Raw genomic sequence first — 113,722 nt, 5'->3', positions numbered from 1 at the left:
ACAAGGCAGGGCTATGGAGTGTCATCAATGAAGAAACCACAGACAGAAAAAACAGAGAGCAACTTACAATTGATCTGAGGTACGTGGAGATTATTGGAGAATAAGATAAACTAAAGGCAAACATTGTAGAGTCCTCTATCTGCATAATAGATTGGCTACAAGGGATGTCAGAAAGATATCTCCAGAAACTACTAGGCATTCGACAATCTGCCGGTGTTCTCTCTAATCTAATTCCAAATGGCTTGACGTACGTATCTCTCGATAATATTGATAAAATGTCATACCGTGCAGCCGCAGTAGCAGATGAACTAAGAAGTTTTCATGGAACCTCTGTTATGGCACAACGACCAAAGCCTTTCTCTGTTAAAACCAGTTCTGAATCACCTGTTGCTTCAAATGAAGAATCTCTAGCCACAAGTACTTCCCTTGAAAAAATAAAGCCTTAAGTCCGAAAGAGATTGTATGTTTATAATGAACTTGAAGTGCTAAATAAATCAAGTCTGTCACTGCAACCTAATCTACATAGGGGAAGCGAGGATGGCTGACAGAGCTACCAAGCATTTGAGATCTACGAGGCCCAACACACAAGGTCTTCCTGTGGCCCACCACTTTAATTTGCCAGAACACATCATAGATGATATTAGGACCTGCACAATTCTATCTTGCAAAGGAGGTGTTGAGGACAGAAAGCTCTTGGAAGAGGAGATTATTCATCGCCTTGGATGTCTTCAACCTCATGGACTTAATGTATCATTCCACTCATTCCCTCTGACATAGGAAAAGATGGAGCTCTGACATCCCATGCATACACCAACTATCGCAAGTCTGATGCCAGTAAAGGCTCAAACCAAATGGATGGAAAAGATTGGTATAGCAAGCATTGTAGACAGAAAAAAGATTGGATATAAGACAAGAGAATATATCAGCATTAAAACTATAGCTGATATCCTGCTCACCTGTGCAAGTCAAAATATAGCATGAAGGGGATACAGGGATTGTGGGAGACTACGTCTAGACATGCCGGAAGAAAATAATGGCAACCTTAGAGCTCTCCTAAAGAGAATCCATGCTGGCGAGCACACACTGCTCCAACATGTTAAGCACTGTCAGGGAAATGCCCAATACATAAACCCAGAGATTCAAAATCAGCTTATGGAGTGCACTTTGGACCTGATAAAGAGGAAGAGTTGTCCAACAGGTTTACAAGGCAGGGCTACGGAGCGTCATCATTGAAGAAACCACAGACAGAAAAGAGAGTAACTTACAATTGCTCTGAGGTACGTGGAGATTATTGAAGAATAAGATACACTAAAGGCAAACATTGTAGAGTCCCCTATCTGCATTATGGATTTGCTACAGGGGATGTTGGAATAGACCAGAGAGCTGGCCACAGTGAGCTGGTGATGGGTGGATGCAATATTGGCAGTCATCCTAGCTAAACTCAAAGAACTCAATTTGGACCTAAGCAAACTAGTTGGTCAGGGATATGATGGAGCTAGTAGCATGGCCAGCCAGTAAGTTGGTGTAGCTGCCATAGTGAAAGATGAAGCCCCCCTTGCCGAATATTTCCATTGTGCCATGCACATGCTGCACCTCTGTACAACCAGATCTACTCGGGTAATTTCAATTAGAAACTGTCTCAACACAACACAGCAAATGACATCCTTCTTCAACAGTAGTGCCAAGAGGGTCATCCACCTAGGAGAAGCTGCAAATGCGTGCAAAGATGAAAAAAGGCAACATGGCTGAAAACTCTCTGTCAGACAAGGTCCCTAGAAAGTGCCTTATATCATTCGGGTGATAGAGAGTATGACAGGACGGCAAATGCCAGAAGTCAAAAGAAATCCTTCTAGTCTTCTCAGAGCACTTGGTTCATTTGACTTCTTGGTGTCTCTCCACATCCTTGCAAAGGTAAGCGGAATTCTCCAAGCATCTCAAGGCATGCAGTCTGTTGGCCTAGATCTGGTTGAAGCTTTATAACTGGTGAAAGATGGTATAGATGTACTATAACCATGGAAGAATGATGACACATTTGACTGTTGCCATGCTGAAAAGATGGCCAATGATCTGAATGTGGCAGTGGAATGCCCTAGGATTGCACCCGCAGCATGTTTCGCCCCAGTGCCTTTTCTGGAGTTCATGTAGAAGAACCCGATACATGAACACTACAGACTGAGTGTCTTTCTCCCTCTCATTGACAATATTGTGACACACCTGCAAGACTGCTTCAGTCCCACACAGGCAGAGATCATACATTTGATGGGTCTAGTTCCTGCATGAAGATGTTCTTCTGGCAGTAGAGATATATGGTAGCATAACTGACATCAGTTATCTCGAAGGTGACTTCGCTGTGTGGATAAGGAGATACGAAACGCAAAACAGGAGAGATGGCTATAAACACAGCAATCCTGACATCAGAATGTCAGCAGAATATTCACAAAAAACCCTACCAAATATCAACTTGCTACTTCAAGTCTTGGCTACTCTCCTATTATCATTAGACACTGGGGAGGTTTTGTCAAAAGTATGTAAGGAATGTAACGCAAGGAAGGGATGGGATAGGGAGGGGGGTAGGTATAAGAAGTGGAAGGCAGGGCATGAATGTTATGGGGGGCATAAAGGTTCTAGTGGGGGGATGGAAGCTGAAGCAGCTAAAATATTGTGGAGTAGGGCACAAACTAAATAACAAGTGGAATGCCTCTGGCCGTCTCACCTGCATCACGCGATTCAATATAGCAGCAGTGCTGATTTTGAAAACTACTATAACTTGCACAAGATGTTCAGTGATACTTGGTTACTCTTATTTCCACGTTTTATGAACTAGACCAATACACTTATAGAGATATGATGGCAATTCAACAAATACCCCCAACGTGGCCAAAGTTCTTTGACCTTACATGACCTTTGACCTTGATCATGTGACCTGAAACTCGCACAGGATGTTCAGTGATACTTGATTACTATTATGTCCAAGTTTTATGAACTAGACCAACACACTTTCAAATTTATGGCTGTAATTCAACAAATACCCCAATTTGGCCAAAGTTCATTGACCCTAAATGACCTTTGACCTTGATCATGTGACCTGAAACTTGCACAGGATGTTCAGTAATACTTGATTACTATTATGTCCAAGTTTTATGAATCAGATCCATAAACTTTCAAAGTTATGATGGTAATTCAACTGATACCCCCAATTCGGCCAAAGTTCATTGACCCTAAATGACCTTTGACCTTGGTCATGTGATGTGAAACTCATGCAGGATGTTCAGTGATACTTGATTAACCTTATGTATAAGTTTCATGAACTAGGTCCATATATTTTCTAAGTTATGATGACATTTCAAAAACTTAACCTTAGGTTAAGATTTTGATGTTGATTCCCCCAACATGGTCTAAGTTCATTGACCCTAAATGACCTTTGACCTTGGTCATGTGACATGAAACTCAGGCAGGATGTTTAGTAATACTTGATTAACCTTATGGCCAAGTTTCATGAACTAGGTCCATAAACTTTCTAAGTTATGCTGTCATTTCAAAAACTTAACCTCAGGTTAAGATTTGGTGTTGACGCCGCCGCCGCCGTCGCCGTCGCCGTCGGAAAAGCGGCGCCTATAGTCTCACTCTGCTATGCAGGTGAGACAAAAATGAAGGTATAAGTATATGCTTGGTGATGGGGATAGTAGTTCTTTTAAGGGTGTAGAAGGGATCTATGGGGATGGGAATAAAGTACATAAGATAGAATGTGTAGGGCATGTAGGGAAACGTATGTATAAGGCATTAGATAAATATCGTAAGGATAAATCAGGTGAGGTGTTAAGTGATGGTAAGAAGGTGGGGTATGGGAAGGGTAGGCTAAGGGGAACTTCAGACACACTCTCAATAGGTAGATTATGTAAGTTATATAGGGGTACAATACGTAGTTATAGTAATAAGGGAGCATTAGATAATAAGATTAGGTTAGGGTTGTAGAGAAGATGCGCAAGGCAATTCTGGCAATCGTGTATCACTCAGTAAAAATGAGAAATAAAAGGATGCGTCACCGGCACTGTCCCAAAGATGGATGGTGTGAGTACAAAAAGACAGGCAAATAGGTCAACAAAGAGAATCACTTAGACCCTGTGTTTCTCAAAGAGCTGTTGCCTACATTCACGCGACTCAGTAATCCAGATCTCCTTGAGAGATGCCTCCCAGGTATCACCCAGAACCAGAATTAGAGCTTCAATGCTCTCATCTGGAAAAGGTGTCCTAAACACATGTGGAGAGGTCCACGTGTTGTTCGCACTGCAGTCAACCTTGCAGTCCTTGCATTCAACTGTGGCGCAAAGAATGGTCGCAACAGATTATTTAGACACCTTCGACTCCCAATGGGGGCTCGCACCATCATGCAGCGCGTAAAAGGGATCATTGCAGATTAAATAATGCTAAACATAAATCAAGTAAATTAATAAAGAAAATAAGGGAATTGCGTAGGAAAGCTAGGAAAATTAGAGAGCAAGAGGAGGAAGAGAGGGATGGGGGGTCATATGAGACGGGTGCCTACTAATTACAATGGAGGTCAATTTCGTAAACCTACAAATTATATGGTGTATCAATGAATCCATTCGAAATTGACTCCATCAAAGCTTATGCCTGTATTGTCTACTATTTATTTAATTTCATGTTGTACATGTTCATTCTAGTTTTTATCAAATTTTATAATTTCAAATTCATTTAATATCCTGTTGTACATATTCCTTAATAGTTTTATTCAAATTTTAATGTTGTTTATCCAGTTGTACATACTCATTTATAGTTTTATGAAAATTTATTAATTCATCTGGTGAATATTCATATTATATTTTTTTCTAAATGTAAATAGCTTTATTTATCTTTCTTTTAGTAGTTAAGGATTACAGCCAGAGGGATCACTGCCACATCCACACCGGTCAGTCATTGTATTCACAGGAAGTCCAGCTGTATTAAAAAATATAGCGCTGGTAGCTGGACTTAGTTTAAGTACTTGTAGTTAATTAGTAATTTTAATTAAATTTCAATTCTAGTATTGTATTTATTTGTAAATAAACATATCTGTATATATTGGAACAAAAAGTTATATCTTGCCACTTTTTTATGTGTATAGATAGTGTGTATGTATGATGTGATGTATGTATGTAATGTACGCATGCATGAAAATGTGTATGGCCTTTTATTTTCTCAAAAGTATGATTTTCAGGTGATGTGTGTTATTGTGAGAATGCAATGGCAGATTGAGTCCAAACTTAGCATGATGGCTGTTGAATGTCTACTCTATGGTTTGAGTTAGCCAATTTACTGAAATGAGAAAAAGTTTTTGCATAATTAGCCTGACGAATATATAATTAGCTAATCCGAAATATGATTGGTTGAAAAAAATCACATCAATTATAAAAAATAATTTTCTCATAAAATGGCTCACTCAATCTATTGGAACAGTAGAAATGAACATTTCCACCAAGTTTCATGTGAAATCTACCACTAGTTTATGAATAAAGACCAGAAAAGGTATTTTAAATGTATTTCTTTATATGCTAATTAGCGCCCTCAGGGGTCATTTTTCAACATCTGAAAGAAGTTGACTATATATTCTAAACATTCAAAACCATTTTTTCTTTTAAAATGTTGTGATAAAGAAGTATTCAACATGACCCGCTTAAGTCTCCAAACTGCCTACATCCCCCCTACTTTAATAGCACACAGGACAGGAATATTATCGTCATGAAAGACGACAATAAGGATTAAATGGCAGAATTGAGGTACAAGAAATACGAGGAATCGCGGAGAAGGGCGAGAGCGAACTATGAAGAATGGGAGAAAGAACAAAGAGCGACAAGAAAGAATATTGTTTTGGGGAGAAGACATTCGTTCAGTGGAATGAGGCAAAGGCAGGGGGAGCATTTGATACGAGCGACGAGCTGGCAGCATCATTGTTGGCAATGTAACATTTATTTGAAAACAATAAGAAATGGCTTGTCTTGATATCATTTTGTCAATAAATGGTATGCAAAATCTTAGATTTTGATCTTTGACCTATTCTATGCTAAGGGTCGCCGTCCAAGAGTTAAGGTAGCAAATTACCCTCTCCTGTCTGTGTCCTCTGAATAAACGGGCGTCATGGTTTCATTACGTCCGGTAACGCATTTTGATACAAGGCTTCAACAGTTCTAAGTGGCAGTTTCTGTATGAGTCAGGAAAGCAGTTCCGGTCCTGCGTGAATCAGAGGGACAACTTGCACTTGGAGCGTTTTGTCCTTGTCCAGCCTCCTGTACAATTTCTGCATCTTGCTTTGTCCGCATGAACTGGCCAGTGTCATTTTCCAAAAGCTTCCTCAGTGGTTGTTAAATGATATTATCATGAGCTTCCCAGTGGGTGTTAAATGATATACAAAATTTGGAGAAAATGTCTGTTGATGTCATGTCCATTACGTTATATTTCCAGTTCTCCCACTCATTTTAAGACGATCTCGACACCTCTCTCAACGTTAAACAAATAATGAAAGATGCAGAGGTTTGCAAAGCCAAGAGAAACCTGGAGAACGTTTTCACTAAAGGTGTTGGCATACATACATGGACAGAGGCCGTTACAAAGCACCCAGCCCATACTACTGAAGAGGCTATGAAACCATATTGGTGTGTGAGTACGAAATTATACTGATATTAATTCTTACAATGATCAAGTAAAATGTTGGCAATTGTATTCGGCAAAGAAACCGGGAAGAATCAAAGTGAAAACATCTGATAAGGAAATTTACGTACTGTGCACAAGAAATGTTCATTTCAATGTTGTTGAATCTCTTAATGCTGCTAATAATGATTCTTCAGAACACAGAAAAATAAGTGATAAAACTACAGCACCCTCTACATGAATAAAACAGATAGCACAAGGAATGTTCAATCAAGGTCTGAGACACAGTTGTATTGGCTGTGAAGAGGAAAACATGTAGGACACAGTTTGACTGACGGCAGATGTGAAATATTTAATTTTTGTGTTAACCGTATACGTACATGGATCTAAATGTAATTGTTTACTATTGGACATCAAAAAGTTCAAGAACCTCTTCCATTCCTAAACTACTACATATTCTATGAGTGAGCATTTTTGAGCAATTCATTGGAGTCCAAACATCTTAATAGACGCTATCCCGATTGTGAGCATTCTGTCTCTGTTGAGTCACGTCAACCGAGTCTGGTCCACCCCTGAATCACATCATGGTTAGGACTGATCTCCCTCCTGCCCTCAAAGCTCGCCGCAGTATCCTTGCCACTGAAGCCTTTAAACTCGGTAAGGATAGAGGTGTGTCCACTAAAATTGTTGTGCAGGGAGTAAACATAGTTCTCAAATAGAAAGAGTAAGGCTCTTGAAGGTGGAATATTCATCAGTGATCTACAAACGTACTAACTGAAGTCTACGAGGGCAATAACATCACTAGTGATCAAGAAGCCTAGAATAGATCAATAAGCTCTGTCTGTGTTGCAGTTGAATGCCCCTTTGGGGATGTTGTGAATAATGTCCCCAATGTCCCAGGCTATGCCAATTTCAAAATAGCCTGGGCTATAAAAGGTTAAATATCACACTTTTGCCTCAATCTTGATTACTGGCAGGCAATGTTGATCTCCATGGGAGCAGGGTTTTCCTATCACTGACCCGTATCCCGGCTCCCTTTGGAGTGCTTATTACGTCCAATAAGCAGGAGCAGACGATTGCTGAAGGCCTGAAAATGCTTCAGTCTATTTTACCCTCTAAAGAGGCCCTGCATTCTTTATAACGGATGACTGCATTTCTGAGAGAAGGGCAATCCATGCGGTGTATCTGCACGTATCACTCTTGCTGTGTACATTTAACATTCTCCAGGCGGTGTGACGCTGGCTGTGGGATGGCAAGCCCACAGTGAAGAGGTGACACCGCCAATGCCTCTTCAACTATGTGAAGATGATGGTGTATACGGAGAGCATTGATGATCTGGAGGCAGACTGTGGTCAGGCATTAAGTGACCAGACTGTAATAAGGTGTGTTGGTCTTAAATTTATAATTTTGGATAAAGCAACATTATATTTGAGTTGATTAAATCCATAAATAATGGATGTTTTAGTATGTCATTTAAAAACAAATCTATATATTGCCTCCCATCTATTACCTGCATCTAGAAATCATTACATCATTATGCTTGTCTCAAATTGCATTTAATTTTTTTGTTCTTTGACCATCAAGGTATCCTGGCCATGTTGACTACAAGAGGGCCCTCTATGATTGGAGAGACGTGTGGGCCCAGGTCTTCAGACTTGGTCTGATGACGAGGAGAAACACCACCAATAACTTTGCTGAGGCAGCCATGTGAATCCTGAAAGACTCTATCCTGAAGAGATCAAAGAATATAATGATATAGAATGATAATAATAATAATACCCAGGGTAGCCACTTCAGTTCCGAAAACTGTTCTCCCAGCGGGCCCTGCTATTATTAGATAGGGAATTGAAAATAGAATGAACTATTTTGCTCAATGTGAAAATGTCTGTTAATCTCTTTACATTAATAACAGTGTTTCATGAAACTTCAAGGACTAGTAGAAGAAACAAGGTATCAGCTTCTGATGCAAGCCTGTACCTCTCTAAACATTAAACAAATGATGAAGGATGCAGAAGTTTGCAAGGCCAAGAGAAACCTGGAGAAAATTTTCACTAAAGCTGTCGGCGTACATACATGGGCAGAGGCCGTTACAAAGCACCCAGCCCATACTACTGAAGAGGCTATGAAACCATATTGGTGTGTGAATACGAAATGACACTGATATTTATTCTTACAATGATCAAGTACCATGTTGGCAATTGTATTCGGCAAAGAAACCAGGAAGAATCAACATGAAAACATCTGATAGAGGAATTTACTTACTCTACACAAGAAATTTTCATTTCAATGTAGTTGAATCTGTTAAAGACACTAAAAATGATTCCTCAGAACACAGAAAAATAACAAATGATACGAGTACAGCAGCCTCTACACAAATAAAACAGATAGCACAAGGAACATTCAATCAAGGTCATTGGAGATTTGGTCATTCAGCTTGAAAGCAGTGTGTTGCTAATTCATTATCTACTTTGTTGTACAGCAAGATAAAGAAAGCTAATGATTGGATCAGTAGTGATTTGGACATGATTCTTATCAATGGTAATGAATTATATTGTCATATAAGGCAGTATGTGTCATGCCAAGAGGAGTATTCATTGATATCAGACTATGGGTCCCCCCAAAACCATCTGGCAGCCGCTCAGGTAAGGGTTAATCCAAGTCGGGACATAGACAAAGCTATCCTTACCCCAGCTGCGGACAATCATCGACCCATATCAAACGCCACATTTATGAACATCTCCCCTTAATTACACATTATAGCAAGGATACTACACACTCAGTGGAGCTACTGAAGAAAAGGAGAGATTTTCTTAAGTGCTTTGGAAAACTGTCAGGGCTTTGTGGTCGGAACTGTGAGGCCAATATCCCGCCCAGGCCAGAACCAGCGTGTTGTATTCAATGGACACAAACGCCTACATGCCCTCAAATAACAGAGTGTGGTTACTGCCAATGGATTAATTGCCCATATGTATGGACCCATAGAGGGAAGGCAGCATGATTGCTATATGCTTCGGGAGTCTGGCTCTTTGCAGAGTTGGATAACTTTTCACATGATCCAAATTGCAATTTATTGTGTATATATGGGGACCTTGCCTACCCTATCTGTGCTCAGTTCCAGAGTCCTTTCAAGTGGAATGACATCACTCCTGATAAAGAAGCTTATAACTTATCAATGAGCTCTGTCCATGTTGCAGTTGAATGGCTCTTCAGGGACATTGTGAACAATTTTAAATTTTTTTACTTTAAAAAAAAAATCAGAAAATGCTTCTGTCAGCTATAGGCAAAAAGTCATAATGAAGTATTCGTATGTGATGAAGAGAATGTGTTGGTTGAGATTAAACAATCAAAAACATTTCACATATAAACAAAATGTTACCATGAGAAAGAGAATGAAAAGAACATATTACTAATTGTTAAAACTTAAACAAAAGGCTCATATGAGATATCGGCATCACAATGATAAAGATTATTTTTTTAAAAGACATCAGCTTCAAGAACATACAATTTTGGAGTGCGAAATTTCCTCTAAATCCGATCAAGGGAATTTTAGAAGACTATTCTTCAGCAAGATGATAGATCAATACATCAATTTGGACTGTATATTCAAAGAATAGAGATTGCACTTTATCCATTTGTCGGAGCCAAGGTAAAACACAAATTTTTTGGGGAAAGGGGCAACGCCAGCAGACTATCAGAAGTTGCCTGATGCGTATTCCACAAAAAGATGTGCGAATAGAAATTGGATGTTGACTCATACACAACAAATTTGGTTTACTTTTCCATGATTTCTTATTAACCCTAACTAGGCCGGGCTTTTTTGGCTGTTCTGTGGCTGGGTGGGGGTTGATTCAACCCCCCCCTGAGATCTCGGCCGCCGATCGCGCGAGCGCCGCAAAAATTTGCACGCTGGTAGTGTGCGATGTAATCTACAAGGCTGTATGGTAAAATTTTCCAAAATAATGAGATTTTATTTTATATGAATTAATTATGCTAATTTATGCATAAATCATACTTTCTGCTCTAATTCACTAAATAAAGCTCCTAGAATTCTAATTTTTGGTAAAATTATTCTTTGTAGCATTCTTAACAATGGCAATTGAAAAAAAACTTCGGTTTGGAAATCAATTTCTTATGTATTTTATTGTTTTATGAATTTCTTATGTATTTCTTTGTTTTTCAACCTTTTGTTTTTCTTTGTTTTTTTCACCAGATTTATTGCACAACCTTTTTGAAGTATAATTATTCTAAAATCAATTGCTTTCAGCTTTTTAAAGTAAAAATAATCATATCTTTATGAATAAGATGAGAAAACTCAATTTGCATTGACTTTGTACACAAAATCACGTTTTGGAACAATTTTTGGTCTGACATGCACTTACAAAATGTTGCGTAATTTTGGAACCGCGTACCCGGGCGTCGTAAATTTGGTCTCAAAAGATGCGCGAGACTTAAAAGTATAAACTCTGCGAGTGGCGCGGTCAAAAAATTTCGCGCGGCGGAATGATCACAGAAAATGTTGAGGGGGGGGTTGATTCAACCCCCCCCGGCCATTTTAGGGTTAAGGCTTGACTGATAACACATTTTCACAAAATAGCTTCAAAATGATATCATGTTAAAAATAGGCCAACTTGAAAAAGGAACATGTTTGGAAAATTTGAGGCAATTGGATAAGCCATTATTGAAAACAAAACATAAAAAAAAAACACCCAAGATATAAGAAAGAAAGAAGTATTTCAAAGAACAAAAAAACGGGTGATAAGCAATTGCTGCATGTCAGTACACCAGATCAACCAAGATCAAACAGAGAATCTACAACATTACGTGGAACCTTTCCCATTCCTGGCCTTGGATCTCCTTTCTTCTCTTATTTTCCTCTTGATGTGTTTTGGCAAATCCCAGCTCTGCTGGACGAAGTAGTTCTCTAGTGATTCCAAGGAGACTGGTGGCATGTATGGTCCTATCCTTTTCCTATTCCACCACTTGCCATCCAGGGCTTCCTTACTTCCTATGGTGGTGTATTCATAACGGTAATGCTCCACTCGGATGTATCTACAAATAAAAACAAGGGGGTACAACTTGTAAGTTTGACATATAGGGCTTATATTAATTTCACAAAAGCCAAATTACATAAAACAAATAATAACCTACACATCAGGTACTCTTTAAAGTACTTAAAAACCTCACTTTGCAGTCCTTAATGTATTTACTAGTGTAATCAAGGTATTGGCCAATGTCCATACATATTAACAAACAGTAATGAAATAAAAACGAGCGACACCTGGGTTGAGTGCATCACAATATCCAATTGTTAAAAGAATCTATTCCATATTACAAAAGAATCTGAAATCTTACTTACCTTGGAGGTAGTTTGTCTTGGAATGGATTATATGCAATGAGATCAATGGTCTGGTTATCATTCATTAACAGCTTCCCAGCTAGGTGGATGAACCAAGCATTAGATTGATAATTCTGAATGAGAAAATAAACATAAATAGCAAAGTAATGATTAAAAATACATGAAATTTTCATCATGCTGTAAAGTTATCATATGAATACATAAAATACGAATGCAAAAAAAAAATTAAAATGGAAAAGAAATGGAAGAAGGAAACTAAGCCGTGTTTCAGTACCAATTGAATGTAACATTTAATATATTCATTCAAGAGATAAATTCTCTGCAACCTATGTTTCAGATCGAGGCATCAAAAACATATCGGTAGCAAATGTGTATTGATGAAAGTCATAATTATTATATATAAGTATATACATTATTCCAGAGGCACACAAACTTAAAACTTACCATTACTATAAAAGTCATATTTCATTACTGCTTTGAGGAATGAAGAATATTGCAACCTCTGAAAAATACTTTTTTTAGTGGAGGAACGGAAGTTAAGTGGTACGCGACGCCAGACTCAAGACGTGCAAGTCAGGGATCCAGGTATATCATTTCCATTATATATCAAATTAATGAAATTAGTTTGGGCAAGATGAATACTAACAAGTGAAAGTTTTGGGGTATTTCAATTCATGCATAAATGTATATTTACTAATATATCAAAACGGCTCAAATACATAAGTGATATTACAACATGCAATACCTGAAAGGCAGCAAACCAGAGCAACCAATCCAATCTATAGTGGTATGGAGATATAAGGCATGGACGACGTCTCACATCCCCTGGTTTGCATTTGAACTCGTACTCCAGCCACTCAGCAGCAAGGTTATTGGGATTGGGGTCCATAGTACCTTGGAAGATCACTTCTGTTCTTTCTTTTGTGATGCTAAAGAGTCAAGGAAAAAGAGAGTTTATGAACAGAAGTTAGTGCGATCTAAATCATGATTCAATATTGATTGTGTGTATTCAGACTAAAGCCACTCTGCAGCGAGGTTAGTAGGATTAGGGTCAATTGTACCTTGAAATATTACTTCAGTTCTTTCCTTTGTCAAGAATGAGAGAGTTTACACATAGAAATTAGTGTGGATATCACAATATTTCATGATCTGTATCACACTATAATTTCTGTAATGCTTGAAATGCCTTGAAAATTTGGGCTATCTCAATTTGCGCAAGAACACGTCATGATTCAAGTTTTATGAAACACCCCTAGGTATTCCCTGAAGTAGAAATCAGACAATATAATTCAATCAGTTATTCCAGCACACAATGTATGCGCACCCTCCACTCCCTGGGGAGTATTCCAGCTAGTTACCATTTAGGCGCACAAATAATGAACAAACTACAATGAATTTCACATCCTACCAGGTATCTAAATGACGCTAGGCTACGGTGGGATTCGAGCACATGACCCTCTGATTACAAAGCGAGAGTCAAAAGAACTACACTACAGCTGTTCCATTAAAATTTCATGATCTGAATCACATTACAATGCATAATAATTTTAAAAAAAGAAAAATTGGTACCAATTGGGTGTAGAACTGTTATATTACCTTCCAAATGCTCCATAGGTGTTGACTATACGAAGTGAGTCAAAAGAAGTATTCATAGCTTGTCGAGATGAGAAGAGATTTTTCACTACAGGGATACTCAGATAGGCAAGTAGAAGAGCCAGAGAAATATGAGAAACCTTTCTGATGTAATCACCTGTAAAATTCAAATCAAAACAGTCAATATTCATTCTCTGATAGAGAATAAATCTCAAATCAGGGTAAAGAGAAAATCCAGGAAATATGAGAAACTTTCAAGATGTAATCACCTGCAAACAAAAATCCCCAATATGATCAATCTTTTTTTTTAATGTCATGATTCATATGAAGCTTTCATGAAATGGAATTTTCTTTGAAGCTTTCATTTTTTTTGTGCACAGTATCCACTTTGATCTCATAAAATTCATTTATCTGTTATGCATTAGCATTACCAAGCCAGTATCACAATTCAAATATATTGAGACAACCATGCAAGTGCTTGCTTATAAAAGATTTTATATTCATATGACAATTTTCACATTGTCAAACCTGTAGTAAATAAACCCTCAAGCACAATGTCTATGATATCGAAACATTTTATTTGGATTTGAATACATGAATAGCATGATCACAAAATGTTTGACATTTCTCACCAACACTTGATTTTGGTCCAATGCCTTGTGCCTCATCTGAATGTATCTTGGTGACGATCTCCTTACTATTACTGAGCCAAGATGGAAAGAGCCATGTCAGGCTCTGATCATCAAAACAACTGATTGCTGGGAGGATCGTCAACCAATTCAAAAAGCTCAGGTTTCCACTGATGATCAATGTGACCTGTAAGATACATGGTTCAGACATAAAGTATGATCAAATCGGAGTTCTGCTCTATATGATTACAATGCAAGTGGTTAATAACATAGTTCTAGGTCAATATTTCAGTTTGTACAAACTCACCCATTCTGCCATATCCTCTGTTTCTCTTTGCACATCCCTCCAGTTTTTGTCCATCACTTCCTCACCTTTGCTCCTATTTAACCAGCCCCGTTCCTCTTTCTCTCTCTTTCTGTTTCTGTGAACTATGCCTCTACCTCTTTATCTTGCTTTCCAATTTATCCCTCTCTTTCCCATCCACTGCCCCCACCCTCCCTTTCCCTCTCACTTCTGTCATATATTTCCCTTCTCGCTATATTTCCATGCATTCTGTAGTTCAAACTTTAATCGATCTCCATTTATCAAAAAAAGAAAGAAAGCACAAACTAAGAAAAAGGTCAAATAAAAATACTATTTGAATTAAGTTGAAATTAAAGTACTCTCCCTCCAAGACCATTTTGAACATGACCCCGGGTCCATGAACACAAAACATAGTAATTGATGGTACAATTGATTTCACCATTGATTATACATTGTAGTCAATTCAATCAATTGTAGAAACTATTCTACAATCATTGCCAATCCTTGTGTTACATGGTCACCATGAAATGACTAACCTGGAAGAGAATTTGTAATATTCCACCTGTTAGACGAAGAGGTCTCCAAGGGATGAGGAGGAACGCAGGTGCAACAAGTTCAATGAAGTGATTGGAAAGCGTCTCAAACTTGTGGAACCATTCCGGACTCTGATGCATGTAATAGCTCATGGGGTTTGGCACAGGCTGTGTCTGAAATTAGTTGACAAAATTTACAGTGAAATACAGGTGACTTTTCAAATGAATATGAAACTTTATTGGAGTTGAAATGGATTTGAAAATATGCAAATGGTGTTAAAGATGAGGGGTATGTATGGATGAGGTCGTCAACATGTTTTCATTCTATTTCAACTGTAAATATGGATTTTATTTGGTGAAAAGATATTTGATTTACCTGTTGATAAAGAACTACAATACTTTCAATCACATCTGCACACATTGCTTCTTGCTATGGTAGGCAAACTTCAGGGAAAGCTTGCAGGGTGCAATCTCTATCATATTTAAGGTTCTACTGGTCTAAATGTATCAGTTTAGAATGTAGCTAGCTTAGAATGTGTGCTCTCAGAGCATCAGATCAGAGCTAAACATCCTGAATGTCCACAGGAAAAAGAAAATCATAAATAATGGTTATAATAATAATACTAATAGTAAATGAAATGGTTACCTCATAGTGATAGTTCATACATGTCAGATCACGCCAGCATTGATCACCTCGGATTTTAATGAGTCCCTGTGACGAAAGAAAAAGAAACACTAATGATAAAGATTTATAATATGCTAAATTTCTGAAATGACTACAGTAAAGAGAGAAACTACAAGAGAAATACATTTGGGAGTATGATTAATGCATCATCACCATCATCATCATCATCATCATCATCATCACCACCATCATCATTGTTTTCATCGTTATCATCATCGTCGTCATCATCATCGACGTCGTAATCATCACCATCATCATCATCATAATCAGTTATCTGGCGCTTTTTGCCAGAGGATACAAAGTAGTAGTATAGTTATTATTATTACTAATTAATTAATAAATCATGGAGAATCGTGTTTGAAAAAAAAAAACAGCTTTCATGATTCCCCCACAGCAGCAAACAGTGACTCACAGAGTAGAGGATCATTTAAATAAATTACTACTTTTTCAAACAATCTAATCCATTTTTTAAAATAATAATTAGTTAATCTAATAACCATTGGATATATGCTTGTCATTAATTCTATCATATCTCCAATAGCAAATTCTATATTAGTAACCACATGACATTAGCTCCAATAGATCAAATGTTCATTGGATAAAATACATGAAGGAGAAAACTGAGTAGACAAAAGAAAAATAACATTTGGCAAAATAAAAATAGCCAAATTGGTAACAGACCAAGTGATAAACAAAGAAATACATTATTTTCACAAAGGAGCAAACTCTAAACTTGAAGCATGTTTATCTCAAAATTTTTTCCATCCACTGAATCTCTCTTGGGACAGTTTACATGAATGGTGATGAATTGTTTAAAGCTATTAAAGTTTAAGTTCTAGTAAATAAATCAATTTTCACAGGAAATGGACGGGCATTTGTCAGTAGTTTTTTTATATCTTCATCTGCTCAATATTCATACATATTTTCCTAAAATATCATAGGGCAGATATAATTTATTTATGGTTTTTATAATTCCATGTATAAAGTTTTGATAAATTTTCTGTGAACATTTTATTTTCGGTTGTTACCATTACCAGGGTTTATGTTTGACTTACAGCTCCTATCATGATCCTGAAGAGCAGCCATTTGTATCCCCAGAGTGTGACCCAAGGAGTAGGGGTATGACGAGGGAAGCGAGTCAAGGTAAGAAGAGGACACATGAATACAGCCAAGAATCCTGTTTCAAGAAGCTGAGACTCCCATCCTGTTTAAAAACAAGGGATTGAATTGTTTGTTTTGTGAATGTGACATCGGAATAAGACTATTTGTAAACTACATTAGGTACCTTTTCAAGTCCGAGATGCATCTTTCGCTCAGGAATCCCACAAGCGGCCTTTCATTACCAATTCTCACAATTCGTCAAGGACAAACCACTGGCAAGGGAAATGCAGGGGAATGCTATGAAAAGATGCAAAGGGCCTTTATAACAGGATTCCTGCTAAAAGACGCACAACAGACTTTTGACAAGGTACCTTATTATTGATTGCGTGATCTTAGTCATTCCCATTTCCACTACTGATTAATATCTTCATTACCCGGTACTCATAATCCTATGTACTGATTCATACCAGTTTTATTCAATTCCATCAGATATTAAAGACCTTCCATTTATAATGATCCTGCAAACATGCACCTGATAATTGATTTTACATAAAGATGATTGCATGAACAGAACTTCATAAATTTATATTCTCTAAAGAACAATTAAGATATTTGTAACCATGACATCATCACTTTAATATTATGTATTACCGGTACATGAAATAAATTGTACCGGACAGCAACCCGCACATTATGCCACACAAAAAACTTTTCTTTTATTCTTCTGCTTTGATTAAACTAACTTAAGGTAAACATGTCTTATTTAATCATAACAGTTTTCACCATTTAATATAATTTATACATGTATTTCATCTTAGGAAAGATGTAAACATTCATCCATTTCTGCAGAGATTTGATTAATAGATTTTTGAATCTTAACTTACCAAATGAATACCTGTAAAGAGGGGGGAAAAAGCATAGGAAAACTTTTCAACAAACTCTGAACAACAACACTTCAAAGTGAATGATTGTGGATTGGTCTATATTCGTTTCACTTAATCAATGTAGATGTGGCATTATGCCTACCATTTGGTATGCGCGTACATGCACATATATTGACAAGTGTTGATGATTTTCTTCACTAGACAAGGTGATGTGTAATGCCCACTTTCGAGACATGAGAAATTTAAAACAATTTTTTGTGATATTGTTGGAATGAACATATTAGAACATAACAGCCTCCATCTACCCTTGGTGGACTTAAATACAACTAAACAAAATCTGAGTATTAATTACAATTTCTACTCTTAATAACAATGATAAACAAATAAAAAGAACCCCCCCCACAAAAAAAAGGAAAAAATTTCATTACTAATTTTTGTTACTATCGTCTCCATTTTTATCAGATTTTAATGATATTTTAAAGCAAATTAGTAATACTCCTTACACAACCACAATAATCAATAAATTCTGCATGTATTTTATGCATTTAACTGTTCAAGTTGTAAATGGCCTGATTCAATTAAATGTTATCACATTAATATAAAAATTGACTTACCATCTCTGACCAATATTGACAAGTGAGTGATAAAGCACCCACAGGCCCATCATGATCAACATGTTGCTACATCCCAAGACCAGGACCAAACCAGACAGGACTAGACCACAGTAGGCCAGGGCATCTAGCCACCAGTCCAGATACTGATCCAGGTCCACAAACCAAAGGAGAGTGGGAGCAAAGTTGACCGCTTCCGGGTTGACCTGTCCACTACCAGAAAGAGAAATATTGAGAAACTCTCAGCCTGCTTAATGAGATGAAACATTAGTGGCATCTGACGATTATTTTCTAATGATTTCTCCCATTTCTGTTGATCTGTATATGTTGGAAGTTCTTTTGTTTGTCCTGACCATACATGAGCATAATTTTTTAAGTCTTTCATGAATGATAAAGAAAAAAAATATTTATTACGGTAAAACTTTTGATTTAAAATTATGCACTAATCGTTTGATGAAAAAAGTCAATAAAAATTAGTCATACACACACTGCGATCCTCATATCAGCAATTTTGCTTCAACATTGCTAGTTTACTAGTACTGCTCTTATAAAATAATATGAGAGCTCTAAAGAAGCCGATTGTATTTTTGTGAACAGATGTGTAACCCATATGTTGCCCTAGTCTGCTGTGCAAACCCTTCACTCAAGTTAGGGGTCTGAATGTACATCCTATAATGCCTTGTGTATTGATTGAAACAGCAAGTTTTGTATGTGCTAGTCTTTGTGTGGAGACCCACTTGTTGATCAAAGTTTCAATCAGGGTCTGAGCCTGAAGACTAATGTTGCCCCAATGTATGGAGAGATAATGGGGAGAATGTGCACTTTTATGTACTAAACATACAGAGAGTATTACTACTAACCTATCACTTCTATTGCCAATTTGAGGATCGCCAATAAAACTTTTGTCAAACTTTCACAACTTTCTCATATCATAACCGATTTTGAAGGAACTTTTTAAATTGCTTCTCTCTTTTCATTATAATTGATTTTCCTGATGGTATACGTTTCAATGCGTCTCCTATAATATATAGGATAACATTATTATATTTACCGTCAATAACATAATTTTTTAGAAGAACTTGTCATTTTTTAGATTATAATGATTTCCAATGTCTCTCACCTTGGAGCTTTGACATAGTTGCGTATTCTGTCCAGGTAAAGAGACGTTGGTAGCAAACCTTTCTGACCTAGCAAAGCTCTGTTTTGATGAAGAGCAACCAGGAAAGCTACAACTGTATTTTTCGGAGGTAACAGAGAAAAAGAAGACAAAACAAGAAGCAATTTCATTTTAATATGTTGAGAACAAATTCACATGAGATTTAAAGCAATTTTCTGTAATGAAAAACAAAAATCTACTGAAAGCAAGGGATTCTTCTGAAAATTATATTGTTATCCATACTTTCTTTTACAGTTCAGATGAACTTGTGTTTGTGACCTGTAAATCTCGAAATATTGTAAAACACAAAAAATGTTATACGTTTATTCTCTAAAGTTTGAAATTAAGAGGAAAAAATGCACATCTTCCAGATGAACTCACCAACAAAACATTGTTATCATAATCATGTGCATATCTGTGTCAATAAGAAAGCTGATACTCCATAAATGTATATCCAATTCGTCTAATGCCAATTCTTCCAATTGCCAACTCGTCGACTATCATTTGGTCTACCATCAGATTGTCCACTATCCACATGGTCTAATTGCCAATTCATCCACTCACCATTTCATCTAATAACCAGTTGGTCCAAAAGTCATTTAGTCCATACACCATTTGGTTTCATTGGACTAAGTTTTAATTGTGCAAAATGAATGAAAATGAAATGGATATTAGACCAACTGGTTATGAGATGAAAATGAAATGGTGATTAGACGAAGTGATGATTGGACCAAATGGTTGTTAGACAAAATGTTAACGGACGGAATGGCATTAGACTTAAAGGGGAATCCAACCCAAATCAAAACTTGTTTTTATAAGAAAAAGAAAAATCAGACAAGTTGATAGGTGAAAGTTTGAACAATATTGGAAAAACAACAAGAAGGTAATGAATTTTTAAAAGTTGTAAATATTGGTAATCACTGTACACATGGAGACTTCAAATTGGCCGCATATGTGATGTCATAGTGATGTAAGGCAAGGACTGCTCTTCCATGTACTCCAATACATATAATGGTTAAAATGTCATTTTTCCCAAAAGTTTTATTTTAAATTATATATTTCTTTCATGAGGACATTAAACAATATACTACCTGGGTTATATTTAGATCACTGCCCCAGGGGTATGGGTACTTAGGAGAAAACCACAAATCCCTGATAATAAAGTACATGGCCTATGGGAAAGTTGTCCTTGCCCCTTGTCATAATTTACTTACCCAGTTGCCAATTTGAAATCTACATACTATTAGTAATCTCAATTTTAAAGCAGCTATAACTTTCTTATTGCTTGTCCGATTTCTTTCAAACTTTCACCATTCTTTTTTATTTATTTTTCTCCTTCCCAACACAACATTTTATGGCCAAGGCTGGATTCCCCTTTAATGAAAACAGACCATGTGGAGAGTGGACAAGTTGGCAGTGGACGAATAGGCCATTTACCTCCATAAATACACCCACACATAGTGCCAGCCCAAATTGACCATGGGGCTTCAGGAGAGTAAAAATCATTTAGCTTATGTGCAAGGGTATGCTGAATCATCATGAGGCTGTGAGTAGGCCTACTCTTTTACAAGAATACTGGTTACGGGTTTATTTAGCTTTTAAACAGCCAATCAAATACAGAGATTTTGAAAATCAATGAGAAGACATTCCATATTATACCCAACCCCCCCCCCCCCCCAAAAAAAAAAATATTGTTACTGACAAATTATCTTTCAGCTTATCATTTTACTTAATTACACCAGTGGTGAGTGACAATTACTAATAAGACATTCCATGCAATATCCCCCTGAAATTCTTTATCATGTTTGTGATCATTCTAGTGTGAAATCACTTGTAACATTTTATTGACATCTATCAAGACATAAGAAAGGTGATGTTGATAGACGATGAACATTATTTTACAGGAATTTCTGGGATTTGGTGGGTGTGAAATCACTTATTGACATCTTTTTGACTGTTTAAATGAAAGCTGCAAAAATAGGAGCACCAGGATTATCAAGCTGAGATGTTGTTAATATAATTTTCAACATAACTATTATAATCACTGTTATCAGATGTTGCCTTTGGATGGGGGATGTCCTCACTCTTTCCTTAATTTCTTTCATACTCAATAGTTATATCTACAGTAGATGTGAAATGAGTAAAAGTATATCTACTCTGATGATGAAAGTACAGAACACAAATGGGATCATGCTGAAATGAAAGACAATACAAGACTACCAAATGATTGATTTGGAGCGTTGTGGCCCAGTGGATTAGTCTCCGGACTTTGAAACAGGGTCGTGGGTTCAAATCCCAGCCATGGAGTAATTTCCTTCAGCAAGGAATTCATCCACAGTGTGCTGCACTCGACCCAGGTGAGGAAAATGGGTGCCGCCAGTAAGTAATTCCTCAAAAAGCTGTGTGCATCTGAATAGGTAGCCTAGCTTAGCTTGGTAATAATAATAGCATAAAGATTGGGGGTCCGTTCTCCAGACACTTAAGCAATAATATGTGAATATCTATGCTTTGTAATATTTTCAAACGTAAATACTGATAGCAAAGTTCCTGAGGAAGTACCCATCTTGTCCAGACAAACCTGTTCAGACACACTGTATATGGTAAGGTGCCTCAATTAAAACAGCCTCTAAGTGCAGCCTATCTCATCCAAATCTCTGAATCGTGTGTTATGTAATTTGGTGCACAGACATGGGGCATATTTTTGTTCGATCTGAAGATAACTGGCTGAGGTTTTTTTTCCTAAGAAAATCATACATTTCTCTCAAATTTTGATGAACCTATTGGCACACTTACTTATAAGGATACAAAGCACATTATCAACTGAAATTTTCTGTGGAAATTAAAAGGAATTCTTATTTGAACTTATAAGAATTTATTTTATATGGTCAAGGTATGGCAAGCTACATGGGTCTAAAGGTAAGCACTACTCCATGTGGAGAAAACTTGCAATGCTAAATCCCGCTTCAACTGGTCTAGTGTGCGGGAATTTTAGCATCGAGGTGAGATTCATATTTATCGGCAAATGCCAAATGCACAATTTTTTTTAATCTAGCACCGCTCATGATTTTGCCGCCCTCTGGTAGCTAGGCTACATAACAAAGAAGACAAGAGGGCGACAATAACAGACTGTGAGTAAACGCCCCTGCTCTAGACTTCATTATTTTTCGAATTTATTTGAATAAATACATGCACCATTAGTGCGTGTATTTGGGGGGGTGAATTGTAACTTGTACTTGTAGCCTAACCCAGGAAGCCCAGGAGTCGTCCGTGTAATACTAGGCAGACATATGCTCTCCAAAATGGGGTAGAATGGGGTCGCAATAGCACTCCAAATAAAAGGGGAAAAAATAAATTATGCACCTAACTCGATTATATGGATGAAGGTCTATCAGGACACAGAATCCTGACATTGAAGCACAAACTGGACCCTCAAAAAAAGGAAAATTTAGACCTCTGTCGCATTTGTTCTTGGTATCGATCGACCATTTCGTTTTCAATTTTTACAGAAGGAGAATGAATGAGACAGAACTTTTCAATTCATAAACTTTACGTGATTTTGGTCTTAAAAGATGGATTTCCTAGGGAAATCCATCTTTGTTTTGATCCGTCTCTTATGCATCTATGGGAAGAGTGCCAAGACGTCAATGATGGAGAAGTTTATGTCAGGATTTTAAAGTCATCATCATTGCGTCCTCAAGACTATAGTATATATGACCGGGGGTTCAAGACTCTAATGATGAAGTATATGTCTAAAGAGTAATAAAACATCAACATGGAGTCAAGACTAGGTCAATCGCAGGGTCAAACGTATTTAAGGTACGTTTTTTTTCCAAAAAGCTTTTTTTTTAGACTAGCCTAACGTGTTTATTTTTAGGGTATTTTTTTCCCCAAGCTTTTTCCCCCGAGGTCATATTTTGGCGACTAGTTTAAAGGTAAATGCTAGTTTTGGTAACGATATCAAAATGAGTTCGTACAGAATCCAATGAAATGACCACCAAAGTGTCTGTTTGTATAAATAAAACGCATGTGCCAAAGGATTCTGGAAGAAATTGTGTAATTGCTGAGAAATCAGCAAGTAAGCACAGGATTCCGGTAGAGCGTCGGGCCCGACGCTCAAAGGCAAAGCAATAATTATACACAGTCCCACATGCGCTTATCTGTGTTGGGGAAGTTCAGTCTGAATATTTTTCAGCGTAGATTTCAAGATTTCACAAAGTTCAGTTTATGTAACTGTACCAGATCTAGATCCTCGATGATATACTGACAATTAAGCCTGGTTTTACAGACTTTCTCATGAAATCAGTGTTTACTGCAACTACAGTACCACTCACACTAATACGAGGTTCGTATATATATATACGAACCTCGTACACCGGACCGTGTTTGACCGTAGATTTCGAAGTAGTCGGCAAACATTGCTTCATTGCTGAAGTAATATTTGCCGAAACTCCTTCTCGCTACGCACCGGGGCTCTTTCCGGTAAGTAGCAATACATAACAAAATTATACATATGATATTTAACTCATTTCATTTAAAAAGAGCAAATTTCGCTTACCTCGGCCTAGCAAGTGACTTCGTTTGTCTCTTCTACGGAAATACAAGGAAGCCCGTTGGTGGCGCTAATAAATTTCACAACCTTGATTCAGCTCCTCGGTAATTTTATAACTGTGTCTAAATTCTTTGAATGCGCAATTCTTATGATTAATTTACTAATTATGGGCACCAATAAATAAAATACCTTCAAAAACATAATTCAGGATTACTATTGGCGATGATAACACTTTTGTTGCAATTAATTTAAAACGATGACTAATATAATTTTTTTTTTTTTTAAATACACATGCCTGGAACGAAACCAGCAGTACAAGCAGTATTAACGAACGTCACGGTATACCAAAGTCTATACAATGAAAAGATTGGACACTTCACGGACTTCGCGTAATGCCTTGCGTCGATTTGCGTGTAAAATAGTGTAGGTTCCTAATCTTTCCCTTGTCGTGTCTTTGATATGAATATAAATCGCGCGCCCTCTTTAGGCGAAAATTGATATCTACGCTGACCAAATTTTATCTCCGTGAAATCTTCACTAAAGATCAAGAAAATATAGGTCCTACATATTTTTAAGAAAAAACTTCAAGGAGAAGTCACGGAAGGATCTAAATGATTAGGTAAGTGTCATAGCAGAATGTGAAATACCAGATTATTGGTGATATTTTATGTGGGCAAAAGCCCACTATCTTTTTGACTTGTCGTGTGTGTCGCGTGCATATGACTGATATTCCTTCGCACGCGAGATGATATGAACCCATGGCCATGGGCAGATGGGTGCTACAGTACAGTACTGACGGGATATAATAAGATGGCAAATATAGCGATCTTCAACGCTTATATATAAGCGTCAAAATTTGTAGCCATCTCCTTGTATTAGTCTATAATATACGACGTGTCAAATTGTAGCGAACTAGTTCGCTATTTCCAGATCTCCTCTATATATATAATATATACGAGGGGGAATTGTAGCGAACTAGTTCGCTATTTTCCAGATCTCCTCTATATACAAACGACTGGAAATTGTAGCGAACTCGTTCGCTATTTTTCGGATCTCCTCGATATGTACACGAGGGGGAATTTTAGCGAACTAGTTCGCTATTTTCGAGATCTAGCTCCTCTATATACATACGGGAAATTGTAGTTCGCTATTTTTCGGATCTCCTCGATATATACACGAGGGGGGAAAATAGCGAACTACTTCGCTATTTTTCGGATCTCCTCGATATATACACGAGGGGGAATTGTAGCGAACTAGTTCGCTATTTTTCAGATCTCCTCGATATATACACCAGGGGGAATCGTAGCAAACTAGTTCGCTATTTTTCGGATCTCCTCTACATATACACGACCGGAAATTGTTGCAAACTAGTTCGCTATTTTTCGGATCTCCTCTATATATATACGAAGGGGCATTGTAGCGAACTAGTTCGCTATTTTTTTGATCTCCTCTACATATACACGACCGGAAATTGTTGCAAACTAGTTCGCTATTTTTTTGATCTCATACTATGCAATGTGGCAAACTGTAGCGAACTAGTTAGCATTTTTTCCAAAGCTTACATTATTGTGAACAGGCGCGTAGCCAGGGGGGGGGGGCGGTGGCCCCCCCCCCCGAAAACGTCCCCAAAAAAGAAAAAGAGAAGGGAAAAAAGAGAGGAGAAAAGGAATAGGGAAGGGAGGAAAGGGAAGAAAGGTAGCTTTGTGGGTTTTTTTTCTTTTTATTTTATTTTTTTTCTCAAAAGAGAAACTCCTTCACTCTTGCTCTAAATTTATATATGAATTTTGCTTCCGCGCTGCGCGCGGTTAAATGATAATATTGAAGTTCTCCATTGTTTCCCCCACCCTTTCTCTAACCCTGTTTTTCCACCTCAGCTATATGTGTTTCTTGCCAGTTAAAGTTCGAATGTATACATTAGGGCATGGAATTAGAGTAAGGTTAGGCCGAAGTATATGAAGTTATCTCTTTTTTTTATTGATTGCGGAACTTCTGGACGGGTTGGCCCTGGGCGGGTAAAATCTTTATATCAATTTCTGCCGTCACCTCCATAAAGTCAACTTCTCCTGCTTTTCAGCTCATCACCAAACAACCATAATTTTGGGGCAAACAGGTTCCTAATTTAAAAAGAGGAAGGTATAAAATTTGTGTCGTATTAGATAGAAAAGTACAATATTTATTATCAAATTCTATTAAACCTCATGTCATTTCCCTGCACATTCATCTCCTGTCCTGTTTTGCGCACTCAGTTTGAAATTTTGAATGACACTTAGGGTTCTTTATAATTCAAAATGAAGCGCTTCAGGATAAGTCAAAGAAATTAGGCATCCTTTTTTATATAATTTCAATGAATCACAGAAGTTTCAAATTTTTGCGCACTATTTTCCTTGTAATGAAGTTCAATAATCTTAGAAAATCAATTGAATTAGACCCGATGGGGTATAGAGATATCTGCATTTGATGAAACGTCCGCCCTTTGAAACTTCAGAGGATCATAAAATTGCTCTGCGCGGGGAGGAATATCTTCCTCCCGGCATATACACTTCTTCTCCTCTGTTTTGCGAGTTATGCACTGTCGCTAAATTGTTTGTAATCAAATCTGATCTTTCCAAGGGAAGTATTCAATCTATCTTTGAGAATACCCTTTTATCGGGACCCTTTTCATGGCAAAAAAAAAAAAAAAAAAAAAAAAAAACGCTTTAGCCTCCGCGCTTTGCGCGGGGTTATTATTATTTTAATTTCCTCCATTGTATTCCTTTTTTATGCGTTCGCTCACAATCACTGTTGAACTGAACAAGGTTCATGAAAAAAAGGTTAAAAATCACAATATTGTCAACTGAATTGGAGCTGATATAGATACTATTACTAATACTAGAGACGAGAGAGACGGCTCCTTTTCATTTTAATTTATGAAACACCAAAGCCCGCAAAAAAATTGTTTAGGGGGTTATTTTGCACACAGAGAAAAACTAGTTTAGGGGGTGTTTAAGAATTCCTTGGTCACGCATGTGTACAGCGATATATTTGACTGCCCCCCCCCCCCCCCCCCCACACGTGGCGTGCGCAGTCACTGTGGTGAGAGTGTGGAACTTACAATAAACAAATGAGAGACTCCTCAAGAACACTATTCTTGTCAGCCAGTAAGAATTCTTGCCACCATCAACAGATCTACTTGTCTGGATGTTGGGAGTCGCGTCCTTGTTATGCTCCCGAACAGGATCTGATTTTGATTTGGCTTGATCTCCATCATCACTTCTTTTTTCGCGCTGACGTTGACGTTGTCTGATGCCATCCATTTTCATCTCAGCCGCGTTGTCCACTGATCACTATACTGTGCGACCAATAAGAAGCACACGAAGCTAGCTAGTACACCAGAAACCGATTGATTTTAGTATGGTGTAAACAAAGTACAAAAGCGCAAACCTAAATTAAACTACAACAGCAACCAAAAAGACACCCATCATGCAGTACGTACCCTACCACACTATCCCTTAATTGCTAAGTGTCCCATTAAAACAAGAATAGTTGATTTTCAGGCTATAAACTTTCTTTATTATTACGGCGTTTTGTTCTGAATCATTCAAGTGTGGCCCTAAATTCGCTGATTTCAGTATGAAAAAAAAAACATGGGCGGAATTACATCCCAGTGGGGACAGGGTGACGTACGTCGCGTCCCCCCACTTTTTGTGGAAGGAAAAAAAGGAAAAATGGGGAAGCAATGAAAAAGGAAAAAGAAGGGAAAAGAGAGGAGAAAAAAGAAGAGGTAAAATAGGAGGAGGAAGACGAGTGAATAAAATAACACGAGGGGAAAACATCTTTCATGTCACTATGTTCGCTCACGATTGGCACTCACATTGCCTGTTGATTCTCTGAGATACATATCTTGCCCAATAGGCTGATATGGAGCTTAAAATATAAAGTCATATACAAAACATTTCTAGGACATCGAGCGCCTTCATTATTGTTTGATTAAAAAAAAAGTTTTCTGTAAAATCAGAATATCATTAATTGATCGCGCTGCGCGCTAGCATTATTTGAGTTGTCAAGTACCTATTCTCGTCGTGTATTCCATAAATTTCTATAAAAAAATATTCTTTTTCACGGGTCTGATTGTCAAAATGGATCAGCTCGAGCTGTGCGCTCGCATTTTGATTGGTAAGTTATTACCTATATTCTTACAAAAAAAACCTTTCATGGCCGTGAGTCTGTGTTAGTTTATACCAAAAATTTCGGCTTGGGATTTGCGCTTATTTTTATCATTATTTTTGTTTAGAATATATTAACCCATGAGTACTTAACTTATGTTAAGTTTTCAGGCCTTAAATTCAACAAATTTTGCGCTCTCACTAGCTAGGCTATTACACTCTTAAAAAAAAGGTTTACCCAATATTGGGTAAAAATGGGAATATGTTGGATGGGTAAAAAGATATTTTGTAAATTTTACGCAATGTTTCTTTGAAAAAGCCCAATATGGGGTAAAAAAAACAAAAAAAAACATGCATATTCCATTTTTACTAATTATTTGGTAAAATTTTAATCAGTTTTTTTAGAGTGTAGATTAACGAGTAAAATAATATTTTCATAAATTCCTAATAATCAAATTGTCCCTTTTTCAGAATTGAATATCGACAAGTTTCATCTCGTGAGGAAGAGGAATAGGTCTGGAAAACAGGCATCATTTCCACATAATGACAAAATGTCCCTAGAATATTCCAGTCTTAAGTCAAAGTATATCTGCTTCTCGCTCGCATCATTTATTAAGTGCGATCCATATCCACTTCAGAATTTTCCCATATTCAATGCTTGAATTAGTGCTTCAAATAAACCTTTTTCCAACTGGAATATCAAATATTTTCAGGTCGCACTTCGCACTCGTATTATTGATTTTCATAATAAAAAAAAGTGTATTAGAATGAATGCCCAGATTCTAGGTCTAAATCCAAACGCCCGCATGCACGCAAGTTTATTGAGATTTATTGAAACAAACTACATGCTTGTTTGTAATAAAATCAATACTCTACCAGACAGTTTCTTTGATAATTTCGTTCTTAATAATGTTTCCACTACCAGATTCTTGGGTGTGCTTATTGACAAAAAAATATAATGGAAGCCTCATATCGATAGTATATTCAAAAAAATTTCTGGAATTATTAATTATTAATTCAAACATTTTCTCCCTTCCCGCACTTTGTTAACATTATACTACACCCTCTTCCCTTATGCTATCATATATTAATTATGGAGTAATTGCCTGGGGGTGTGCAATACAAACAGAACTAAATAGAATATTATCGCTCCAGAAAAGCTCTAAGAATATTTTTTCAAACACACTTTAGATCACATACTGATATCTTATTTTTTGAAAATAACATTCTCAAAGTAAGTGACACATATTATCTTTTCGAACTTAGTAATCGTGAAAAGGATAAGCATATTTATGATAAGTATATAACTAAACAATGATGCGAGCGCGAAGCGGGAGCGGAAAATTTCGAGATTTACACCTAAAAATGAGACACTCTATTCATGTTTTGTAAATCATGAAAAGGATGAGTGATTGGAAATCTTCTTGTACTAATAATGCGAGCGCAAAGCGCGATCTGAATTATTTGAATAGAGAACAAGCTGCGTATCTGAATAAACAAGCGCGCCCGTGTTTCAGATTTCGACCTAGAATCTGGGCATTCTAAATACCTTTTTTATCATAAAAATCAAAAAAGCGAGCGCGAAGCGCAAGCTTAAAATATTTGATATTCCGATCTGAAAAAGGGTCAATTTAAGCTCTGTATTTCAAGCACTTTGTAGGAAAATTGTGAAGTGGATATGGATCACAGTAAAAAAAAAAAACTTATATGTTTCATTACTAGTTTTGACCGCGGGATATTCTAAAAACATTATATCATATGAAAATGATGACTTTCTTCTCATTTCTCTTTCTGAGCGCGAGATGAAACTTGTCGATATTCCATTCTGACAACAAGGGACAATTTGATTATTAGATTAATATCTTATTTATTTATCTAATAAGCCTATAATGAGAGCGCGAAATCACTCACTCATGTTAATTTTATGGCCTGAAAAGTGGACATTTTAAGCACTTTTGTAATTATGAATAAGATGCATTAGTTAATATATTTTCAACAATCAACGCGCAAATCGCGAGCCGAAATTTTTGATAAACTGTCATGAAATGGGGATTTTAAGTAGTTTGTTATAAATAAATAGATAACTCACCAATCAAAATGCGAGCATGCAGCGCTATAGCTGATACGCTTTGACAATCTAACCTGAATAGGGATATTTTGAGAACTTTATGAAATAAAGGAAAATAATAGGTACCTGACAAATCAAATTTTGCGAGCTCGTAGCGCGCGCAGAAAATGTTAATGTTCAGACCATAGAGCATAATTTTTTACAGAGCACTTTTTCAAATTAATTTATCAAACAAAATAATGAAAGTTCGATTTCCGAGCTGAAATATGTTTTGTTTATTGACTTAAAAATTTGACATTTTAAGCTTCATATATTTAGTTGACCAATATATGACATGGAGATAATTTTTTTCACACATATTCTTGGGTTTAGGTCTCATCTATCAAACGAAAGTAAAAATTTTGACAGAATGTTACACTTGAGTGAGCACTGTCCATTTTCGTAAAGCTCGCAGAAATCTGTTTGCGCAGAAATGCTCATTTCCATGCTGCGTCTATAAAAAAGGGTAAAAACAAACTAACTTTGCGGGACATTTCTCATACATGTCTTTTGCATTTTAAGCGAATTGAAATAAAACAGATACATTAAAACATTTTCTAACAACTTTGGCACCCAAATTATTATTCTAACCCATATAAGGTAAGCACAACTTGCCTTTACCCTTTTTTGTGTGCCAGCTGGATCTGAGGACATAATGTAAACAAAACTTTATTTCAGACATCTCCAGCATTCTTTCAATAAGTTTTTTTATCATTGAAAGTGGGACCATATTTCTTATTTCATTTAATACTTGTTTTCTGTACATTTTCCCAAGCTTGACAATGATAACGAATTAAAATCAAGCCCAAGTCATTTCATGTGAATCACATGCATAGCCCCGTGTTCAGCAGATATCATCACGATGGCCTCAGTGTGTGGGAGGGGTGGGGCGCAATGGTGCTCTACTAAGTGTTTTGGGCAAGGAAATATAAGTTAAAAAGGTAAAAGATAACTTCAAATCAATCTTCCTTGCTAAAGTCCATGTGTTCTTCAAGATTAACATCTACTTTTATTCACATAACTACTTCCAAGTTCTGCGCAAATCACTTTTCACGAATTTTTCAAAAGTAAGTGGTGCTCACTTAAGCGGAAAGATTTTTCAACAGTTTTAAGAGATCTGTACTATTGTTTCAATACATGCCTTGGAATAAAATTCAGGATATTACACGATTAATATAGGATAATTTACAGGATTATTTCTAAGTGTAAACTTTTTTTTGATACGCACTGTATAGTGACCTAAAAGATTTTTAAAATTATTTTCCAAGTCTTAATTCCCCTCATCTTATTTTATTCACTCTTCTTCCTCCTCTTATGTTTCCTCTTCTTCTTTCTCCTGTCTTTTCCCTTTTTTTCTTTTTTTTTTCTTTCTGTCCCCCCTTTTTTTTCTCCGCCAATGGGGGGGGGGGGGGGGCGGGCCCCTCGCCCCCCTGGATCCGCCTATATGAACTTAATTATTGCAAAACAAAGGCTCTATTATCCTCTTTCATATGATATATAATTCATTATTTTTTATGATAGCCATTGGCCAAGGTAGGGTGCTTTTTGTGTTCCAATTTAGTTGAATTTATCTTTTCTTATATACTTCCTTACTTTTTGTAAAAACAAAATGATAATCCCGTGCATTCTAAACGAGACACCATTCGTTATCCTCGCCCCCTCTGCGCGCTAATGGTCGCCAAGTTTAGTCTGACGATGTATAATATGTTGCGTAATATAAAAAGATGGTGTAACATCAAGCCTAGACCAAAAGCTTCGGTCTCTGTTATGTTGGTTGTTCAGCTGAACTCCGTTGGCTTCACTCACCAAATACAGAGACCGAAGTTCTAGCGCGATCTGTACAGGGGACTCAATGGCAATATGTTTATGTAGACTTAAGATCGGATAAAACGGGGAACCGGAAGTGAATTTGCGCGACAGCCGAGGTAAGTCACTGTTTTTGTTCCTTTTAACTTAATTTTTCTCCGTTTTTTGGCAATTAATGCCAAGAGGAAATATTAATTTGCATTTTGGTCGCGTTAATTTTCAAAATTTTTATCCATTAAAGACAAAAATTGAATAGCCCCGACGGGGGGATTTTGCATTGCAAGTCCCCTAATGGTGGCTGCACGCTAGCGAGCCGTCTGTGTATGAGGAGAAATTTAAAAAACAAAAAAATGTTAAAAAACTCCTCGAAACAGACGGCTGCCAGCTGTCTACATCAAGCCGTGCCGTGTAAAATTCGTAAATTACTTTCTGCTGCTGGGAGAGTCTAACTTGTTAGAGAGACTGGAGGGATATGGAGGAATCCATCTGTAAGTATTTTTCATGTTTATTTTTTCCCACAAATTATCTGAATTCTGCCGGAACTTGGCCTCATCGTGATCGTGGAATATGTCTCGCTGTTGACTTCTGAAGTTCTGTTTCTTTCGGCTGTGTGTCAACGCAACCCTGATATTAAACCCCGGCTGCGGCCTGGGCTGTCATGGCTGTGGACGTGGTCGTGGAAGCTAAGGCAAGCCGCCGCGAGCGTAGGCGTAGCCAGGCGGCTTCTTGAGAGTAAAAATTATTTACTAACGTATGCTTACTCTCAATTTGAGAGTAAGCATACGTTAGTAAAATCCCTGGCTTCATTGAGAGTCTCAGTGAAGCCAGGGATTCCTTGGTTACCGGATTCCTTCCTATTCATCTGCGTGTACCACAAAAAACCCCGAAACTTTCGCCCCCGAGATTTCTACTTTCCTAGTTACTGCGGCAGCCCGAACACGTACTGTGTTCGGGCTGCGTTGTGATTCACCCCGGCTCACCAGATCAAACCAGATGAGCATCGGGAATCAATCAAAAATACATAAAATTGCACAAAACTGTTACAAAGGAATCAATACATACTTACAACTTAAGCCGCAATATGGGCGGCCCTCAAAACTTCGAAATAATTCCCCAAAACGAAGCAAAAACGTCGGAAAATTTTGCCGGTGTGCATTAAAAGTCGTTTGTACAGGAAGCAATGGAGGATCGATATAGCCTTTTGACGAGGCAACGAGATAAATTGATTTTTATCTTCGTGCTAGCAGAAAACAAAAACAAAAGAAAAATAATAGTAGAGTTACCAAAAGGTCGGCCGATCCACTGAGCAAAATTGCTATGGGCAAATGAAAAGCCAATTGCAAGTGCGTAAACAGTGTGCATTGCCACCATCGTCTGTTCTCGACGGCAAAAATGAGCATTGAAATGCTTTTCCTCAGCAAATTAGTTCATCTTAGTGAAAAAAATTAGGCCCTGTGTTTTCTATATGTAAATTTACTTATGTGGGATGAAGTGTCTTACCTTCATGTGGTATCGAAAGTGACGTTTGGAGGTTAAATCCACGAGAAATCCACAGAGTTTCGTCGCGTGTATTCGCTATGGAGAAAAATGCGTGCGATCGCATGCGTTATTGCAAGCTCGAGACGGCGCTGTTGAACTTGGTCTGGAAATTCATAAAAAATAAACAAAAATCCTTGAGTAGGCTCACAATAAAATCATAAAAAATATGCTTTATGGCTAAAACGGTAGTTCTCTTGCCCACACATATCATACTTGTTGTTGCGTAAGAAATCCTTTTTTCATGAAAAAAATATAGCAATAAATGTTTTAAAAATTATGTTTTCCACATGGAATATGTTTGAAACATCTATATTAGAAGAAAAATGTGTTTTTTTAATGAATTCAAACTAAAATGAAGATTATACATGCCTGTACTTTTTCATACTACTCAAAAAACTAAATGGGCCGTCAATCAACGTTGGTTACCTCGGCAAGTAGGCGCGGTCTATCGTGAAGTTCGCTGGTGACGTACCTTTCTCGCTAGACTTTACTCAGCCGCCGAATTTAATTCATTCTCCGCGCACGTGCAACTGCAACTTATTATCGTCACTGCACTGCTGGTGTTTGCCGCATTGAGGACAGATGAAACAATTCAGATAGAGTTGCGCGTGTACAATGAGTGAAACAGCGCGATCGTTTCATGATCGAATGAAACAGTGTGCCTGTCGAGATAAAATTCATCTGTCATGTTAATTTCTATCGTGTTTTATGCAACTGCAATTGATTTGTTATATAATTTTTTCTTTGATATTTCCTGTATATGTATGTATGAATTTTATTTGAAGTGAATGAATCATGCTGGTGTCCTTGCCATTGAGGACAGATGAAGATGAAACAACACTGATAGAGTTGTGCGTGTACAAGGAGTGAAACAGCGCGATTGTTTTATGATCGAATGAACAGTGTGCCTGTCGATATAACATTTATCTGTCATGTTATTTTCTATGATGTTTTATACAACTGCAATTAATTTTTTAAAATTATTTTCTGTGATATTTTCCTGTTAATGTATGAATTTTATTTGAAGTGAATTATTATAAAGATTAACCCAAAACAAACCTAAATAATTGTCGGCTTCATTGTATTCGTGATGAACAAGTTAAGGTATCAAAAAATTATGCTTATTTTTTTTATTTGAATGACTTTAAGTAAATTGGAATTGAAAAGGACGTTAAGTGTTTCCTGTTCAGTGCAATTTTTGTTTTCTTTTTTTCATTTCACATTCTCGGGATGCGAACCTCCACTATAATTATAATTAATGAATACCATTATAAACAAAAATATTTGAAAAATAATTAAAGACTCGCAAAAATTTTAATACTAGTGCAACGGTGATTTTTTTTATTTTGTTGTTTCATTTACTGGAAGGTACGACAGACAAATACCCGGTGTAGATCAAAATTTTGCTAATGGGGGGGGGGGGGGGACTACAATTTTTCTCCCCGATCTGCGCCGTAAAAAAAAAAAAAAAAAAAAAATCGCACCGCCAGTAGGAGGGGTTGCCGCCGCCCATAATTGGGTCCGGCACCTGGATCTGCCTATGGAATGGATGAGGAATAAGGAAAGGGGAGACAAATAAAGGTGCCCCCTCCCGTAATATATCAAATATTTGTTAGTGGATTTTGTCGTTCATTCTCAAGTGAGGACTTATTTTTCAACTTTTCCCAGGAATTTTGTGTATGGAATGATTTTTTCCTAGCATACTAGGTCTTGAATGCCCCCACTTTGGAAAATCCTGGATCAGCCCCTGTCAAGGTGTATATAGATGAAACTAAACTTGAATAGGGCTCCACATTAATGATTTTCAGAATTTAGCCATTTCCTATTTTCCCCGTTTAACACTGTGAGGTGAATAATTCAAATGCTTTCACCATCGCTACCATAGAAGGATCCAGGGGGCGGTCACCCCCCCCCCCCCCCCCTGTTGGCGGATTAAAGACCAAAAAATGGAGAAAGGAAGAAGAAACAGAAGGAAAAGAGAGTGGAAAAGGAAGAGGGGAAAAGGGAGGGAGAAAAGTGAATAAAATTAGGGAGGGGAGACTTTGATGATTAAAAAGAACATGCAAAATTGAAATTTTCGCTCGCGCTTCGCACTCGCATTGCTCATTTTCGATGAGTACATAATTATTGCTCAATAGGCTGATATATATGAGCTTGACATTTAAGCTTTGCAGTCAAAATACAAAACATATACTGTACGGTCAGCTAGGACATTGAACTTTCATTATTCTTTTTTATTTATACCTCGGTCACATTTGCTCTGCGGCGGCCGTACGGAGAGTCGAAACAGCCGTTTTATTCATTTTTATTCAAACCACCTATATTTAGCTGGCACAAAAAAATGTTTAACGACTGTTTTCTACTCGCCGTAGAAAAAGTGTGACCGAGGTATAACGAATCAATAAAAAAGTGCTTTGTAAAATATTCGTTTTATGATCTGAGTATCAACATTTTTAGCTCACGCTGTGCCCTAGCATTATTTCATTTGTGGAGTACCTATCCTCTTCATGTAGGCCCTATTCCATAAATTTATCAAAATATAACTTTTTAAGGTCTGATTGTCAAATCTTATCAGCTAGCATTGCATGCACGTGCTTAAATTGGTGAGTTATGTATACCTCAAATATATATAAATCAAAGTACTTAAAATCGCCTTTTCATGACAGTTTTTTTAGTTAATAATAAGTTTATTAAATTAAAAATTTGCTCGCAATTGCCGTTCACATTAATTTCTAAAAGTACGTTACCGGTAATTAATGCATCATATTCATAATTACAAAAGTGCTTATAATGTCCAGGGTTAACACTTTAATATCAACAAATTTAGAACTCTCATTAGGCTTATTAGATTAGTAAATAAGATATTAATAACATTTCATTAATTCCTAATACCGTAATTAAGTTGTCACTTTTTCAAAATGGAAGATCGACATGTTTCTTTTTGCGCTTGGGAAGAGGAATCGGAAGACATTCATAATTATGATGAAAAAATGTCCTTAGAATGTCCCGGTCCTAGGCCAGAATAACTTCAGCTCATGCTTTGCATTCGCCTCATTTTTTAAGAGCAATCCATGTCCACTTTACGATTATTTTCCTGCACAGTGCAGTGCTTAATTTGACCTTTTCACATCGGAATATCCAATATTATCAGTTCGCGCTTCGCGCTCGCATTATTGATTTTCCGTGATAAAAAGTGTATTAAGAATGCACAAATTCTAGAACACGCATGTTTATTGAGACGGGCTGCTTATCCTTTATTGAAAACAGCATGCTTAAATTATCTCGCTTCAGATTAGAATATAAAAAAATTTCTTCTCGCTCTTGCATTATAAAATAATGTAAGACGGTAACCAATTACCCACCCTTTTCACGATTTAGAAAACATAAATATAAAATAGTGTTCCTTTTTAGGTCTATATATCTCAATTGTTATCCGCTCACGCTTCGTGCTCCCACTGTGTTCTGTTCATACACAAAGTGCTTGGAATGTCTATTTTTATGGTCAGAATTTCAAACATTTTAGCTCGAGCTTTGCGCTCGCATTATTTTGATTGAAATATGCATCGTCTTCTTGGCTAACTGTAAACCGCCATTAGCAAGTCCCTTTTCGATCAGGCCAGAACGTATATTTCTCTCTTTTCTTACTTACTTTTTTTTTTGCTCCTTCGCGCTCGCAGCAATTTTAGTAAAATACGCATCTTGTTCAATTTCACAAACATTGCCCGGAATGTTCAATTTTGAGGATAAAAAACATGAAATTTCAAAAATATTTTAGCTCACGCTTCGCACTTGCACTATAGGGGCTATGAGATTATTGTATATTGTGTTTTGTGTATGCTGTTTAATGAGAATAAAGAAGTGACTGTTTGGACTACCCCTATTAACTTTGAGCGGCTGATTGTGGAAAATACGGGTGCAAATATTTTTCGGCCCCTTCCCCGGTTTATTTCCAATTTGTCTAATTGCCAACTCGTCTACTATCGTTTGGTCCATCAGTTCGTCAACTCACCACATAGTCTTTTTTTTTTCATTTAGTCTAATGCCATTCCGTCTAATGACCAGTGGACCCAAAAGTCATTTGGTCCATATACCATTTCATCTAATTGGACTATAAGTGTATTATTGTGCAAAATGAATGAAAATAAAATGGGTATTAGACCAACCGGTTATGAGACTAAATGGTCATAGACGAGATGGTTATTAGACGAAGTGATGATTGGACCAAATGGTTAATTAATGGACCAATGGCTGTTAGACGAAATGTTGATGGACAGATTGGCATTAGACTAAATGAAAGTAGACCATGTAATGAGTGGACAAGTTGGCCGCAGACGAATTGGCACCCCCCCCCTATTGGCGATAGATCCGCCCATGCACTACTACTTCTTTCTTATCTCATTATATGATCTCTCAGTTCCATATCCCCCCTCTCTCTCACTTTTTCTACGAGGACTCTTTTATCGTATGCATATCTTCCTTCGATTTCCTCCCCCCTCTCTCTTTCCCTCTCATGACTGCTGTTCCTTTATAGTTAATTCCCCTCTTTTCTCTCAAACCCCCTTTCTGTCTCAACATCTTTGCCCCCCCCCCCCCCTCGGCATCTCTCCCATTCGTGAATTTCATTCAATTATTCTACCCCTTTCAATATCTCCAACATGCTTCTATACTCCTCAATGTGCCATACACACCTTGAGAGAGAAAAAAAAAAACCCTCAAGAGATATATGGGCAGAAATAGCATGGGTCAAAGAAAGAAGCATTAATGGTTCAAGATTATGGGATTCACAGAATTTAATGCATATGTAGAGTAAATACATGGTTATAATGTAGTAACATATTGATAATGGCAGTTAAAAGGAGGGTAATCCTTGTGACTTGGCCTTATAAAAATTTTGGCTCGCGACTTGCGCTCGCATAAACGGTTAAAAATATTACCTGATACATCATATTCATAATTACAAAAGTGCTTGAAATTTCCAGTTTTCATACCATGTTATCATCAGATTTCGCGCCTCATTAGGCATTTATAGATCAGATATTAATTTTAATGGTTAAATTGTCCTTTCTGTTTCATCTCGCTCTTAGCAAGAGGAATAGGAAGATATTCATCACTTTCATGTCCCGGTCCTTTGTCAAATCTATCAGCTCTTTATTAAGTGCGATCCAAATCCACCTCACAAAGTACTTGAGCTGAAATTGACCCCTTTTTCAGATCAGAATGTCAAATATTTTAAGGTCGCGCTTCGCGCTCGCTTTGATTTTCAATTTCATGTTAAAATATATATTCAGAATGCCTAGATTGTAGGCCTAAATCGGAAACACGCGAGCGCATGTCTATCTAGATACTCAACTTGTTAGTATTTCAACCATTATCCAGTTTCTGAAAAACAAAATTCTGCTAGCGCTTTGTGCTCGCATTTTTTATGTAGGAAGAACCCCTATTACTCATCCTTATTATACAAAACAGGAATAGAGTGTCCCATTTTTTAGGTCTAAATGTCGATTTTTTTCCGCTCGCGCTTCGCGCTCGCATTAATTGTTTTATAACGACGATCCTGTTCATGGTCACAATAATTGATTAAAATTTTCCATTCTTTATGTAGAAGTGTAAAAAAAATATCGGCTCGCGCTTGCATTATTTTATTGTTGAAATATGTAACATCTCCATGGCTAAGTGAAATAAGCAGTCCTTAACAGGTACCTTTTTGATCAGTTCAAAACGTATACAAAAATCTTATGCTCGCGCTAATTTGCGCGAGCATTATTAAAGTAACAAAGATCGGCAATTTGACATCCTTTCCATGATGATTTAAAAGACATGACTAGACATGTCTCGTTTTTAGGTCTAAATCTTCCAATTTTGTGCTCGCGCTTCGCATCAATTGCTAAGTTATATACCTATCCTGTTTAAGTTACAAAAAGTGCCTATGATTTCAATTCTGTTCGCACTTCGCGTTCTTAGTAATTATTTAGTTGCATACACATCTTTTTCATGATAAACATTGCCCAGAAATTTCAAACTTTGGGGAAAAACATATTTTTTGTAATAAATTAGCTCGCACTATATAAAAAGGGTTATGATATTATATATTTATGTTGATTTATAAGACAAAAGCTAAGAAGTGACATTTCTTCAAAGAAACAAATATAAATCATATTCGCGCGGCCGATTGGGGAAAAATAATGGTGAAAAAAAATTGCCCCCCCCCCCCTTTGGCGAAAGCTGGATCCACCCCTTCATCCTATTTATTTCTCTCCTTCCGTCCATCTCTCCATTCTTCCAGGAGCCGCGGAATAGTTTTGAAAAATGTTTTTTCAAAACTTTTTTTTTGTATTTCTACCAATAAATTAATGAAAATAATGCGGTACAAAAATCAATGTCATTCTTCTTCCTGTTTTAAACTATATACGTGTACAAAAAACGCACCACCAGCTAAAAAAAAACAAAAAAACTTGGGGGTCACAACCCGAGCACCCCACTTCCCAGGGCCATATACAAGGATTCTAATTTATTAATTTTAACGAAAGCATGAGACATCATTTGTTGAAAAAAAATTAAAGAGAGCTATTAATGACTGCATGTGGTCCTACCGGTACGCTAGATCTGCGCACAAAACTGCTTTCATATGACACGCAAAAGGGATAAATCTTAGTGGAAAAGTGGGATAAAGCAAACAGGATTTAGAAACTGCCTTCGTTGGCGTTCAATAATATGGGTGGTATGATACAAATTCTGCTAGCTTATTCGTACTATTATTTCTGGCCATTGTACTTAGATCTATATTTTAATGTGGAAACATTTTTAAATTTTTTTTATGATACAAATCGAGCGAGGCAAGTACAATGATATGGGGCAGAGTTCCAAGTCTTCATGCCCCAGACTGAATATATTTTGACATCAACTTACTCCAAAAACAAGTGTTATGTTTTATTTTGTATTATTCATTTTTTAAGTATAAGGTAAAATTATAAGTCTCGGAGTGTCAGTTAATGCTGCAAAAGATGTATAAGGCCTACTCTTTTGCAGCACTATCCAGCTACCGCGGCAAGGACGCCCTCCGAGAAGGTAGCCATATCAAAACTCAAAACAAAAAATTCCACTTAGATTACTGGTGGATCCAAGGGGCATAATTATCGAGAGCCAAATTTGTAATTTGTAACATAAACATGCCCCTTGAAAGTGAGGATATATATAGGCCCAATTTTTTTGCTTGTCAATTTTTAGGGACGAAATTTTGGATTTTTTGTAAAAACATTTTGTAATGCTTATCAAATTTGCATCGGGAAAATGTGCCTCCATAGGCCCTGTCCCCCTTAATTTGAGGTGGGGACCATTGGCAACGGAAAGCAAAAATTTAGGGGGGGGGACCACCAAAATTTTGTGAAAAGCCCCCCCCCCAAAAAAAAAAAAAGTTTATCAACCCAAATTTTAGGGGAGACCACATGAAATTTTTAGGGGGGTCCACTGGAATTTAGGGGGCAGGCAGGAAAAAAAAATGACAAGCAAAAAAACAAAAGGTTATCAACAAAAAAAATTAGGGGGGGGGGCGATTGTCCCCCCACCTCAAATTTAGGGGGGACACGACCCCCCCCCCCGCTGCCTATGGGGGGACGTTGTTGTGTTTTTTTTGGCTAATTTTTTTTTTCGGTCCCCCCCCCCTTTTTTTGACAAAAATGTTGGTGCCCCCCCTTAATTTTTTGACTGCCACCGCTAATAGTGCCCCCTCTCCTTTGGAAAATCCTGGACCCTCCCTTGCCTAGATATAGATGTTTAAAGAATTAATTATTTTGAAAGTCAGAGTGCCCCTGCCCCCCCCATGCTTTAGTTATCATGGCATAAAACTTATGTCATATCTAATCCTTATATCAGCAAGAGGTCAGAGCATACAGTATCCGTCACCAAACGACTGCATTTGAGCCATTTATTTTCTCTTTTCTCTTCTTTCTATTTTTGGTTGTTATTTAATCATTGTTTATTTGGATAAGCTCGGATCCGAGACTAACTGGGACGGTGAACGCACTTTCGTTCGAGTTGTGTATTAGGGTAACAATACGCCGAGGCGAGAAAGGACACGCCCACAATCCCTCGTTCAGTGCCGAGCTCTGAGAATACGTGTCGACGAAATTTCAAAATGAAATTTGTACACAAATCTGTCACAATTCGGACCCACTTTAGCCTCAGATTAACAGATAATTAGATCTCTTTGGAACACTAAAAGTCATTCACTTGGGGTTTTTTAATATGCTGATTCAGGTGAGGTACTTTTCAATGCTTTTAAACATAGATTTAAAAAATTAGATTTTCGTTTTGGGATCCCTAATAATAGCCTAATCCTTATAAAAACAAAAAATAAAATAATAATCGATTATAATACGTTTATAATACGCTCTTCCTATTAATTTCACCCTGTTTATTCACTGAGGATCCTATAGAAATATACTAGAAGTCTTTGACAAAAGGCTATCGTATGAGGCATGCGAGAAAGGGTAATATGAATATTCATAAGTCTAACTTAGTGGCGTAATTTCTTTTTCGATGGTTTGGCTGCGTGGCAGCCAGTGAATAAATCACTATTTTAACGGCCTTTTGTTTTTATTCGATTAGCTTCTTTTCATGTAATTTTTTTCTTCATTCTTTTCTCGTGTTCTAATTATTTCTTAGTTCTCCCTCGTGATTTCTTTTCACTTTCTTTATTTTTTATCCCCTTTTCCGTTTTGTTTTTATTATTTTCATATTTTGTTCATCTACTTTTCGTTTCGTAGTTGATTTTCTTTTCCTTTCTTTACTGTTTCATTCTTTTCTTTTTGACTTTTGCTCTTTTTTCTTCGTTTCTTGTCTTTTCTTTTCCCTTTCGTTTTCTTTTTTATTCTTTTTTTCTTTACTTTTCTACCTATTGTCTCTATATTTAAATTAGTTTCTTTATCATCTTTTTTTTTTTCGAGAGAGATTATGCACGTGGTGTTGCTTATTTTTTTTAATATGCATAAATTGAAAACAATTGATACACCTTGTGAGTAAAAAGATAATTTGATAGCCTATTTTATGTGGTTTGTATTGACGCTTGAAATGATGAAGCCTATTCTTTGCAAATAATGTATTTCCTTGTATTTAAGAAGTACTAGTAATTTGATATCATTTCATGTTTGTATTTTAGTATTATTCTATTGTTGTAAATTGTTGTACAAAATAATTATTCAGCCTTTGGCTGCGAGGCATGTTTTTAACAAACCATTATTGAATTGATTTTAGCCATATATATGGCTGCTATTTTTTCAAGCATTCAGCTTACGGTAGCTGGTCTCTGCATTTGAATTCATTTGTTATTGTTTACATGAATTATGTCTATATCTTCTTATAACCATAGGCGGCGGAAGTGGGGGCGGGGGGAGTATCCCCCCTAAATTTTAGGTGGGGTTACGAACCCCCCTAAATTTTTTGTTGATAACCTTTTTTTTTTTTGCTTCAATTTTTTTTTGCTTGTCATTTTTTTTTTGCTTTTCAAAAAAATGTGGTGCCCCCTAAAATTGTTGGCTTCCACCGCCAACTACATTGTCACCGTTGTAATTTGATCATTATGTATGTTTGATTTTAAATAATTGTTATAAATTTGCAATTTTGAATAAATGCAGAAATACCTGCTTTAAAAAGAAAGAGAAATGCTCGCATATATGACGTCACTAAAGAGGTGGGCCGATAACATAAATAATAATACACTCACTATACACATATAAACTTCACACCGGGAGAAAGCCTTACCTTATTCTTGTTACCTATCCAGGCACTGTCAGCTCTCTTATAAACAGGTCCGCTACGACCGGGGGTTGGGTATGGAATCTTGATGCTTCTGATTGTGTGCGTGTTGTGTAGTACCGGTATGTGTTGTGCTGCATTGGTGATGAGTGCAAATATTCCCGCCGGTGCCGAGATCGTGTGACGTTGTCTATTGTCTGCTTAAACTACTATTAATCCCCTAACACTATACTTCCCCCCACCCTAAAAAAAATTGGGGGGCCTATTTCCTATACAACTTAACATAACTTAATATACTTAACATAAGGTATAACTCAACCTAACATAAGGTAACCCTAAACATAAAATAAACATCAACATACATTTGTTTTTCCTCTTTTTTGTTTACTTGATCACATGTTTTTCTTTCTTTTTTTTTTCTTCTTCTTTGATTTTTCTTTTTCTCTTTTCTCCTTGATTTTTTCTTCTGTGACCTTTTTCTTTCATATTTTCTTTTTATTTTCTTCTTTTGTGATCGTTTTATTTTCTTTTGTGATCTTTTTCTTTTCTTTCTCTGTGATCTTTTTTGTGATCTTTTTCTTTTTTCTTTTCTTATTTGTTCATAAACATAAATATAACACAAATATATACATCAATATATACATCATTACCAAATCATACAAAATATTCTTACCTTGTCTCTGCCTTGATATAAATTAAATAAGCTCACTACGCTTATCTATGTACCTTAGTAAAAGAAACAAATATTTAAATCAATGAATATATACATATATGCATATGGGGTGTTATCAACCAACTAATCTATCTATATAAACTATAAGGGATGCATACAAATTAATTGGGTAATGAATCATAGATGATATTATAGGCATTCGTTTTATATTTCTTGTATCGCATTGAGATACACATCCTATAAAATAAATCGATTTGCACAGTGGCAGGCAGAGACAGGTGCAAGGGAGTAGCATTGCCCTGTTATTCGAGGCAATAGAGCTCCCTTGCTTTAATCTGTCATAACCAGGATTGATAGTGAATTCAAGATGGACACATTCCGAGGGGGCGCTCACATGAAAACGTTTCGTAGGATGCCTCCCAGAACGGGTCGCTTTCTTGTATTACAAGTTGCACACCTGGCTATATGCAGATGTGAGTGTCTTCCGACATGCCGTATCGGTATTACCGAGAGCTACCGATCCCAGCATGCCCTGCTGAAGGAGGATCATGACTAAGCTGGATGATGTAATGTCGTAGTGATTCAGAAATCATCATGACATCACGCTCATCCTGCTCCATCAAGATAACTCCTTCTCTATAAAGGTAGAAGAGTTCCCTGTTTGTCCACAAAAACTTTCCCTCTGGCGGGAGGAGAAACAGAGTCTCTTCAGCCGGCTCTTTCTTGTATGTTAACCACTTGCAGGGGGGCTCGAGGAATTGGTTCCGCATGATCTCGACTAAATCGTCAGAAGGCGGTTCCTCTGCCACCTCAACTGGGTCAACTATTCGGATCTCAAATGAATTGGCTTTGTTGAAGGATGTTTCCATGCACATTACAGTAAAATATTCAACAGCCTCATTTGGGACCCTTTTTCTTTGACCTAATGGCACATCATTGTCTAATCAATCAACAAAGTGTACCAATCTATTTCTTTTAAAGTAGAAGCCTTCTCAACTCCTGTTCCCCTGGGGCCAGCCCCTCAATAGAGCGGCTCCAGGGATTCGGAAGTTGAAGAGTAGATCCGATTCATAAGTATCCACAATGGGACACATTCTGAAGGTTCTACGTCAGGTCCTACAATCAAGAGTTATAAGCCTTCCCAATCATATCACCTTGTTTTATGGATCTTCTCTTTGTATGATTGGTAGGTCTTCACCATTCATAGTTAAGATAGCATTTGGGATGCTAATATTGGCATCGTGTTTTCGCAACAAGTCGATGCCAAACAACATCTCATCTGCTATCGGAGCTACATAAATCTTCTCGCTGAGTATTTGGGTACCCAGCTTGATATTGATAGGCCCTACAACCATGCCATCCATTGTCATATCTCGGCCAGCCCCCTTAAGGAGTACACGCTTAAGGATGGGTGGCCGAGGCTGGAGGCGATTGAATAGCCTATCTGATATGATGGTGACAGCTGCCGCAGTGTCCAAAACAGATGTAATGGACTCTTTGCCAACTGTCAGCTCAACACTCAATGTTGAAGTAGACACAATTCTACAAATGACTACTTCAACCTGTTGATCTTTAACCTCACCAGAAATGTCTGGTGGCCATGGTGGATTCCTCCAAGGGACATCTAATACCTCAGAGAATTTCGGGCTCCCTGGACTTGCTTGTGAGTCCGGTGCCCGTGTGTTACCATGGTCTTGTGGTATTAGGCTGTCCTTTAATGGAATGGAGATGGTGGGGGTGGCGATCTGTGATCGGATCGGGGATTCCCCATCTCCTCCGATCCCTGTCCATTTCCCTCCTCCTCGAAGGTGACAGCCCTAAGTTGTCTTTTCTGAGCAGGCGATCTCCCTCTGGGGCAGGCCCTACTGAAATGGCCTTCTTCCCCACAGTTGAAACAGCCTGCGAAGTTTCGCTGCCGATCGGTTGTTGGAAGGCCCGAAGATGGTCTTCTGCCTCCTTCTGACCGATCTGGCGTTCTATTAGAGGTATACCTCGGCCTGTCTGATGTACCCGGAGCTCGGCCGGAGGTATATTTTGGTCTTTCAGGTGTGACAGGGGCACGGCCGGAGGAGTAACTCGGCTGGCCTCTTGACACCGACAAAAGTTCTTTAGTACTCCGAGACAGATCCGTGATTGCAGCAACCATCGAATCCATCTTGGAGGCCCACATTGCATTCTGAGCCTCCAGAGCACTGATTCTAGCCTCAAGGCTAGAATTTCCTTTGGTGGCAGCTTCCGGAGGAGACGACTCTTGTACCCTGAGGTCATTCTTATCTTCTCCTACAGAGAGCTGCCTTACTTAGTTTCTCAGCCTAGGGCCATGCTTCTGCATGGTCTTCTGGGTAAACTGAAACCATTTGTACTTGGTCATGGCTTCATCTAATGTCCCAGGCCGAGAAGTCAGGACATGATGCCCTGCATCTTTGTCTTGGGCACCTTGGCAGAACCTTGCCACTACAAGTTCTTGGACGAACTTGTCAGGTAGGCCTACGAAGGCCTGACCTGCAAGGGTCATAAGCCTATCTGCCCACTTGATGATGTCTTCATCCGAGCGTTGAAAAACCGATTGAAATTGCATCCTAGTAACTTCCGGCTCCTCCTGGAGAGCGAACCGCTTCTCCAACTTGGTAACCAAGTCAGAGAAGGCGATATTTGGATTGCTCTCCTGGATGAGGGCCATGAACTTACTGGCTTCGGCCTCCAACGCCAGACACAGCTGATATTTCTTGTCTGCATCAGACATGCCATGTCTTTCGGTGTAAAGTTGGAACTTTGAATAGAAGGCCGCCCAACTTCCCTTGCCGTCGAACGAAATGGTCTTCGGCAAAGAGGTTGGTCTAGAAGGGGGCCTTCTGTCCTCATACTCTGATACCACAGGTCTTGAGGCCGAAGAAAGTCTGGTGACCCGGGGCGGCTGATTTCTTGTTGGCAGCCCCAAGTATCCAGGACTTACTGATGGCCTTGTGGTGTTTCTATTTTCACTGTATACTGGGCCTCCATGTCCATCTCTTTGGGGTCCAGCGCCTTGATACACAGGGTTGCTACCCCCATGTTGCAAGTCACATGGTCCTTGGGGAGAGGTTTGCGGGGCCACAGTGTTAGGGTAGTGTGGCGGATATCTGCCTCCAGCCCATGGTGGGCAATATCCACCGTAGGCGGCAGCAGGGTTGCAGTATGGAGGAGCTGGTTGTCCAATTCCTCCGAATGGCATCATCTGCATCATCCTAAACATCACGCCATACATTTCCTCGTACTGCGCTTGCGTAAAGTGTGGAACAGCCTGTGGATAGCTATGTGGAGGTGTCTGGGTAGTTTGGTTTAACATTGCTGGTCGGCCACCCTGAGCTCTGGGAGCCTGACCATGCAAATCTACCTGTGCACGAGGACCACATTGGAACTGGGGTCCTGGTGGGGTAGCTAGTGGTGGTGTAACTGGATGGGGACCCTGTGGTGGGAACAGGCCATCGTTCCATCCTAAAAATCCAAATTGGTTAGCCCAGAGGGACTTAGCCATATCTTCTGGAGAGGCCGAAGGCTGCTGAGTAAAAGCGCCACCTGGCCTCCCCCCTGTGAAAAATAAGGGGGCCTCCCCGTCCTGTGTCTGAGAAGACTGGCCTACAGCACCCCGAGTGCTATGTGCACGGGTGTGCTGTGGCCAAGCCTCAAACGCCTGGCTCACGGGGGGCTCCTTTGATGGAATCATTGGAACGCTCGTAGAAGGCTCGTCTCCTTCAGAGCGCACTTTTTCTGCGGTCCACATTATGAGCCGTTGTTGTTGGCTCATAGTCAAAGGCGTAAACTAATAGTTCCGCCTTCGGTATGTGAGGTATTGACATGAATGTATCCGGAGTAAGGTCAGCCGCCTCCCTCGCGTGTAGAATGCGGTTGGCGGTGGCCATACCCACTCCGGGCAGACTCATCAATTCCTCAGACGAACAAAAGTTGATTTTGATTCTTGGAATGTTGCTCGCCATCTTGATGTAGAAATTAATCAGTAACAAAAATTAAATTCCAAAATTGAACTGTAATTAACCAAAAATTATCCTGCAGACTTTGTCTTGCGGATAAAATCAAAATAAATCTGGGACAAAATTAACTTTTTGAAAAAAAAATGAAAGAGAATTAACAGAACTAACCTCACAATATCCTGAGAATGTAATCAAATTAAAATCCAGAGGCTACCTTGCCTAAAAAATAAAATTCCTAATACTTAGGAGAGAAAAGAAAAAATGCAAACAATCGAACGCTCACTTGTTCAAAGAAAGATATGAAAAATATATAGAAATAATTTCAAATAAATAAATTCTTATTATTTATTTATTTCTTTTCTTCTGTTTTTTGAACAAAAGTTAATATTTACAAGTACAATTTATCTAAATATATACAAAATTTATTTAATTATACAATTTATAATTAATTGATTGAATATGAATTTAATACAAATGTCAGCAGCACAGCTCACAGCATTCACTCAACGGCAGCACCAGCAACAAAATATATTATACAACAGCAGCAGCAACAATTCAATTACACAACGGCAGCAGCAATAAAACAAAATAATTAATACAAGACTGAATTTCCTTATCTCCTGAGACGCGTGACCAAAAATAATAAATTCCTAATAATTAACAGCAGCAGCAGCAGCAGCAGCAAATTTCTGGTGTTTTCTCCAAAAAACACCCAGAAATATATTTACTACAAAAAAATACTAACAACAGCAGCAGCAGCAGCAGCGCGGCGGTCAAAGGAGAAAAGCAAATTCAGGCTTGTAATAAAATAATCAACTCACAACATCAATAATATTCAGCAATCCATTCACACCACATCAGTAAACACAGTCAAACGCAATCAAAATTTCATCAAAGTTAATCACACTCGGTGGCCACAAAAATATATCCTAACAAGGGAAGATTTAAATATATGGTCAACAAAATGAGTGGATATTTACCCTAAATAGTACAACGTATAATGTTTTGTCCAAAAAAATCCGATTAGCTCCTGTCTAGCTAGCCGCTGAATTCCTTCAAGGCCAGCACGGCAGTGCCGATCGGTAAAAAAATAGAGTATATTTACGGAACTAAAAATCAAACTTTTTCCACCAAAAAATAAAATCTCAAACTAAAATAATATGTTACTTTTTGTTTTATTTACTATTATGGACGAAACAGAGTCAAACAGCTCAAATTAATAAAAAGCCTAAAATTTTCAAGATGGCGGCGGCTTTTTTATATTCGGCCACGGCCAACGCAGATTCTGCAACGGCGTTGGCTGTGGCGAAGTAAAGAAAATGTTTTGCCGAAAATAAAATAAAAATCGCTTTAATCCTCGTCGCCAGTAAAGAGGTGGGCCGATAACATAAATAATAATACACTCACTATACACATATAAACTTCACACCGGGAGAAAGCCTTACCTTATTCTTGTTACCTATCCAGGCACTGTCAGCTCTCTTATAAACAGGTCCGCTACGACCGGGGGTTGGGTATGGAATCTTGATGCTTCTGATTGTGTGCGTGTTGTGTAGTACCGGTATGTGTTGTGCTGCATTGGTGATGAGTGCAAATATTCCCGCCGGTGCCGAGATCGTGTGACGTTGTCTATTGTCTGCTTAAACTACTATTAATCCCCTAACACTATACTTCCCCCCCACCCTAAAAAAAATTGGGGGGCCTATTTCCTATACAACTTAACATAACTTAATATACATTTGTTTTTCCTCTTTTTTGTTTACTTGATCACATGTTTTTCTTTCTTTTTTTTTTCTTCTTCTTTGATTTTTTTTTTCTTCTTTGATTTTTCTTTTTCTCTTTTCTCCTTGATTTTTTCTTCTGTGACCTTTTTCTTTCATATTTTCTTTTTATGTTATAACACTATATCACAAATAAAAAAAAATAAAACTCTATTATTATTTAACGAGATATATAATCCTGTATCCCCCCCCCCTCCCTGTTATCAAGTCAATATACACCAAACATATTTCCTCGCACTTCGGGTTATTATTGTTTTATTTAGTGACACATGCTTCTTTTTCATGACCACTTTAAGTGATTTCCCCATGTTATGGTCTTAATATAAAACAGTTCCTATCCGTGATTTTCATTATTGGATTGTTGAGATCTGTCTACTCTCCATGAAGTCCTAAAATCAGTCCTTAAAATGTCCCCTTTTCTGATCTGAATATAAAAATTTTTCAGCTCGCGCTTATCGCTCGCCACATTTGGTCAGTGAAATACGTATGGTCTTAATGAATTCCTACAAACAAGCCTGAGAATGCCCCATTTCAGGTCTGAATTATCTAAATTTTCAGCTCGCGCTTCGTGCTCATAATATTTGATTAGTGAGATGCATATGATAATCATGATTACAATGACTACAAAAAGTGTTTCATGTGTTCAGATGTAATTATAACAAAATCAGCAAGCACTTGGCACTCGCATTAGATGACTATGATGAGATTTATACTCATCATAGATTCCTAAAATATAGTCTTTAAAATCTCCCTCTTTTAGGTCTGAATATAACAAATTTTCCGCTCAGTAGCGTTGTCCTTAAAATGTCTTTATTAGGTCAGTATACCTGCGCGCACACTAATTGACTAAACAAAAATTGCTGGTGACCCCCCCCCCCAATGCCGTGACCCACGGTACGCCACTGAGTGTGACATCAATTCCCATTGTTTGTATGTTTACGAGCATTTTTTTCATACCATGTGTATTTTGGTAGAGCACGATGAAATCCCTCTGAAACACTAATTTGGTGGGAATTGGCCCATGGTGCCTTGTCGTTTATTTTCACTTGGACTGGTCTACTAGCCATTTCGTCCAGTTACCAAATCGTCTACTATCATTGGTATGCCATCAGTCTACTACCCACATGGCCTAATTGCCATTTCGTCCACTCACCATTTTGTCTAACAACCAGTTGGTCCAATAACCATTTAGTCCTAACCATTTGGTCTAATTGGACTAAGTGTTAATCGGTTAAAATTATTGGAACTAAAATGGATATTAGACCAAAAGGTTATGAGAGGAAATTGTCATAAACGAACAGGTGATAAGACGAAGTGATGATTGGAATAAACGGTTGGAGCGAAATTTAGATGGAATGTTAATTAGACTAAATTAAAGTAGACCATGTGGGAAGTGAACGAGTTGGCAGTAGACAAATTGGAAATTTACCTTAGATATGACCTCATGAAATATGAATACATGATTTGCCCCTTTGTAATCTAGGAACCAGTCCAATGATTTATTGACTTCAATGGGGCTAATTATGTATACCTAATTTTATGGCCTAATGTAACGGGATTCATTAGGTCTTAAAGCCCCTATCAGCCTATATGCCTACGGACCGATTCCCACCATGTTTGGATGTGGAGGTATTTCATCATGCCCTACCAAACTAGGCCTATAAATCACTCAAATTCGAAGAAGAAAAATTTCGTGACGTCATCACTTTGGTACTCTATAATTTTATTTTATCTAGTAGACTCCAGTAGATTTATAAATTGGGCCACTTGATTTTCAACTGGACCACTGCCAGTACTAACAAAATTGGATGGTGCTGTTTACGTGGTTTAGTTATTTGCATTTTTTAAAAGCAATAAATCATACTTTAGAGTGACAATGCAAAAGATTCTGAAGAAGTATGTGTAGAGACTTAGAATAGGCCCTATATTTCAAATTAGAGCAGAAAGATTAATTTATGAACCATCTATTCCATCTCATTTAGAATTAGCTTCACGGTACCGTACGCCATGACGTATTTTTCTTTACTTGGGCAAGTGTTGGTCCTGAAAAGGACCACCCAATCTCTTTAAAAAATGATAAAAAAAGACGTGTTGCATTTTGACCAAGAAAGATCAGTATGGAATCCAGTTGAGTACTACTAGATTAGGACACAAGTAATAATATTGTGACCAGTAACAAACTCCAGTAGACTAATATTATATTAAGACCACTTTAATTTCGAGTTAGTAATTCAAGATCAGTTTGACAAGTGGAATTTCAACTTGTAACTTTTTAAATTGACTGGTCTAGCTTAGTTGATCCAGTCTAATTTCATATGGACAAATATACGCGCAGCACTGAACCAGTACGACAAGTAACCAATGTTGCAATTTCCAGATCGAGTTACCAGTTGAAATTCTACTGGTCAGACTGGTCCAGTTTAAACTGGTTCTTTTGTGATTTATTACTTTCTCCATTAGTTTGTGATGGAGGGCAAAGCACGTGCTCTTTCCGTAACCCGTTGGGAGAATCACGAGACTGTCATTTCCTCTCTGGGCCTCTTCCAGGGCCTGTTTTTGAGGCACCTTTAATTTTATTGCAAATTCTTCTTCAAGTTCCTCCATATTTGCAACGCGAACTACGTTTCTGACGTCAATGTCGACTCAATATTGACCTTGATTCTAACTTATTACATCTCTAATTTAAAAAAAAATGTATTATTTGTAAACGCAGTCATGTTTGTTCATAATATACAGATTGAGATAAATATAATTTTAATGAAATGAATTCTTCTTTAAATAATGTTTTTTTTTCTATGTTAAATGCAAGCAAGATTGATATCCATTACTGAAATACCTAAATCGCGATTTATTTGAAAAGCAAGTTCGTGATTCGACCGAAGTTTTCTTATCTCTTCTTGTTATGCATATTCATTAACCTTAACAGTGACGACATCTTATAAATATTCATGTTGCGCATGCGCATACATGTTTTTCATTTAATTCAACATGGCGATTCGTACGAAATCCGAAAATTGATCCTCTAATGTACGATTCCATCGAATTTTCGTAATTTTAAGGAGAACGTATTTTGAACTCAGTTTGTTTAGGTAAGGTCAGTCCTAACTGTCGTATTTTTGGTTTCGTTTTATCATCCATGTTTTTGTAATTTAGCAATAAATCTAGTGCATCAGTGCACTCCGGTGAGAACGAGTGGCAGCGTTCAGGACCTCGACACTGTCTAAAGACGTCGTGTCGAGGTTCCCGGGGCAACTTTCCTAGTAAAAGTACATCTAGCCATAAATAATTAAATCATGTACCGGTACATGGCCCACTCACACGTATTGCGAGGTTAGTATTAGTACCGGTATACTAACCTCGCACCACGAACCGCGTTTGGCAGTGGATTTCTAACTAGTACTGGTAGTAGTGGGTCGCGTGTGCTGGGATCTCACTTCTTGGGTCCACAACACACGACTTCTATGGCTTGAATTTTCTGTGCGCGGCGGCATGTAATGAACCCTTGGCCATGCCCATGGGATAAAGCTTCATTTCCGACATTTCTACGCTCTCGGTTTTATTTTTAAACAAGAATTCTTTTAAAAAATGAGAAAAATATTGTGAAAAGATGGAAGAGACTTGCCCGATGTTTATGCCGCCATCTTGTTTCCTATTGTACTTCCCCAACGTTACGCGACGCACGCGTCCGTAATGGCGGCGTAAACATCGGGCAAGTCTCTTCCGTCTTTTCACAATATTTTTCTCATTTTTAAAATGAATTCTTTCATTGCAATTAGTTCCCTATTTCCACCTCCATTCACCAGTGTACAAGCGTGTGCATCCAAATCTACGAGTGGTTCCTTGACTTCCTTCCTTAAACCACAAATTTTGCTGAATTTTCTTGTTTTTATCTTATTAAGCTTAACATGATTTAATTTTATTTTGGTAATTCCTTTGGTCTGACTATTAAGTAACAATGAAAATCATGCATGAATGAGTATTTCCAAGTGAATAAACATGGTTGAGTATTGTTTTTACTTATTTAACTGAAAAAATAATTTGCCATCAAGAGCTAAAATGGGATTCAAACCTGTGCCATTAAATTTATGCAGCTCAGTCAGAGCTTTACAGTCAAACGGCATTATCAAGTGTGAGGCTTTAGATTTAATAGTCAACCTAGTAAAATGTTGTCCACTGGTTCATTGTACTTGCACTCTGCAACCACCCTAGCTGTGGTGAGTCTATGCAACATACAACACACACTAAAAAAATCTTTAAAATATCACTCTTGTAACAAAAAATACTCAGTTCAATTTATTTACTTCCATTTAACATTTTGGAATAATTTTGTTTTTAATTCATCAGAGCGCTCAAAAACTTTAATTTTTACCTTGTATTTGTGGGGCTCTCTATTGATGGAAAGTTTTAAAAAAAATGCCAATAACACTCTTTTAATTGAGAAAAAAACATTATTAAAAGAAATGAATTTACTTTAGAGCCAGTGTATATGATTAATAACTAATAGAAACTGACAGTGTAAAAAAATAAGCATTTATCCCAAGAACAAGAAAAAACAAGCTCAGCATTGCTAACCTTATTTCACCAGACAGGGCCAGGGGTTATGAACTGAGGACAAGGTTATGTTATAACCCAGTACATTGGATGAGTGGTTCATGGCGATGCCTAGGTAGTTTGTAGGTAAAGACCCTGATTGAAACTTTGATAAAAAAAGGGTCTCCACACAAAGACTAGCACATTTAAAACTTGCTGTTTCATTCTGAGTGAGAGGACCTTCACTGCACAGGCATTAAAGGCTGCATATTCCGACCCTTAACTTTAGTAAAGAATTTGCACAGCAAACTAGTGCTCAGGAAGTTTGCACACGCAGACCCTGATTGAAATTTTGATCAACAACTGGGTCTCCACACAAAGACTAGCACATTTAAAACTTGCTATTTCAAAAAAATGATTTACTATTTTCTTGCTGTTTCAAAAAATCATTAATTATTTTCTTCTTGTGTCCACAGCAATTTCAGACATGGATGCCACCAGTAACTCTGTGGGAGGTGAAGCAACAGCGCCATCACAGGTGAATATCTTACTCTAAATATGGTGTCTGTAAAGGGAAAACAAAGGTACCTCTGTTGTAATCTCATACGTCCATTTTCTGGACTCTAGTTTAATTAAAACTCTAGTCTAAAGACTAAGTTATGGCTTAATTATGGATCTAGCCACTTGTGCCACTAATCTCTAATGGTAGAAGTCCAATTTGCCAGTTATTTCACTCCATTCAGTGCCCATTCATAAATGTCAGGGAATAATAACTGAAATATTTATCTTCGCCATCGAAAATATGTGGCAAGAATACAGTAAAGATATGAATCAAATTGTGACATTTTTGGCTCTCCATGATTGGAGCACAGAGTTAGACTATTGGTTAGTTAAACTTGACTGCGGAATATTACAGTGGATGCAGAATCTATACTCTGTTATGTTCATTTTTGTATTGTTCGACATTTTACTACTTTGATGTACTCTTCATCGCCGAAATAAATGATAAATAATAGTAAATAAACATGAAGTACTTTCATCTCTCACCATAGGATACAGACACCTCTGTCAACATCAGCAATGACCTTCAATCAGGCTTTGGAAACGATGAAGGAGATGAGAGAAAGGACAGTAAGAAGTCTTCCTCTTCCAAAGGAAGTATCTTCCACATCGACACCACCCTCATCCACACCGTTCCATCCTCGGAACAGGCTACTGAACTCAAGGACTTGGGTGTCAGCGTGTTTGACCAGGAGGAGTTTGAACAGGGGGTTCTACAACAGGTGGACCAAGCCATTAATATTGAGGAGGCTAAGCTCTCCAGGCAGAGGGACGAGAAGGAGTTAAAAGGCGTGCTGGATGATATCAGGTAGAACTAACTGTGATTTGTAATTAAATGCCTTATTGTATTACACTTTAATTATTATGTATTAAATAATTATACAAGATCCAATAATTTTAAGCTTTTGATCCAAATACATAATTGAAAATCAGTAAAGATTAGTTACCTCCAAATTTTTGACTTCACACTTAATTTTTCCTCGGGGATATGAACCGTCTGATCAGAAGTGATGTAGCAGCGAAGAATTGGGTAAAAAGCTCTTGGAAGTGTGTATGTGCCCCATCACGATTTAGCGAACTTTCATTCAATTATGCGAGATTTTCTTTTGTTGATCGGGTGATCGCAATAAAAAGAACTGCATATTTTTTCTTCTGATATAAAACCACTTCTCAAGTGATGCACCAAGTCAAAGCACCTACTTATGTTTACCCAAAATGCAAACACGTAACGCAGACCAATCATGGACACTTCCGAGCAAGCGTACATATTCCTCATGCGCCACTAGCGTACCTACAGGGGGCAGAGGGGGCAGACTGCCCCCCTGACGAGTCTTGAAGACCTTTTTTTTTTTTTTTTTGCTTGTCAAATTTTTAGGCAGACGAATTTGCCCCCCCTGTGGAAAATCCAAGGTATGTCACTGTCATGCGCCAATAGTAGCCATGTGTGACAATATTTTTAAAATCTGAACATTGATAATGCACATATAAATAATACACTTTTTGGAAATTTAAGGTCCAAGCCCTCAAAAAATGATTAAACAAATGGTGCATTTTCCCATGGTACCAAATAGTGCATCAATATAGGATGGGCTGAAATTTTCAGGATATGATATTTCTAGCTTTCTGACATCCTATTACTAAGTTTTTATGAACTCCAATGGTCTCTTTTGAAGAAAAATAAAAACAGAGAGAGGGCGCTAGATATAAAAAAATCCCAAACTCCTGTTTTCCCAGAGGATCAACACTTTTGAAAGGCTGGAATGTTGGTAAGAACTGATGTATAATTCTCATTATTGACCTTTCAACAAAGCTTTGGACTTTCTTCAAATTATCCTATTTAATTTCTATAGACTCTGTACCTCCATTCATTGCCAAATGTGTTCTTCTGTTCATTTTTATCTGGTTCACATACCATAGATCTTCCCTTCTTTTGTTCACTTTGACAACCACTGACCAGGAACCTCTTTTCCTCTATTTATGTATCACCTGACCTCTGTTCCCTCCATAACTGTCACATGACACTCTCGTCCTCTTCTGATTGACCCACTATTTCTCTCTCCCTCTCTCTCTCTGTCTTCTGATTGGCCTACTTATCTCTGAATATTCATAAGGTTACACCATATTAAACCTTCCTTTTAATACTGGTGGAATGATGATTGTAATCCATGTCATGCATATTTATAGTTTTGGTAATTTGGTTGAATAAACCAAAGCATCTCTGAGCCAACAACTAAACTTAGATCATCTGCTTCTCTCCTCGTTAATTCTGAGACACGTGCCAACCTTCTGTGGTATGCTCCTCTGTAGGAGAGAAAAATGATTCAACAAATTAATATGCAGTGCAGGACTATGTAAGACAACCACCGGAAGACTTCATCTGTAATTGTTTTGAACATTTTACACAGATTGTGTCGTTCAGAGTTCCGTCACCTGCAGAAAGTAGCATCCAGTATCCGAGTGCCCTCTGTACCATCCATGGTTAGCAGGGAGTTGGAGAAGAAACTGCTGTCGGTCAAAACACAGAAAGAAAACAAAGTAAGAATAAAGATTTTTTTTCCTTATGGGAACCTATATTATGGTTGTATGAGATGAGATGGTGCTTTGATGCAAAGTATATGTTTTGGGTATTGGTAAAAATTGGGTGACTTAAGTTTAAGTTATGTTCCTTAGTGTAGTTTGTCTTGGGTTCCATGCTTTTAATGGACATACTATATTTTTAATGTTATGATTATTTTTTTCAATATTTTTGTATTTTTGTTATTTTCTATTTTTATCTATTTATTAATATTAATTAATTTATTTTATATTTATTTATTTATTCATTTGTTTGTTTATTGATTATTATTATTTTTCATTCATTTATATTTGTATTTGTTATTATTATTGTTGATATTATTTATTGAAATTCAATTTACAGGCAAAGCAGCTGAAGAAGCTACGGGCCAGACACAGAGTCCTGTCTGCTAAACTCTCAGGGAATAGTGATGATGTTTATATAGAAGATAATTCTGATGAAGGTATGTGCAGATTTGTTATGATTAAAAAAGGCATGAATGATATTTATAATTGATGATTCTATGTGTGAAATACTGATACTATTATGTAGTAACAGATCGATTTTGAACAAGTTATATATGTATCTTTTTGCGACCTATTGGAACAATCAGCACAAAAAGTGTCAGAAAGCCGAGATGGAATAAAGATAATGGAAACAATAAAATGATTTACATTTTCAGTCATATAGTATCAAATGAAATAAGATCATTATACCTTTGCTCCCTCCTATGTTCTTAGATTTTGAAAGAGTGGAAAATAAAAATGGTAAATGACAGCACAAAATCTTATTTTCATCTGTACTGGCATCAATTCATGTTATTTTCTCAGGAGAAAAGGGTGATGGCAGCTCTTCAGCTTATGAGAGACTACTCCATGATGGCAGTGGATTGAACAACGCTCCAGGACCCAGCCAGGCCAAGGAGACGGAGCATGAGCGCCTCATCCGGCTTGGTGAGATGACCCCCTTCGGCACCTTCTTGACCATCAAAGAGCAGGAGAAACCCAAGCCAAAACCACGGTCCCTGGTGGTCACAGACTTTGAGAAGTTCCTTGGTGGCAAGGATATTGAGATGTACAAGAAGCACAAAGAGGCATCCAAGTGGAAGGGGACAAAGAAAGTCAAAGGGAATGCTTCTCAGAGTGATCAAGGCAGTATCCTCAGGGGGTTGCTGACACCAAAGCCTGAGTCTCCTGGACAAGAGGACAAGGTTCACAAACAGGATACTGCAAAAGCCTCATGCTCCAGAGACTCAGTGTCACCAGGAAAGAGGAAACCAGAGAGGGAACGGATAGAGTTTGAGCCTAAACATCGCAAGAAGGTCAAAGAAAAGTGGAATGATCCCTCGCTGAAGAAGAAGAGAGAAAAAACAAAGATGAGGAACTTAACTGAGGATTGGGAGAGCGATAACGAGGGGTACATGGACAATTCTGATGAGGAATATTGTCCTGATTCAGACCAGGAAGCAGAATTTGATGATGATGCATACTCTGGTTAGTCATACTCCTTTAGTGTTATTTGGGTTTTGCTTCAAGTGCTTTTCTGGTCCTTTTGCATCTGCTTTCACTTGTATACTATCTCTCTAAAGAATTGTTATTTGAGGAAACTTAAGTAAGATTTCTCTACTTTATTGCATCATTACTTCACCATGTCTTCAATTTTATTCTTCACAGCAACAGGTGGTGGAGTGGATTCATTTTTAATATGTATTTGCATAATGCACATGTATGATTTTGTATTTGTTCTCATTTTTCTTCCCACTTTGTTAAGATGATGAACCAGTCATAGGTCGGAGGTATGCCCGTCCCGGGAAGCGGAGGTTGGCCGAGCAGATTGCAGATGGAACCATTACCACCTTGAAAGAACTCCAGAGAAAGAGTGGGGCAAGAGAAAGAAAGGCACAAGAATCAAAGATCAGAAGAGCAAGAGATGATTCTACCGAGGTATATTATTCTTGATGCTCAGTACTTGGTTTGTATTGATTGTAATGGTGGTGGTTGTTGTAATGAGGGCTGTTGTGGTGGTAATGGTGGTGGTATTAATAAGTAGTAATAGGTAGTAATTGCACTGGTGATTTGAAAAAAATATGCATATACATAGAATAATATTTCGGATAAGCAGCAGAATTTCTTCAGGGGTGATGTCCTTGCTAGAATTGATCTAGAGTGATGCACACTTTGAACAGTTTTGTATTGTCTCACCTGCATAGCAGAGTGAGACTATAGGCGCCGCTTTTCCGACGGCGACGGCGGCGTCAACACCAAATCTTAACCTAAGGTTAAGTTTTTGAAATGACAGCATAACTTAGAAAATATATGGACCTAGTTCATGAAACTTGGCCATAAGATTAATCAAGTATTACTGAACATCCTGCCTGAGTTTCATGTCACATGACCAAGGTCAAAGGTCATTTAGGGTCAATGAACTTAGACCATGTTGGGGGAATCAACATCAAAATCTTAACCTAAGGTTAAGTTTTTGAAATGTCATCATAACTTAGAAAATATATGGACCTAGTTCATGAAACTTATACATAAGGTTAATCAAGTATCACTGAACATCCTGCATGAGTTTCACGTCACATGACCAAGGTCAAAGGTCATTTAGGGTCAATGAACTTTGGCCGAATTGGGGGTATCTGTTGAATTACCATCATAACTTTGAAAGTTTATGAATCTGATTCATGAAACTTGGACATAATAGTAATCAAGTATTACTGAACATCCTGTGCAAGTTTCAGGTCACATGATCAAGGTCAAAGGTCATTTAGGGTCAATGAACTTTGGCCAAATTGGGGTATTTGTTGAATTACAGCCATAAATTTGAAAGTGTGTTGGTCTAGTTCATAAAACTTGGACATAATAGTAATCAAGTATCACTGAACATCCTGTGCGAGTTTCAGGTCACATGATCAAGGTCAAAGGTCATGTAAGGTCAAATAACTTTGGCCACGTTGGGGGTATTTGTTGAATTGCCATCATATCTCTATAAGTGTATTGGTCTAGTTCATAAAACGTGGAAATAAGAGTAACCAAGTATCACTGAACATCTTGTGCGAGTTATAGTAGTTTTCAAAATCAGCACTGCTGCTATATTGAATCGAGTGATGCAGGTGAGACGGCCAGAGGCATTCCACTTGTTTAAAAAAAAAATCCACTTTGCCTTTGTAAATAAGGATGCAAAGGAATTGTAGCAGTTTTCATCAGTTGGTTATAATTTTGTACTACCATGATTTCAATTGAATCACCAGGAGAAGTTTCATAAGAGGTTGAAAGAAGAGAGGAAGAAAGAACTAATGAGGAAACGGGGCAGGCTGGTGGAGGTGAGGAGAGGTGGGGAGGATGCAACAGATGATGATTCTGAGGCAGTAGATTCTGAGGAAGATGATATTGATCTGGATGGGGGTTTCAAGATACCCTCCAAGATCTGGAAGAAGTTATACAGGTAATACTATTCACAATGTTAATGATGATGACTGACAGGTGATGATGATGATAAAATATTCTAACTTATCTCACGATATAACCATGATAATTATGATAATCTGATGATAGTTTACCATTTTAATTGATTTTATGACACCCATGATGACCACACTGATGATGGGAATATAATGGTTAAGATGGTTGTGATGATGATTAAGATAATGATGATGATGATCCAATGATCCGATGATGTTTTACTTTCAGATACCAAAAGATTGGTGTAAAATGGCTGTGGGAGCTACATCGTCAGAAGGCTGGAGGTATTCTAGGAGATGAGATGGGTCTTGGTAAAACCATTCAGATGATTGCATTCCTAGCAGGACTTAGGACAAGCGCACTTCCAAGCAAGGGGTTCAGGTAGGTCTTTCAACAGAAGAGGTGATCTGCAACATTTCTTAGATTTTATAGGAAGTTTGATGAGTTTCTAAGGGGGTGTTGCAAGAAAGTATTTGCGATCAATTGCAAATATTCTGTGGCAATTTTACAACTGAAAGATCAACGTTAGCTGCAGCAAATTGGATTACACTTGTTATTTCAAGGAGCAGATTAGCAATCAGTCACTAATTTGCAATTAACTGCAAGACATATGATTGATTTAGGGACCAAAAATATACTTGTGATTGATCGCAAGTTTTTTGCAACACCCCATAAGACAGAATAATCATGAAAAGTCTAATTAATCTATTGAGGTGATGAAACAAATTTGACTCAGACATTTTGTTTGAATTAAAAACTGCTGATTGAATATATCTATGATCACTTTGTATTGACAGCAGTTCTTACAGCTTACTAGTATTCTAACACAAGCAACATCGAGAGACTTAGCATAAAATATATGGAGCTTGAAAAAAAAAATTCTGATTCAAACTGACTGTTCTCGGATTACAACCCGTTTACAACCCTGTGTATATTTTATGATATATTTTTGTAATATTTGAATTATTAACAGCATCCTCTGAAAAGAATGTCCTTGTAACAATATTTCTTCCTCCCCTTTATCTCTTTATGTTGTTCCTTTTGTCTTGGGAGTGCAGCTATAGAGGGTTAGGTCCTGTCCTTATAGTGTGTCCTGCAACAGTTCTTCACCAATGGCTGAAGGAATTCCACACCTGGTACCCTGAGATGAGAGTGGCTATCCTTCATGAGTCTGGATCACATTCTGGCAAAAAGGTAAGCCGTGCTCGTTATAACAAACTCAAATTGGCTGTGGACGTTTATGTGTACATGAAGAATCATATCTACTGTGAAGTGAATTTTGTGGGTCACTTTTCATTCAGGTTAGCTTCTGGGTCAGTGATCATAGTATCTTCTTATACCCTTTTGTAATTGACTTGGTTCCCCATATACCCATGTACAGTTCAAGAAATTGGCCATTTGAAAATTTTCATGCCTTATTCGACAGGAATCTCTTATTCGTGACATGGTGAGCTGCCACGGTGTTGTCATAACGTCCTTCTCCAATGTCCGACTTCGTCAAGAGATGCTCCATCGGTACAACTGGCACTATGTGATCCTTGATGAAGGTCACAAGATACGCAACCCTGATGCAGAGGTTACACTGGCATGCAAACAGGTAACTGTTCATGTGTTTCAATACTGTATGGACCATTCATTTCACAAACCTAAAAAATGTCATAATAACATATTAGTTAGCTATGAAAACTTACAACAGCATTTGATAGAACGATTTAAATTGCAGATGAAAGAAAATAATCATTAAGTATTGACCGAATGAATGAAATACCATCTTTCTATGATTTTATCACCACTTAGTTCCGGACCCCCCATCGTCTGATCCTGACCGGGTCTCCTATGCAGAACAACCTTAGGGAACTATGGTCCCTGATTGACTTTGTCTTCCCTGGAAAGCTTGGAACACTTCCTGTCTTCATGCAACAGTTCTCAGTGCCAATTGTACAAGGAGGCTATGCCAATGCTTCCAAGGTTCAGGTAAAGAATTTTTTTCTTGAAGTTAGGAATATTATTGTGGTTCACACTCCCTGTTCAAATCATGACAAAATTTGTTTTTGAAAGAAATTGCTTTGTGTGTTATTTATGAAGGGTTCAAGAATTGCACATTTACGTAAAGAAATTTGCTTTAATACAAGCTTGCGCTTTTGAGGACATGCCTAATTTGCTTTAGTCATAGCCTTTCACAAGCTTACCAGATCTTTATGATTTTGATTTAGAACAGACCATTCACTAGAGCTTGACTGATCAAAACATGGAAAGATCTTGCTGTGAGTTTTCTGAATGTTCAGATCATTTAATATTTGCAACTGAAAGAGAGAGATGGGGGTGGGGGAGGCTTGTAATTGAAATAGGACATCATTGATCAACACAACTTGATACAAAAGCTAATATTCTGATTGACCAATCGTCTGATTGTAGCCATCTTGCATTCTTTAACTTCTCTAGGTCCAGACTGCTTACAAGTGTGCCTGCATCCTGCGAGACTCCATCAGCCCGTACCTGCTACGCCGCATGAAAGCAGACGTGAAGCAGGCCCTTCAGCTGCCTTCCAAGAACGAGCAGGTTCTGTTCTGCCATCTGTCTGAGGAACAGACCCAAGTTTATGAGGATTATCTGGCCTCCAAGGAATGTAACCTAATCCTCAGAGGAGAGTACAAGGTAATGGCTCGTATTCTAATTTAAAATATGGTCTAAAGTTGGGGTTTAACTGCAGATAGCCAATTTTAACAAATCTTTTACAAATACGGGTTCAGTTTATCATCTCATTTGACACTTATTATTTATCTAAACTGTTTGGAATGATAAATAAAGTAGTTTGTCTTTTATTTTGCTATTACAGGTTTATTTTGTCAACAATTTAAATTCTGCCCTATGATTTTATTGGTCTAATAGATTCACTGCTGAGAGAAACCTCACTTTTATTGCATTGGGAAAGTGGGGCATGTCATTGCCAAATTTGATGTATTAAGAGTCCTTCTGTTTCCCTTGGAATATACAAAGCACCTCACCAATGCTCCTTAGATTTCCTGACCAAGTTTACCGTTTTGACCACTTTCAGGTGTTTGCTGGTCTCATCACCCTGCGTAAGATCTGCAACCATCCGGACCTGGTGTCCGGTGGGCCTAGGATCTTCAGCCATCAGAACCTCACTGATGATGAACTCTCTGAAGAGCAACGGTATGGATACTACAAGCTAGCTGGCAAGATGATTGTGGTGGAATCGTTGCTCAAGCTCTGGAAGCAACAGAATCATCGGGTGCTCCTGTTTTCACAGAGCAAACAGGTAATTATTCCCTTTCAGGGATGCTTCCTGTGGTCTTGAAGGCATAGACAAGTCTTTGTTTACAGCATATTGCTACTCTGTGCATCTTAACCTTGCTATTAAGCAGAATGTGATTTTGTATTAGTAGCTTATTCTGTATAGGCCTAAATCTGCTACAAGGATAGACATGTAATCAGCAAGCTTTTGACTGCTGTTCCTACTAGCTCTGTAGAGCCTAGTTTGTTCTTCATAACTTTCTCCATTCCAAAAGTGCAGAGCTCTTAACCAGATGGTTGAATTTTGATTTCTTTGGAAAGACTCCTCAGGGGATTGAATTGACAAACTCTCTGCCTCAAGATGTGCAGTTTACCAACTGAACTATCATGGCTGGGTATTATTTGGAAGTTGGTCCTGTGGTTGAATATATTTTTTAACAGACAGAGGTCATTGATGTTTTCTTAAAATCACTGAAAATTTGGTAGTAGATTTATAATTGAATTTCTTTTGCAGATGCTTGACATTTTTGAAGACTTTGTGAAAGACCGTTACTCCTACATGAGAATGGATGGGACAACAACAATCTCATCTAGACAACCCCTCATCACCAAGTTCAACTCAGTGAGGCTCAAAATGAAATACATAGAGAATTGTTTATTTTCCAATGGGAAAAACTTTGAAAAATGAATTGGCAACATTTATGTTTTTGAAAAAATGTCAAACTTGAATGTATTCTTTTGTGATGCATTTCGTTTTTTGTGTACTTCATTGTGTTATGTTTGTTTTAATATACATCTGATTATTTATTGTTTATATGACTGAGTGTAGTTCATATTCTAAATACATTCATTTTTGACTTTTTTGTTGAGTAATTAATGACCAAGGTTGTTAAATTAGTGTTTGCCATGATGTCTGGAAATTTGGGGAATAGTGACCTATAGTATTAGTATTAGTTATCTTTAATCCAGGACGGAGTTTCATAAAGGTTTTTGTACATTACAAGCAACTCTACGAACAACTGGTGATCTTCTATTGTGATACACACCAGATTCCCATTCTTATTGATTTAGTTCCTAAGAAAGGGTCACCAGTCATTCCTAAACTCACTTATAACTTATGAACAGCTGTATGAAACACCTGCCTGATGTCTTCCTCAACCCTCTTAACAGGATTCCAGAATCTTCTTGTTCCTGCTGACCACCCGTGTTGGTGGTCTAGGTGTGAACCTGACAGGGGCCAACAGGGTGATCATCTATGATCCCGACTGGAACCCAAGCACCGATACACAGGCAAGGGAAAGATCATGGAGGATCGGCCAGAACAAACAGGTCACCATCTACAGGTTGCTTACAGCTGGCTCCATTGAAGAGAAGATTTACCACAGGTGGGACTGAAGTAAAGTTTAGAAGTTAAGGCTTGTTCAGACTAAATCCCACTAAATCCCATGCTACAACCACAAACTCTTGCATTATGTTCAGTTATGGGGTGGCAACCCACCCAACTTAAGTCAATGAATACACATTAACTCATCACTGGAAACAAAAGCATGTTTAACAGAATTATTGCAGAGACACATTTAATATCATATTTTGTGCTATTGTTTTTAGAGTTTTATATGGACCACCTCTGTCTGCACCCAAGCAGTGGAATATAGTTTTGTGTGACCTTCTGTTTATCATCCAAGGTTGTTGCAGGCGTGGTTGTCCTAATGTCTGAACAAGCCTTCATATGAAAAGTACATGAAATGTACATTATACACTGATCAAGGTACACATAATAAGCATTTTGAAGAAATAAAGACATATACAAATATTTTGAAGTGTACAGAGCTTCAAGAGTTGTATGATTTGTAGTGATATGGTTTGAATGGTATATCAGGGCTTAGTCTTACAATAAATTGTTTATTTATCTAGACAGTATCAATTCTGGAAAGCAGGCAGTGTCATTCTTTGTGTATGAGCATATGCACTAGTCTCTTTGTAAACAAGTAGGGTCATACTGATTGCCCTAAACAATTACAATTCATGACTAGTTGTCATATTCAGAGGGCATGATCCGAAAAGGGTGTCAGTGGTGTCACTGACTTTCCTCAGTTCAGATTGATTGGATCAATCACGATCCTTTGTAAGATGCTGCCCAGAAATGCTGAAGGTTCTTTACTGTCTCAATTTCAATGATTATGTATTATTCTCATTGCAGACAAATCTTCAAGACATTCCTGACCAACCGAGTCCTCAAAGACCCTCGTCAGCGCCGGTTCTTCAAGTCCAATGACCTCTTTGAGCTATTCACCTTGGGATCCTCAGACAAGGGCAAGAGCACCGAGACCAGTGCGATATTTGCTGGCACAGGCTCCGAGGTGCGCCCGAATCCAAGTCCTTCCAGGTCAAAGGTCAACAAGGAGCCTATATTGAAGCTGGGCAAGAAGAAGGAAGATGCCCTGGAGAAGGCAGAGAGGCGGAAGAAGCAGGCGGAGGTCATCCAGAGGGAGCTGAAGCTCAAGAGGAAGATGGCAGCTGAGAATGTGAAGACGGAAGACATTCCCGATGGCCCAGTGTCCAGGGTGGGCCATGTCCATTCTGCAGCCTGTCAAGGAAAGTGTGTGATATCACCCAAGAGAGTTGGAGACTCTGGGGTGCAACTTGGAGAGGTTGGATCCTCCAGTAGATCTGGTCATGAGGTACCGTCATCATCCAAAGAGAAGTTGTTCCCATCAACATCATCAACTCAAGTTCATGCCATCTCTTCCTCAAGCTCAAGTAGAAAGGAGAAAAAGAAGAAGAAAAGGAAAGATGCAAGTATGTAGTAAAAAAATATAGATTATTTAGTCCGTGGGGGTTTGGGAGGGGGTGTGCAAGTTCATTGATTTTGAATACCATATTGCCTCATCAAAATATTAGCTCTGGAAAGTTGTTCATGTTCTCAATAGATCAGATCAAAATATTAGTAAATCACCTACCACACATAGAGAAAACCCAGTTGACCTGCCCCAGATCTGTAAAGTTATTTGAATCGTGAAAGTATAGTTTGATGCATTATAAGGCCATGTTCCTTTCATATTTAACAAGTTCTCCTTGTAGAATTAAAGTTCCCATTTAGCTCAAAGATGTGTTCTATTACTTTTTAATTTCTTGTTTATATTTGAATCCTCTTATAATCCTTTAGAAATTGATGGTCATAAAATTCCTCATCTTGCCAAGACCAAAGCCTATGCACCTAGAGCAGAAGACGAGGATGAGATTGCCAAGAATGCTGATCAGGACAACTATGTCCTTGAGAAGCTCTTCAAGAAAAGTGGTATGTAATATTTGGAGTCTCTCATTGCAGGGAATTATTTCATGAAAGTGTGACCACTCAATTATCAATTATGACCATTTCAGTGAAATCCCAGGTTTTATAGGTCACTGTCAGATGACAAATTGTCATTTTTGATAACCATCATGGTACATAATGTCATATATTAGGGAAAGGATCAATTGATTTTGGTAGTTTGTTTTAGTATAATATACAACTCAGTATAGTGTTATTTGTATTTAAATCTGCAATCTAAGTTAAAGAGAGAAAACAATTTCTGAAGTATAGAATGGTTCTTCTTATCCTCCTTAATACTGTATATTATAAAGTATTATTTTGAAAGTAATTGCAGCCCTCATATTTAAAACCTAGGACTCCGCTTGAGTACTAATTTACAAATATTTGTGCTTTCTTAGGGGGTAGGAAAACCACTACTAAACTACAAAGCTCTTTGATTATACAGAGCAGGTTCATTTGCCATACAAATTAAGTTCAAATTATTATTACTGATTTAGTTTGACATTATTCAATATCAATATTCATTCAATACAGGTGTCCACAGTGCCCTTCAGCATGACAATATCATGCAGTCATCCAGCCCAGACTTCGTCCTGGTGGAAAACGAGGCGGAGAGAGTTGCTAAGGAAGCGGCCAATGCAGTCCGTCAGTCTAGGAGACGTTGCTATGGAGCAAGCTCTGGAATCCCAACCTGGACAGGAGCAGCGGGTGGTTCCTCAGGAAACAAGCAAGTACCCTTTATTGTTTTTATATAAATTTTACATAAAGATATTGTACATTGTTATCATTGTTTCAACTGACATTCTTCCCAGATCAATGTTGTTCTGGACTGTAATAAGGAACAAGTTAGTATCCTTTGTTTCTTAATTTGATAGAAGTATTATATGGAGCGTCGTGGCCCAGTGGATTAGTCTCCGGACTTTGAAACAGAGGGTCTTGGGTTCAAATCCCAGCCATGGCGTAATTCCTTCAGCAAGGAATTCATCTACAGTGTGCTGCACTCAACCCAGGTGAGGTAAATGGGTACCGGCAGGAAGTAATTCCTCAAAAAGCTGTGTGCACCGAATAGGTAGCCTAGCTTAGCCGGGTAATAATAGCAGGGCCCGCTGGGAGAACAGTTTTCGGAACTGAAGTGGCTACCCTGGGTAAATATACCTTTATCATTATTATTATTATTATAATACATGTGGTAAAGGGATACTCCTCATTGTAAACCACTATCATCCCATATTCCATTTGAATCTTCCAGTGATTGATGTTACACATTTAGAATGGACATGTTTCTTGACAATATTTTTTTCTTTAAAAGCATTTGCATTTAATTTATTAATGGCGAGACATGGTTGTATTATAAAAAGACACTGCTTAAACCTCTATCATTTTGTGTGCTGCTATACAAACTTCTTGCGAATACAATTTAATTTTTTTTAAAGTAAAAGTTTAATCTTCATTACCATTATATTTTGTTCCATCAAACGCAGGCTTCGTTTTGGAGGCAAGAGTAACTGCAGACTGGTTGAAAATTCTGAGAAGCCTGAAGTCCCCAAGCAGAATACAACACCAATGAAGAAGGTATGTCAGTCTGCTGATTTGTTTTATTGTCCAAATCCCCAAAAATAAAAGTATACCAACCCTACATGATTTTAACTAGAAAGGACTATATAGTTAGAATCTATGATCAGCATAATCTATGAATCATCCTGCTCTGTAGAATGTAGTGTCAAACTTCTCCCTGAATCTTAGTAGCCTATTCAGAAACATTCATAGTTTTACACCAACAGTTCTTTGGTTTCCCAACATGAATTTTTACACTTTCCCTGAATTTATTTTCAGAAATTGTTTGGCAAGAAGAAGATGTTCAATGGGGACATGTCCACCGCAACGACCATGAACGAGGATGCAGAGCAAACAAATGACATGCCATCTTCCAAGAGCCTTCTGAATCGAATGCGTGCCCGGAACCACCTCCAGAAAGATGATGACAACCGATCCTCTTCTGACGATGAGGACAGACAGAGGACTGCATCGGTGGGAACAGAACACGACAGTGTCATGACAGAGATGGTGGAGTTCATTGGCAATCACTCACAGGTGCCTGGGCAGGCAACAACCGACGAGCTGCTGAAGGCATTTGAAAGCAAGATTGAGAAGTCAAATTCAGCGATGTTCCGATCCATGCTTCGTCAGGTCTGTACCTTCCACAGGACTCAGAAGAAGGAAGGGTTCTGGAGACTTAAAGCAGAATTTTTATAGAAATAAACTTGATAATTTGATATATTTTCATTTTCAAGCAAATCAAACAAATCATATTGGGCATTAATTGAGTGTGATTCATCAATGCTGTACATCATAATGCATGTCTACCTGACCAGTGATCTGTGTGTTTACAGACCTAGACAGCTCCAACCTCAGGATAAATTAATCAGACTTTCCAGGAAGAATCTGAGTTTGTGGACCATTGCTGGCTTTTGTTTTGATATCATCTTTCTATATTTCTTGATAATTTGAATACTAACTCCTCTAGAAGTTGCCGTCTTCTACCTATGTTTAGAAAATTCATTTATTTGGTTACAAAGGTTGGAAAGGCTTCTGGGTAGTCCTTGTAGCCTCGGCAAATTAACAATTCAAGGATGAGAAGTTAAGATCTGGGCCCAGAAGCACAAAGCTTAGCGATTGATCGTAGGACTAAATTTCACACTTGATTACATTGATCATTATGTGCAGTTAAGTGTAAAAGTCAATTGTATGATCAATTGTTAAGCTTTGTGATACAGGCCCCATGAGAACTAGAAGTGCTCTCGGCCTAGTGGCATAAAAATGTACTATAAAGTAATAGTAAAGATATTTAGGTATAGAATATTGGTGTGGATGTTATCTCAGAAAAAAAAATTAAGTTATGAATTCCTTGCCAGATGGAAATCAACATTCGGTCAAAAGTTCTTAGCCAAATTGAAAAAGATGAAAAAGTATGTAAGCTCATTGTTTCACGGCTTAGATATTTTGTATTCAAACCTGTATTTTTGTACGTATCGGTTGTTTTCATCATTCTGCATTCACATTTTATGGTTGATTGTTGCCATTATTGAATTGCATTAACTTATTTTTATACATTGTATGTATACTGTTACCGAGAATATGTAACTTTAGTTCACTTGAAGTGTTACTTATTGAGAAAGTACAAAATTGAGCATCTTGATCATTAGCCATTATGTTGGATTTCCCAAAGATTTGCTAAGAGAGTCTTGCAGAATTATTCAACTGTTAATGTCAAATTCCTCTTTTTTCAGCAAACAATAGTACAGTTATAATGAACGTGAAGACCTGTCACATCGTTCTGTGCAAGCCTTGTGGGTGAGTTGCAGGCAATCACCCGCAACAAATTTTTGAGCATTTTAAAAACATTTCTGCGGGCAAATGAAATCAGACTTGTGTGACTGTGCTCCTGCATGCGGAAAACTGTCAATGTGGGTGACCTTCGAGCGACTCGCAAGTAGCAAAATCGTAACCCCCAACTCACATGCAAGGCTCACATAGAACACAGAGCCTTTAGATTATGTTTATATCATTCCACGCAAGATATAAGACAGAGAAAATACAAAAAAATAATTTACATGGGGGAGGGGGTCTGTTTTTCAGACACCCTTTGTTCCCATAAATATATAATAAAAAAACATATCTCTGCAGAAAACAAATGTTTCAAAAATATGATTGCCACTCAAGGGAATGTTCCATGACCACAATGCTTGTTATGTAAAACAGCAAGAATTTTGGTGAACAAATATATTTAAACTTTGTTCCAGCCATTCTTAAAGTCGTATATACTTTTAATGAACGACTGGTGTATAGTCTCATGCTCAATGAAAATTTACTTGGCTTAACAAAGTTGGGGCCAAACTTCCTGCACCGTAAATGGAATTCGACAATGAACTTGATAATAATGATTTATCGAAATGCTTGCTATGTGTAACAGCAAGAATTTTGATGAACGAACATCATATTTCAACATTCTCATCGCTTGTAAAATTAATGTATAACTTTGAACATTCTATCAAACGGTCCCCAGGATACCAACAGAGTTGTCAATTTGTCCTTTAGATATTCTTGTTTTGTAAAGACATACTCCATATACTCTTTATTCAATTTTGAATACATGTTGAAAGGAAATTTAGCAAAAAAAAAAGGAAAACTACATGTACTAGCATTTGAAGAAGAAATAAAAGCTTATGAAATAGGGCCTGCAATGATTCATTATAATATTGTGTTAAAAAAGTGTCTATGTCAGTGTAATATTCTTTGAAAATTGGCAACTTTGGCATGGTACAAGGATGAATCAGGGATCTTGTGTGATGTATATTATCTGTATTGCATGTCAGAATACACTGTTCCATGATGCAGTAATGAACATCTGCACCAATTCATAACTCCTATGAACTGTAATACAACTTATGGTAAGCGGCTAAGATCACAGCATTAGGTTGATAATACTGTAATTTCATTAAAAATAGAAATTAATATTGATATGTTTTAAGAAACTTGGCCCATGTGCTCATATGAGAAGGATATCTTTAACTGATAATCATGTATTTGATGGTATGATAAACCATCTCAGTAATTGTAAGGTGCAATTCATAATCTTTTTGATAGAAAAGTCAGTTGATATTGTATTGATGTACAATAAACTTGAAATAATCAGAAAATCATTTTGTTTTTTATTTATTGACATATCATCTTCAACTCAAGAAGTTCACGATAGAGACCATACAGGTGTTGATGACAGTAATGGATGGTAGATGAGTATTTTACACAAATCAGTAATCAATGCATATCAACACAGTATGTGTATGCGCATATATTTGTAGCGATTGTAAGAGAACTATGGTCTTGTAAATTGTCCATAAAAGTACCCTCTATACTTAATTCCTGTCCCCATGATATAATTGAATAACCAATATGACTCCATATGAAATATATTTGTGGGGTTGGGGTAAAGTTCGTGAACCCCACCAGAAAATGAACATTTTTTTAGCTACTTAATTGTGAAGTCAGGTGATAAAATTTTACATGCAGTAAAGTTTGTTTCTCTGGGCTTGCTGAATATTGTAGTATTGTCCACATCCAACACTCAAGCATGAAGGAGAGCATTTTGTGGTGGGGTTCACTAACGTTTGAGCACAACAGTACAAAACGGTTTTTGCAGCACAGGTCCAGATAATGAGGTGGTCTTTTCCAAACTAAGTTCAATCTGGGGATTATTGTCAAGTCCTAGGTCATTTTTTTCTGGATCCCTGCATACCTGTTGCACGCTTTATGAAAACAACAAATTATACCAAACCCACTAATTCATACTTCTTTCAAAACACACCGATAGTCACGCCCAAGATCCTCGAGCTGGTTTTGCACAATAAAATCCTGCACATCTTTGGCTCGATGGAAAATTGCCACTTGGTCTCTGCCCACTTTGTCTGATTTCCATTTGATCTAATCCTAGTTTGTCTACAACCAGTTTGTTTACTAGCCCAGGGGGGGGGGGCACTTCCATTGACAAGTGGATAGCATGTTTGACCATGGGGCTTCGAAAAGCACCCTAATCAATTTCCATATTCTGAAAATGCACCCCTTAACAAGTATATTGGCATGTGAAACCCTACCCTTAACAAGTATTGGAAACAAAACGGTTCCCTTGACAATTATTCCCTGAATTGACCTAAACAAGTACAATGATATTTTAATTATGTCACGGCCACTTCCATTGACGAGTGGATACCATGCGTGATCAGGGGCTTTTGAAAAGCACCCTGAACAAGAAATTTCCATATTCTGAAAATGCACCCCTTAACAAGTATTGGCTTGTGAAACCCTACACTTCACAAGTAATGGAAACAAAACGGTACCCTTGACAATTATTCCCTGAATTGACCTTAACAAGTGTAACAATATTTTAATTGTTATATGTCACGGACGTCAGCTTTACCTTTTCTTACATTGGGTTTAACGCTCCACTACCCTCAAATAGGAACCTAAACACGTAGTGTTGGGACATAAATTACATCCTTTATAAAAGGATTGGACCGTAAACTCAGTTTTTTTTGCGAAATATATAACCTTTTTTCATTAGTGTTTTTGACACCCTCATTAGTATGTAACGTGCCCTATCTTGAAAAAAGAGATCCTTTTTACGTGTTTCTTTGGTCAAGCATGATATCCATTCGTCAATGGAAGTGCCCCCCCCCCCCCCCGGGTTTACAAGCCATTGCCATTTGCAGAATCACCATTTTGTCTGACTTCCAGTTTGGCTATACACATTTCATCTAATATCCACTTGGTCTTAAACCACTTAGTCTATATAATTTGATGAACTATTCATGAACTACAGTTTCTCTTAAAGTTTAAAATAATAGACCATCATGGAAATTTGGCCATGTGAAACTCTGAAAATCATATGCAATATGATTTTCAACCAGTCTAAGCATGCATTCCTGACTTGGGCTTGACCTTTGCCTAGCATTTAAATGCAATCTATTCTGCATCGGTCTAGTTGGTCAATAGACCAAATGACAGAATAAGTATTATTTAGACCGAATGATAGTTAAAAGAACAATTTTGGTTTAGGCATGAATAGACGATCTGAGGATAAGACCATCAGCAGGTAGACCTAGCTAGACTGTTGGAAAAGTTCGAATTGTGAAATGAATTGAATTCGAGTCTGGCTGAACTTAAGAGGTGGAACAGAGAGATGGATGTGATGAGAAAAGGAGCTGGCTAAACTGGATCATTAAACTTTGAGAGAGCAATACTTGCACCAGGACCTGCAGGGTGTTTTACAAATGGAGAGTTGCAAGGAAATTGCAACTGATCAACTGATCGCAAGTTAATATCAAGTCCCAAAAATCAATTGAAAGTCATGCATTTCATTGCAATTGATTGATGGTCTGCTTCTTGTGTCAAGAAATATAAATATAAATTGATTTATTTCAGTTAAAATTGATCTATCACTTGTGAATTTGCAACTGAAATTTGCAATCGATTGTAAATATTTTCTTGCAACACCCCCTAAGTCATGCTTATTAAAGCATTAATGGGCACAAGCTTGTGATGAATACTTGGCAGTGTGCGTCGATTGCAAATCCAAGATTTACCAGAGGGGTCCACTTTTTCTTAATTTTTTTTTGACAGACGAGAGAATGGGGCTGAATCCTCATCAGGTGTGCTCCCCTTGACCATGACCTGACTAATAACAAGATGGCATTATATGTTGCACATTCTTAATTGCAATCTACAAGTCATATTTCTTTCTTTGTTAAATACCCAAGGCTTTTATTTTTAATTTCCTTTTCTCTGGTACATGTAGGTTTACTCCGGGGGAGGGGCAGGGGCACTTTAATTTTGAAAGGGTAGGAGTGTGTGGCGAGAAAAATCTGAAACCATGCCCTGAAGAACTGATAGTTGCTTATCAGTTATGAAATGAGGGGCATCTGAACAAGATGGCCTTCTGCAAATGGGAGTGATTGGGAACTGGAATTTAACATGAAATGGGGTACTCCAGAACCGACACCTGAATTGAGGGGTAGAAGAACAAACTTTAAAAATGAACTCGAGTAACAGAGCCTTTGCCTTGACATGATTAGTGAAAACAAGGGGCATAGAACTACTGTGCCTCTTTGTTCAGAATGGAGCAAAACATGCATGGTGTTTGCATCAGGATTGAAAACCTTAGGAACAGAATCTGAATGTTTGGTGGCTTACAGAACAAGTGATAAAACCAGAGAACAAGATATTTCAGCTGCGTACCATAGGAACGGGGAAGAAAGGGTTGGTCAATGAAAAATCGTGAAAATAATACTTTGGAATGGCTGATTTGGGGGCCATAAACCCCTACCCTTTCTAAATCTGAGGTCCCTGTGGCTTGTTCCATCTAGGATACCAGCTTTCTTTGTTATCCCCATTCTCTCTATTCTCATCTTTCTGCACACATCCCCAGCCATCTCAATCTATATCCATTTCTGTCTTCCCTTATTGTGCTCTCCACTTAACTTCCACACTTTCTCTTTCTTTCCAAACCCCACTACCCCCTCCGAGCCCCCCTCTGCCTTGCTTTTACTTCTGTTCCCCTATCACCTCTCTTACATCTTACTTTGCATTATCATCTTTCTGCTCCCCCATTCTCTACCTCTGAACCCCTTTTACCCATTTCTTGCTCCTCTTTTATCCTCCTCTTCAACTGCATTTTTCTTTAAATATAATTCTTCTTTGCACTTTGTCAACGTAAAAAACGACTTCAAGCACAATACATTATTTTTCATTTTTTTATTCATTTAATTTATTTCGTCAATGTCATAAAAATATTTCATCATATTACAATGTATGAAATTAAACAATGAACATAACAGAAACATATAGTACCTTTTAGAAATCAAGATGTGTACCTTTAATTGATCTCTACAATATCATTTCATACAGCCATCTGAGCATATCTGTGAACCCTGACAGCCAAAATATAAGATCAAATTACTCAAGTTTAAGTGTTTTCCTCCTCTTCCTTGTCTAAAATGCATCATTGTATGTATCCTGTATACTATATGAATACTTGCCATCAAAGTTCTAATTTTATTATGTTTCTGAGTGCATGGCAATTTATAATTATGCACATGTTTTATAATTGGTGTATGGTGTAGTAATTTAACGTTGTGGCTACAATTTTCTTTTAGTAATGTTAAATATTTTCGGAGCAATTATTATAAGTTTACGATACTGTGTAAAAGAACTGTTTATATGTAACTGTGTCATTGCATAAAAATGTTAACTTAATTTATATGGTCTTTTTTGTACATTGTTTTGTTTTTCTTTTTTCCTAATGATTTTATGATATCTTGCAAATATTGTAATTATGTTTGATTTATTATATTTTGTTTATACTTGGTCTTTGTTGAAAACATATATACAAAGTAAGAACAAATTACTCAAATTATATTGGACAAGAAATCCATTATGGTTGAGCATGGAATCAAGGAAGGCATCTGGGAAAGAGTGAAAAGCCCATCCTTCGACAAGAAAGGAGGTCTCCACTTCAACTAGTCAGATGCATAGGACCGGGCAATTCAAGAGATTTCAAGCCGTCTTTCGTGGGCTGGCTGGATATAGTTCAGTGCACAGACAATCTGCACATGGGGGCACTGACCAGCTGCTGCCACAGAAATTTTGGACCTTTAGATTTACACTGGAAATTCACCATTTCTCTTCGTATTTCATCTTTCTGATAAGTCCGCCTGAGGTGAGTATGCATAAGGTCGTATAATGATATATTGATTGTTTGAGATGTGCAAGAAAGGGAACTTCAAAATGTGTACTATTTTGACGTGCTCAGTTATTTGGACTTATCGCAACCTTGCAGACCTGCCAACCTCTGGGAATGAAAAAGTGTATTCTGTGATTAAAAAAGTGTATTTTCCCCCAAAAAAGTGTATTTCATAATAAAATGTGTGACGCACTCGCTCATCACGGCGCTCAAGCTGCATGCAAGCTAAAATGTGGCCAAATCGCCACACTGAAGAGTATGATGATTCCATGTCTATAGCCAGTCCAACCTGGGCAACCCTAGGAGTTGTCCATAGATATCTGGTTACCAGTGGCACTATGTACATGTATATCCAAGAAAGGAAGTGAAGCAGAGAGCTAACAGATTCATAAAGATCAGACTGAAAAGGAAAAATTAGAAATCATGAGGCAGAACTTGAACCTGCAGCAGGAACAAGTTGCTTTATTTAGAGAACTGGTGGGCCATGTCAGACTATTCTTCAGAAAAACAGTGGTATACTCAAGCAGTTAGTAGATGACACTTGGCAGCCAACCGCTTACTTTACAAAGCGACTGCAAGCAGCAGAAACTCGTTTAGTTTTTTTTTTTTGGAGAAAAGAAATACTTTCAAAAATGTGTTTTATTAGCCCTTTTTCAACATCTTTCTATTCAAATTACCTTTGGAAGGATGTTGAAAAGTTCTAAGTGTATGAAAATAATTTTCTGATTCATAAATGCATGTATTCTGTAATACAATCAATCACCATACTTCTTATAAAGATTTTAAAAATCTTGTATCATAACCTACAAGCATGACAATTGACATGGTTTAATCTTGACTAGATTAGATTATTTGCCAATATTGAATTAACAAATTTATATCTTCCAGACAAGTTGTGGAAATTTTAAAACAATGTTTTTGAACTTGAAAATTTTTGCCTGAGATATTTTCAGTAAAGAGAATATAATTTTTTCTTTGAACTTTCCAGATGACAGATTAGATGAGTCCCTGCAAGGGAAGTGGAAAATGGCCCAACAGCAACAAGGTCAAGTCGGACTGGGCAGTCGCAGAAGAGGCTGCAACGGTTTTTGCCTACCTCGTCTGAGGCCGAGGACGATTCTGATGGGGGGCTGACTGCGCGTCAGCAAAATAAGGTATGCCTATAGTATAGATACAGTTTAAAGCAGAAAGTATCTACATGTAATGTAGTCTTGAAAGGATTTGTGGGCTATTGATAGGTACTTACATGTAAGTAATGGTTCCCTTTGTATTGTAATAAACTTGTTATGTGAATTCAAGAAATCTTGGTGATGAAACCATCCTGCATGTTTATTCTGTGAAAAAGTTAGCGCAACAGTCTTCAATGACTAATTCTTTCAAGTCTTGTGCAACTTTACTCAAAATAGATTGGAAACATTTCACAATATAACTTTACTGCTTTAGGTGATTATGCAATGCTCGATATGGATTTTATTGTATTGTCCTTTTCTACAATAATGGAGGGTAATTTTCACATATAATGTCTGTACTTTCTTCAGGTCAAGAAGGCAAAGATGACATCCGCCAGGGAAAACAACAATAACAATCTCCTTGCCAAACTGGCAAATAAAAAAGACAATGAGAAAGAAGTAAGTCGAGAAGAAAGATACATGTATACATCATTTAAAAGCTTCATTGAAATATACAAAGGAATTTAATGATGTATATGTTGTCCTCTATGATTATTTCATGAAATTGGGCTCCAGGACTCCATGTACATTTGTTAGAATGTCACCTCAATGTTTTACAGTTGTATGCACCCTCCTCTCAAAATGGTTATAGGCACAACCTGTGAGTATGCAAATGAGGGGACTGATGACATCACCTGCCCACTGTTTCCTTTGTATTTTAGTATATGAAATATTTAAATTGTCTCCTCATTGTCAACAGAAACAAAGTTTTATTCCTTTCTGGAATTATTACCATCTAGTGCAACCAAGATGGTCCTTATTGTCATATCTGTGAAAATTGAAATATTGCTTTAAATTCGAACAAAAGAAATAGTGAGTGACATCATCAACTCTCTCATGTGCATATCACTGAGTTGTGCATGTAAATGTATTGTGAAAAACAAGAAAACTTTAAATGTCATAACTTTCTTATTTTATATCCAATTTCGATGAACTTTTCAGTGTTATTCTCGTTTGATTTTTTCCCCTATTGGTCCAAATCAACACTTTCTCGGGTGGACTTGACAGTTATATGCACAACTTTATTTAAAAGCTATAATATGCATGACCTTTAAAGATAGACTGCTTCCATAGGGCATTCAAATTTTCATCTTGTAAATTTTTCTCTTGTCTTGCTTTTTCAGAACGAGGATTGGGTTGTAGAATCAAGTTTGCACAGATTTAATGTTGCTTTGTCAAACATCTTTGCAAGTCAGTAGGTTGGGTTTTGATTTTGTTCAAATGAATTAAATAGCCATTAGCCTGTATCTACACTTACTCGGATTGTATCTCAGTTTTATATGGGCTAAATGGCATGGAAAAATGAGATCTTATTAGGTACACACCATTAAGCCTATTACATTTACATTTTATTTTAAATATTAACCTTGTTTTTATACTTGTTTAATCTTCAGCGAGATTTGAAGGAAACAGACATTTTGAGAAAGGAAAATGCTACCCTCAGAGAACAACTCCTTGAAGTAACCAGAGAGAGGGATTCCTTAGTGCAAGCAATTGCCTGTATTGAAGGTAAGTGAATTATCAAAAGTATAGTGACCAAATTTAATTACAAACATGGAAAGTTTGAGAAAAAAAACAATTCATGTAGAGTTAAAGACAAACAAATTATGATATTGATATGCATTGTGTATACTAAGTAATTAAATCAGATTTTAAGATGCACATAGCATGCCGAGATCTAGGCAAATTTATATATATTAGTGTCATTTTTTGGGGCTGTAATGAAAAAGTGGCCTAGATGTATAACCCTGACCCTGATAACTTCATAGTCGAAATAAGGGGAAAATATACTGGCAAAGGTTGAGGCAAATCCATCAAAGATTTGAAGGGGTACTCTGTGCTGAATATAATGTATTTTATTATATGATTTTAGATTTACTAAAATTTTGTCCAAAAATGAACAATTTTGGATTGACAACTGATCATTTTAATGCATATATTCATTACTGCAACTTAGTTTGTTACAAGAGAGATATATCATGCACACATGTATGAAAATATGAATGATTTCATGTAATAACATAAGAAAAAGGAAAGTGGGGACATGACAGCAGCCCACCTAATGAATATTCATGATGGCATGCAACTGTTTTCACAAACTATTGCTAAACTTTAAAATTTAAATATATTTGATAATTGTCATCTGATTTTATGAAGTTTTTGCTTGGTGAATTTTATTTATTTACCTATTGTATAAATTTTTTCAGCTCAGAGTACGCCTTTAAGATCACATTGTGAGTAATAAAATTAACATAGGATACAAAATAAAGTTTCAACTATTATGAACATTTAACATATGAAGATTTTGCCATAGGAACAATCAAAGTAAAATGCTAGGAAAGTGTAGGGGAGACCGGGGTTAGTTGGAACATGGGGTAAGTTGAAACATTGTAATTTTCTTTAACGTCTTTAAATAAATTTCTGTAATACTGCCCTCAATTTATTGTCATTATCAACAGCCATCCACCAAATTACAGACAACACATGTGCAACAAGCCTGGTGAAGTTAGAAAGGAATTTTTGTTTTTTGACCTTCTGAGTAATTTTTTTCTCTTTCAGAAATGTTTGATTATCTCAGAGAAGTTTATAGATCAAGTTGGCCAGTTTGGGGTATAATAGACACTTATACCAAGCTACAAAATGAGGCTATTAATATGCCATGGTGAAGTCCCTTTTTTGAGCTGTAAGCTTATAAACGTCAAATGGGCCTCCGGGGTTAGTTGGAACAAAATTGAAGGGGCTAGTTGGAACATGTTCCAACTTACCCCAAACATATAAATAAAAACATTGGATAATATGAGGAAAAAATATATAATGTATTTCATACTCTTCTGAACATGTATTGTATACCATGCTTGTTTTGTTTATCAGTTAGGTCTGAGTGTGCATTTAAGGCCTATTGTAGGCCCCTAATGCAATATTAACCCTTATCAAACTGGGGGGGAGGGTCAATTTGAGCCCCCCCCCCCCCCCGAGAAAATTGTCACTACGCCGTCGCACGAAATGTTTTGACTACACTGCTCGCTGACTTTTTACTTTCAAGTCTTGCGCATCATTTGAGACCAAATTTGCGATGCCCGTGTGTGCGGTTTCTAAATTACGCAACATTTTGTACGTGCATGTTTGGACACAAAATTGTTCAAAAAACGTGATTCCATATACAAGGTCAATGCAAATTGTGTTTTTCAACCAAAAGTCATAAATGTATGATTATTTTTTTTTACTTTTGTTGGTTCAAATAGATTCATTTTATGCTATTTATGATCGAAATAGAGTCCCGACAAAGTTCATCAGAAAAAACAAAGGTTCGAAAAAACAAAAATACAAATTAAAAAAAACATAAAATGCATAAGAAATTATATTTTTTTAAATTTTTTGTGGATATTTGTTATAAATGTGAAAAATGATACTCTCACCAAAAATTAGCATTCTACTAGCTTAATAAATAGAGTTAAAGGCAAAAACATACAAAAAAAAAAATTAGGGCAAATTTCATATGCTTATTTGCATAATTAATTAATGAAAAAAGTATAAACAATTAATTTTGTCTTATAAATTTGATGCAGAAGTACATGAAATTGCTGATAGTACACTTAATTGCATGTAAAATCAAACGCACCCAAATATGTGGAATTCTACTATGTCACAGTCTGCTTGCGTGAGTGGCTGTATAATAGAAAACATAAAGTTCAACGAATACACACTTAAATATTTTGAACTTGAATAAAATAAAGCGAATAGGCTAAAACCATGTAATACAGTATTACAGTTTTAAGTAGTTTTAGTATAATTCTTAATTGACCATGCAGTGTTCCAACTTACCCCATACCATGTTCCAACTTACCCCGTATTGGGGTAAGTTGGAACGTTTGCGATGGTCTTGTTCAAGGTGTTTTTTTTCAGTAGCCATAATAGAGTTAAACATTTTATTGGGTACATTTGAAGCCCTTAGATATATGCTTCAAGCTGATATATTGATTGTTTCTCGAATAAAATCTATTTGTTTTTACAGCCATTTTTGTCAAAAATGTTCCAACTAACCCCGGTCTCCCCTATTGTTCCTTTACCATACTGAACTTCTATTGATATGAAAATAGATCAGTCAGTTCCAATATTGTTCCTGATAAGGTCTTGAAGAAGGTTATTTTATTTTTATTTTTGACATCTTATGAGAGCATACAGCTACCCCATGTGTTATGTAATATAGAAATTACATACTGGATGTACAATAAAGACCATTTGGAATATTTAGAGAAATTTAATTTCATTCTTATTATTGATATTTATAGGGATGCTCTCGCATGTAATGACATAAATCAAAATTTTGAATGCTTATCTTTAGATTTTTTCCAAATTGCTTTTCCTTTTTTTTCTTTTATTTTTCTACTTTCACAACAAACTTATTGTAAGTTTGAATGTTCCCTTTATTTAATGGCTTGCAGACAATCTAGATAAATTAACTGGAAAAGGGAAAGAAGGTGGAAACTGGAATAAATTGCTCTGGATCAACAAGGCAACAATTCAACGTTTAGAGAGAGGAGACAAGGTTAAAACTGCTCATGGGCAGATAGTGGTCGTCTGTCCCTTGTAGGAGTAGATGGAATAGTGATCAACGTGGAGGATATTTTACCTGACCAATGTGAGTAGGCCTACAATTATTTTTTTGAAAACTTTTGAATGTTGTGGTGGAAACTGGAACAAATTGCTCAGGATCAACAAGGCAACAATTCAACGTTTCGAGAGAGGAGACAAAGTTAAAACTGCTCATGGGCAGATAGTGGTCATCTGTCGCTTGTAGGAGTAGATGGAATAGTGATCAACGTGGAGGACATTTTACCTGACCAATGTGAGTAGGCCTACAATTATTTTTTTGAAAACTTTTGAATGTTGTGGTGGAAACTGGAACAAATTGCTCAGGATCAACAAGGCAACAATTCAACGTTTCGAGAGAGGAGACAAAGTTAAAACTGCTCATGGGCAGATAGTGGTCATCTGTCGCTTGTAGGAGTAGATGGAATAGTGATCAACGTGGAGGATATTTTACCTGACCAATGTGAGTAGGCCTACAATTATTTTTTTGAAAACTTTTGAATGTTGTGGTGGAAACTGGAACAAATTGCTCAGGATCAACAAGGCAACAATTCAACGTTTCGAGAGAGGAGACAAAGTTAAAACTGCTCATGGGCAGATAGTGGTCATCTGTCGCTTGTAGGAGTAGATGGAATAGTGATCAACGTGGAGGACATTTTACCTGACCAATGTGAGTAGGCCTACAATTATTTTTTTGAAAACTTTTGAATGTTGTGGTGGAAACTGGAACAAATTGCTCAGGATCAACAAGGCAACAATTCAACGTTTCGAGAGAGGAGACAAAGTTAAAACTGCTCATGGGCAGATAGTGGTCATCTGTCGCTTGTAGGAGTAGATGGAATAGTGATCAACGTGGAGGACATTTTACCTGACCAATGTGAGTAGGCCTACAATCATTTTTTTGAAAACTTTTGAATGTTGTGGTGGAAACTAGAACAAATTGCTCAGGATCAACAAGGCAACAATTCAACGTTTAGAGAGAGGAGACAAGGTTAAAACTGCTCATGGGCAGATAGTGGTCGTCTGTCCCTTGTAGGAGAAGATGGAATAGTGATCAACGTGGAGGACATTTTACCTGACCAATGTGAGTAGGCCTATAATTATTTTTTTGAAAACTTTTGAATGTTGTGGATTGCAATTATTAACCGTATGATATCGAAAGGGAATTTCACCCTTTTGATTACAGACAATCCAGATAAATTAACTGGAAAAGGGAAAGAAGGTGGAAAGTGGAACGAATTGCTCAGGATCAACAAGGCAACAATTCAACGTTTAGAGAGAGGAGACAAAGTTAAAACTGCTCATGGGCAGATAGTGGTCGTCTGTCCCTTGTAGGAGTAGATGGAATAGTGATCAACGTGGAGGACATTTTACCTGACCAATGTGAGTAGGCCTATAATTATTTTTTTGAAAACTTTTGAATGTTGTGGTGGAAACTGGAACAAATTGCTCAGGATCAACAAGGCAACAATTCAACGTTTAGAGAGAGGAGACAAGGTTAAAACTGCTCATGGGCAGATAGTGGTCGTCTGTCCCTTGTAGGAGTAGATGGAATAGTGATCAACGTGGAGGACATTTTACCTGACCAATGTGAGTAGGCCTACAATTATTTTTTTGAAAACTTTTGAATGTTGTGGTGGAAACTAGAACAAATTGCTCAGGATCAACAAGGCAACAATTCAACGTTTAGAGAGAGGAGACAAGGTTAAAACTGCTCATGGGCAGATAGTGGTCGTCTGTCCCTTGTAGGAGAAGATGGAATAGTGATCAACGTGGAGGACATTTTACCTGACCAATGTGAGTAGGCCTATAATTATTTTTTTGAAAACTTTTGAATGTTGTGGATTGCAATTATTAACCGTATGATATCGAAAGGGAATTTCACCCTTTTGATTACAGACAATCCAGATAAATTAACTGGAAAAGGGAAAGAAGGTGGAAAGTGGAACGAATTGCTCAGGATCAACAAGGCAACAATTCAACGTTTAGAGAGAGGAGACAAAGTTAAAACTGCTCATGGGCAGATAGTGGTCGTCTGTCCCTTGTAGGAGTAGATGGAATAGTGATCAACGTGGAGGACATTTTACCTGACCAATGTGAGTAGGCCTATAATTATTTTTTTGAAAACTTTTGAATGTTGTGGTGGAAACTGGAACAAATTGCTCAGGATCAACAAGGCAACAATTCAACGTTTAGAGAGAGGAGACAAGGTTAAAACTGCTCATGGGCAGATAGTGGTCGTCTGTCCCTTGTAGGAGTAGATGGAATAGTGATCAACGTGGAGGACATTTTACCTGACCAATGTGAGTAGGCCTACAATTATTTTTTTGAAAACTTTTGAATGTTGTGGTGGAAACTAGAACAAATTGCTCAGGATCAACAAGGCAACAATTCAACGTTTAGAGAGAGGAGACAAGGTTAAAACTGCTCATGGGCAGATAGTGGTCGTCTGTCCCTTGTAGGAGTAGATGGAATAGTGATCAACGTGGAGGACATTTTACCTGACCAATGTGAGTAGGCCTACAATTATTTTTTTGAAAACTTTTGAATGTTGTGGTGGAAACTGGAACAAATTGCTCGGGATCAACAAGGCAACAATTCAACATTTAGAGAGAGAGGACAAGGTTAAAACTGCTCATGGGCAGATAGTGGCCTCTTTGACCATTGAGTGAACTCCTCACACTTGGGAAATTTAGGTAAAGGGTTAGAGTTTGTTACGGAGAGGAATGCAGTATATAAGGGCAAAATAACAAAATGTTTGACTTGTCATAATCCAGGCAAGACAGATTTCAGTATACCTGAGACCAAAATGCCTAACTTCCTCCTTTTCCAGATAATTTTGGACCAAAATTCGAAAAATCACCAAACCCCACAACCTGTTATAAGCAAAGAAATGATTGTTAATGGCTTTTGATATGAACTGCAAGGTGCTGTCCAGGCAACTCCGGGACATTTTTATGCAGTCGTGAAAAGGGGTGGGAACTTTCTTGCCATAGATGACATGAAGAAATGCATCAATATTTATAACTCATTTGCTGCTGCAGTTACCAGACAAAGGGCACTCAATGACAAGCGGTCATTGGTTGTTGATGATAAACATGATGGGGTACATGTACTCCTCTTTGTCAAAAGAGATCAAGAGTACTTCAACTAATTCTAACAACTCAGCAAGCATGGCAAGTAGAAGCGGTGGTCCATGTACTAGCCAGAAACTTGGTATGAATGTTCCTCAACAACAAGAGGTTGAAAGATTTGATTCTAAATGGGAAAATGGTCCATCGCCTGGTTTATTCAGGCCATCCCCTTTTCCAAGAAAATCATGCAGTCCAGCAGTCCGTCCGACAGGCTCTGAGAACGATGCTTGCGGTACGGATTGGATCACACCCCAAAAGTGGCGAGAGAAGAGGCTTTTGTTTGGTCACAGTCGACCTAAGAGAGGAAAGTCGATTTCACCAAAATCAAGAACACCATTATCAGAAACACCACTTGCACATCCCAAGTCACCCTTTAGTCATTCAGGGAAACCACCAACTGAAGAAATATTGGACTCAAGTTCTTGTAATTCCTCTTCTACAAAACTGTAAAGATTTCACTGTTTCAGATACACCTCCGACCAAACATGGTTCACCATTGAGTGCCAGAGATACATTTTAAGCAAAAATTGGTCCAGCCTTAACCTTTTCTAGTACTTCTCTGACCAAATTTTTGTATGATTGTGCAGATACACCCATGAGTAAATCAATTCCCTTAAGTTCAAGTACACCCATGAGTAGATCCCAATCACCATCTAGCATGTCTAGAGCGTCAGGTTCCCCGCCACCTGAAATAGGTTCATTCTCCAATGCTTCACATTCACCAGTTAATAAGGGTATCTAGAAGATATCAATAGGTCTACAGATTTCCTCGCACCAAAAACAAATAAGAGGCTCTTGTTCGATGATCACAGTCAATTGAAGAAGAGACAGATAATCTAGAAGAGAACTTATCATCTATCAACCTTTGCAAATTGTTGGAAAATTTCTGTGATCCATCAGAGATATACTTGTGTGGTGATGAGATGTTCTTGATAAAGATTCTAGATGGCTCTGGAATATTAAGTCCAACATCAGAAAGCGGCTGAAACCTGTATCATGCTTGCATTAAGGAAGATAAAAAAGAGGTAGCAGCGAATGGAATGAGAACGGACAGAGAAGTCAAAATCGACAGGAAGTTTCCTGAATCACTCGTACAAGTCCCTTTGAGTAATGTTGTATTTGACCCTATGCTTGGATCGAGTTCAAAGAAAATTCTGATTGCAAACTTAGTGACCAATATAAACAACAGAGGTGTGCGCCAGGGAAACTTTCAGATTCATTTTGACAAAAGTGGTCGCCCCGAACAGAACTCTTTGAATAAGGATAATCATAGTGGTTCACAGCTCCTAAACCAATTTCGGAAGAAAATCCCTGGGATACTGCCTAGTTATTCAAAAGAAAAGGAAGCAAGGCAGAATTATGTTAAAAGTTTTGGCGCTATCCTCAATCCACGTCGTACCGCTACCGGATGGTTTATTGATCCATGTAGCTTATTAGAAATGTTGACATATAAATACCTCTTTCTAACAAGCAAATTATCTGTCAGACTTTGGGGAGATGGGAGATTGGCGGCCGCCAAATCACATTCATGGTTCTCTCAATTTTGAATAATGATCTTTATCTGCATGATATCTTGTTCCAAAGCCCAAATCACTTATATCCATTTACAATTTTCTATGAGAGTGATTCGCGTGATAATCTAGAAGAGAACTTATCATCTATCAACCTTTGCAAATCGTTGGAAAACTTCTGTGATCCATTGGAGATATACTTGTGTGGTGATGAGATGTTCTTGATAAAGATTCTAGATTTCTCTGGAATCAGAAAGTGGCTGGAACCTGTATCATGCTTGCATGAAGAAAGATAAAAAAAGAGGTGGCAGCGAATGGAATGAGAACGGATAGAGAAGTCAAAATCGACAGGAAATTTCCCAAATCACTTGTACAAGTTCCTTTGAGTAATGTTGTATTTGACCCTATGCATAGTTTTACTAGGATTGTAGAAAAGCTCCTGAAACTGGAAGTAGAAAAAATTCTATTTGAAGGGAATAAAGAACAGAAATCTGAATCGAGTTCAAAGAAAATTCTGATTGCAAACTTAGTGACCAATATAAACAACAGAGGTGTGCGCCAAGGAAACTTTCAGATTCATTTTGACAAAAGAGGTCGCCCCGAACAGATCTCTTTGAATAAGGATCCTGCTTAAAGCATCGTAGGCATATTGAATAAAGATTCCATTGTCCATGTTTTGCATAATGTCGTTCCAAAAAGAGAACTGATATCAGCATCACGTGAATCATAAGACCTTATTTTGACTTGCCAATTATTACAGAATTTGATGTTGCTGCCAAAACTTTTGACACTATATTTCATATGTATAATATTTTGAAAACAGAACAAAGTCCAATTTTGCTGGTGGGCAGACCAGAAGGTTCATTGAAAGAGAATGATTATACTTGGGGATATGATGAGACCACCAAGCTTCGTTACAAAGAACATGCAGAATGTTTCTATAAATTGGTCAACTTCCGTTACTCGTGGTCAAACCTAACACCCTACATGATCAAATTCATTGATTATGCTCCATATTTTATGAATAATTTGCCGTTTCCTATGAGCCATTTCCAAACTGAAGGGGGAGAACATCTAAATGATATTCATAATTTGTTTTATTACAAGCGTACTACCCGCCATGGTGGAAATAAAAAAGACCCTCAATATTCATTTCTCCTTGAGTAATGTTGTATATAACCCTATACATGGTTTTAATAGGATTGTAGAAAAGCTCCTGAAATAGGAAGTAGAAAAAATTATATTTGAAGAGAATAAAGAAGAACAGAAATTTGGATCGAGTTCAAAGAAAATTCTGATTGAAAACTTAGTAGCCACCATGCTCTGCGCACTTTGCATGAAGTCAAACGCAATAACCCCAAACTCCTTCCACTCACGGAAGATGTGGTGAAGCTTTCCAAGTACCTGCAGATTGAAGTGCAACAGAGAGAAGGCATTAATTTCTGCAGATGAGTCTGAAGTTGGTAGTGCATGGGCAAAGTTGGCAGAAGCTCTCCTTGCCCAAATAATAGTCTTCAACCGCAAAAGACCATGGGAAGTGTCAAAGATGAAAGTGGAGGATAATAAAAAGATCAAGTGTGGAGAAAGCGTAAGGGTAGAGGGTGCACTGTCAGAGTGGGAGGTTGCTTTATGTAAATTGTTCTGGAGAGTAGAGATAGTAGGTAAACAAGCAAACACGGTAGTGGTGCTGCTGAGTAAAGGAATGAAGAGTGCATTGGATGCATTGATGAAGAGGAGACAAGCTAATGGCGGTAACCCATTTCTGTTTTGCACTCAATATGGGAATGGCCACATAAGAGGTAGTGATGTGATCAGAATCCATTCAAAAGCATGCAATGCTACACACCCTGCAATCCTTCGTGCCACCAGACTGAGGAAGCATAGCGCAGTAGTGAGTCAAATAAGACGATGAACCTGATGTGTTGGCTAAGTTTCTTACCAACAATCCCAAGTGCTGTCCAGTGATACCCAGCAACCATTGGCCAGCAATACCAGTTACCAACAATCCAAACTGCTGTCAAATGATACCCAGCAACCATTGGCCAGCAATACCAGTTACCAACAATCCAAACTGCTGTCAAATGATACCCAGCGAACATTGACCAGCAATACCAGTTACCAACAATCCAAACTGCTGTCAAATGATACCCAGCTAACATTGACCAGCAATACCAGTTACCAACAATCCAAACTGCTGTCAAATGATACCCAGCTAACATTGACCAGCAATACCAGTTACCAACAATCCAAACTGCTGTCAAATGATACCCAGCTAACATTGACCAGCAATACCAATTACCAACAATCCCAAGTGCTGCCTGTCCAGTGATACCCAGCTACCATTGACCAGAGATACTCAGTAACCCAGCAACCCCAAGTGCTGTCCAGTGAAAAGAAGCTACCATTGACCAGTAATACCAGTTACCAATAATCCCAAGTACTGTCCAGTGATACTCGGTTACCAGTGACACAATCTCCAAGAAAGGTATATTTTGAATATAAGTTGTTAATAATTCATTGAGGAGGATCAAGTTGGTGCCACCCTGATGCCATTACAACAAATTTTTGTGTAATTTTTGTTTCAGCAGAAGTTGGAAGAACGATCTACACCAATAATGGTGTTAAAATGATAGCAAATTACATTATGGAGAACTAAGGGAATTTGTATCCCAAAATGGATAAACCTACCACAAAGAAAAGCTGTCATCATTTCTCCAATCAACCATTAGCCCAAATGAGGCTGAAATTGAAGAACTAATAGAAAGCTTGTTTGAGAGCCAGCTGAAAGCTCTAAAAAAACACCTAGTTACAGTAATTTACTCCAGATACATGAACAGTATTCATAAAATGAAGCTGAATAGTCCATCATTTTGTAATCAACAGTCACTGTAGTTGAAAATAAAACTGCACAAGAATTTTTAACGGAAATACTTTTGATTTGAAGTATTGTAATTATGCTAGTTATTTTAAAATGAAGAGACGCTTATAGTGCAAATGGTTTACTTCTGTCATATTTCAAATGTATCCATTATCTATTCATTCTTTGTCTCAAATTTCTCACAATGTCATTAATATACCTATCTAATATTCCTTTTTGTCTTTCCTTTGGTTTTTTTTTTAACAAACCAAGTTTTTGTAAGGGGTTCATAGTTCACAATATCATTTTGAAAAAATGACTTAGATTTTCTATAGAATTATGCCCCAATAACATTACCCATTCATCTTAAATTATTACAAATTTAAGTTCCTCGGCACAATTGTGTCTCTGCCCCCAAAACAACATGTGATGCTTTTTTTCACAGAATGATTAATTTCACATTGAAGATGGATGTCAAATATCTCTGGTGTTTCTAATGTCATCCCTTTCCTGTACAACTTTTTTATACAGAATAACAATATGGACAGATGAAATGAATATCATGCTATGCAGAGAGGTGGAGCTTCTCAACCCTTTTCAGCATCGGGACAGAACTAAGGAAAGAGGAAAGGTGTGGGAGCAGGTTGCCCAAAATCTTGGTAAACATGGACTTGCCGTAAGCAAACGGTCAGTAAGAGACAGATTTAATTTGATCAAAACTCAAATCAATAAGAACCGTGAGGAAATTAAGGCGAGTGGGATTGCCCCTGAGTTGACTACCATAGAAGATGAAATCAACAGTATTGTGGAGGATATCCTGGAGAAAGAACAGAAAACCAAGGAGATGCATAATGAAGTGCTGCAGAGGGAGGAGGTGAAGACCAAAGACGGGGTTGAGATGCGGAAGAGGGCCCTGGAGACTTTCACAGAAACAAGCTAAAGGTATAAATTGAATATAGTACATGCAGGTCCTTCACGAAGTATTCATTCTGTTTATGTTGATACTGATACTATTGCAAATTTTAGTTTGTTGATACAGTTTTTGCAGTGTAAGTAACAAATTTGTCAAGTTTTGAATTAATAAATGTATAGAAAATCACTACTTGCAAAGAAATTAAAAGTTCATTTTTTTCTTATTTCAATAAAATTGATTGTCAAAATGCTCAGAAAATCAAACTGCATCAAATGAGAATGAGATCAATTTTACTTCCGTGTCTAGACTACCCCTCCTACAAAACTGGTAAGACTTTTCGCATTTTGATTTATTATCAACTATTTGAAGGAGATGGGCCATTGGACTTAGGGATAGATTATTATTTATTGAGGTATATAAAAGATAAATTGAACATAATTGTATTGAGCGCAACAGTTTGTTACCTATCGAATATATACATTGTGTATGTTTTAATTTTTTGTTATAGGATCAAAGGTGAAAAGGACGCTGATCCATCGAGGAAAAGGAGAAACACTGGTAGCGATGTCCATGAATTCCTGCTCAAGAAGCTCGAGCTTGAAAAGGAAGCCAGGGAGCAGGACTACAAATTCAGAAGAGAGGAGGCAGAAAGAAAGAGACTGGATGATGAGAGAAGATTGGAGAGGGAGGAACGACAAGAAGAGAGACGACGTGAGCGTGAAGAACGAGAGGAAAGACGAGAGGAAGAAAGAAGGAGACAGGAGGAGGAAACAAAGAGATCAACAAGCCAGAGAGAGACAGATGGAGTTATTTCAACAGCAACTGATGAAAAAAATCAGATGATTATGTTGATGCTAGAAAAACAGAAGAAAGAGTAATATACCTGTACGATTTTTTAGATACTCTGTTATGTGAATATCTATTTTTCTTCTTTCTTTTACTTTTAAAAGTTAAACACTTTTTCCATTCCATGAAGGCTCAACTTCATTTGAGAAGCATCAGAGTTCACTAGGCGAGACAACCTTTTAGCAGTGTTGCATGTTTCCAATGTATGATTTGTGCATTTCTTCCCTTTATTATTACATATAACTTTATAAGTGATGTTTTTTCTTAGTTTCCTACAGGCCACATGTTCTCCATTTTTGTTTATAATAACTACTTTTCCAAAGTAAAATATGATTTAATTAAAGGAGAATGAATTTCTTTGAACAAAATACCCTGTAGCTTGTGTCAAAGCAGGAAAATCAAAGAATTGTAAGCAAGATTTGAGCATTTGAATATTGAGGTCCTTTCTCTTATTCTTATATTCATGTACATCCTCCAAGTGTCACATACCTATAAGTAAATTTTCCCATTGTACATTTACCTTAATTTGCACTTTTTATGTAGTCTCACAAGATCAGGCATTCTGTTGTGAGCGAGCATGTAATACAGAATTCACAACATAAAATGTTTTTTGATAAGCACAAAGAGACGTTTTGGGTGTATATTCAGAGTCCACCCTTTGGACACTGAAAATATAGGGCCTACATGTACATCTACCCAAACATCTCCTTTTGCTTATAATATGGTACTGCAGGACTAATAAATCTTATGAATGTTGTGAAGCATCTTGGAAAAAGAACACCTGATCTATGGATAAAATTGAAAAGTGAGAAAAGTAGAAGTGAAATATGGTGAAGTTGTACATGTATGTATTACATCATAGAGTTTGGTTGTATCATTATTTTCTTATCATTTGTTTAATTTTACTCAAACTTTTATTGATCTCCTTCTTTAAAATTCTTAATATGTACAGGTATTAATTTTCCTGGTAATCTCACTGCCAAGTGCTCCACATTTTTTTATGACTGCATCACGTGTAAGATTTATGTAAAATAATATGCTAATATATTTTTGGTTTACGTTTGTACTGTACGTTGAAAATTGTTCTCAGGGTTGAAAAAAAAGAGAATATAAAGAAATCATTCCAATAGAATTACCTTGCCTATACATGTATTACACTTCTTTATATTTTCTAGTGCATTATACTATCAAATAATGCATATCTGTTATTGGTATTCTTGATATGTTCTTTATTCTCTAGATACTTAAACTTCATGTGCCAAAGACCTTCAATTTGCTATTACACCTTGTAAAGATGTGTTTATAACCAGGGAAGTTTTCCATGATGTGTGTTCATGTATTTATTTCATATGCAACTACTTTTTCCAAAGTAATTTATGTGCAATTACACCTTTACTAAATATGATAAATTCCTGTTAATAGAAGCTCTGTCAATGTTTATCAAAAGAAAGATGTGTTCGATATGAAAATGTTGTGCTCCATCAGTGATTGTCTCACCTTTATTATTCATTGATTTACACATTGCCTTTATTCAGTAATATGTGAAGTGCATTTCATTTAAGGAGTCTGTGGTGCATACAATGGAAGTTTGAATTTCTTCCATAAAAATAAGAGAAGTTGTTGCTGGAGCCATTAATTGGACCCATCTCAACCTATTGGGGGCTTCCATCGGCGAAGACGAATACCTCTACTTAAACCCACAGAGGAACAAGTCAATTAATGTTCAACTCATGTGCAATGATGATTTTAAGATGATAAGTGTTGTTGGCAGGTGGCCAGACAGCACACACGATAGTCAGACCTGGAGGGTACGATTTTCAAGAAAGTGAAAGATGCAATGACCCTCAACCCTTGACCACGACAAAGAGTGATCATCACAAAGATGACATAATATCACACTAGTTGCAGTCTGTCAAAGGACTCAAAGGTAAGTTATGTGTTGTTTATTTGATTAATCAGTATACAGGTCTTCATCAATACACGTCCCAGGTGTATTCTTAAGATTCACTGGTCTGATGTAATAAAGACTTGTGCTGGGGAGCGTGCCCATCAACATTCCATGGAGACGGAGCTCTTGCACAGACGATGGAGGTGGACTGGTCACACTCTACAAAAACCAATGCCTAATATAACTAGACAAGCATTGACTTGGAATCCTCAAGAAATAAGGAAGAGGGGAAGGCCCCGAAACACATGGCATACAAACATGGAAGAAGATGCTAATGGGATGGGCCGCACATGGAAAGGACTGGAGATGCTGGCCAAGGACCGCTCTGCATGGAGGAACTTTGTGGACGGCCTATGTCCCAGGAGGGGCAATAGGTGTAAGTAAGTATGGCACAGTCTGTTGAGGAAAACAGATCAGTTACAGATGTAAAAGGTCCAAGCCCTTTGATAAATCTACAACATGTTGGTATCTCTTGTTCACCATTTGTTATAATTTGCCTTTCGTGATTAATTTATATCCTTTTTCTACTTATTCCCGATATCAAAATATTAGTGATCATCATGGGAATAGTAGACGTATTTAATTGTGTCATTGTAAAAAAAAATGAGAGGAGAGTGAATGGCTCAATTGTTGGTATAGTAATTGGATCACCGGAGAAAGGGGACCTTTAAGCTCAGAAGTTAGAAGTACCGATAATTGTATAGGTAGATTTTATTCAATCTGCATAATCAGAAAAGAAATGAAAAAACATCATAAGTATGTTGCAAGTGCAAAATACACTTATTTTGTCAAAAACCATAATTTGACTCTTGTCATACGGTTCGATTAACTGAATCTAATTATCGTTCAAAAGCCATGCCTTGATCTTTATAACAGCTATTTCATGTATTTAAACTGGATTATGTTTATAAGTAACACATTATCATAACTCCTTGCTATAATGTCATTTTGATGGTTTGCCGAGCAAACCTTTTTCTTTAGATTTTTCCTTTTAGATTTGGCTTTTTAAATCGACCGCATGAGGTCAGCGCACTTGCCGAAAGCTAGAAAACGTGAAGGTTTCTCTTTGACGATATGTCAGAATAACCATGAATTACCCCAAACTGAAGCAGTTAGAATGCCGAACAAGAAATTGAATTTGTGGATCACCGGAGAAAGGGGACCTTTAAGCTCAGAAGTTAGAAGTACCGATAATTGTATAGGTAGATTTTATTCAATCTGCATAATCAGAAAAGAAATGAAAAAACATCATAAGTATGTTGCAAGTGCAAAATACACTTATTTTGTCAAAAACCATAATTTGACTCTTGTCATACGGTTCGATTAACTGAATCTAATTATCGGTACTTCTAACTTCTGAGCTTAAAGGTCCCCTTTCTCCGGTGATCCAGTAATGTAAAGTGGGAAGTGGCAGTAGGAGCAGTACAGAAGCTTCAACATCGGAGGCGAGTATGAAGTCAGAGTTTATTGCATGTTATTTAAACAATGACATCAAAGACGTTGGTATACAGGAGGCAGTCTTAGGACTTAGAGTAAGGCAAAGAGTGATAGTAACCAAACTGAATTTATATCAGAGTAATTGCAGTTTGACAACAGAGACAAAGGTAAGTTGAGTTTTGTTTATTTGATTAATCAGTATATTTAATGTATTTATAGATCCAACTAGGAAGATGTAATATTGTTTCTAGTTTCTGTAGATTGTAGATAGGGTGTTTGGATGATCAAACGATACCGTTTTCAAAGATCTAATTTTCCAATTTGTGGGTCCCCCACCCTCCATGATTTCATGCACTGTACTTGGCGTAGCCCACCAATTATCTGATCTGTGGTTTACATCCACAGCTACTGACCAGTGATGAGAATTACCATTCCCGCAAGAATGCCGAGACCTATCACTGAACGGAAGTACTGGAAGGTATCTGAATGGTACATGAGGCTCTCAGAATACTACCGGCCTAGCTTGTATGGTATTTTGCCCTAAGAATATTTGACCAACTTACTAACCCCAGTTTGGGCATCATACTTACTATTGCAAAATTCCCTTACTAAAGCTGACCACCTTGTCAGCGATCTTCTACTTGAATCTTTTGTTAGTAGATGCCAAATATTGTATGGAGCGACTGCAAAGACATCCAATGACATGCATTGACTCATTAAGGACCAATGTGGACAGGGTTGTAATAGTTATTTAAAAAAAAATCTTTGTTGTAAAACAATCACAAATGCTTTAAAACATTTTTTTTTACGAATGAGGCCATTTCTTCTATCATTCAATCAGTCTTCCAAGAAGTGATTGCATAATTTGCCAATATTGTGCATTAAGAACAACATTGAAGTCTCGTGGGCATTTCGTTAACTCTGTAAATTGTGCCAGCCAATTATCTTTTACGAGTTTATACTCCCAGCTCAGTCATCACAAAACCAAGAACAATTTATACTGACTTGGGGGGTAAAAAAGTGTTTTAACGCCTGTTTAAACAGCCACCTCTAATTGCGGACTCTTCATGTTTGTCTTCTGAGTCGGGAAACCGGAGAATTAATCATCAGCTTCAAGAAAATCAAGGAATGATTATGCAAGCAATGAATTTTTCTTTTGGCTTTATTCAGATGCTTCCAAACCTCATAACAAAACATGTCGTGTCACAAGAAGTCAGACTGTTTTGCACGTCTTCTTCTCGAAAAGAGAAAAAAAGTTTAGAACTTCTATAGGCAAGATACTCTTCTCGATATAGGATTGTGGTTTGATCGAGACAGAAATGAAGCATGGAAGAAAAATAAATGAAAATTCAACACTGGTACATTGAATCTTTCACAGGATATTAAATTTCAAGTCTTAACTTGCATGAATTTATTGGCCTCTTGTTGTTAAAATATTGTTGCACTCGCTGCAGGCCGCCATATTTGTTAACAATTTCACCCCTCATAGCTCATACAGGATCCACCTGCAAGTCTGAGAGGTGTCTTTGCAGATAACAAGTGTCATATAATTTGCCCCTTGATCATAGATTGTCCATTCATAAAATGAATCAGTCATCTAGTTATATGTTGTGTTTGCAGCAATCTTTTCAAATGTGTTTGTACTGATTTAACAATGGATTTATGTTAACTTAGATAACTCAATGCATTTTAGTGACACTAGAGTTATTGAATTAAAACAATCATCGACTCGAGACATAACACTACTATCGATTTCCTCAAAGTAAAAAACAAACTGAAAGTCAAAATGCTCAAATTAATACTAGACTGCACTAACAAAGGCACAGGTACACATCTTAATTTCATCATCTCAAATGGCATTAAAACATATACAAAAGGTAAAAATAGAATACCACAGCATCGATAGCCGAGTGAATATCTTCAGACGGAAGACGTCAACTGCATCTGTAGGTCACGACCTTTGACTTGATCATGTGATTAACTTGGGATCGATCAGAGAAGGTAAAGTCACCAACACCTGCAGAGGGGGAATAAGAAAAAGGAAAACAAAAGAAGAAAGCAAAATTAAAAAAGGCATGAAAAAGTCTACTATAAAGTCTTAAATACTTCTTTGCTGACATAAATACCAATCGATGTGAAGGAAAGGAGTTTTCTCCATTTATGATGCAAAAATATAACAGGGAACAGTATGTATACCCAACTGATCATTAGATTACTGTGAAAGTAACTACCATGGTTGTAAACATCTTTAGTTCAAGGAGGCATGGGTTTGTTTGTCATGCAACAGTACATTTCCCCTGCATGGATATAAATTTATACATTTTATTTTTTTGTTTTTGCTGAATATTTGGCAATCAAATTTCAGAGTGGTTTTGCACACATAAGATATGGAAGTAGTACTTTCATTATTCGTTATCATATATTCATTTGGATAAGCCATCTCATTAAAGGGGTGGTCCAGGCCAGGTTTAATTTATATCCACTAGATAGACAAAAACCTTCTCTTTCCTATACTATATTTTTTTAAAGAAATAAGAGGCACAGTTATTTTTTATTGAATTTTCAATTTTGCCAAAATCATATTCTGGCACGAGTCTGTACGATCCCAGAATGCAATGCACAGCTTTTTCTGTGACGTAGCATCTCCACTTTGGCTTCGCTGGCTGCTGCTACGAGCGCGAGCGAGCTAGCTAGCTAGCTAGCTATCGCTCGCACGTATATGCGTATAGCTATAGATCATCAGCGCCGGCGCGGCCGCATACGTACGGTATTTAGCTACATGTAGTTTTCGACTTACATTGATTGCAGCCACCGTCGACCCTGTAATTCACAATTTGTTTGTTTCTCGCCGTTTATTTCATAATTTGAACAATTAATATGTCGGGTCCTGCGGGATATGCATTCCAACCAAGGTGGAATGCGGAAGAGTTGGAGAACCGTCGAAGAATAGAAGAAGAAGAGGTGGAGGAAGATCCGATCGTACCGCAGCCAGCGGCCGATCGAGTGGGGAGAAATGACTGGTGTCGGTGCGGGAACTGCCCGGTGATGCCGACGGCCAGAGAGAGCATTTGGTCCTCGCAAACGACTCTACTCGCGTTATATTTGTATGTTTTTATGTCAAACTTGTCAGTCCCAATATTGTGAAGCCACTGGGCACATCTCTCTCGATCTCGGATCGGATTTGGTATAGAAAACGCACTTTTATGGTTATTTTCTCCCGGCCGAACCTTAACCGAGCAGCCGTATGCCTGACACGTAGGCATATTGCAGCTGTGAGACGTCGCGCGCTGGATTGTTGCGAAACCAAAGTGGAGATGGTACGTCACAGTCACGTGACCGATCTCGCTACATGTGCGCGAAATTTAATTCTTTTTGCCCCAAATAACCGTTACAAGAAATGCTCTTAAAAATCTCCAAAGTCGAGTAAGGAGATAATACTTTTTGAAATGGCTCCTGTAATTATTTACTACGGGCTAAATATTTTTTGGAGCTGGCCTGGACCACCCCTTTAACAATCATGCAGGTTACATTTTAATATTTTTGGGAACAAGGCCACTTTTCTATGGGCGAATTCCATTACAGTACAAATAGGAAAATTATAAACAGGGTACCAACATATCTAAGGCCAACTTAGAGGTGCATTGGGGCCAATTATTACCGCATCCAAGGCTTCCAATGGTCTTGGGTTAATTTAAAGGGGGAGTGAACTGTGTGTGGTCTCTCATTGACTGTTCGTTATAAATACATAGTCTTAAAATATACGTTTCCAGATATCTACCAATACTACAGAGAATAAATTGACCTATGATTGTATTTGTATAGTGAAACTAAAATGTTTTGAGAGGAAAAGTAATTGTTTTGCTACTTGGTGATTTAATTATTGCGGTATAAAGGTATTGAGTAGTTAATTAGTGTGTTATCAAACAAGTGGGTCTCTATTATTAGACTACACTAGCATTATGGGTCAGGAAACTGGCCAGGTATGTGTAGTTGAGGTCTCAAGATGGCGCTATTGGTTCGTATCTGCTTTAAACACCTGCAAGCCTGATGTTAAGAGTCACAAAAAAAAAAATATATATCAAATAGAATGTCAACAACATTTAAAACACCATATATGATAATAATAGAGAAAGAGCTCTACCAATCTGTTTTGAGGCAGTGATTCAGCAGGTTCTTCATCAATGTCTTCTGATTCCATCTCAAACTTCCCACCGTCTCTGTTTGGTTCTACTGCCATGGCAACATCACCGAGTCGGAGCTCAATCATGGAGTTGGAATGATTGTAGTTGATCACTTCTCCTTCCTGAATTCAAACATGAGAGTCAGAATGCTTAACATTTTACTTGTGATAAAGTTAGAGGAGCCCACTTTATTTCAACACTGTGTTTAAAGAATGTATCAATTATCTTATTGTGTTTTTTGTACCGTCAGCCCCCCCCCCCCCCACTTTCAATACCATTCTGCGGCCCCTGAAGTTGATCAAATAGGGAAACCACTAAACCAGTTTCATGAAGACTTATAACTTTGATGGCATTGCCATATTATTGTATCTACCATGAAAATCTTGATTGTGATTGGCTGCTGAGCCTTATTTTCATGAGTTTTCATAATCTTTCCATTAGATATCGAGAAAGAATATTAAAATAGAAATGTCTACTACAAAAAATGAATCCGAAAATGCCCATACATTATGACAAAAGCAGCAGCATTGTTTCAAGAACATACCATTTGTCTCAAGTCCCATACATGCATTTTTCAGTGAATAACACCAAAAAAAAAAATTATGCCAAATAAGTTGATATTTTAACTCAAAGATTGGGGGCTCCTTTTTTTTGGAGGGGGCTCCTTTCCTCTACTCGAAAAAAACCCCAAATGTATCACCTTAAAGATGAATTTGTTGGACATTATGGGTAAAATAAAAGTAATTAACAATTAACTCGCATAACGATTCCTTCTTGATTGAAGCTGATCCGATATTTAAAAGTGTTCTTGGCAGAACACTACCAATCATCACTTCCGTAATATGCACACATAGGGAAAGTTTGGAGTCAACCCCTTAAAATAATGATTTTTTACTGATCGTGAGAAAGACATTTTGTGTAATGACGGTATATACATGTATTATGACCTCAGTGTCCTTTGATCTTGTCACTTTCGTGCATACTTGGACTTAGTTTTAATCAGATCATCAAACAGTTCTTCTTCTTTGGTGTAGTCTGCTTCCTTCAATCCTGAAGATTTTTGCAGAACTTGGTGAAGTGTGTGTCACAAGGTTTAAGTGCATGTGCCAAATATATACATGATGCAAGTAAAAACAGGTATGGATCTAGCTGTAGCTGCTTTTCGTTAGTTGCAGACGAAAGGATTTGGTTAATGGTGCTGTCACAACATTTACTGGGAGAGTTGTTCCACATCTTCATTAATAATATGAATCACAAAAACAGGATGGACAAATTCCCTGGAAACACTATTCCTCCTGCAAACTTTAATGGTTAGCAATGACTTGCTGATGTGAAGAGCTGATGAGCTTACCTTGTAATCTGAAACTTCTGGTGTGTACAATCCAGACAGCTCCAAAATCTGAAGGGTAGAGATAAAAGAAAAGATAAATGCCAAAACAAAACTTGTACAAAGGACTTTTCCACACAAATAAGAGCTAACTTGATAAACATCTATCTGAGAGTGTTAATAGTAATATTGAGTTTGCATTTTACCACTGAAGTAGCTTATTATAACCTGAAATGTATCATGTTAATGATGGTACCTAACTTAAATGTAGAGGTATGAAGTGGAAAATTAGTACTTTGGGAGAAGATGTAGAAAATAATCGCAAAGAAATGTTCAGTTATAGTAGTAGTGAGGGAAGAAGTCGGAGAAGCAGCCATAGCAGCAGCAGCGACAGCAGCAGATGTAATATTAGTAGAATGATCTAACATGTTGCTACTAGAGGAAAGAAGATTGTAGGAGCAGAAGTAGCAGTAGAACTGTCCTCATATCATTCAACTCTTTCTCCTTCACCCCCACCTCTCATCTAACCATCTCATTCAATCCATCTATATCCCCCAATCCTCTTCCCTCCTCCTCCATTTCATTTCAGGTAGCATTTCAATAACAAGTAGCAGCAACAGCAGCAATTGTAGTTTACCTTCACAACATCCAATTTACAGCCAAAAAACAAAGACAGAAAAAAATAACAACTAATTACCTTATAGGCAATTGTGTCTCCAGCACGTGGTGGTCCAACTAGAGGTGGGTAGCTGCTGTAGTCTTTGGGCTTCTTGGGCTGTTCAGGCTTTGAGACTTTCTTCGTTGGTTTCCTGGACGGCTTGGGTTTCTGTCCAGCAATGGCCAAAAGCTTTATGGTATGGAAACAAAAGAAATAATGGTGAAGTTCTATAATAGGGATCAATATATCAGTAGCATCAGAATTGATTTTTTTTTCCTCAAATATCTGACTGAAAATTACAAAACACTGATGCATTGATGATATTCTGGCACAGATTGTTGTATGAATTTGTAGTATACAATACAGACTCAATGATCATGCAGCCCTCAGCTAAACATCTAATGACATCAGTCCCAGCACTGGCCTCACTGAAAGCACAGTGTAGAGTCAGAGACTGATTTAAATCCAACAGTACCAATGCCAACCATCATCTACAAAAATATGTACACACTAATCATAAAGGGTAAATAAGTACTGCTAAGTACAATATTACTGCAGTCTTGGAACCCTACACATGTACAATATATTTAATGATACATTGAAATCCCAAATATTACACTTGGTCCGAGACACAGAAATATACACTGTAGAAGTAAAATGTACCTTTACAGACCAATCAAAATTTTTCATACAGAATACCCTTGGAATGCCATTTAAAGCTGGTGAAATTTATATATTTTCAAACGATTGCATGCCACATCATTACTAACCTTTGTCTGTATTCCATCAGCTGAAGTAGAATTACACTCTATCACAGAAGATTGGTTATCAATATCATCATGCTCACATCCTTTTCCTTGCAAGCTATTGTCATGAGACTCTTCCACCTCTACAACATTGTCGTCCCTCATCTTGACTGCTGTCATGGAATTAGTTGGCTCAAGGTTCATTTGTTGGACTACCTGACTAGGACGACTCCCAGAGGATTGGAAATCACCTGCATCTGATTCACTACCATCCGAGTTTGATGAAAATCTAACATGCCCACTGGAGGACTTCAGCACCGATTTTCTCACCAGGGCATTTTTACTGCTAGCAAGATCTTTTGCATTTGTTGGACATTTTGTAAGTTCTTGGTTTGTGAAGGTTCTTCCAGGCTTTGCACCATTTTGCAAGGTCTGCTTCTGTTGATGCTCATCAGAGTCTGATGACAAGGATGCAGAAGACAGAGAAGACACTGACGAGGTGGAGGGTGAACTAACAGTTCTTTTCCCAGGAGCTTGTTTGCTCTTGGAACTTCCCACACTATCATTCACTGGCTCTTTGATAAGTACTGATGTTGTCTTCTTCAGAGGTTTTCTATGCCTAGCAACCGTCTCCTCTTCTGTCGAGCTTGATTTAGTTTCAGAATGCTGTAGCCTGGATCCATTGCACTTTCTCCCATTGGCTTTGATTTCTTGGTTTCCTGACCCTGCCACAGAAAGAGCAGAGGTTCCAGGATTTGCAGAAGTCTGTGTACAATACAAAGATTGCACTGGTGACTTTTGTTTTAGCTTTCTCCTAGCAGCACCTTTGTAACTGTTTTTCTTCAAGGATATTCTTGCTTGGTCAGTATCTTCTGAGCTGGAATCTGATGAGGAACTGGAATATGTCCGTACTTTTTTAATTGAATGTTTGTGAACTGCAGAGGCATTTTTCGGGGTTCCATTCACTGCTCCAGATGCAGCCACAGATTGATTTTGTTTGCATTTCTGTCCAACAATTCCTTTTGTTTTCTCTTCTTTGGATGCTCTTGCATCATTCGCCAATCCATCTTGATGACTCCTATCAATGTCTGTTTGGTTTTCTTTGGTTTTCTTTTTCTTTTTAGCTCTAGAATTTTTGACATTACGACTTATTTCATGCTTTGTGGGTGTATGAGCCTTTTTCTTCTTCCGTGCTTGCTTCAGTTCGTCTCTTTGCAGTTTATTTATCTCAATAACATCTTGCTTTGCATCAGCTTCACCGAGTAATCTCACCCTGCATAGTTTGGGGAGAAAAAAAATCACGAAATCATATCAACTTCTACTACTTCAAATTAAATTTAGGCAAAGAAAAGAAAGGATATAAAAAATACTTGTAGCCTTTTTTGAAAAAACTAAACCAATTTCTTTAAATAATGTTTTTTTCTGATTAAAAGGTGTTTGTGGGCTTCTTTTTTTACTTTCCACGAATAGGGGAAAACACAAAAATGCTCAAAATGATAGTTGGTGATTGGTGACAGTCTGGTGGATAAAAAAAATCCTCAAGATTATAAAGAAAAAAGATCATAAATGAATATATATAAATAATATTAAAGTACATTGTCTCATCTAAATCAAAACAATTTCAACAAATGTGGAAAATAGATGGCATTCCATGCATAAAGATGTGTGAAATATGAAATTTCAGCAACTTTTTGCCTTCAGTTCTGGATTCGTCTAAAAAGAGGAGTTTATCTTGCCCTGTCAATTAACCCCAACTACATGTACCTATATTTAGTTACATGATTAAAGGACAAGTCCACCCCAACAAAAAGTTTATTCGAATACAGAGAAAAATCCACAAAGCATAACACTGAAAATTTCATCAAAATCCATGTAAAATAAGAAAGTTGTGACATTTTAAAGTTTTGCTTAATTTCACAAAACAGTTATATTCACTTTGAAAACCGTTCCGCAGCCCCTGGTCATGGTAGTATTGACTAGTATTGTTAGAACATGATGTATGTAGAATGACTGAACGAGGAAACAATGTTTAATACCAAATGTTTTGCTCGACTCTCTGCATATATATTCACTCTCACATGTCTCACTCATCAGTACTACACTGTCCTAGTCAAGTGGATCAACATTTTTTTTTACTTAAAAATTTACGTCACTTGGAATCTAATTAAAATCGACAAGTTAAAGTTTGAGTTTGACTTTGAGTAGCATTCCTCGAGCATGCCGAGTACTGTATGTACCTGATTAAATCATTTTCTTTGATAATCTCTGACTTTTCAAAAGGAGGAAGAACAAAATCATCCAGCAGCAGTTCAATCTGAGACGATCCTCCAAGACAGAATGTCTGTTGAATGCAATACTCCACGTCGGTAATTCTGCGACACGCATCGATGTTCAGCAAAAACCAACATTTCCTCCTGCCGACACTGCCGGTGCGTAATGGAGTGCAGTCGTCAAACAACAAGCGCACGCGGATTGAAGAGCGTGCCATGTCGACTCCGGCTCTGGAGTCTAGACGTGTGTTTAGTTTTAAAAAAATCGGGCAACTTTTAGATCTAACACTGATGAAAATACAGTCTTTTAAGCCTCAGATGAATGACAGATGGTAAGATCAGGTTGTCGACACCCACATTGCTTGGGAAATAACTGTAATGAGCAACTTTAGGCAGGCACCTTCGCGTCTCATCGTGCATATCGCATGAGTTGGATGAGTTAATTAGTATGGAATGCTCAATAGTTTTTGCCAATATTCAAATTGGCGACTAATTTCTTCGACTTGAACTTTACTTCTCTATCAATAGTATCCCGTAATTAGTAACCAACTGGAATAAAATTATTGGAAATGGTTTTTTGACTGATTTGAGTAGGTATGGGTGTCAACATTTACCAAAAAAAAGTTAGGAGGAATACGGGTTGGGGAAAGTGCTTTTTTTCAAGGTCAAAGGTCAATGACCTTTTAAAATATACTGTATCATGGTATCTCCCAGATAAAATATTACAGGTTGGTGATCATGGTGTCAAAATGCACAGATTCTTACAAGAAGATCAAATAAAATAAAATCAAGTACCTACAATGCTCATTCATCCATGAAATTCAAGGTCAAAGCCTTTCAAAGTTCAATGACCATTATTACCTTATATACCATATACGGTATAATGGTATCTCTGAGATGAAAAGGTGCAGGTTGGTGATTTAGGTGTCAAAATGCAGAGGTTCTTACAGGAAGATCAAATAAAATAAAATTAATTACCCAGAATGCACTTTAAACAATAAAATTCATGGTCAAAGCCTTTCAAAGGTCAATGACCTTTTTTCTACATTATATACCATATACGGTATAATGCTATCTCTCAGATGAAAAGGCGCAGGTTGGTGATCTTGGTGTCAAAATGCAAAGATTCTTACAAGAAGATCAAATGAAATCAAATCAAGTACCTACAATGCTCCTTCACCAAATGAATGAAATTCAAGGTCAAAGCTTTCAAAGCTCAATTACTTTTTTTACATTGTATACCATATACGGTATAATGGTATCTCTGAGATGAGAAGGTGCAGGTTGGTGATCGTTGTATCAAAATTCCCAGATTCTTACAGGAAGGTCAAATAAGATAAAGTTAATCACCTAGAATGCATACTAACCCATAAAGTTCAAGGTCAAAGGTCAGTGACCTTTTTACATAGGCTATATATCGTATAAAGGTATCTCTGAGATAAAAACGCTGCATGTTGGTGATTTTGATGTCAAAAAGCAATTTTTGCAAGAAGATAAGACTCAAAATAATCATACAGAATAATCCAATATCCAAAGTCAAAGGTCAAAAGTTGATAAATATTTATATATCCATGCATGATTCCCCCAAAAATGAAATTAATCCATTATATTCACATTTTATTTGTGAATAATAGAAAGAAAGATAACTATTTGTAATGAACACTTGGAAGTCTAATAATTTCACTCTGAAAGAAACAAGGATAAAAAATGGCCATGGAAAATATATTTAGGAGTTAAAGGTCAATCAACTACAAGTATGTCAATAGCGTCAGGGAATTTAAGTAAATAGATCGATATAACGTGATTGTGGAATGTAGGTATAGTGATTCTGATGGGAAAAAGACTGACCTGCGTGGAAAAAGAACACAAATTTAATAGTTGAATCCTTGACCAATGATGACGTCAAAATACAAATTCGAGGTAAAATTTGATCAAATAACACTTTTTCTTATAATATACTGTAATGCATTGACAAAAGTGTAAAAAAAATCATGTGTGATATAATTTGAAATGGTGACAATGGTGAAGTTACCTAAAGTAGCAGCATTTAGATATGCATTTTATAAATCTAAATCAAGGTACTAATTTCTCTGTAGCAATAGGTCACTAACCTCAAATGCTACAATCAATACTATAACACTATAACTTAATCTGTAAATGAAAAGGATAGGCCTAAGTCTTATGGCAAGCATCATCCGAGAACATTTTCATATAGCCAGGGACAATGACGAAGTGTCTCAACTTCAGCAAAGAGTAATTGAACTCTTGAAAACCTTCTGACATTTTCAAGACTTTGATCTGGCCCATTCAATGAAAGCCTAACGTTCTGTCAAGGGATATCAGACCAGGATCTATATTATTACTGATAATTGCACAGCTTGATTCTCAAGAACTGGAAGTGGTGCTGTAGGAGTTTTGTTAGGTCGATGGATGTGTACTTGTAAGCTATTCTCTCCTTTTGAATTTTATTGTTATATGCCTAATTTGTGCATGATAACAATCAGTTGTTCTGGACCAAAATCATGATCCTTGTACAAACTGATACCTAGTACAAATAGCATCATGGGTGACGTATGGCAGAGAGCAGATATGAAGTTTTGTCTTGCAGCATTAGCATCACAAGAGATTCTGGCAGCTCGCAATGAACTGATGAAAGGTACTAATAATACGGGAATTCGTCTTTGTTGAAGTTGATATATATATATAATTTACTACATGTACATGACAGAAGCTGCAGCTCTAATGATGGCCTTCATTTCATCATCATCATCATCCCTCTGCTGTTTGGAAATGCTCTCAGATGATGCTAGCTGTGACATGAGAGTTAGACCTGTCCTATCCATTTTCAGAAGATTAAGCTAATAGTTTATAGTATTTATTATAGCATTGAGGTGAGTGGCCTATCGCTGGAGAGAAAAGACACGACAACCTTGATTTTAATAGATATAATGATGCATTAAATGCTGCTACTTAAGATAAAAATCATTTCAAATTATATACTTGATTTCATTTATTTTTTCAGTGCTTTTGGCAATGCATCGCAGTATATGAAAAAGTGTTATTTGGTTATCAACTTTTTAAACTTAATTTCCACTGATATTTTGGAAAGGGCTCATTGACCTCTGACCCCTAAATACATTCTCCATGGCCTTCATTATTTCGGACCGAAATTATGAAACCTCCATGTTTTCATTACAAATTAGCCATGGTTATTTACATTATTCAGATATAAAATATGAACACAAATATATTGTTTTTGGTTATTTTTATATCATATAGATTATATATTTCCTCTGATCTAGGATTTCAAGGGTGAAGGTTTATTCTTTATACTTATTTTAGTGTTGTTTAATCTTCTTGTACAAGTCTTTGGATTTTGGCACCAAGATCACCAACCTGCGGTGTTTTATCTCAGAGATACCATTATTATTATCTAATATTAAAAAGGACATTGACCTTTGTCCTTGAATTTTATGGGTGAATGTGCATTCTCGATGCTTAATTTTATTTTATCTTCCTGTAAGAATATGCGTGTTTTGACACCAAGAACACCAACCTGCACCGTTTTATCTTAGAGATACAATTATATAATATGGTATATGTAGTATAAAAGTTCATTGACCTTTGACCTTGAATTTTATTGGTGAATGTGCATTCTAGGTACTTAAGTTTATTTTATTTGATCTTCTTGTAAGAATCTGTACATTTTGACACCTTGATCACCAGCATGTACCTTATCATCTCAGAGATACCATTATACGGTATGGTATATAATGTATAAAAGGTAATTGACCTTTTGAAAGGCTTTGACCTTGAATTTTATAGGTGAACGTGCATTCTAGGTCATTAATTTTATTCTATTTGATATTCTGGTAAGAATTTGTGCATTTTGACACCATTATCATCAACCTGCGCCTTTCCATCTCAGAGATACCATTATACAGTATGTACGAAAAGGTCATTGACCTTTGACCTTGAAAAAAAGCACTTTCCCCAACCCGTATTCCTCCTAACTTTTTTTTGGTAAATGTTGACACCCATACCTACTCAAATCAGTCAAAAAACCATTTCCAATAATTTTATTCCAGATTGGCTCTTTTGTACGAAAGACCATTAGTGCCACGGAGAAAAAAAACACTATTTCTACTAATCTGTTATAACAGATTACGGTATTTCTACTAATCTGTTTAAACAGATTATAATCTGTTATAACAGATTACGGTATTTCTACTAATCTGTTATAACAGATTACGGTATTTCTACTAATCTGTTATAACAGATTATAATCTGTTATAACAGATTACGGTATTTCTACTAATCTGTTATAACAGATTACGGTATTTCTACTAATCTGTTTAAACAGATTATAATCTGTTATAACAGATTACGGTATTTCTACTAATCTGTTATAACAGATTACGGTATTTCTACTAATCTGTTTAAACAGATTATAATCTGTTATAACAGATTACAGATCAACAAGATACGACCTTCTTTTGTCACTTAACTTCCGCTATAGTGGCAGCCGCTGTGATGACGTCACCCGCACACGCTCGTTGAAACTGTCGACCACTAGCGTTCGACCAATAAAAATGAAAATAGCGACTGGAAAAAAATGAGTATTGCGTCTCCGAAATGGTGCAAACAAAAGGGAAATTGTATTTCTCCCTAGCGATATAGATTAGGATGTAGGATTGAAGGATTTGATGTGATATAATGGGGCTAGAAATAAAGCACGAATTTCTTAATAGTATTCAACTACCCGAATTCTACCTGTTAATCTTAATCATTATGGATGTGTAACAATGAGGAGACTACGTTCAACAGGAAGTTTGCGCAGATTAAACTAACATGACAAAGAGGGAGAGAGGGGAAGATATAAGCATTTACGTGCATCTCTATGGTTTGTCAACATCACATTATTTTCTTTTGAACCTAATCTTGATTTTGGTTTCAAAACACGCCCCGTTAAGTGAATATTTGAATTTTAATTTAATTGAAATGATAGCCCATCGATCCTGTTGAATCACTGTAAATTGCCGAATCATATGGATGCCTTTTGTCAATTTGGTATATTTAATTAATAAAACTGGAAATGGGTTGGGTCGAATGAATATCCTTTGCATTTCTTTTGTAATGAGTCTGGTATTTCCAGTCTTATTCTGCCACAGTATTACTGTTTAACACTTTGTTGTTGTTCTGTTTTACAACTATTAAGATAATATTTGACGTTGACATCGGGCGTTGACACTGTCATAATCGCTTTAAGAATTTTATTTTAATTTCCTTTATATTTTCATATTAAAAAATAATAATGCAATGATAAAGAAAAACATTTTTATATGGGTTTTATCAAATTTCAGTCTCTGTTTTATATTTCGACATTGAGAGGGGGGGTGATCGAGGCCATTTAACCACATATAAAATTCAAATATTCACTTATCGGGGCGTGTTTTGAAACCGAAATCAAGATTAGGTTCAAAAGAAAATAATGTGATGTTGACAAACCATAGAGATACACGTAAATGCTTATATCTTCCCCTCTCTCCCTCTTTGTCATGTTAGTTTAATCTGCGCAAACTTCCTGTTGAACGTAGTCTCCTCATTGTTACACATCCATAATGATTAAGATTAACAGGTAGAATTCGGGTAGTTGAATACTATTAAGAAATTCGTGCTTTATTTCTAGCCCCATTATATCACATCAAATCCTTCAATCCTACATCCTAATCTATATCGCTAGGGAGAAATACAATTTCCCTTTTGTTTGCACCATTTCGGAGACGCAATACTCATTTTTTTCCAGTCGCTATTTTCATTTTTATTGGTCGAACGCTAGTGGTCGACAGTTTCAACGAGCGTGTGCGGGTGACGTCATCACAGCCACTATAGCGGAAGTTAAGTGACAAAAGAAGGTCGTATCTTGTTGATCTGTAATCTGTTATAACAGATTATAATCTGTTTAAACAGATTAGTAGAAATACCGTAATCTGTTATAACAGATTATAATCTGTTTAAACAGATTAGTAGAAATACCGTAATCTGTTATAACAGATTAGTAGAAATACCGTAATCTGTTATAACAGATTATAATCTGTTTAAACAGATTAGTAGAAATACCGTAATCTGTTATAACAGATTAGTAGAAATACCGTAATCTGTTTAAACAGATTAGTAGAAATACCGTAATCTGTTATAACAGATTAGTAGAAATACCGTAATCTGTTATAACAGATTATAATCTGTTTAAACAGATTAGTAGAAATACCGTAATCTGTTATAACAGATTAGTAGAAATACCGTAATCTGTTATAACAGATTAGTAGAAATACCGTAATCTGTTATAACAGATTATAATCTGTTTAAACAGATTAGTAGAAATACCGTAATCTGTTATAACAGATTAGTAGAAATACCGTAATCTGTTATAACAGATTAGTAGAAATACCGTAATCTGTTATAACAGATTATAATCTGTTTAAACAGATTAGTAGAAATACCGTAATCTGTTATAACAGATTAGTAGAAATAGTGTTTTTTTTTCTCCGTGGCACTAATGGTCTTTCGTAATATCCTGTCACGTATTTTTTCATAGAGATATGTTATTAGTATATGATTTTTCTCCAAGTTCACCCTGACAAAAAGTTTATTTTAAAAATAGCCCCCCCCCCCCAAAAAAAAAAAAAAAAAAAAAATGATTGGCGAAGGTTTGAGGAAAATCTAAAAAAAAATCTTTAAAAAGTTATGAGAATTTCTATTAATTTTAATTTGTGACGTCATATGCGCAGGGCCATGGGCGGAAATCCCACTGGGGAACGGGGGGGGGGGACGTATCCCCCTACCAAAAATAGTAGGGGGGACACAATATCAAATGTCCCCCTACTATTTTTGGTCTTTCATGATGGAGAAAAATACATCACTTCACAATCGAAATAATACATGTATTTTGGACTAAATGACCTTACATTTTGGGTGAAAACCTTTTTTTTTGGGGGGGGGGTTAAAATGACCTTTCATTTTGGGTGATGAACTTTTTTTTTTTTGCTTGTCAAATTTTTCAGGCTTGTCCCCCCTACCTTTGGGGAATCGGATTTCCGCCCACGCGCAGGGCCCTGAGGGTGAATTTTTTACAAGGGTTGCTGATGTAAATTTGAAAAGCAAGAAAAAGGGGTTTCACTGCCAAAAAAATGATGGTAAATTCGGTCCCGAGAAATTTGACAAGCAAAAAAAAGATGGTTTCTATACAAAAATTTCTCAATTTTGTCACACCTACAGTACGAGATATCCAGGGCCGGTGGTGCTGCCTATGGAGAATAATACACACAGCACCTCCAGCAGCACCGCCTTGCCAAGGGCCCTCACCTGGAACGATGTTTTGACTACTACTAGGGTTGCTGATGTAAATTTGAAAAGCCAAAAAAAAAAAGGTTTTCACAACAAAATTGAGAACGAATTGGTCCAGATAAACTTGAAAAGCAAAAAAAAAAGAAAAAAAGGTTTCACTACACTATTAAGGTTATTTTAGATTTTAGTTACATTTTTCCAATACCTGGGGATGCTGCCTATGGTGAATAATACACGCAGCACCTCCAAGGGATTTTTTGGGGGAGGGGGGTGCTTCAGCACCCAGCTTCCAAAGGCCATGCATATTGATATTCGAGCAGCTTTTCTACATATCCGAGTCGTCGTATGGTTAAAAAAAAAAGATAAATGAATTGTCAATTTCTCAGAAAATTGAAAATGGTTTTTATTGTACTTTCAGTATATCAATACACAAATCATTTCACATTCGTTCCTATAAAAAGAAAGAAAAAATCAATTATCACGAATTTTTACAACAAAGTTTTCGACAGCAGGGGGCGAAATGATTTTATTGAACGTTTCAATCCTCCTCCTCCTCCTCCTTCCTTCTTTTCTATAAAAAGTCAGATTTGGCGACGGTTTGATTGTTGTTTAACCTTTACGATCATACATGAATATAGGCAAGCGAAAACTTACAACTGTTCAAATATATAGGCTTATCTAACGAATAACATTAAATCATTAACATATACGTCGATATCGAAATAAGTTTTTGTTTCAAGAAAAATATCGTTTCACTGGTTGTTATCGAGCTTCGAATTCTCGGTGTGAATAGAACACCTTGCATTGTTTGTACCAATCGTTTGATACTTTTTAGCAAGCATACAATAATAACAGGTGTGCTATTTTATGACCCGACATATTGATCAATTTATTGCGTCTTAATTCTGTAACCCTATATATGTTCAACACCTCCGTATTAGCTAGTTATTCATGATTTATTTCTAAATCTACATATTATTAAGATTGATTGTTTGGGGGGGCGGGGTGGGGCAAAATTTGGTTATTACGCTTTCCAAATTGACTTGTTCCACTTTATTGCGGTACGATAGTGCGGAGTCAATGCAAGTTCGACCAAAATATGAAGCATGTCAACAAAAGTGTAAAGTCAAATAGATGATCAGGGCCCCGTCTTACAAAGAATTACGATTTATCCGATCAAGCTCAAATATATGAAAATCCGTTATGGTCATGATATTTTCTACAGGAAATTTGCGCAATACACTTTGTAAACAAAAAGAATCGCCCTAACTTTTCAAGAAAGTAAATAATGTATGAGTGAACAGCATTATATCTAAACAAAATATTTTGAACAAACATGCAATTTAGATGTTGACGTTGCTGGCTTCCATAGTTGTGGTTGATGATCGGATCAATCGCAACTATTTGTAAAACGGGTTGCAGGTCACAGATTCCATATAGTTGGAATAGTTGATTCATTAACAAGAACCGAGATCTTTGATATCGTGTCAATGCTGGCAGGAGATTTCGTCAAGTCCTTCGGGAGACTAGAGACAGGACTGCACAACGAGGTGAAGGGGGGGGGGGGGGGAGGGACAAGGTATCGAGCTACTGCCCCATTTCTTTTTTCTTGGAATTAATGTTACGAGTCATGTTTATTTCATTTTCAACAAAAATGCTGCAGAAGATCAACAAAATCTTATCATTATTTCTCAATTTATATTGAGATCTTGTTATTTTATTCATCTCTTTTTAAAAGATGTCGACATGACAGGATCGTGATATTTGGAACTGATGATATCAAATACATCGTGCAGAGATTGGGCTATATAAGTCAAATTATTGCTATGGTTGTATTAAGAGAGGAAATCCTGCCAGTGTGCTAGATTAATTCAGCGTACAAATGTGCCACATGGTGGCAATGTAAAAACTCTTTTTTTAACTACAAAAGTTTGCGGGCAAAAGCAAAGAAATTTT

The 113,722-nt window shown here is 37.2% G+C and overlaps 4 protein-coding genes across 4 annotated transcripts; 2 read left to right on the top strand and 2 right to left on the bottom strand.

Moving 5' to 3' along the window:
• Positions 1–9,753: 9,753 nt before the first annotated feature.
• Positions 9,754–27,357, bottom strand: LOC129270485 (lipase maturation factor 1-like). Its single transcript, XM_054907862.2, has 13 exons — positions 27,135–27,357; positions 19,459–19,570; positions 18,342–18,551; positions 17,728–17,738; positions 16,798–16,946; positions 15,704–15,769; positions 15,061–15,231; positions 14,224–14,407; positions 13,595–13,748; positions 12,744–12,927; positions 11,999–12,111; positions 11,208–11,691; positions 9,754–10,440 (listed from the first exon to the last, which is right to left on the bottom strand). Exons 1-12 carry the CDS (start codon positions 27,340–27,342, stop codon positions 11,460–11,462), a joined length of 1,794 nt encoding a protein of 597 aa, XP_054763837.2. The 5' UTR covers positions 27,343–27,357; the 3' UTR covers positions 9,754–10,440; positions 11,208–11,459.
• A 4,644-nt stretch (positions 27,358–32,001) lies between these two features.
• Positions 32,002–72,176, top strand: LOC129269477 (DNA excision repair protein ERCC-6-like). The gene is made up of 22 exons (XM_064105822.1): positions 32,002–32,217; positions 32,473–32,586; positions 54,816–54,877; positions 55,392–55,708; positions 57,306–57,435; positions 57,818–57,917; positions 58,285–58,947; positions 59,225–59,397; positions 60,705–60,898; positions 61,144–61,296; positions 61,974–62,109; positions 62,342–62,512; positions 62,713–62,889; positions 63,358–63,570; positions 63,971–64,195; positions 64,685–64,792; positions 65,341–65,555; positions 66,371–66,969; positions 67,337–67,468; positions 68,018–68,210; positions 68,965–69,055; positions 69,317–72,176. Exons 2-22 carry the CDS (start codon positions 32,571–32,573, stop codon positions 69,734–69,736), a joined length of 4,488 nt encoding a protein of 1,495 aa, XP_063961892.1. The 5' UTR covers positions 32,002–32,217; positions 32,473–32,570; the 3' UTR covers positions 69,737–72,176.
• Positions 72,177–90,658: 18,482 nt separating this feature from the next.
• LOC135155822 (uncharacterized) lies at positions 90,659–91,887 on the top strand. The gene is made up of 2 exons (XM_064106092.1): positions 90,659–90,783; positions 91,518–91,887. The coding sequence occupies exons 1-2, from the start codon at positions 90,659–90,661 to the stop codon at positions 91,885–91,887; spliced, it is 495 nt and encodes a 164-aa protein (XP_063962162.1).
• A 4,513-nt stretch (positions 91,888–96,400) lies between these two features.
• On the bottom strand, positions 96,401–104,947 carry LOC129269476 (coilin-like). Its single transcript, XM_054906979.2, has 6 exons — positions 104,390–104,947; positions 102,177–103,425; positions 101,446–101,595; positions 100,773–100,820; positions 99,382–99,543; positions 96,401–97,257 (listed from the first exon to the last, which is right to left on the bottom strand). Exons 1-6 carry the CDS (start codon positions 104,638–104,640, stop codon positions 97,210–97,212), a joined length of 1,908 nt encoding a protein of 635 aa, XP_054762954.2. The 5' UTR covers positions 104,641–104,947; the 3' UTR covers positions 96,401–97,209.
• Positions 104,948–113,722: the final 8,775 nt, after the last annotated feature.

The sequence above is a fragment of the Lytechinus pictus genome, chromosome 10, assembly GCF_037042905.1.
Source record: "Lytechinus pictus isolate F3 Inbred chromosome 10, Lp3.0, whole genome shotgun sequence".
NCBI classification, from domain to species: Eukaryota; Metazoa; Echinodermata; class Echinoidea; order Temnopleuroida; family Toxopneustidae; genus Lytechinus; species Lytechinus pictus.
This window is presented reverse-complemented; position numbering and strand designations above follow the sequence as displayed.

What these genes read in the sequence shown, in the direction of transcription:
- LOC135155822 (XM_064106092.1), top strand. Translation starts at nt 90,659, where the DNA reads ATGCTATGCAGAGAGGTGGAGCTTCTCAACCCTTTTCAGCATCGGGAC. An exon ending in GGACTTGCCGTAAGCAAACG is followed by an intron (nt 90,784 to 91,517) that starts GTCAGTAAGAGA and finishes TTTTTGTTATAG; the next exon opens with GATCAAAGGTGAAAAGGACG.
- LOC129270485 (XM_054907862.2), bottom strand. Translation starts at nt 27,342, where the DNA reads ATGAAAATGGATGGCATCAGACAACGTCAACGTCAGCGCGAAAAAAGA. An exon ending in ACCTATGGAGCATTTGGAAG is followed by an intron (nt 12,928 to 13,594) that starts GTAATATAACAG and finishes TTGACTCTTTAG; the next exon opens with CATCACAAAAGAAAGAACAG. An exon ending in TCTGGTTTGCTGCCTTTCAG is followed by an intron (nt 12,112 to 12,743) that starts GTATTGCATGTT and finishes TTTCTCATTCAG; the next exon opens with AATTATCAATCTAATGCTTG.
- LOC129269476 (XM_054906979.2), bottom strand. Translation starts at nt 104,640, where the DNA reads ATGGCACGCTCTTCAATCCGCGTGCGCTTGTTGTTTGACGACTGCACT. An exon ending in CTGATGGAATACAGACAAAG is followed by an intron (nt 101,596 to 102,176) that starts GTTAGTAATGAT and finishes CATACCATAAAG; the next exon opens with CTTTTGGCCATTGCTGGACA. An exon ending in CAGAAGTTTCAGATTACAAG is followed by an intron (nt 99,544 to 100,772) that starts GTAAGCTCATCA and finishes GTTTGAATTCAG; the next exon opens with GAAGGAGAAGTGATCAACTA.
- LOC129269477 (XM_064105822.1), top strand. An exon ending in ATCTGGAAGAAGTTATACAG is followed by an intron (nt 60,899 to 61,143) that starts GTAATACTATTC and finishes TTTTACTTTCAG; the next exon opens with ATACCAAAAGATTGGTGTAA. An exon ending in GAAGAGAAGATTTACCACAG is followed by an intron (nt 65,556 to 66,370) that starts GTGGGACTGAAG and finishes TTCTCATTGCAG; the next exon opens with ACAAATCTTCAAGACATTCC.